Below are 144179 nucleotides of genomic sequence, written 5' to 3' on the forward strand. Positions count from 1 at the left end.
CTCACTAACAGCCCTCGATTGTGAACCACACCATGCTACATTGAGGTTTATTATTCCCATATGCCAAGACAAAGCGTTGCAGCACCCCAAGCCTTACATTTATCACCTGCCATTCCCGGCTAGAAGCTGCAGTCTCCACAGAAGGACCCACAGCTTCTGTGCTCCTGATAACTTCAGGTATGTTGATCAGAATGTCCTGGGTTGGCACTTCACTGGGCCACTACAACATCTCATTGGGCCACTTTGGCCTTCAGGGCCAATTGGGCACCTCGCCATGGCGACAGGCTAATACAGGATCAATAGGCAAAATGGCTGTCTTCCTTACCCATAATCTCCCACCAGCTGGAACCACTGCCAGTACGAGCGAAACGCAGAGCAGATCCCACATTGAGCTGCTGCTGTGATAAGGTGCCTAAAGGCCAAAGCAGCCTGATGAGGTGCCGGAGGCATGGTCCAGTGAGCTCCAGCAGCACTGCACACCTGGCTGGGATGAAATACATGCACACAATGAACTAGGTTCCTGATACATTCGACAACAAGTAAAACCAATATGATACCTGCCACGTCACCCCTTGACTCAGGCACATGGCTCTATGTTATAACAAAGAACTAAGGACACTAATTAAATGGTCTCAGTCCTTTAACAGGACAGTGCACATTTTAGTACCAACAACAACTTATCAACAATTTCTCCAGCGGTGAGTTCCATTCCACGGTTCTAGGCCTGGAGTGAAGTAGAGTGGTCCCAATGGCAAAGAGGATAAATTCAAGCACACATAGTCCCAAAACTTCTAACAATAACAAAAAGGGTGATTTGAAGCCACATGCTACCCTTTATAAGGCTGGCAGGCTTTTGGGTTGGGGGGGGGGAGGGGGAAGGGTCCAGCCCAGCTCGTTTACAGGAGACCAATGACTTGCAGCCAGCAAAGTTAAACCAATTACAACAGCTAATGATCCAATCTCAAGTACAGGTGGGCTGGGGAGCCCAGCCAATTTACAGGCGACTGATGGTTCAGTGCCATCAAGGTTAAGATGATTAAAAAGGCCAATGGCCCAAAGCTAAGTACAAAGGAATTTAAATTGGGTAATACAAGGGTGAGCTCTTAATGGGTGGGATCAAACCTTGATCGGCAGTGCTGGGTCATGCTGTCATGACCCTTCACAATATAGAGTGATGAAATGGTAATTCAATTCTTCAGATTATATACCCTTTTCAGTCACACACCAACACGCTTTTAATTCATGCTTTAAAGATAATACTCATTACTCTGTAAGTGTCACAAAGATGATACTCTGCGTTTCCCTGGTCCTGGCATTGGAAGAGTGGTTCCAGCTGCATGGAGGATTATGGGTAAGGAAGATGGCTATTTTACCCATTGATTCTGCATTGAGCTGCTGTTGCCACGAAGTGCTAAAATGGCCCTGAAGCAGCCCGATGAGATGCTGGCCCGGACTGGCCTGGTGAGAACGCTCAAGTGGGATGGAGAATCTGTGTTGGGCTAGGGACTTTGAGATTGGATGGGTGAGGTGAGAATAGTCGCACCTCCCTGCAAGTGGCACCTAGGGCATATGCCCTCGCTGCTATACCCTAGATATGCCTATATGTACCAATCATGATGTCCATTCAAAACTCAATCTCTGCTGGCATATGATCCACCTCCTTCAATCCCTTTCATATTCATGTGTCTATCTTGAAGCATCTTAAACCCTAATATTGTACCTGCTTCTACCACTACTCCCGGTGGCCCGTTCCAGGCACCTGTCACTCTCTGTGTAAAATATTTCCCCTGTAGATCTCCCTTAAATATCCTCCCCCTCACCTTAAATGCATTTCTTCTGGTATGTGACACTTCTACATAGGTTTTGACTGTCCATCCTATCTCTTTGTCAGGCTGCCCCTCAGCTTCCTACATTCCAGAGAAAACAACCCATATGTCCAACCTCATCTTGTAGCTCACACAAGAGCAGAAATAGACCAAATGGCTCGTCAGGTCTGCTCTGCCATTTAATAATGAGCAGATCCTTATCATTCAGCTCCACTCCCCGGCCTTCTCCCATCACCCTTGACATCCTGAACTAATCAAATATCTGTCAATTTCTGTCTTAAATACACTCAATGACCTTGCTTCCAATGCTGCCTGTGGCAACAAGTTCCACAGACTTGCGTCCCTCTGGCTAAAGAAATTACTCTTCATTTATGTTTTAAATTAATCTCCTTTTATCTTGAAGTTATACCCTCTTGTCCTTGACTCCCAACCATGGGAAACAACTTTGTCACATCTACTCTATCCAGGCCTTTCAGCATTTGAAATGTCTCTTTTGGGGGAGATTTGCACTAAGTTCTTAACTAGTCATCAGCCACTGGTGGGTGATCCACACCCAATTTTTGTTTAGGGGAACTTCTGGTAGTTTTTTTTGGGGGGGGGGATTTAAAAAAAATTTTTTTAAACTTTTTTCTTAGTTTTTAATTTGTGATTTTTTTATTGGAGGGCCTATATACATTGATTTGAGTTTTTATATAAAGATATTATTAGTATTTAGTAATAATAGTAGATATGTCGAAGTTGAGGTTTGCTACTTTTAATGTTCGAGGATTAAATAGTACGATTAAACGTAAGCGAGTCTTGGCATATATTAAGAAAATGAAAATTGATATTGCCTTTTTAAAAGAAACTCATTTGAATGTGAAGGAAAGCTATTGGCTTTGACTCTGATGTATAATAATCAATTTATTTATTTTTCAATACATAATCAAAGTTTATTGCATTGGAGATTTAAAGGTGTGGAAAATTTGGGAGATTGTTTTAAAGAGGGTAAGTTTTTATCTTTTAATCAGATGAGGGAAGATTTTGGTATTGTTAAGAATTCTTTATTTCTTTATTATCAAATTCAATCTTGGGTAAAATGTATGTTTGGTAGAGAGATGATTTTACCTAAAATGACTAAATTTGAAACTCTCCTTATGAAGGTACCAGAGAAGGGTTATATTTCATTTATGTATCAAATATTACAGGATGGTATGGATAAAAAGGGTTGGGATAGATCTAAAATTAAATGGGAAGCGGATATTGGTTTTATTTTTTCTGAAGATGATTGGTTAGATATTTGTTATGATAGTGTAACTAGATTGATAAATGCACGTTATGCAATGATTAATTACAATTTTTTACATCAATTATATTTGACACCTGAAAAATTTAAAAATTATGGTTTTAATGAATAGATTTGTGTTTTAGATGTGGTGATATGGTTGGAACTTTTTTTCATGCTGTTTGGTCATGTATACATATACAATCTTTTGGGAAGAAAATTCAATCGTTTTTAGAATATCTGTATAAGATTAAAATAATTTTAGATCCAACAGTATTTTTATTGGGTAGTTTTCAACCTCTGAAAGGCTTGGGATTAGATAAGTTTCAGCTTGCTTTTGTATATTTAGCTTGTTCCGTAGCAAAAAAATGTATTGCTAGTATGTGGAAAGATACAAATATGATTGATATCAATAGATGGCATAATGAAATGAAATATTGTTTAATAATGGAAAAAATTATGTATGTTTCACATGATAATTATAATTTTTTAATTAATAAGTGGCTGTTATTCTTGGAATATTTACATTTCAATTTGTATTGATTAGATTTTAATATGTATATTTAACTTTTTTTAAATATTCTTTCTTTTTTCTTTTTTTATGGCTCTTCTTAGGAGACTTGGCTGGGGGGATCTTTTCTTTTTTTTTCTATATATAAAAAAATGTTCATGTTCATGTTTAATTGCTGTATATGTCATATATTATTTGTTTTTTGAACAAATAAATAAAGTTTAAAAAAAAGAAATGTTTCTATAAGGTCCCCCTCATCCTTCTGTACTTCAACGAGTGCAGTCCAAGAGCCAACCTGGTATAATTCTAGTAAATCTTTTCTGAACTCTTTCCAATGCTAGCACATCCTTTCTCAAATAAGACACCCAAACTGTCACAGGACTCCGTCAGCACCCTATAGAGTCTCATTTTACATCCCTGCTCTTGCATGCTATTCCTCTAGAAATGTATGCCAACATGACATTCGCTTTCTTCACTGCCAAATCAACTTGGAGGTTAACTCAGATCGATGCTCCACTCTAGTTGCACATGAACTTTCAAGATTGAATATTGACATCAGTGCTCTCAGTGAAGTCCACTTCCCAGAGGAAGGCAGCCTTCAAAAAAATGACATCGGCTACATCCTGTACTAGTCAGGCATGCCAGAGACTGAGAGGTGCCTTTCTGGCATTGGCTTTATGGTCAGGAATTCTATTGCCTCCAAACTTGTAAACTTGCCAATGGGTGACTCCAACCGCATTATCTCCATGCGCCTCCCACTTCAAACCAAGCAGCATGCCACCCTGGGCAGGGCACACCGCTAGGATGGAGGATCATCACCTGCCAAGATTGTGCTGTATGGCAAACTCTCCACTGGCCACTGTGAGAGAGGGCTTTGTAAAAGAGGTACAAGGACCCTCTGAAGAAATCCCTTGGTGCCTGTCATACTGACCATTGCCAGTGGTCTGCACTAGCCTATGATCGCGCGACTTGGTGACACACCATTCACCAGTTTGTCTCCTCTTTCAAGAACGCATGCAGGGCTGGTCTTGAGGACAAAAGTAAATGGAGGAGGAACCGTGACACAGCAGCACTAAATCCAGAATAGAATTTCCCTTGCAGCTGCCGCAGCCAGACATGTCTGTGTCGCATTGGCCTCATCAGCCATCAACGAGCCTGCAGCAGACTTGAACAGCCCCCCTCCTAATTCTTCATTCGTGATCCTGCACGAGGATGTCAAAGTCCCTTTGCACCTCCAAGTTTTGAATTTTCTCCCCATCTAAATCGTAGTCTGTACCAAAGTGTCCAACATTGTATTTCATTTGACATCTTTTTGCCCATTCTCCTAATCTATCCAAAATTTTCTCCAGTCTTTCCATGTCCTCAGCACCACCTATTTTGGTGTCATCCGCAAATTTAGCCACAAAGCTATCTATTCCATTATCCAAATCATTTATATACAATGTAAGAAGAAGGCGCCCCGACATTGATCCCTGCAGAACTCCACTGGTAACAGGTAACCATTCCCACTCTCTGTTTCCTGCCTATTAACCAATGCTCTACCCATGCTAGTATCCTTCCTGTAATTCCATGAGCTCTCTTCTTGTTCAGCAGCCTCAGATGTGGTACTATAGTGACCCACCATGGCGGCAATCAAGCGGCGCTCCGGGCAACGAGCACAAACAAAAGCCAGCAGACTGCACTGCGAGGCTGGCCCCAGCATGCGAACTGGTGGATGAACAGCTAGGGCAGCATAAGGGCCAGCGAGTCCAAAATAGCATTGGTCCCTTTGCACAGCCAACACACAGGTACAGCGCGTGGGGAAGAAGGGATTTTTATGTAGGAATGTACCTGCGCGCAGAAAACCCGCTTCTGTTACTGTTGCGTCAGTAAAGGGGAAAACAGCAGGAACATGAACCGTATAAAAGTCGGATTTGAACCCCCAATAAAGCAGAGCTATACCCGACTACACTCATGTATGTGTCTTTCTTCACATAATGTGCAGCTACAATTGGTGTCCCCAACAGTTTAGATGGCATCTAAACCCAACGATGAGCAAACAGGCAGCAGTCCACACAGTCGCACTCAAGCTGCCGACCTTCTGGACGAGTCAACCATGCGCGTGGTTTGACCAGGCTGAGGCACAGTTTCAGATCCGGCAGATTGCAGCAGAGTCCAACCGGTACTACCACATGGTGAGTGCCCTGGACCAGGACATGGCGAGCCAGGTAGTCAACTTCATCCAAGAGCCCCCATCAGAAGGACTTTGAGGACTTGCTAATTGGGGTGTATGTCACGTGATGATGTGGAGTTAGCAACATAATCCCTACTCTCCCTGAAAAAGTTTTAAAAAGATTTTAAAAATACAGAAAAGTTTAAAAGGACAGTGAAAGAAACCGTTGGAAGATTTGGAGAAAAGAACAGGATTCCACCAAAGAAGTAAAATCTTGTTATCACAGAGCTGAAGTGGAAAAAGAAATAAGGCCTACCTCAAAGAAGGAGCCTGGAGCTGTTCGGAAGATGATCCTCTGTAGTGCACGCTGGGAAGGTCTTTTGCTTAAGGTCTCCCCTGACAAAGTGAGAGGGTTAAATATTTTGGAATGATAGTAAGTAAGCAATGGAATAATTTGTATAAATTGAATTATTTACCACTTTTAAAAAGATTGGAGGAAGATTTAAAAAGATGAAAGGAATTACAAATAACGTTAATAGAACAGGTGAATTGTGTTAAAATGATATTTTTCCTAGAATTCAATACTTATTTCAAACATTACCAATTCAGGTGCCTGAAATGTTTTTTAGACAATTAAATAAGTTGATGAAGGAACATGGAGATTTGACAAGGTCCCACATGGGAGGTTAGTCAAGAAGGTTCAGACCTTTGGTATTCACGGTGAGGTAGTAAACTAAATTCAACATTGACTTGATGGGAGAAGCCAGAGAGTGGTAGAGGATGGTTGCTTCTCAGACTGGAGGCCTGTGACAAGTGGTGTGCCTGAGGGATCAGTGCTGGGACCATCTTTTTTTTGTCATGTATTTCAATGATCTGGATGATAATGTGGTAAATTGGATCATCACGTTTGCAGGTGACACAAAAGGATTGGATGTGTAGTGGACAGCGAGGAAGGCATTCAGGAGGGTCTGGATCAGCAGGAAAAATGCTGAAAAATGGCAGATGGTATTTAGTGCAGACAAGTGTGAGGTGCTGCATTTTGGAAGGACAAATCAAGAAAGGTCAAACACAGTAAATGGTGGGGCACTGAGGAATATGATAGAACAGAGGGATTTGGGAATACAGATTTATAATTCCCTGAAAGTAGCATCATAGGTAGATAGGGTTGAAAAGAGAGCTTTTAGCATATTGGCCTTCATAAATCAAAGTATTGAGTACAGGAGTGGGGAAGTTATGGTATGGAATAAAGTATTGGTGAAGCCAAATTTGGAATATTGTGTGCACTTTTGGTCACCAATCTACAGGAAGATTCATAGAGTGCAGAGAAGATTTACTAGAATGTTGCCAGGACTTCAGGAACTGAATTACAGGGAAAAGTTAAACAGGTTTGGACTTTATTCCCTAGAATATAGAAGAATGAGGGGAGATTTGATAGAGGTATACAAAATTATGAGGGGTATAGAAAGAGTAAATGCAAGTAGGCCTTTTCCACTGAGGTCAGCTGAGATACAAGGCAAAGGTTAAGCATTAAAGGGAAAAAATTTAGGGGAACATAAGAGGGGATTTCTTCACACAGAGAGTCATGGGAGTGTGGAATAAACTGCTAGCTGAAGTGGTGAATGCAGGCTCAATTTGCACATTTAAAAAAAAAGCTTGTGCAGGTATATGGATGGGAGGGATATAGAGGGCTACGGACTGGCAACAGGTCAGTCTGATTCGGCAGAATAATAGTTTGGCACAGACTAGAAGGGGTGAAGGGCCTGTTTTCTGTGCTGTTTTCTATATTGTTTTCTATATTGACATCAGTCTGACCAGCCTATAATTTCTCAGCTTATTCTTGGAGCTTTTAAAACAATGGAACATCATTAGCTATCCTCCAATCTTCCGGCTAAGGACATTTTAAATATATCCGCCAGGTCCCCTGTAATTTCTACACAGGCTCTGGGGATTTCTCCACCATTATTTGCCTCGAAACAGAGAGCACCTCCTCCTCTCATTTGATTCAGTTCCATGTCCTCACTGCTTGTTTGAATCATTTCTATAAACTCTGTGTCAGTCTCCTGAGTAAATTCAGATGCAAATAACCTATTTAACCCCATTCTTTTTTTAGCTCCATACATAGCTGACCACTCTGATCTTCCAGAGGACCAATTTTGTCCCTTACTATCCATTTGCTCTTAATATACTTTAGGATTATACTTCACCTTGTCTACCAAAGCAACCTCATGTCTTCTTCTAGCCTTCCTGATTTCCTTGGTTTTTTTCTTGCATTTTTATATACCTTTTTCTCCTTGTTGCCTATACCTTCTTAACTAGATCTTTGAGGGATACCTCAAAAACCAAAGTTTCCTATGTCTGTAACTTTACCATTAATGCTGACAGGAACCTACAAACTCTGTACTCTCAAAAAATTCAATACCTCCCACATACCAAGCACACTTTTGCCAGAAAATGACAAGTTCCAATCCATGCTTACCAGATCTTTTCTCATTACCTCAGAATTGGCTTTTCTCTATTTTAGAATCACAACCCGAAGACCTTTCTTATCCATATATATATAATTATCTTTAAACTAATGGCATTCTCATCACCAGAACCAAAGAGTTCCTCTACACACATTTCCGTCACCTGTCCTGCCTTGTTTCCTAAAAAAGATCCAGCAATGCACTCTCGAATTTGTACCTCTGATTATTGATTTAGAAAACTTTCCTGAATATATATGACAAACTACAAGCCGTTTTATAGTATGGGAGGCCCAATCAATAAGTGGAAAGTTGGAGTCACCCACTATCACAACTTTATGTTTCCTACATCTGTCTGCTGTCTCTCTGCAGATTTTCTCCTCCAGTTGTCGCTGACAATAATACAAGCCCATTAATGTGGTCATACGTTTCCCATTCCTCAGCTCCGCCAATATAGCCTCAGTAGATGATCCTTGTCTGAGCACAGCTGTGATATTTTCCCTGATAAGTAATGCCACTCCTCCCTGTTTTATCCCTCCCTCTCTATAGCGTCTGAAACGATGGAATCCTAGAACAAGAAGCTGCCAGCCTTGACTCTCCTGCAACCAGGTTTCACCAATTGCCACAATGTAATAATTCCACGGCCAACCAATACTCTAAGCTTGACTGACTTTCCTACAATACTCCTTGCTGTGGTGCACTGTTAGCCAGAATCAGTCACACACAAGGTAAACACTGTACAATAGGCATCAATCCACAAAGACTTCCACAGAGCCAGGCTGGCTCTGGCTGAAGCAACTCTGAATGAGGCCTCGGGAGGCCGGTGCAGGCTTATATCCCGGAGGGTGATTGACACCTGACCGGGTGGGGCTTGATCCATTCAGGCTGACTGATTGACAGCTGGCCAAGTGTTGTCCTGTCCCCTTACACTCCTGCAGGTACAGAGGTTGCCCCCTGCAGTAGGCCAGTGGTGTACCACCACATTCACCCCATTCTTTAAAATTGTCCCGGAAGGGGGGGGGGGGCATGGCAGTAACAAGAAATCATACCCACTATGTACATATGATATTTACAGGTCGAGACGATTCGGTGGCCACCGGGGTCTCTGTGACCGTTATAGGACTGGCTCCTGGTCACTGGTCAGAGGGGAAGTGGGGGGGGGGCTGGCGGTAGGGGTGTGTGTGGCTGGTGTGGTGCCGTGCGGAGGGGTGGCCAGAGGGGCCATGGTCAACATATGCAGGTCGTATTGGATGGGTGGGGGGGCGGGTTCGTCTTCTAAGGCTGAAGCGGGCCCCTGGTGGTCAAAGAGGCCCTGCGTACCCTATAGCTGCCTGGGAACGGGGATATATGCCCGGTCAGCGTCATCCTGGGTTGGAGGGTGGTATGGTGTGGTGGGTACTTCTGCTGGTGCCAGGTCCCTGGTTGAGACGGTGTCCTCCCTGCCACTGCCGAACCTAATGTAAGCATAGTTATGGTTTGCACGAAGGAGAAAAACCTGCTCTACCAGGGCTTCGGTCTTGTGTGTCCGTACATGCTTATGCAGAAGCACCGGTCCCGGGAATGTAAGCCATGCTGGGAGTGACATTCCAGTCGCCGACATCCTGGGGAATGAAAACAGGCGTTCGTGAGGGGTCTCGTTGGTATCCGTACACAGCAGTGACTGAATGGCATGGAGCACCTCAGGCAGTGCGTCCTGCCAGTACTCAATAGCCCACCCTTTTGACCTGAGAACCAGGAGGTATGCCTTCCAGACCACCCCATTCTCGCGTTCCACTTGCCCATTGTCTCTCGGATTATAGCTTGTTATGCGACTAGTCGCGTTGCCCCTCGCCATTAGGTACTGGCGCAGCTCATCGCTTATGAAACTAGACCCCCGGTCGCTGTGGATGATGGCGGGGTAGCCAAACATGGTGAAAATCTGCCCCAAGGCCCTGATGACGGTAGCCGTGGAGTTGCCCGGACAAGGGATGGCAAAAGGAAAGTGTGAGTACTCGTCCACTATCGTGAGGAAGTATACGTTTTGGTTCGTGGAAGGCAGGGGCTCTTTGAAGTCCATGCCGAGACATTCGAAAGGCCGAGTAGCTTTTACAACGTGGGTCTTGGCGAGGGGGGTGGGGGGGAGGGGGGTGGGAAGATGCGGGGTTTACACTCCACACAGACCTGACAGGCCTCGGTCATGTCCCTGACGTCCCTGATGGTGTACGGCAGATTTCTGGACTTAACAAAAAAGAACAACCGGGTGATGCCCTGATGGCAGAGGGACTCATGAAATGCCTGCAACCTGTCATCATGCATAGGCGCGCAGGTGCGAGAGAGGACATCGGGGGAGTCGTTAAACTTCCTGGGGCGGTACTGGATGTCGTAGCTGTAGGTTGCCAGCTCGACTCTCCAGCTCAGGATTTTGTCGTTCTTGATCTTGCTCTTGTGGGTAGTGTTAAACATGAATGCCACGACCCGCTGGTCTGTGAGGAGTGTGAATCTCCTACCGGCCAGGTAGTGGCGCCAGTGGCAGACCGCTTCCACAATTGACTGGGCCTCCTTTTCAATGGTGGAAAGCCCTAGCTAGGAGCCGTGGAGGGTCCTGGAGAAGAAGCCAACGGGATGCCCCCTTTGGTTGAGGGTAGCAGTGAGGGCCACCATGGAGGCATCGCTCTCCACCTGGAAGGGGGAGTCCTCATCCACAGCCTTCATCGTGGTGTCTGCGATATCTTGCCTGATTCGGGTGAAGGCTGCCTGCGCCTCAGGTGGGAGGGGAAAAGTTGTGGCTTGGGCCAGAGGGTCGACCTTGTCCAAGAAACGAGGGACCCACTGCGAGTAATAAGAAAACAGGCCCAGGCACCTGCGGAGGCCCTTTAGTGTGGGGGGGAGGGTTAACTCCATTACTGGGTGAATCCTTTCTGGATCTTGGCCAACGACTCCATGGGCCATGATGTACCCCAGGATGGCGAGGCGGGTGGTGCTGAACACACACTTCTCCTTGTTGTGAGCGAGGTTCAGCTCTGCGGTTGTCCGGAGGAATTTTGCCAGGTTAGAGATAGTGACGTTATCCAGATATGGATACGTTGCCTTCAGCTTGTGCCGGACTCCCATGCGATCCATCTCCTACTGGAAGACGGAAACCCCATTCGTGACCCCAAAAGGAACTCACCGTCATATCGACTGAGCAGCACCCGAAGGTACCAATAGTATTATCCTTGGCGGCGAGGGCGATCGAGCAGGTGGTGGGGTGGACCTTTAACCTTAGGGAGTGGGCCACGCTTGTGTGAATGAAGCTCTCAGTGCTCCCACTGATCCAACAGGCACTTCGTTACCTGCCCGTTGACTCGCACGTCCATAATCAAACACCCGAGATCATGGGGGATGTCCCTGGTCAGCATGGTGGCGACCAAGACTGTCTTGGAGTTGGAGTTGTCGCTATTCGGAGGGATGGGAAGAATTGATAGTGCAGCCTGGTCATCGCCCGTGTTGACCACGTCGACATCGGTTGTGAGGTGCAGCGTGTGGTAGTCAATGGCACCCGGAGGCATGGGTAGCTTCGGTAGGGCGGCTTGGTCATTGCCCGTGTTGACCACATCATTCTCAACGTCGTCGGGGGCCCTCCGTGTCGGGTGCTGCCTGGCCCAAGATGGCGGTGGCACGTGGGGGGCCGCTGTGTGGCTAGTCTCCTTCCCCAGTCGTGTCTGCTCCGCCGGGGGAAGTGACATCATCACAGCCGGCAGCAGTGACATCGTTACATCAGCCAGAATTGACGTCACACTGTGAGCCGGAAGTGACATCACTGTAGTTCTCAGTGAGTGGTGCCAGCGAGGGTGGGGGCTGGTGTTAATGGTCAGGACACACACTGTGACAGTCACTGGCGGGGCCAGACGTTGCACAGTCGAAGTCGGGGAAGGGGGAAGTCATCAAGGGGATAATGGCGCCGCCCAGCACGCACACGTTGGGGGGGGGGGGTCCGCAGGGGAGATGGGGAGGTCATAGAGGGCCGTTGAGCTGTCGGCTGGTTTTGAGAGGCACACTTTAGCAAAGTGGCCTCTCTTGCCGCATCCGGAACTGGTTCCTAGCCAGGCAGTTTCGGCGCAATCGTCGGTCAGACCCACACCAGAACTCACAGTACTTACAGGGGCGCTGGGCACCTGCCACAGCGAAGTTCTCCTCACCAGCTCGGACTGGAGCTGCAGCTGCAGTGTGAGAGGGCCATGAGGGAGCCGGGGGAACCTAGAATCGAAGGCTTTGACGTGTAGGGCTGCTGGTTCCAGAGTTTGGACCACTTCAACAGTCCTGGTTAGGGCATAGATGTTATCTTCCAGCAGCTTCTGCTGAATGGCCCTCGAGCGTAGCCCTCGGACGAAGGCGACCTGGATCAGCCTCTACACCTCCTCTACACCTACCCAGGTTCAGCTAGACACGGTTGGGCCAACTCTCGCAAGTGTCCCAGGTAAGACTCAGCCGTCTCCCCGGGTTGCTGGGCTCGGATGTTGAGCAGGTACCTTGCACAGACCAAATTCATGGGGGGCTTGTACAGGTTCTCGAGAGTGTCCATTGCGCTCTTGTATATGGACCAGCCTTTGGTTACCTGAAAGGCGCAGGGACCCAGCTTTGACTGGAGTAGGACCAACCTCTTGATCGGAGTCCAGGATGTCGCCCTCGTGTGCCTCAATGATTGCCTCGACCGCGTGCTGCCAGATCTTGATGCGTGTCTGGGCTTCCGGGTGGTGTGGGTCGACCTCGAGGCTCCCTGCGCCTAGGAGTTTTTCCATAGCTGCCGTGGGAAAATTTGTGGATTAAATTGTGGTGTGCTTTTAGCATAATCAGACACACATAAGGTAAAGACTGTACAACAGGCTTAATCCACAAAGACTTCCACAGAGCCAGGCTGGCCGTGGCTGGAGCAACTCTGAGTGAGGCCTCGGGAGGCCGGCGCAGGCTTATATCCCGGAGGTCGATTGACACCCGTCCATGTGGGGCTTTATCCATTCAGGCTGACTGATTGACAGCCAACTAGGTGTTGTTCTGTCCCCTTACACTCCTGCAGGTACAGAGGTTGCTCCCTGCAGTAGGCCGGTGGTGTACCACCACATATGCATTGAAATAGATGCAACTCAGAACATTATTTCCACCCTGTACCTTTTGATTCCTGGCTTAACATCATCTTTTTTCCACAACCACTCCTCTATCTGCTCTGGCAATCTGGTTCCTATCCCCCTGCAAATCTAGTTTAAACTCCCTGGACTGACACTATCAAACCTTCCCTCAATGATATTAGCCCTCTCTCCAGATTCAGACTGGCCCACCAGTGCAGATTCCACATTTCCTGGAAGAGAACTCAATGATCCAGAAATCTGAAGTCTTCCCTCCTGCACCATGACCCAGCACCTCATCTGCCCATGCCTGTGCCTTTTGCCAAATCCTTTTTTTCTCACTAAAGGGCTGTTCTGACTGTCAAGTCCTGCACCATTTCCTCAGCCTCTGTTCACCAAAGCCTTTCAAGCCAAAGCCCCTAAGCCTAACTCGCACACTGGCCACACTTGAAGTGGCCCATTCCAAATGAGCTTGCCTTTTTTTTTAATTGGCTACTCACTGAGTCCTGACTACTGTGCTCTGCTCAATTTATAACAAATCAAAAATTCCAACCTTTAAAATCTGCCTTTGCTCTTTTCTAACTGATCTGTCTCAGTAAGTCTACATTCTGAACCATGTTTTTATTGCTATATCACAGATTTATTTATTGTCAGAGTACATGGCATCACATTTAACCCTGAGATTCCTTTCTCCTGTGGGCGCAGCAGTATTACCACTAATTAGTAGTGCAAAAAATAAACTGTACAGTGTAAAACATGTAAACAGACAAGAACTGTAAACAGATAACACATGTAAACAAACTGATTGTGCGATACAGAGAGAACAAAAATGTAATGGAGGATTTAGACTAGCTTATGAAAGAAGGGATGCAGTTACATCAGAAGACATAATCTCAATTTCACTATGAGGCCCAGGATGCATATTTAGTAGACACACCTAAATTCCACTCTGGAGCCCAGGATGCAGTTGAATAGGAAGACATTATCTAGATTTACGCTATGGGGCCCAGGGATGCATATGAATCAGTAGACATGATCGAACTTCCACCATGAGGCTAAGAGATGCAGTTGTCTTTTGTTGGTCGCAGACAGACTGTCAGGAGACCTTGAAGATAATTAAATCATATGTTCAAAGAGATAAGATCTGAAGTAAACAACTTTTGGGTAATATAAGCCATGGTCCCACTGCTGAAGTTTGAGACTCTCCAAGAGGTGGCAACATCTCTCAGCAAGAAGAAGAACTTCAAGATTCCAAACCGACGTCCCGGTCCGGGGAGGTGGAGAAGCTGCTACCGGCACCCAGACTACCTACTACAAGTGTGCAGTTGTCGCCTCGCTTTGGCAGTTGGGACCAGTCCAGGCATTGATAAGTATAATTGGGAAGGGCTTGCATGTTGTAGTGTGAATTCAGCTTTAGATTTAGTAATAAAGACTTGTATAAACTGAACTGCTCTCGGTATCTGTGTCTATTTTCTTTCGGTAGCTTGAACACTGTGACCAATCTAAAATGAACAAAGTGAGAGGTACAAGTTTACCCAAGAAAATTGGCATAGTCGGCAGGATTGGTCTCAAGATGTTTCGCCGAAAGAAGGAGGTGAGCCCTGAGCAGTTCTTTTTTTTAAAAAATTTTTTATTTTTCACACCATAAACCACATTAACCATGATACATACTTTTTCCTTTTCAAATATATACAGTGCCATTTTCTCCCCCCCTCCCTCCTCCCATCCCACCCTCCCTACCTCCCCCCTCCCATCCATTTAAAGTACAAAATCTAGGATACATTAAACCAGTCAAACAATGTTGTCATTCAATAAAAATAAACAAGAAATTTCACTCAGTCAACTCTTTTCATTTCCTTCTCCTTTCGTTAATTTAGGTAGTGAATGTCCCCGGTAGGTTTTCGCTATTGCGTTTCATGTAAGGCTCCCATATTTGTTCAAATATTTCAATATTATTTCTTAAACTATATGTTATTTTTTCTAATGGAATACATTTATTCATTTCTATATACCATTGTTGTATTTTCAAATCATCTTCCGATTTCCAGGTTGACATAATACATTTTTTTGCTACGGCTAGAGCTATCTTAACAAATCTTTTTTGTGCATCCTCCAAATCAATTCCAAATTCTTTGTTTTTTATGTTACTTAGGAGGAAGATCTCTGGATTCTTTGGTATATTGTTTTCTGTAATTTTATTTAATATTTGGTTTAGATCTTCCCAAAATTTTTCTACTTTCTCACATGTCCAGATTGCATGAATTGTTGTTCCCATTTCTTTTTTACATCAAAAACATCTATCAGATACTGTTGGGTCCCATTTATTTAACTTTTGAGGTGTAATGTATAGCCTGTGTATCCAGTTATATTGTATCATACGTAACCTCGTATTTATTGTATTTCTCATCGTTCCAGAACATAACTACTCCCATGTTTCCTTTTTTATCTTTATATTTAAATCGTGTTCCTATTTTTGTTTAGTTTTACCATTTGTTTCCTCATTCTCCTTTTCTTGCAGTTTAATATACATATTTGTTATAAATCTTTTGATTATCATTGTATCTGTAATCACATATTCAAAGTTACTTCCCTCTGGTAAACTCAGACTGCTTCCTAATTTATCCTTCAAGTAGGATCTCAATTGGTAATATGCCAGCGCTGTATCTTGAGTTATATTGTATTTATCTTTCATTTGTTCAAAGGATAATAATCTATTTCCTGAAAAACAATTTTCTATTCTTTTAATTCCTTTTTTCTCCCATTCTCTAAAGGAAAGGTTATCTATTGTAAAAGGGAGTAACTTGTTTTGCGTCAATATTAGTTTTGGTAATTGATAATTTGTTTTATTTCTTTCTACATGAATCTTCTTCCAAATATTGAGTAGATGATGTAAACCTGGAGAACTTCTATGTTGTACCAATTTTTCACCCCATTTATATAATATGTGTTCAGGTATCTTTTCCCCTATTTTATCTAATTCTAATCTGGTCCAATCTGTCTTTTCCCTTGCTTGATAAAAATCTGATAGGTATCTTAATTGTGCGGCTCTATAATAATTTTTAAAGTTTGGCAGTTGTAAGCCTCCTTGTTTATACCATTCTGTTAATTTATCTAGTGCTATTCTCGGTTTCCCCCCTTTCCATAAAAAATTCATTATTATTTTCTTTAACTCCTTGAAGAATTTCTCTGTCAGTTGTATTGGCAATGCCTGAAATAGGTATAATATCCTTGGAAAAATGTTCATTTTAATACAGTTTATCCTTCCTATTAGTGTTAGTGACAAATCTTTCCAATGCTCTAAATCGTCCTGTAATTTTTTCATTAGTGGATAATAATTGAGTTTATATAGTTGGCCGAGATTTTTATTTATTTGTACACCAAGGTATCTTATTGCTTGCATTTGCCATCTAAATGGTGATTCCTTCTTAAATTTTGAGAAATCCGCATTATTCATAGGCATTGCTTCACTTTTATTTACGTTGATCTTGTAACCCGACACTTCTCCATATTCCTTCAATTTCTTATATAATTCTTTTATTGATAGTTCTGGTTCTGTTAAGTATACTATAACATCATCCGCAAATAAACTGATTTTATATTCCTTGTCTTTTATTTTTATCCCTTTTATATTATTTTCTGTTCTTATCAATTCTGCTAGTGGTTCTATAGCTAACGCAAACAATATGGGTGATAGTGGGCATCCCTGCTGTGTTGACCTGCTTAAGTTAAATTGCTTTGATACATGCCCATTTACTGTCACTTTCGCTAATGGTCCCTTATATAATGCTTTAATCCAATTAATATACTTCTCCGGTAAGCTGAATTTTTGCAATACTTTGAACAAATAATTCCATTCTACTCTGTCAAAGGCCTTCTCTGCGTCTAAAGCAACTGCTACTGTTGGCGCTTTATTCCCTTCTACTGCATGAATTAAGTTAATAAATTTACAAATATTGTCTGTTGTGCGTCTTTTTTTGATAAATCCAGTTTGGTCTAGATTTACCATTTTCGGTACATACTCTGCTAATCTGTTTGCTAATAGTTTAACTATTATCTTATAATCTGTGTTAAGTAAAGATATTGGTCTATATGACGCTGGTGTGAGTGGATCTTTCCCTTGCTTTAGTATTACTGTAATTATTGCTGTTTTACATGAATCTGGTAAGCTTTGTGTTTTATCAATCTGGTTGATTACTTCCAGGAGGGGCGGAATTAATAAGTCTTTAAATGTTTTATAGAATTCTATTGGGAATCCATCCTCTCCTGGTGTCTTATTATTTGGTAATTTTTTTATTATCTCTTGTATTTCTACTATTCCAAATGGCTCTGTTAATTTATTTTGTTCCTCTATTTGTAGTTTTGGTAGTTCAATTTTAGTTAGAAATTCATCTATTTTCCCTTCTTTCCCTTCGTTTTCAGTTCGGTATAATTGTTCATAGAATTCTCTAAAGTTTTCCTTAATTTCTTTTGGATTATATGTAATTTGTTTGTCTTTTTTCCTTGATGCCAATACCATTTTCTTAGCTTGTTCTGACTTAAGCTGCTATGCTAGGATTTTGTGCGTTTTTTCACCTAGTTCATAATATTTCTGTTTTGTCTTCATTATATTCTTCTCCACCTTATATGTTTGTAGTGTTTCATATTTTATTTTTTTATCCGCCAATTCTCTTCTTTTAGTTGTATCTTCCTTCATTGCTAATTCTTTTTCTATATTTACTATTTCCCTTTCCAACTGCTCTGTTTCCTGATTATAGTCCTTTTTCATCTTGGTTACATAACTTATTATTTGCCCTCTAATGAATGCTTTCATTGCATCGCATAGTATAAACTTATCTTTCACTGATTTCGTATTTATTTCAAAATACATTTTAATTTGTCTTTCAATAAATTCTCTAAAATCCTGCCTTTTAAGTAACATGGGGTTTAATATCCATCTATACATTCTTGGAGGGATGTCTTCTAACTTTACTGTCAATATTAAGGGTGAATGGTCCGATAGTATTCTAGCTTTATATTCTGTTTTTCTTACTCTATCTTGCATACGAGCTGATAACAAAAATAGGTCTATTCTTGAGTATGTTTTATGTCTAGCCGAGTAATATGAATATTCCTTTTCCTTTGGGTGTTGTTTCCTCCATATATCCAAAAGTTGTATTTCTTCATTCGATTTAATTATAAATTTGGTTACTTTGTTCTTTCTGTTAATTTTTTTCCCAGTTTTGTCCATATTTGAATCCAAATTCAGGTTGAAATCCCCTCCTATTAATATGTTCCCTTGCGTATCTGCTATCTTCAAAAAGATATCTTGCATAAACTTTTGATCTTCTTCGTTAGGTGAATATACATTGAGTAGATTCCAAAACTCCGAATATATCTGACATTTTATCATTACATATCTCCCTGCTGGATCTATTATTTCCTCTTCTATTTTAAATGGCACATTTTTACTAATTAATATAGCTACTCCTCTTGCTTTTGAATTAAACGATGCTGCTGTTACGTGTCCTACCCAATCTCTCTTTAATTTCTTGTGCTCCAATTCAGTTAAATGTGTTTCTTGCACAAATGTTATATCAATTTTTTTCTTTTTTCAGTAAATTTAGCAGTTTCTTCCTTTTAATTTGGTTATGTATTCCATTAATATAAATTAAATTAAAGTCATATAGTTCAACGTAGCCATTTTATACTTTGTTTATCTTCCCTTTCCGTTTCTCCATCATTACCTTTCCTTCTTATCCATTTCTGTTTTCTTGTTTTGAACCCTTTATAAGACAACATTCCTAAAACATCAAACATTTTCCTTATTCTCCTATTTAAAACTTCTTTAGCCCCAATCTCCCCTTCCCCTCCTGAGTTGTCCTTTATCCCTAGTCGGACAACCACATCTCCCCTCTCCATTTGGATTTGCGAATTCACTCGCAAGCGTCAGCTGATTTTGCAGTGTCCGTAACTCCTCCCCACCCAGCCCCCCCCAGAAAAGATTTCACTTTTCATATGTAACAAAGGTCACTCTTTTAATTCCCTCCTTATTACCTCTATTCCATTTCCTTCCCTTATTAATTCTTGTCTATACTCTCTATAATTTCCTCTAAATACGGATACATTCATGTATGCACACTATACATATACACACATATACCTCTTTACCCACATACATATAAATCGTGGTCATTTTTACTCTTATTACTTGTCTTCATCTCTCTGCTTGTTTTGTAGTTCTGTAAATTTCCTTGCTTCCTCTGGATCCGAGAATAGTTTTTTTCCATAAGATCGTTTTCGATGTATTGAACTCCTTCCTCTTATTCAGGAGTTCAAAACTTATGTGTCTTTTTAGTTCACAGTCTTTTGTACTCTCGTTACACGTCTTCATCTCTCAGTCTATTTTGTAATTGTTCTGCAAATTTTCGTGCTTCCTCTGGATCCGAGAATAGTCTGTTTTGCTGTCCTGGAATAAATATTTTCAATACCGCTGGATGCTTTAGTATAAATTTATACCCTTTCTTCCATAAAATCGCCTTTGCTGTATTGAACTCCTTTCTCTTCTTCAGGAGTTCAAAACTTATATCTGGATAAATGAAAATTTTTCGCCCTTTGTATTCCAGTGGCTTGTTGTCCTCTCTTACTTTTTCCATTGTTTTCTCCAGTACCTTTTCTCTTGTAGTATATCTTAGGAATTTTACTAAAATAGATCTTGGCTTTTGTTGTGGTTGTGGTTTAAAGGCCAATGCTCTATGTGCCCTTTCTATTTCCATTTCTTGCTGTAGTTCTGGACATCCTAGGATCCTGGGGATCCAATCTTTTATAAACTCTCTCATATTCTTGCCTTCTTCATCTTCCTTAAGGCCCACTATCTTTATGTTATTTCTTCTGTTATAATTTTCCATTATATCTATTTTCTGAGCTAACAGTTCTTGTGTCTCTTTAACTTTTTTATTAGATTCCTCTAATTTCTTTTTTAAGTCCTCTACCTCCATTTCTACTGCTGCTTCTCGTTCTTCCACCTTGTCCATTCTTTTTCCCATTTCTGATAAGGTCATATCTATTTTATTCATTTTCTCTTCTGTATTGTTTATTCTTCTTCATAAATCATTAAATTCTTGCACTTGCCATTCTTTAAATGACTCCATGTATTCTTTAATAAGAGAAAGTATATCCTTTGTCTTGCCTTTCCCTTCTTCTTCTATTTCACTGTACTCTTCCTCTTCCTCTTCTTCTTCCTCTGGGTTGACCATCTGTTGTTTCTTTGTTGTCCTTTTCTTCTCTTCTTTCTTGTTTTCGTTGTCTTCTTTGTTCTCCTCTTGCTGCTGCTGTTCTGCAGCTGTCATTGCTGGCTGTGGAGATCGACTCCCCAGCTGGTCACCCCTCCCGTCGGTGTGTTTTTTTTCATGCGCATCACCCATGCGCGAGGAGTCGCACATGCGCGGTTGTGCACTTTTACTCGGCTCAGCGAGCCATTTTTGTAGTCCACTTTCTACCGACCTGAGGGAGCAGGTTTCTCTCTCCACCGCGGGCCTCTTCGAACAGGTAAGGCCTTCTCCTTCTTCCGTTGTCTTCTCTTCCTCTCTTCTTACCGTTGGTTTCGATTTTTCTTTTTTCGTCGCCATCTTCTTTCCACGTTTATACTCACTTTACTTTAATTTTTATTTTTGTGCCTTTGTGTTTTCCTTTATTTTTTCCGACTTTTCTGGAGAGGGCTGGAGTTCACCGTCCGGCCACTACTCCATCACGTGACTCCTCCCAGCCCTGAGCAGTTCTCGATTCCGGGATGGACTTCCAAAGACGATGGGTTTGGCATGTTGGCCAATACCCTGTCTATGTTTGGACCACCCCTCAGTTGGGATGAGAAGTTAGATCCATCAAGTGCGCCTCTGGGAGAGCGAGTTGCCGCTCTCCTTCGAGAAAGTAAATTTCCTGTTAAAAAGGGGACATTGACAGACGGTTTTTGGCTGCTGGCCACAGCCTTACGCCACTCTGTTCAGCGTGAAGCAGAATCAGTTCAGCAAGAAGAACTTCAAGATTCCAAACCGACGTCCCGGTCCGGGGAGGTGGAGAAGCTGCTACCAGCGCCCAGACAACCTACTACCAGTGTGCAGTCATCGCCTCGCTTTGGCAGTTGGGACCAGTCCAGGCATTGATAAGTATAATTGGGAAGGGCTTGCATGTTGTAGTGTGAATTCAGCTTTAGATTTAGTAATAAAGACTTGTATAAACTGAACTGCTCTTGGTGTGTGTGTCTATTTTCTTTTGGTAGCTTGAACACTGTGACCAATCTAAAACGAACAAAGTGAGAGGTACAAGTTTACCCAAGACAAAAAAGAAAATCAATAAAGTGCACAAGTAAGAGTCCTTAAATGAGTCCCTGATTGAGTCTGATAGTGGAGGTGTAGCAACTGTTCCTGAACCTGGTGGTGCGAATCTTGTGGTACCTATATCTCTTTCCTGATGGCAGCAGCAAGAACAGAGCATGCTCTGAGTGGTGAGGGTCTTTGATGATTGTTGCTACCCTCTGACATCAGCATTCCCTGTAGATGTACTCAATAGTGGGAGGGTTTTGCTTGTGATGTCCTGGGATGTTTCCACTACCTTTTACAGGGCTTTATGCTCAGGGGTATTGGTGTCTCCATACCAGACTGAGATGCAACTGGTCAGCACACTTTTGCCAGGGTTTCCAATGTCATACCAAACCTCCTCAAATTGCTGAGGAAGTAGAGATGCTGATGTGCTGCCTTCATTATGCCATTAGTGTGTTGGGTCCTGGAAAGATCCTCCGAGATAGTGGCTCCCAAGTACTTAGATTTTCTCACCCTCTCCACCTCAGATCCGCAATGATCACTGGATCGTACACCTCTGGCTTTCCCTCCCTGAAGTCAACAATCAGCTCCTTGGTTTTAGTGACATTGAGTCTGAGGTTATGGTTGGTGCACTATTCAGCCAAGTTTTCAATCTCTTTCCTGTATGCTGACTCATCACCCCTTTTTATACAACCCACTACCTTGGTATTGTCAGTACATTTGTAGATGGTGTTACTGTTGTACCGAGCCATGCAATCATAGGTATAAATTGAGTAGATCAGGGGGCTAAGAACACAGCCCTCTGATACTCTGGTACTGGTAGAAATTGTGGAGGAGATGTTCTTACCAATCCTCACTGATTGTGGCCTGGAGGTGAGGGAATCAAGGATCCAATTAAACAGTGGGGTGTTGTAATGGGAGGATCATGTGACCTCTCCACCAAGCCTGAGATCAGAATTGGCATTACCTACCAATCAAGTGTTAGATCTGCTCACCTGTGAGGCTGGTGTGTGATTGGCCCTTGCAGTTGACATGTGACCAGTCCTCTAGGTGTCAATCAATGTTTAAATCTTCCCATAGATGAGGCTGGCTCATGATTGATCCCCACAGGTCATGTGAAGTTTTTCTCTCTCTCTCTTGCTGCATGGATTCCTGCACTGAACTCCAGGCTTGAGGCCATGGACAGCTCCATTGGGCCGAATGCAATGAGCCCGTGCTGGATCCCAAGCCATGGGTAATGCTGGAGACCAGGTTCATTTGACATACTTGTTAGTGTTAATTAATTTACTGTTTATTAGTGTTTTGTGACCTCTTTAGAGGCTTGGTATGTACTATGTGTTTAACTCTTGTATTCTCAGTTTGGAGTTGAGAATGTTTAGCAGTGATTTATTTGCACCTGATATGTAATAATTTATGTAAATTCCCCTGTGCATAAATAAAGATCACTGTTTGTTAATAACATGTGCCCACCCTTAATTCTCTGAACCAGTTGAACCTGTTCTGAGCACAACATTTGGCGTTGCAAGTAGGGTTCAAAGAGTTTTGACTGGACCCAAGTGGTCACGATGTTGTTGCATAATAGTAACTGGGAAAGAGTGAGTTTCCTTCATTCACAGGATGACTCATTTACAGGTGCTGGAAGCAATGATGGTGACACTGAGCGGTGGTTGGACATGTGACAAAAGAATATGCCGACAACCACCGAAGGACTGCCATGAACATTGACCCCTGCCGACACTGAAATCAGACTCTGGGAGGAATCTATCCAGCTCTGTGGGTTTTAATATACCTGTGTTGGGGAGGTAATGATTGCTAACCAATTTCGCCCTACCCAGTAACAGCCATGTATCTGGCTGGTGGGGTAGTTGGCTCAAGGCTGAGTCTTTCCCTATGAACAATCAGGCTAATACTATGTCCCAACTCTGAATGAGTCCCCAAGTGGTTAGTAGCACTGGGAGGGTTTGTGCAGGTGGTGCAACGAGAACTGCTCCAAGCAATCCATGCATAAGAGGGTCCATAACCAACAGCCCAGAGAAGATGGGTACTTCATTGGGGCTAAATGATACATCTTGGATGTGTGGCTGCCAGGCTGAGCCCCTGGTTATCCATGGGACAGTATAGCACCTGCTATCTGGGATGTGCACTTATACTCTGGGTCATTTGGAGAATACCACTCATTCACCACATATGAGCCAGGGACCAGTTTCTTGAAAATACTGTGGGGAAGTTGGTGTGAGAGGGTATTGGTGGGCCAATCATGAGTATGGGCTGTGTATAATGTAAATGTTTATGAGGTACTACCCTGTAAACCGACTGGCATGGTATGGTGACTTCCAAGGGGTGGAATGTAATGGGAAGTTTATGTAACATCTCCAGCAAGCCTGAGATTGGAAATGCTGATCAAGTGTGTGATTGGCCCTTGCAGCTGATATGTGACCAGTTCTTCAGGTGTCAATCAATGGTTAGGACTGTCCACAGCTGAGGCTAATGCATGATTGGTCCTCACAAGTCACATGTTCAGGGCCCTGCATTGAAAAAAGCCTTGTACATGGAGTTTTTTTTTTCCCACTCTGTTCTAGCTGCTGCATGGAGAGCAACTCTGAACTGCAGGCCATGGGCGGCTCAGAGGGCTGACTACAATGGGCCTGTCCTGGATCCTGAGCCATGGGTGATGCTGGAGACCAGGTTCATTTGATATACTTGTTAGTTCTATTAATTTACTGTTTATTAGTGTGTTGTGACTGCTAGAGTTAGAGAGGATTGGTGGGTACTGTGTTTAACCATCTCATTCCCATAGGGAGTTGAGCATGTTTAGCAGTGATTTATTCACACCCAATGTGGGTTACTTGTGTGACTTCTGTATAGCCTTGATTTTTTTTTTAACCCGTTGAACCTATTCTGAACACAACATGTGTTGAGTCCCAGGTCTTGGAATTTGTTGATCAGTTTTGAGGGGATGGTGTTAAATGCTGAACTGTAGTTGATAAAGTGCATCCAGATGTATGCATCTTTGCTGTCTAGGTATTCCAGGGTTTTGTGCAGAGCCAGTGGGATGTCACTCACCATGGACTTGTTGCTACAATAGGTGAATTGGAATGGATCCATTTCGATGCTCAAACAGGAGCTGAAATGCTTCAACACCAGCCTTTCAAAACACTTTATCACTTGATGTAAGTGCCACTGGTCAAGTCATTTAGGCAGGTTATCCCACTCTTGGGCACCAGAACTATTGATGCCTGTTTACCACACCCTGCTGGAGTGAGATGTTGAAGTTATCTGAATACATTGGTAAGTTGGTCAGCATAGGTTCTTAATACTCTTAATACTCAGCTGGGTACTCTGTCCAGACCTGATGCTTTCTTCGGATTCACTCTATTGAAGCCAGCTCGCACGTCATCCTCGGATACGGACAGGAGGGGATCATTAGAGGACATGGGGGTACGCGGTGGCAGTGTTCTTGTGGTCAAATCAGATGTAGAATTCGGGACACAGGATAATAAATTTAACTGCTAGCACTCAGTGATTTGTGCACAAAAACCTCCAGGTCACCCTGTACATCTATTGAACAAAACTCAGAGATTTCTACTTTGTGCATCAAAGCAGATATCTTAATATTTTCTTGCATTGTTCTCTGAATAGGAAGGCAGCTCTATTGCTGCTTGCACAGTGATCTCCTCCTGTACTTTTCCTTGCCAGCTAATCTCTCCTTATGAGCCCAGATCCTGGTCTAAAAATATCACCAATGAAATGAGTATAGGGCAACAACCATACTGAGGAACTAACGGATTTATGTTATCCTGTGAATATTTAATCTGAATGATGGGTTTATTGTAGTATACATTGTACAATGCATCAACATTCTTGCTTGCTGCAGCCTACTGCATCCAGTTTATCCATTGTGGTCGTCTCTACATCGGTTTCTGTTAAAACCAACCCCCCAACCAACTTCCTTTCCCTTCACAGAGCCAAAATCGATTTTGATATTTCCTTTTATCCTATCCAATTAACTTTTATTGTCTGTGGGTCTGTACTCCCCCCACCTTCCCATTCTCTCCCCTTTCTTTCCCTGGCCTTTTATTCTGACACCTGTGTTTTTTCACTCATACCTTGAGAAAGGGCTCAGGCTTTATTTGCCTACGGATGCTGTGAGACCGGCTAAGTTCCTCCAGCATTTCTGTGTTTTGACTACAACCACAGCATCTGTAGACATTCACATTTTCACTCTTACACCGTCTCTGTATCTATTTCCTCAACCAGGATTATCCACCCCCATCTGCAGACCCCTTCTCCTGGCTTAAGCCTTCTTCCACCTCTTGGATACTCTATTCTGGCCTTTTACTTGCTCTGGAACTCTTTATTTCCAACTGCCACTGAGACACCAACCAACTTGACTTCACCACTCCCCTCATTTATTCCGATCACACCCCTTCGGAATGTTCTGCCCTCCACTCTCACCACACAAATCCCATCCTCATTATCAAACCTGGAGACCAGGATGGTGCTGCTGTGGTCTGGTGCACTGACCTCTACCTTGCTGAGGCCAGCTGACTGTTGTCAGCCACCTCCTCTTACTCCGTCAACAGGACACCACCAATAAACATCAGGCCACCATCTCATGGATTATCTGAGACCTCATTACATAAAGTTATCTCTCTCCCACTGCCTCTTACCTTTGTTTCCCAACCTTGCACTACCTGGTACTATCTAAGATCCATAAACCCAATTGTCCCAGTATACCCACTTCCAAACTGATATCTTACCTCAACTTAATTTTGTCCCTGCCAACCTACATCCATGATACCTCACATGCCCTCCATCACTTCAATAACTTCTCGTTCCCTGAACCTGACAGCCTCAAAGCCCTTTGATTCTTCAGCTACAGATCCAACTAGTCAGCTTCCACCACCACCCTCCCTTGCCTGGCATAATTTTTTCCTCACTCTCAATAACTTCTATAACTCATCCCACTTTCTCCAAGTCAAAGGAGTAGCCATGGATACCTGTATGGATCCTAGCTATGCCTGTCTTTTTGTTGGCTATGTGGGGAAATCCATGCTATAAGCTTATACAGGCAAAGCTCCTCAAACTCTTCCTCCAGTACATCAAAGATGACATTGGTGCTGCCTCATGCACCAAAGATGAGCTCATCGACTTTATCCACTGCAGCCAACTCATTCCAACCTCAAATTTACTTGGTCTGTCTCCAGCAAAAATCTTCCAAGAGATTGACAAGATGAGCCAAAGCCAGCATAGCTTCCTTAAGAGAAACCTATTGGAATTCTTTGAAGTGATAAGCAGGCTAGATAAAAGAGATGCAGTGGATGTTGTGTATTTGGATTTTAAGAAGGGCTTCAACAAGATGCTGCACATGAGGCTACTTAATAAGATGAGAGCCCATGGTATAATAGGAAACATACTAGAGTGGAGAGAGCATTGGCTGATTGGCAGAAAGCAGAGTATTGGAATACAGGGGTCACATTCTGGTTGACTGCCAGTTGCTTGTGTTCTACAGGGGTTGGTGTTGGGGCTGCTCTTTTTTCTGTTGTATGATTTAGATTATGGAATAAATGACTTTTTGGCCAAGTTTGCAGAATGATTCGGAGGTCGGTGGTTGAGCAGGTTGTGTTGAGGAAACAGGTTGCAGAAAGGCTTAGACAGATGAGAATGGGTAGAAAAGTAGCAACTGAAATCCAATGTCTGTTATGGTCTTGCACTTCAGTAGAAAAAAATAAATAGATTATTTTCTAAATGGGAAGAAAAATTAAAATATCCAGATGCAAATATCCTGGGAGACCTCATGAAAGATGCAAGATTCCTTAATTGTTTGTAATAAAAAGGGTGTATTTTTACATGAAATTTACTTTAGTCTGCCACAAACAGACAAAGATTTGCCATCAACAGAAATAGCCCTTACAGTCAGAAAGAGAAGCAAAAGAGAGTTCCCCGAATGTCACTGAGTGTCTATGGATTCATCTCCAGGCTCCTGCAGCCTCCATGCCACATTGACTTCAGTCAACTCGAGCTCCAGATCCAAACTTTCAACCCGATAAAGAAGCCTTCAACACCCTCGGTACCCTCTTGCATCCCGGTTGCAATACGTGGTAGCCCTTCAGCCAGTTCCCAGCAGCCTGGTGCGAGTCCCCTGACTGCAGTTGCCCACAGCCTGTGTGGTTTCCTCACTTGAGACACCAACAGCCCGCCACCTGTGGGTTCTTCAGCTGCAGAACCCCTTACTGGTCCACCGCCATGGTCACCATCCCATCGGATCATCTCCTCTGCTCCTCCTTCTCAAACAGGAGGAGGGCTTTTGTTTGCAACCCCTTGAGGGTGCTACTGCTGATCATAGGTGCTGCCACCTTAGGCCCTGATCCATGGCCACAGGATTTTAAAATAAACCACAGTTGGCTCTTTTAACAGGCCCTTATTGCTTTATTAAATGTCTAGCATGTTTCTGAGAGGCATAGATGTGGCGGACAGCTAGCGCCTTTTTCTCAGGGTAGGAATAGTAAACACCAAATGACATCTCTACAAAGAGAAGGGAGGAAAGTTTAGGGGAAACATCAGGGGTACATTTTTTTTTATACAGAGTTGTGGGTGTCTGGAATGGATAACCAGGGGTGGTGGTGAAGGTTGAAACATTAAACGCATTTAAGAGACTCTTAGACAGGCACTTAAATGAAAGAAAAATAGAGGGTTATGAGGAAGGAAGGGTTTAGTATTTTTTGATCGGCTTGCAGCCTAGCATAAGATGTGGGAAGAGCGCTGGTGGGGTGATAAGTAGTATGGAGAGGCCGCAGGTTGGCTGGGGCTGGGAGGTTGGCATGATTGGAGGTTGGGGCCCCCCGAAGGCAAGGGTGACACTCTGCAGGTGGCACTGGAAACCTAGGCCCAGGAGGACTGGGGCACAGTTTGGGCATGAACCCCGTGTAAGTCTCCCCTCCCATAGTTATATCGGCCGAGCAGTACCTGAGGGTACCAAACAGTCTTATCCTTGGAGGTGAGGGCGATCGAGCAGTGGTGGGGTGGATTTTTAATCTCTAGTGGGCCACACTCGGGTGAATGAAGCTGTCGGTGCTTCCATTGTTGAACAGGCATTTTGTTACCTGCTCGTTGACTTGCACGTCCATCAGAGAGCGCCCGAGGTCGTGAGCGATGTCCCTGGTCAGCGTGGTGGCAGCCAGGGCCGTCTTGGGGTTGGAGTCATCGCTCTCCGGTTGTGTGCGGCGATTTATGGCGTCCGGAGGCGTGGGGAGAATCGGTAGGGCAGCCTGGTCATTGCCCATGTTGACCACGTCGATGTTGGTCATGGGGTGCGGCGTGTTGCAGCCGATGGCGTTCGGAGACGTAGAAAGCGTCGGTAGGTCGGCCTGGTCATCGCCCGTGTTGTCCATCTGGTTCTCTTTGTCATCGGGTTCCCTCCATGTAGGCCGTTGCCTGGCTCAAGATGGCAGCGGCACATGGCGGCCCGCTGTGTGGCTGGCCTCCTTCCTCAGGCGTTTCCGTTGTGTCGGGGAAGTGGCTTCTCTTGTTGCATCCGGCAACTGGTTCCTAGCCAGGCAGTTTTGGCGCAATCATCGGTCTGACTCACAGCACTTACAGGGGCGCCGGGCGCCAGCCGCAGCGACATTCTCCTCCCCAGTTTGGCCTGGGGCTGCAGCTGCAGTGTGAGAGGGCCATGAGGGAGCCTGGGGGAACCTGGAATTGAAGGCTTCGACGTGCAGGGCTGCTGCTTCCTGGGTTTGGACCACTTCAACAGTCCTGGTTAGGGCATAGATGTTGTCTTCCAGCAGTTTCTGCCAGATGGCCCTTGAGTGTTGCCTTTGGATGAAGGCATCCCAGATCAGCCTCTCGACCTCCTCTACACCTACCCCGGGTTCAGCCAGACATGGTCAGGCCAACTCTCGCAAGTATCCCAGGTAAGACTCAGCCTTCTCTCTGGGTTGCTGAGCTCGGGTGTTGAGGAGGTACCTTGCACAGACCGCATTCATGGGGGACTTGTACAAGCTCTCGAGAGTGTCCATTGTGCTCTTTTGTACGTGGAGCAGCCTTTGGTTACCTGGATGGCGTGGGGACCCAGCTTTGACCGGAGTTGGACCAAACTCTTCCGATTGGAGTCCAGGATGTCGCCCTCGTGTGCCTCGACTGCGTGCTGCCAGATCTCGAACCGTGTCTGGGCTTCCAGGTGGCGTGGGTTGACCTCTAGGCTCCCTGCACACAGGAGTTTTTCCATCAGCCGCCGTGGGAAAATTTTGTAGATTAAATTGTGGTGCGGTGTTTGACAGAATCAGACACACACAAGGTAAAGGCTGTACAACAGGCTTTAATCCACAAAGACTTCCACAGAGCCAGGCTGGCTGTGGCTGCAGCAACTCTGAGTGAGGCCTCGGGAGGCCGGCACAGCCTTATATCCCGTAGGGTGATTGACACCTGACCTGGTGGGGCTTGATCTATTCAGGCTGACTGATGGACATCCGGCCAGGTGTTGTCCTGTCCCCTTACACTCCTGCAGGTACAGAGGTTTCCCCCTGCAGTAGGCCGGTGGTGTACCACCACACCACCTCAAATCCCTAACTGCCCACTTACCTCACCCCAAAACACCTCCAACAGCACCCTATACCATCCAACTCTTCAATCCACTCACCTACCTTCATAACCCACACCCACCCCTCACTAAACGGCCTAACACCACCACCCACACCGTTGTTTGTCCATTTATCATTGCAAACTCCCCCAGCATTACAACCTATGCCACCCAACTACCTACTCACCCCAAGCTCCCACTCACACCATCCTCTACACCCCACCTCAACACTACAGTCATTGTAACCAGAGGTAAAAAGGAACCAGCTTGCATAGCAGCCGTGGTGTTGAAGCCCGGGGAGGGAGGTGGAGGAGGATTCGTTTCCAGCCCCCCTCACTTCTCCCCTCTTTCCTACCAGTTCCACTAACGCAGGCAGTCGAGCGGTCACCTCAGCGTCGCGCCGGCGTTCAGGGAGGACCCGTCCGTGAGCACAGACAAGATGGCGGCGCGCTTGCCGCTGCTGGCGGTGGTGGTTCGGAGAAGCCGTGCCCTGGCGACCCTCGGCCCACAAACGGTGAGCAAGTGAGGCCGCTGTGTGTTGCAGGTTCAGGAGGGGAAGGAAGGGTGGCGGAGAAGAGTGGCATGTCACGGGGAATAGGGGAGGAATTGGAGGTCGCGGGAAGTGAGGGTGTCCCGAGGTTACGGGTGGTTCGAGGTCATGGGGGGTGGAAGAGGGTGGCTCGAGGTTATGGGGTGGCTCTAGTTAATGGGGAGAAATGGATGTAATGGGGAGAAAGAGGGCCTGAGGTCACAGGCAAAGAGGGGCGTTGGAGGTCACTGGGAGAGTACGTGTGCTAGGGAGAGGTCATTGCTTGAATGGGTGCTGAAGGCTGAGACTATCACATTTAGGAGTACGAACTGAAAAAGGCTACTGGTGAACTACTAGAAAAGGGATTCCTGTTGATGTGTACTTGATGGACATCATGGGTGGAAGTACAGAATTGTAGAGATGCAGGAGAGACTGCACTTTTGTTCTGTGTCTTACTCGTCAATGGGAGGACGAACCTTCTCAGTCATCGTCCATCTAGCAATCACGTGCTGTGAAGCACGGAAAGGGCATCCATTGCATCGAAGCTTGGTCTGGCCAATCACTGCAACAGAACTTCCCCCAGCCGTCGTGGACCTCACCACGCAGCTGGATCTCGTAGGGGATGTTGAGAGGGTGGGTCTGGGCCTGTAGAACACTTATTCACCCAAATCCATTTACACACACATTGTTCCTTTCTGAAGAATAGGATATCTTCAATTCAAACCCCACACAATGACTGAAAAGAACCATCATCATCCTATGGGATGTATAGCCAGAAGAAGACTTCTACTATGTATGAGATGGCAAACTAGTCTGCTTACAAAGCAATTTCCATCACTGCATCTTGGTATGTGACAATAAACAAATTTATTTAATCACCAACCACACGATACAAAAGTTTAATAGGTGAGGGGGATAAGTGCAGAGAGAACACAAGGTTTTCTTTTGAAATTGTGAAGGTTTCTGGCTTTGACACCTGTTATCAAGACATATTAGTCCAACTCAACTGTCTGCATCAAATCTGTATGCCTCAGCAGTCTGTTATCTTCTTAAACCCTGGGTATCTCATTCTTTTAAAAACCGGTGCACCCAGGGAAAGCCCACGCATATACGGGGTGAATGTACAATTTCCTTATAAACTGTGCTGGATTTGAATCCATTTCCTTGACACTTTTTCATATTGCACTAACTGCTACGCTAACCCTGCAGCTCATGTTTCTCTGGAGATGCTAGGTGCATTAAGGTGGCATGGATGTTGAGGCTGGTGACCATTTTTCCATGTTTGTGAGGCTGGGTAGAGATTGGGAGCACCAGACCAGGAACCATTTATTGCTCTGAGCATGAGTGGGGCAGGGGAATTGGGAGCTGCCTTGGGACCATTATTGTGTGGGGGGCAGGTGAACGGATCTGCGTCTGTGGAAGTGCAAGAAATTGGAGGGTGAAAATGGTAAAAACCTGAGTAGATCAGGAGTCAGTAGATCCCCTTGGAGTGAGGAATTGTATTGTTGAAAGTATTGCCATTTGCTTTGTTGACGGGTGGAGGATCCCAAGGTACAAGGTGTCAAACTTGTAGGCCTTCCAGATTGTTACTGTAGGAGTAAGAACAGCAGTGTGATCCAAGTTTCCCTGCAATACTTGAGAAGAAAATAATAAAGAAGCATGCAAGAGTGACATGACAGAATTAGTCTGCCAAATGTTCGGATTGATGTAAAATAAAAGAGAAATAGTTATCATATTTTACACGTGAAAATGTTTTTAAATTGCATTTTGCTGTCAGTTCTCTCTGTTTGCTCTCTGTTGTCAAAAGTACATTACAGTATTAGGAATTTCTAGCTTTGCTTTTTTGAATGTTTTGCACCTTGCTTAAATATTCCCTTGGCTTTTATTCATTTTTTTGGGTGTTACAAGTGCTGGTTACCTAGCTCCAAACAAACTTCAGGTGGCAGTGGAGCTGATCTTTGGAACTAACAGGAATTTATTCAATGAACCAAAGTCTCCCTAAATCTTAATAGCTGAGCTGCAGTATCAAATGACTCTTGAGTTTGCACGAGTTTGGAAATTAAACTCCAAGACAGCATTGACTTGTTATTTGAAACATATGAGTGGATGGCCTTGCACTCCATATCTGCAAGACCAAGGTTCTCTACCAACCTGATTCCCAGCAACACAGTAACACCCTGGAACATTTCCTATGCATCGAGAGCCATCCCTCAGCAAAGACCGATATTGATGATAGAATTCATTTTCAGTTCAGAGTGCTAACATGGCCTTTAGTTCATTTTGGGAAGGGCCATTTGAAGATCAAGATCACAGCTGCCATGAAACTCATGGTCTGCCTGGGCAGCCATGACCCCCCTCCACCCCCACTGGCCTTCTACATGGTTCTGAGATCTGGACTACTTACAGCAGGTATCTCAAGTGACTGAAACAATACCAGCTACACTGCTTCTGCAAAATCCAACATTTGTAAGAAGGAAATGTGAACCAAAATCAATGTCCTCTTGTATTTTTTCATTGTTCTGTTGTGAACCAAACCAGCTGTTGAATACATGGCATCAGCATTGAGTGGATGGGCCATTCTTCTAAATGACGGTAGCAATTATTTGAAAGCTTTATAGATTGGCTTTTGCATTAATGACTGTAAACAGGATTTAATCAGTGGAAATTCATTCAAGGATTTTGGAATGATCAAAAAATATCCCAAATAGAAACATAGAACACTCCAGAATAGAAATAGCCCTTTGGCCCTTCCAGTCTGTATCAAACTGTTATTCTGCCTCATCCCACTGGCCTGCATTCAGACCATATGCCTCAGTACCCTCCCATCCATCTACCTGTCAAAATTGAGCCTGCTTTTACCAATTTAGCTTGCAGCTCATTCCACACTCCCACCACTTTCTGTGTTAAGTTCCTTTGGATGTTCTCTTTAAACTTTTCCCCTTTCACCCTTCTCTCTCTATCTCAACCTTGGTGGAAAATTTGCATTTTGCTATGCAAACATGAAATCAGACCAATGTGAATATGTAGAGTATTGAGGATATGGACCATGTGCAGGCAGAAGAGATTTAGTTTAATTTGCCAAGTTTTTTTGGTGCATACATGGTGGGTTGAGGGGCCTGATAAAGTTCTGTACTCTGCAACATTCTCTAAATGCTGAAGATGCTCAGCTGCCTCAGCAGAGTTCTGTCTACTCCCTAGAAGCTCCAGCTGACACAGGTTGTCACAGGCCTTGTAACAACAGCATTCTCATCCTCTGTGGTCCTCTCAGCAGTCTTTGGACTTCTGTCTGCATCCACTTTCCAGCAATTCTACCATGGATTTTTTGGAAATGTTAGTGCTTCGGCCTATTATGAATCAGTCTCCAATTTTATTCATTTTCTTTGTCATCAACCAGTTGGACAGCAAAGTTAGCACAACGTTCTTACAGTGCCAACATCCTGGGTTCAGATCCAGTGCTGTCTGTAAGCAATGTGAACATTCTCCCTGTGTCTACATGGGTTTCCTTTGGGTGCTCCAGTTTCCTCCCACCCTTCAAGACAAATGGAGTAGTAGGTTAATTGGGGTGTTTGGATTGCACTGAAGGGCCTGTTACTGTGTTGGATCTCTAAAGTTAATTAAAACAAAGTAAAAAGTTCAGACACAGGCTCATTTAGTGCCTCTGAATTGTGAATTTATGGATTTATGTGGCATCTATTTCTGTCAACATTCTCAGAAATTATCTTGGTATTTTCACATTGCACTGTGGGAACTGGCTGTGGACAAAGTGGATGCTGTGGACATTGCTGAGTTACAGCTGTGACTGCCCTTCAGAAATACTTCTGAAGCATTTCACTGGCAACAGGCAAAAATATTGCCCAACAGAAGTATTTTTCTCCTCCTTTCACTTGCTCTTTTTTTGTGTTCAGTAATTCATGTCCTGTTTGCAAAGCTTATGAAGTTTTCAGCACCTTTCGTTTGAGTTCCATGTCTTTAATTTCCCCCCCCCCCCCAGCCCATGTTGCTAAATTACACCCATGTGACTATAATCAACCTACCAACCCCATACATGTTTGTCCTGGCCTAGTCAGCCTCTGCTATCTCGTCCCACAATGCCCATTGTCCTTGAAGGTGCCTCAATGTTTTGTAGCCTGTAAAATCAATAATGGGGCTTGGGCATATCACAGATAAGTCTGATAGGTCTGTGAGCTGAGTTCCCAGGTGACACTGGAGTGGGAGAACAGACAGTTCATGAAGTAAGAATCAGCTAAGATGTGACCTAATGGAAAAATGTCCTTCATTCATTTGGAAGTGGGAAGGTAAATTTGCAAATAGTTGGTACTAGAAGCTGTTGATAGCTCCTAGAAGTTTCATGCAGTACTGAAAAGTGTTGGAGAAACTCAGAAATCTTGAGGAAGGGTTCAAGCTTGAATGTTGGTTACCTTTTACTTCCTATGGATGCTGCATGACCTGCTAAGTTTCTCCAGCACTTTTGGGTGCTGCACTAGACCCCAACATCTGCAGAGATTTCATACTGTTTTAATTTAATTGCACAAACATTGGGTATTAAAACTTTAAAAAAACACTTAATATAATCTTTCCATTATGAAGGAAGGCTATGTAGTTTCATGGCTATGTGCATTTTGAAAGTCTTAAGTATATGAATCAGGAAATAATTTGTTTTTTTCATAAAAAGTGGTGTTTTTATATCCAAGAAGTTTGAAGTCAACTATATCACTGAACTGAGTTAAATAATTCAGAATCAGAATTTAATATTGTATCATGAACATGTGTGACAAAATTTGTTGTTTTGCGGCAACATTATTGTGGGTTATGGATGCAAAAATTTTTATAAAGTGCATTTTAAAAAGTAAATTAGTGCAATTGAAGAGAAAAAATGAGGTTGTGCCTGTGGTTAATTTTCCATTCAGAAAACTGATGGCAGAGGGGAAGAAGCTGTTGTTGTACCATGGGATATTCGTCTTTAGACCCTGTACCTCCTTCATTATGGTGGTAGTGAGAAGAGGGAGTGGCCTGGGTGGTGAGGGTCCTTCGTGATAGAAGCTGCTTTCCTGTCACATCTTGAGGTTGTCCTTAATGGAGTGGAGACTAATGCCCGGGATGGCACTGGCCTCTGTAGCCTTTTCCTGTCCTGGGTATTGGCACCTCCAGACCAGACAGTGATACAACCAGTCAGAATGCTCTCGACCTATAGAAATTTGCAAATCTTTGGTGACGTACCAAATCTCCTCAAACTCCTAATAAATTATCGGTGCTGATGACCCTTCTTCATGATTGCATTGACATGGAGGCCCCAGGATAGATCCTCAGAGATGTTGACACCCAGGAATTTTAAAAAAGATTTAGACAAACAGCATGGTAACAGGCCATTTTGACCCACAAGTCCGTGCCACCCAAATTACACCCAATTAACCTACACCCCGGTACGTTTTTGAACGGTAGGAGGAAATCAGACCCCCTGGGGAGAAAATCCATGTAGACACGGGGAAAATAAACAAACTCCTTGCAGACAGCACGGGATTCTGATTGCTGGTGTTGTAAAGACGTGGCACTAACTGTTACGCCAACCGTGCTGCTCTATTCTAAGTTCTTTACCCTCTCCACTGCTGACCTCTTGATGAGGACTAGTTTGTGTTCAGTCTTCCTTTCCTGAAGTCCACAATCAGTTCCTTAGTTTTGCTAATGTTGAGTGCCAGGTTGTTGTTGTGACACCACTCAACTATCTGATCTATCTCACTCCTGTACGCTTCCTCACTGCCGTCTGTGAATAGTTTATATACAATTAAATGTGCTTCTCATGGTTTTCTGGAACAGACCCATTCAGCCACTGATCTGCATGAACTATTTGTCATGTGATTTAAGCAGTGGCAATACAGAGTGTGCACAAGTGGGGAAAGATTTATTTAAATAAATATATTTATCCTGTTTTTGAAGGAGATGAGAAATCCATGTAAAATGGGGAAATGACACATGTAACATCCCAGAATGGCCTCCTTCACTTCCCCACGGAGCCTGGCTATAGATGGTTGGGAGTCAAATTTTCAAACACCAAATCCATGTTTCCATGTCAGAAGAAGATTTTATTTTTTTTCTCTGCTCAGCTATGATTTCCTTCTCTCAGGCTCCCTTGTAGTTACCTGTAAGTAAGCAATGGCAAGCGTACTCTGGTTCGCACTAGGGCAGGGTTTGAATGCTGAACTTAAACAGTTTTAGTCAGTTGTAAAAAGAGTGCACAAATGTGAGTGAATGTTATCTTCCAAAATAATTTGTAACCTGTGAAGTTTGGGGTTTTAGAGGAGGGCAGAAGGTTTAGGATACCATGTGCATTTTTGGTGAAGTGTTTATTAAGGGGTGAAAATGGCACTACTTATCCCCTGTTATTTAACTAACAGCCTTTCAGAAAATAGTTAAAAACAACTCATTCTGGGCTGAGTTCTTGGGCTAAGAGAGGACAATCTTGCAACCTGTTCTTTCAGAATCAGAGGAATGAGTTGAGTGGTTTATCTTAATTGGTGTTTAATATGGAGCCCCACTCCCCATCCTTAAAATCAACTATAAAAGCGGGCAGTGCAGTGGGGAATCTATTAGTAAGGGTGTTAAGGATATGCAGAGAAGGCAAGTTTATTGTATGGTCAAGAGGCAAAAGATGTCAGCAATTATTCGAATGGCAGAGCAAAATTAAGGAGCCAAATGGCTGCTCCTGTGTCTTGTGGTCCAGGAGTAAGGGTAGACAATGACCTGCGGTTTACAAGGTGTAGTCTGTGCTAGCCTTGGTGTAATGTCATGACCAGTGTTCGATTATGACCAAGAAGAAGACCACAGTGCTGTCAAGCAGAGCTGCTGGTTAACCATCTTGTACCATCAGTTCATAATTGTCTTTTTTTCTGTAAGATCTTTGTTATCCACTTAATCAGTATTCCACAACTCTCTCTAGATAACTTGTAAAGCAATGCAGCCAAAATCTGCAAGCTGTTTGCTGCTGTATGTTGCTCCATTATTTGGTTTCTGTCCAGAGCACACGTTACTATTATTATAGTACATGGGAGTTAGTGGAGAGGCAGTGTTTTCCAGGTTTTAGGAAAGTTTCTTTTAAACTGTCCTTTTTTAAAAAATATTTGAAAATGGAACACGAGGCAATTATCATTCAACTCAACTTAAGGGATCAATTTAAACTACTAACACTTGTAAACCTGTTAAACTGAAAATTAAGCATCTGACCAAAATGGAACATTTGTGGCGGCTCACCACAAGGTAGGCGAACCGGCCCCGCAGCCGGGGTAGCCGGCCAAAATGGCGCCATTGGGGGCTTCCCTTCCTTCCAGCTCGGGGCTCAGAAACCCACGCTGGCGGACCAAGTGACACCCGGATGACGTCAGCACCCTCCATCGCGGTTCTCAGCCAGGTCCGGGCTGGGAGGAGAAGTGCAGCCCAGCAGCCTGCAATAAACCAGTCTGCTCACTGAGCTCAACCCGTCTGGTTGCGTGTGTTATTGCAGGAGCAGTGTAGCTGCCGCAACACATTATTATTTTATAAGCAAGGCACTTGACTGTTGGACCTTAATCCTTAAACCAGGAAGCAGCTCTTGGAGTAGATGTAATTCACATTCAACTTTTGCTTGGCCTAAGACACAAGAAGTAGAGTTTGATTTCTTTTTTATGTGATCACAGATTGGAGGATTAGTTTATGAACGTGAACACTCCCCCTCCACCTACCACTTCCCCGAACACTGGTACTTTATTTGCATGTTATTCATTCATATATTTCTCACTGAATATTAAAGTGCCCCCACACTGTATCACGTAAAACTAATGGCTTGTGACAAGCGGGATGGGATGTCTGGCTATATGTTCTGGAAACACCATGTCCATAATATATTTAAAATTCTTGAAGATGCTGGCTGTTGGAAAGTTTTGTCTCCTTTCAATTAAATTATTTCAGTATTTTTCTGCACTTGGTTTTCCCATCATGACAGCCCTGAACATTTAAATTTAGTTTACTCAACAAAAGGAGGTAGTAGCTTTCATCTGTCATGGAGTTCTTCAGCACAGAAGCAGGCCTTTTGGCTTAACCTGCTCATCCCGACCAAGCTGGTCCCATTACCTGGTGATTGGCCATATCCCTCTATACCTTTCTATCCATGTACCTTCAAATGTCTTTTGAATCTTACAGTTGTCCCCCTATCTACCATTTCTTCTGGCTGCATGTTTCACATATTTCATGGGTCTATTGTAAACTTTTCTCCTCTCACCTTAAATCTATGACCTCTAGTTTTAGATTTTCCAACTCTCGGTGGGAGAGGGGAGGTGAAGGCTATGAATATTTATCTTTTTAATGTCCCTCCTGATTTTATAAACCTCTGAGGGCTCCCATTACTTTCCCATATGCCAGGGAGAAAAGTCCCAACTGATTCAGAGACTTCTTATAATTCAAGCTGACAAGTCCTGGCAACATTCTCCAGAATCTTTTCTGTGTCTTTTCCAGATTAATGATACCTTTCCTATAGCTTGGTGATTAAACCGCACAATTTTCTAAGTGCACCCTGACTACAGCACTTCCTCAGCTCTTGCTTGGAGGGCCAGCCTAGATTATGTATTTAAGTCTTTGGTGTGAGACTCAAGTGTACAGCTTTCTGACTTGCATATCATTGCCATCTCACGGCGAGTGAAATAGCTGGGCTATGTTTTAGCATAAACCCTGCCTTGTTTCAGGAAAAGAACTGCTGCCTGCTTGGTTACAGAACTATCCATCCTTTAGGATCGGTATGGGAAGGCATAGCACTATTTGGATAACCTTGACACCTGTAACTGGTGGAGCGTCAGGAACATTTATTAATTTGCTAGGCACTGCTGATGGTTTTAATAGCTGGAGAAATGAAACATTTCAAAAGAGCCAATCCTCCTGCGCATCTAAGTTTCTTTTTTTCCTTCCATGCTCCAGGCTCAGATCCATTTAAGTTCCCACAGAAGGATAACGTATGGGTGGTGGGCCTACATTCTGGGAGAAAGAACTATGAGTAAGTTCAAGGAGAACAGCAAAATCATCACTGTTGAAGGAAACCTGTCTTCTGGAAAAGGTGATCTCGCCAAGAAGTTAGCAGACAAATTAGGTAAATTGTTGTTTTTGTTTTGTACTTGCACTGTGAGGTTAATATTGTATACTGCTGCTTGCTTTGTGCTGATGTTTTATGTTTTGCACCATCTGCATAGTTTAAATTATAATTTTAATGAAGCAACACAGTAGAAGACTCTTCCAGCCCATGAAATCTGTGCTGCCCAATTAACCTACTGACCCCATATGATTTTGGAGGGTGGGGCATAACTGGAGTATCCGGACAAAACCCGTGCAGGTCACAGGAAGGACATACAAACTCCTTGTAGACAGCGGTGGATTCGAACCTGTATAGCTGACTCTGTAACAACATTGCACTAACCGCTTCACCAGCTGCGCCACCCTGTTGGCATATTGACGTAGATTCTAGCTATTACTGTGCAGTAGCTGAATACTGATTCATATTCATGGAGTCAGGAGTTGTACAGCAATGAAACAGGCCTTTGTCCTTCATGTTCATGCCAATTTTTGCCAATCTACACTCTTCCCATTTTCTTTGCCAAAGTAGGTACCTGTAGAGCCAATTCTATAACCTCCTCCAGCAGGAAGTTCCAGATATCTATCACTCATTGTATCAGGAAAATTTTCCCCTCTCAATTCCTTTTTAAAACTCCTTCCTCTCCCTTTAAGTGGAACTCGAAGTAGAGCACGTCAGTGCCTCTACTTCCTCAGGCGTTTGCAGAGGTTTGCTATGACATTGAAAACCGTGGTAAACTTCTACAGATGTGTGGTGGAAAGTGTGCTAAATGGCTGCATCATGGCCTAGTATGGGGAGACCAATAACCTTGAGCATAAAGCCCTGTAAAAGGCAGTAGATGCAGTCCAGGACAGCACAGGCAAAACTCTTACCCATCATCGAAAACATCTACAGGGAATGCTGCCGTCAGAGAGCAGCAGCAATCATCAAGGATCCACATCACCCAGCACACGCTCTGTTCCTGCTGCTACCATAAGTAGAGGTATAGATGCCACAAGACTTGCATGACCATGCTCAGGAACAGCTGCTTCTCCTCCATCATCAGTCTCCTCAACAATAACCTCAATCAGAGACTCATTTAAGGACTCTTGCTTTTGCACTTTTATTTCTCTGTATTGCACAGTCAGTTTGATTACATTTGTGTATTCGTTTACATGTGTACATTGAGTGCAGTTTTTTTACACTACCAATAAGTGTTGATTCTGCCTCACCTGCAGGAAAAAGAAACTCGGGGTTGTTTGTGATTTCATGTCTGAAATCTGAATCTAAACTAATGACTTCTTTTTTTGATATCCCTAAAAAGAGAAGTAGATTTTGACTATCTTATTTACGCGTCTTAATTTTGTATCCTTTCATCGTGTCTCTCTTCTCCCTCTACTCCAGAGAAAACAAACTCAGCCTCTCCGATCTCTTCCCAGGACTAAATTCATCAGTCCACACAATATTCTGGCAAATCTCTTCTGCGCTCTCCCCAACCCAATCTCATCCTTTCTATAACATGACAACCAGAACTGTGCACAAAACTACGTGTGGCCTGACTAGAATTTTGTTAAATTGCAACATAACATCCCAACTTTTATGTTGTGTCCTGAGTTAGGTACACCAGCATGCCATGTGCTATTTTCACCGTCCTATCCACATGTTACTGCTTTCAGGGAACCATGGATGACAACCTCTTTGTCCCTCTGTTCATCAACATTCCTTGGTGTCCTGCCCCTTACTGTGCGTGTTGCCCTGTTTTACTTTGCATCATCTCATGCTTGAGGTTAAATTCCATTTACTAATGCTTCTTCCAACTTACCAATGTAAACAGGAGCAGGAGGCCATCTTGCCCATCATGTCTGCTTCCCCATTTAACAAAGTGATGGCTGATCTGACCATGGATTCAGCTCCACCTGCTGGCATTTTCCCCATGACTCTTAACTCCCTCACTATGCAAAAAAATCTATGTTGTAAATATATTTAATGAGGCAGTCTCTACTGCTTCCTTGGACAGAGAAATCCACAGATTCACTGTTCTCTGAGAGAAACTGTTTTCCTCATCTTTGTGTAAATCTACTCCCCTGAATCTTGAGGCTATGTCCCACCCTTCTCATCTCACTTGCCAGTGGAAACAACTTTCCTGCTTGTCTATTCTTTTCGTCTTTTTATGTTTCCATAAGATTCCTCCTCCCCACCCCAACTTTCTAAAGTCCAAAGAGTATAGTCCCAGATGACTCGATCTCTTTTCATCAGCCAACAGTCTCATCTGTGGAATCAACCTGCTGAATCTTTTCTGTACCACCTCTAAATTCAGTCTATATTTCTCCAGTAAGGAGTCCAGAACTGAATGCAGTACTCCAGATGTGACCTTGCCAGTCGCCTGTGTAGTTGCAGCAGGACCTCCCTGCTCTTAAATTCATTCCCTTTAGCAATGAAGGCCATCATCCCATTTGCCATCTTGATTACTTGTTGTTCCTGCAAACCATCCATTTGTGATTCATGCACAAGCACTCCCACATCCCTCTGCACAAAGCTTACTGTAATCTTTCACCATTCAAATAACCAAATCTGCTATTTTCAGAATTAGAATTTATTGTTGTGACTACATCATGAAATTTGTTGTTTTGCACCAACACTATATAAACCACCTTACAAAATAAATAAAAATGCAAGAAAAATACCAAGTAAGGCAGTGCCTTTGGTTCCTTGTTCATTCAGGATTCTGATGACCATGGGGAAGAAGCTGTCCTTGTGTGGCTTAGTGCTCATCTTCAGACTCCTATACCTTTTGCCTGTTGGTAGCAGAGTGAAGAGGGCAAGGCCTGGGTGATGGGGGTCCTTGATGATAGAGGCTGCTTTCTTGATACACCCCTCTTGTAGATGTCCTCGATAGAGTGAAGACTGGTGTCCATGATGTTGCAGGCCAAGTTAACAACCCTCTGGAGGTTTTGTTGTCCTGAGCATTGACACTTGCATGCCAGGCAGTGATGCATGACCTTGCATTTACCACTATTTGCCAGACCCTTGCTCATTCACTTATCTGTATAATACTTCACTCTTTCTGTGTCTTCTGCACACTTTGTTTTTCCATTCAAATTTAGTGTCATTATCAACATCACTGTTCATGTTATCCATAAACTTGCTATTAATCAAACCTCATCACTGTTCATATTAACAATGTTGTACTGGAATACATTGGAATTATCAGCCAGAAGATGATTTCCTTGCACATCTATTGCTTTATCTTTCTGAAATGGTGAGTTGTCACAAATGAATCATTCTATTGTCTTCTGGATTCATGGATCCAATGCCTTTTGCATTCATGATTTACTAACATACTGCATGCTAAATCAAATTATTTTTGCTTAATTATCTTTGCTTTTAGCAAAAGAATCAAATGCTACAGTCATTGTTTGCACTTAACTGCCTAATAATCCTGTATACCCTACGAACTGAGGCTCTGTTAGCCTTTCTTTCCTCTTTCTGGGTTCTTTTCCTACTTGTGTTTGTAAAGATGTACTTTGTTGGAATTTGAGTATGTAATTCATTATGGCACCAAAGTGCTGTGTGGTCAAGAACACGATATTTTTGGATGAGCTATTCTACGAAAGTGAAACCTGAAAGAATATATTTTGAAAACTAAATCTGTCACTATTTGCAGAACTTGCAATAAGCTGAGTGAACACTACGAAATAAAAGTTATCAGCACCAATCATGTGTCATTTCTACTTTTTTAAGCACTTTTTCATTGCAAGGTTTAAAAAAAATGTTAAGGGCAAGCAAAAGCAAGTAGTGCCTTCAGGAGCTTCACAGGACCCTTGGCAAGCACAAGATATTTGTTCGGTAGTACTTTCCTTGAGCATTCATCATCAAATATGATGATCATTGACCACCGTCCAAGCAACTTCAAATGCCATGGATTTTGGATGTATCACTGAAGATCCTTGAAGTTTAAAGTGCATTCAGAAGGTGACTGCTGCAGTTTTCTGGCGCTGCAGATATAAAACGGAAATAGTATTTATTTTGGCAAGAAATGTAAGCATGGCCTGAGTTAAATGAAAGGAGCATGGAAGATAAGAGAGAAAGATCCTGAAGTTAGAAATGCACAAGTTAGAAGAGGAATAGTAAATGATGTGCATAGAACTCAGGGCTCTTTCTCCTACAGATTTCACAGGGAAAATTGATGCCCTGAGCAGCAAGGTGACAAATAATGGAGCCATAATAACTCCATTGTAAAAAAAAAAACTCAAGTAGCAAATGCTCAATAATCAACAAGCATTTTGATTTTGTACATATTTTGAATACAAAATTAAGAAACACATGTTTGTGAAGACTGATTAAGCCACAGTTCGTGGATCATGAGCTGTGTCCATAAGAGTCGTAGAAAGTAATTGAGGGCCCCTCAATATTATGGCAATTTGAAACTAAAAGAGAGGGATTTTGAAACCGGCGAAGTGAAAGTTTTCAGTTACAATAGATGTTAGTTGCTAGTTTCCATAGGTTGGTAAATGGGTGAAGAAGAATCAGAATTTATTGTCGTGAACATGTCACAACATGTTGTTTTATGGCAGCATTATTGTGCATTACAGGTGAAAAATTACTATAAATTTTACATTTTTGTAACAACACTATTTATTACCAAGTCCTTTCAACCGTTTATCACTGATTTACCTTTACATAGGTATGTTATACATCCCAGAGGTTGACATTCATTATTGGGACTTGAAGTTTGGTGATGGCAAGAAATTAAGTGCCCAATTTAATGGTAACTGCAGCATAAAAAAATTCTACACTGACCCCAAATCTCCAGATGGCAATTCCTACCGGCTGCAGGCCTGGATGTACCACATTCGCACGTTACAGTACTCTGATGCTTTGGAACATCTCCTCCAAACAGGTATGAATGCTTTGCAGAAAAAAAACTGTCAGAGTAAATCTAAAAGATAAGGTTCCTTTCAACAGGAGTCTAATTTGCTATGTAAAAATTCTTTACTGAGACTGACAAATAATGGACCATAAGGCAAAAACTTAAAAAAAGAAATTAAGCAAGCATTTATATTTTGGAAGACCTGACCTAAAAATATGGTTAAGGCAGATTTAACTGAACTTTTCAAATTATATTAGATATATATTTTAAGGATAACATAAGAGAGCAGGAGAAATTTGAATCTGCATAGATTTAATGGACCAACTTGTCTCATTTTATGTTATTTTATCTCTATTGATTTACCTTTTGTATTTAACTTAAAATATTCTGAATTATATTTTTAAAGCATATTCACCGTCTGGAATGCATGCTGGCATGGTGGTAGGGGCTGGTACAATAGAGGCATTCAGACAATTTTTAGATAGGCACATGAATATAAGAAAAATAGGTGGTTTGAAGTAGGGAAAAATTAGGTGATTGTGGAGTAGGTTTACATAGGTCAACTCAGCATTGTGGGCTGAAGGACCTGTACTGCACTGTAATGTTCTATGTCTTGGTGTAGTCAATGAATGGGTCTGATGTTTGTCATTTTGTACCAACAGGGCAAGGTGTAGTGTTGGAACGGTCACCATACAGTGATTATGTTTTTATGGAAGCCATGTACAAGCAAGGCTACATCCGGAAGGAATGTAAGTAGGAGTTTGTGCAACAAATTTTTTTCTCATTGCATTCAATTATTACTAAGGAAAATGGCAACAACATTATATTTATTGTCCTCATTTTCTGGCTATTTAATAATTATGGAAGGATCTGTGACATTGCCCTGTTTGACACTGGGTAATAAGCATCAAAAGTTTCCCAACCATTGAATCGAATTGTTGAATCAAAATTTATTGTCACATACATATAATTGTGAAATATGTTGTTTTGCAGCAGCGTTACAGGGGCAAAATTGGTATAAATTACATTTTTTTGAAAAATAAATAAATTAGTGCAAAAAGAAGAGAAAAGTGAGGTTGTGTTCATGGTTCGTTGTCCATTCAGAAATCCGATGGCAGAGGGGAAGAAGTTGTTTTTGTACTATTTGGTGTCTATTTTCAGACTATTGTACCTCCTTCCTGAGAAGAGGGCATGGCCTAGATGTTGAGGGTCCTTGAGTCTGCTTTCTTGAGATACTGCCTCTTAGATGCCCTTAATGGAGTGAATATTGATACCCATGATGGCCAAGTTCACGGCTCTTTGTTGTCTGTTGCAGACTTGTGCATTGGCACCTCTATACTAGACAGTGATGCAACCAGTCAGTATGCTCTCCTTCACAATCGCTCGTCATGATGACCCCAGGATAGCTCTTCAGAGATGTTGACATAAAGGAATTGAAGTTCTTTGCACATTCCACCTCTGACCTCTCAATGAGGTCTGAAGTCCAGTACTCAATTGACTGATCTATCTCACTCATTTATGCATTCTCATTTCTGTCTGTGATTCTGCCGATGACCATTGTGTCATCAACAAATTTGTAAGCTGGCATTGGAATTGTGCCTAGGAACACATTTATGGGTGTAGAGTGAGTAAAGCAGTGGGAAAATCACACATCCTAGAGGTGTTGATTGTCAGTGAGAAGGAGATGTTGTTTACAATTCATACTGACTGTAGTCTTCTGATGAGGAAGTCAAGAATTTACTTGCAGAGGGCCAGGTTTTGAAGCTTACTGACCAGTACTGAGGATATGATGGTTTTGTATTACTCCATATAATGTTGAAACAATCCATCTACTCTGCATGTGTATTAATCTGTCTATATTTTGATGTGGACCTATGTATTAACCTCATCTCAATTTTGCAACAAATCTGAAATTGTTTTTCAGTTCCCAGTTCATGTTCACAGTGCTTCCAGAATATACAGTACTTTCAGTGGTTTTCCTTGTGGAATACCACTTCTCACAATTTACCAATTCAAATAACCCCTGCTCGATCAGCATCTTGCTCAGTGAAATTTTGAACACAGTGAATAACTGTGGTCTCCAAGTTGTTATAAAGCCCGAGAAACATCAGGATGCTGTTAAAAGGATCATTACATCATCTGATGCAGTTGCCATAGAATTAAAGGATAGTTTTAATCCTCCAGAGTCTTGTATTTCATTTCATAATTCAGTAATATTGCCTTGACCCTGACGTAAATCTTTATGCACTCTTCTAATTGACAATCCATGCTCTAAAGCAAGGTCTGAGAAAGGAGACCCTTCTTAGCTCTTTAAGTCATGGTCATTCTGTTCTGTCATTTTCATGCAAGAGGCAAGTTTGATCCTTTGTCCAATTCTAAGAGAAAATGGTAGCCATAAGCTAGAGGGTGATGAATGGATGTGCCTTTTGCATTCATTCCTCATAACCCAACAAATCATCTTTGGGAATACAGGCAGTCCCTGGATTACGCATGTCTGGGTAACAAACAACCTAGTACTTACGAACGGGCTGTTCCCCAATTTGTGCATGCGAATAATTGTACCCCCAATCGGCGCATGCACATAATGTTACCTCATGAATGCTGAATAAGAAACTCAAGTACCTGTTCTGCCTTGCATACAAATTCAGCTTATGGACAGACCCAGGTAACAGAACTTTAGTGCATGTAAATCACATTCTTTCACAACAGTGAAGTAATGATAATAATGCTGATGACTTTATAATTATTATAGATTGCACATTACTGCGCATGTACATATGCACCAAGTTCTTACTTGTTGCAACTTCACAGGTATTTTGTATGAAAAAAATTTCAAAACAACTTAAAAAAAAAAATCAGCTTCATTCAAGTTCATAATCATCTGATTGTGTAATTACAACTGGATGAAGCAGTGTTTTCCATACCTTGATGAAGCCCAAAACATTGGTTATGTACCTTTCTCTTTGTTACATAAAGTACACTGTTTGACCAGCTGAGTTTCTCCAGCGTTGTGTTCTTACCTTTTAGATAAGAAGCACAAATTAATAGATAAATAAATATTCTTTGTATCTGACATGGTTAGATCATATCCTTTGCCAGTTTCACAATGTTTTGTCAGGATGGAACTGATTCTGGGCACTTCCTGATGTTCCCTATTTTAGAGCAGTTTTCTTCTGTAGTTGCCTTTCTTTTCATCCTGATTTTTGATCTATGGTACCAACCAGCAAACTTAAAGCCTACAAGCATAATGTTAAAATTCTTAACAATATCTCTAATACATTTGTAAAATTTTCTTACCACTTTAAGATGCCAGTGAGTTCTATTCGGATAACAGGCAAATCAATCAAACTTCCGTCACTGCTTTGATCTGCATGTGAGATTTGTATTTTCTTTTCTATTTAAATGGATCATCATATTTGGCCCAACATTTTGAATTTGAATTGAAAGTTTGCTGTTCACCAGCTGCCAGTTTCCTTCACCCGCTTTTTCCTGCAGTCACTATGCTCATCCATCACTTCATTTTTTTTTAAAGGTGTCGATCATTACAATGAAATTAAAGGGAACAGCATTTGTGAGTTCCTGCCTCCCCACCTGATTATCTACCTGGATGTACCTGTCGAGGAAATAAAGAAGCGATTGCAACAGCATGGAGAAGTAAGTTTTTTTTAGAAAGTAAGATATAGTCAGTGTGGATGTGTGCTTGGAAATTCACTTTGACTCTTACGCTAGGTGTCACTAATGGCAACTTATAGCAAGCAGAAGACAATTTTGTGTAATATTACATCTTTACTATTACATGACAACAAGAATCTTGAAGTCACAAGAGTTGTTAGAGCCCACCTTGTCAAGGCTTTTGGACAAGAGCCTTGGAGCATATAGCAAGTGATCTTCAAGGTTTCCTTTCAATATAATGAGAATCCTGCCTCCATCAGGAAGTTCCTGCCCTTTACCACTTGGGGATAATTGTTTTCTCTTGGCTCTCCTCTTGTCCTTCAACCTACTGTCTTAAAACCATGTCCCCTTGTGCAGTTCTGAGACAAGAACTGATGAAGTCGTGCAGGGGAATGTTAGAGTTTGTACAGCATCTGATACTGTTGAGAGGCAGCATGTAAATCAGAATTAGGGAGGTAAGGATAGATCTTTGAGTGTTCTGTATGTAACATATGAGTGCAGGAAGGGAAGTCCTTGCACTTTTCAGCTCCTATTGGACAGTGATAAAACCGATCATGTTTTGTTCCATCCATTGGAAGAAGAGGACTCCGTTAGAAGATACCATGAAATGTTGCTGAAGTTCACTGTTAATGTTCACGCAAAACGCAAGTGACCACACAATGCAGGTTTCTTTTTGTTGTAAGTTGTATATCAAAGAGTAAAAAAATATTTTCAGGACAGTTGAAGCTGATTCATTAATGCCATCAGGTTTGAGAGTGCCCAGATGGAAAATCAAGTGTTGTTCTTCCAATTTATGGGGGGCCTTGGTGGAATAGTACACAAGGCCATGAACAGATATGTGAGCATGGGAGTGTGGCATGGAATTGAAGTGGTTGGCCCAGTTGAAGCTGATTCTGGTCATTGAAACACATGCTTCCAAATTCTTTCTTCTTTCTTTCTCTTTGGCTTGGCTTCGCAGATGAAGATTTATGGAGGGGTATGTCCACGTCTACTGTAGGCTCGTTGGTGACTGACAAGTCTGATGCAGGACAGGCAGGCATGGTTGCAGCGGTTGCCAGGGAAAATTGGTGGGTTGGGGTTGGGTGTTGGGTTTTTCCTCCTTTGCCTTTTGTCAGTGAGGTGGGCTCTGCGGTCTTCTTCAAAGGAGGTTGCTGCCCGCCGAACTGTGAGGCGCCAAGATGCACGGTTGGAGGCGAGATCAGCCCACTGACGGTGGTCAATGTGGCAGGCACCAAGAGATTTCTTTAAGCAGTCCTTGTACCTCTTCTTTGGTGCACCTCTGTCTCGGTGGCCAGTGGAGAGCTCGTCATAGAACACGATCTTGGGAAGGCAATGATCCTCCATTCTGGAGACGTGACCCACCCAGCGCAGTTGGGTCTTCAGCAGCGTGGATTTGATGCTTGCGGACTCTGCCAGCTCGAGTACTTCGATGTTGGTGATGAAGTCATTCCAATGAATGTTGAGGATTCCACCCAAGTTAACCTACAACCCCATACAGTTTGGAGGGTGGAAGGAAACTAGAGGAACTGGGCAAAGCCCATGCAGATCACGTGGAGAATGTACAAACTCCTACAGACAGCGCTGGATTCGAATCTGAGTGCCTTGTGCTGTAATAGCGTTGTGCTAACTGTTTCACAAACCGTGCCGTCCAAATGGAACATGGGCGTTAGATGAACAAAATGCATGTTGCTCAATGATGAAATTAAAAAGATCAGTGAGTGTAACATCACTCCACTTATATTGGAACTAATTGGTTGGGTAATGAAGAGGTGATCTGTTGCCAGTAATGAATTATATCATTCCAGTTTTATGCTGCTTTGTGGCAGGTCCCTGAGGTAATCTTACTTTAAATAGTTGAGGTATCTGGATCAGATGGGTGATGTGGGTGTGGTGGGAAACCAGTTTCACCAGTATTATTTGCCGGAAACCTTTAAATTGCAGCACATCTTACACTGCAGCAGGATTTACATTCAACAGGCATAGCACAATATACATGACAAGTCAAATGCTTTCCATTGCTTTAGTCTGTACTGTGATTGCAAGTTACACTTTTTGGTTTTTGTTAGAAATAAATTGGTGTTGCACACTGTGCTTACACAGGGAAAGCTATCCTTTGCTTTGGTATGTCAAAAACGATTGGCTTTACATTGCGCATTTACATTCTGGACACTTTGGAAAAGTTAAAGTATATGAGCAGTGGAGGTGACTGAAGGCAAGATCTGGAGAGAAATAAAGTATATTTATGCATTGCCATCCTTCCTGTACTCCCAAAACCTTTGGTTTTTTTTTGAACCAAAATGTAATCACTGCAAAGATCATTAATTTAGGGAAGTCCTCCTGGTTTCAAGGTGGTGAGCTTTTACCCAAAGATCTGTATGAATGTGAGCTTTTTATTGTGGCCTCATGATCTTGGCTCCTGTGATGTGTGAAAGAAACTGGTTAAGGATCGAGTTGAATTGTATATTGTCACTTGTACCAAGATATAGTGAAAAGCTTTGTTTTGCATGTTATCCAGACAAATCAACCTATATTTGAGCACAGCAGGTAATGCAGTAATAAAACAATAGAGCTGGGGAAAGTGTTACAAATTCAAAGTGCAGAGAAAAGTACAAGGGAATCTGGCGAGAATGAAGAATTTAAAGACTTGGGAGAATTTGATTTAATGGATCTTAGAAAAATGCCCAGCAAGTTACAGGAAACTTAGTGTCCTTTTTGGAAATGTTTCCGCATTTCCCTGTGCTCATTCATGGCCCCAGCATGTTGAAATTGTGGCATATAGGCAAAAATGGACCAAGTTAATAGTCCAAAGAATCTTAATGACCTGCCATATGAAGAAATTTCTGCTTTGCAGCTCCTATCTTATTGCTTTAGAATGAAGTTTGAAGCTTTCTATAAATAGCTGTTTCTAGTCATTTACCTGCAGTGCTGCAATTACTTCTATTTGTCAGGCATGTTACTGATACTTGAGGGATTAACATCTCATCCTCCACCATTTCCATCACCTACTACATCATCCCATCACCAGACACATCTTCCCTGCTCCTCCCCTTTCCCTTCAGAAGGGATCACACCCTCATTCACTTCTCCCTTCCCACCACTCCCTACTTGGCATCTTCCCCTGGGCCCACATGCCCACACATCCTTCCTCACTGTGATTCAGGGCCCAAAACAGTCCTTACAAGTAGCATTTCACTTGTGGAGTCCAGTGTTCCTTGTCTCCTCTACATCGGAGAGATTGAGTGCAGACCAGGAGATCACTTTGTTAAGCACCTCAGCTCTGCCCGCCATAATAGGAATTGAAACGGGTGGATCTTCCCCTGGCCAACCATTTCAGTTCTCTGCCCCATTCCCTTGCCGACATGTCTGCCCATGGACTCGTGCACTGGCAGATTAAGACCACCTGAAAATTGGAGGAACAACACCTCATATTCTGTCTGGGCACCCTCCAACCGGATGACATTAATTTAGACCTCCGATTTCTGTTACCCACTCCCTTCTTACTCCCCTATCTTTCCCCATGTCTCCTTTCCTCTAGCTCTATTCCTCTCTCTTCCCTCTGTCTCCTTTGCCCCAGCTCTGCATTCACACAACCTTGCTCCCTGCCATCCTTCAATCATTTCTCACCTTTCCTCTCTCCTGCTCTCCTCTCCACATCTAATTAACACTTGTTGTTCTGTACTCCTACCACTGCCCTTTCTTTTAATTCACAACTCCTCATTGGTCAGGAAGAAGGTTGAGGTGGTTTCATGGAGTCGTACTTGTACAATTGGATGATAGATAAACATTAACTTTAACAAAGAACAGTGAAGATAGAATCAAAGTGGTTGACAAGACTCAAGAATAATCTGAAGAGTTACAAAATGAAGCTTCACTACCAGACCGTTCCCTCAGGTAGATCCATTCAGCCCTCACCAGATAGCTACCGAGAATGCACAAGGAGGTGCCATCTTCAGTGAAAGAGATTGGTGAGTGGGTGGGAAGGGAGCAGCAAAAAGCCAAGTCATTGGGTGATTAAAGATTCCTTTCTTTTCCTTGTCGTTTGGCTTGTGGCTTATTCAAATAAAAACAAGCTGATTTCAGATTCCTATTTTTTTTTAAAAATCCCAAGATCTCTGAAAAAGTGATACTGACATAAGTCATTAAGTGGTGGATGTGTCAACTGTACTTCCTTGGAACCATCCCCTTCCTGAGGAAACTGAACTCCTTTATTGTCATACCAATATCCTGCCCCTTCCTAAATGGGAACATTAAAATGCTGGTCTCCTGCCCCTGTTCCTTTCTTAGTTGCTACTGATGAAAGATGCAAGGATGAAGTGGAAGTCTCTCTTGATCATGGTGACGGCAAGTTCCACACTTGTAAAGGATTCATAACAAACAAAAGCATTGATCCCTACCATCTGACCATTGGTATTCTTAAAGCTTTAAATACAGAGTCATACAGAACAGAATTAGGCCCTTCATCCCACTATCCATGCTGACCTATCTACAATCATCCATTTAACAGCTCTCGGGTCTGTCGCCTTTCATGCCCTGGCAATTCAAGTGCTAATCCAGATACTTAAATGTTGTTGGAGTCTCTGCCTCTCCCTTCCCTACCCCCTCAGGCAGTACATTCCAGATTCCAACCCCACTCCTGCTTTGAAAGAAAAATTCAAGATTCCTGTCCTGAAATATAACAGGTGTAATATTACACAAATTTGACTTTAGTCTGCTGTAAAGTAGACAAAGATTTGCCATCAGCAGAAATTACCAGACCCCCTCTACAATCAGAAAGAGAAACAAAAGAGAGTCCCCCAGAGTCACTGAGTGTCTCTGAGTGCTTGATTTTGACATTTCAGAAATAAATTTGGAGAGGTAGGTGGATGGGAAGGATATAGACCATAGTCCTATGGTCCAGGTCAACAGGACTAGGCAGAAACAAGTTTGGCACAGACTAGATGGGCTGAAGGGCTTGTTTCTGCTCCATGCCTCTATTCAAAAGCTGCAGAATAATACAATAATAAAGTCAATGGATTGAGGTGATTTTGAATTCAATACTTTGAGAATGGGAAATCACTGAGGGCAAAAAGTGGGTGAGGCCCCGGCCCCCTTTACAGGATCACATTTGAGAGTGTCCTGTCTGGCTGCATCATCATGTAGGACGGTCGGTGCAATGTTTCGGACTGGAGGTCAATGCAGAGCATCATCAAAACGGCCAAGGAGATCACTACTTTTTCTCTCTCGATGACATTTACTGAGACCGATGCATAAATGGGGTTCAAAGAATTGTGGAGGACCCGTTCCATCCAGCAGAGTATCTTTGACCCACTACCATCAGGAAGGAGGCACAGGAGCATCAAAATCAGGCCTGCCACACTGGGAAATGGCTTCCCCCCCCCCCACAGGTTGTGAGATGAATAAACAGTAAATTATCTCCAAATATTTATGTATATTTATTTTAAGTTGTATCTTTATGTATGTGATTACTATGTGTACATGTATGCACTGTGGTTTTGAGAAATGCTGTTTCACCTGGTTGTATTACGTACAGTCAGAATATACTGAACTGGAACTTGTGAATGGAGCTATGCAATTTGGAAATATTGAACTATAACCATATAACCGTTTACAGCATGGAAACAGGCCATGTCGGCCCTTCAAGTCCGTACCGGTTCACTTGAACAACTCCACTAGCTCCTCCGCAAACTCCTGAGGAAGCAGAGGCTCTCTTCATGATGCCATTGGTGTGACTATGGTTGAACGATTTGTTTTCATTTAAAGCATATCAGTGTACAAATTATCACAGAAGGTTTATTGTATATTTGTATTAAATTAGGATCATTAGAGAAGGAAAATGCCATTTAATCCCATGCTGATCTGCAATTTAATATATGCAGATAAGTGATAGAATCTGGGAATGGAAGGAGAGGAGAATGGAATAAAATGGTATTAATGTAAATAGATCCAAAACAGGTCTGTTTCTGCATGGCATTTTTCTACGACTCAATTCTGCCATTATTCTGCGTTCCTTTGACTTCATTTTCATTTGTGGAGGAGTTTAAAATACAGAAGTGTTGCCTAATTTCAATTCCTGATTCTTAGTTTGGGTCCTTAAGAGAAAAACCATTCACGTTTTCCTGATACAAGATGAAAGATAAATCTTTGAGTAAAGTGCCTAAGACCCTGTTTGCTGCTTGGAATGCAGTTACAAAGGCATTAGTTCTGCTCCCCACCATGACTACCAGCCCCCCCACATCTCCATCGGGCACACAAAACTCAAAACGGTCAACCAGTTTACCTATCTCGGATGCACCATTTCATCAGATGCAAGGATCGACAATGAGATAGACAACAGACTCGCCAAGGCAAATAGCGCCTTTGGAAGACTACACAAAAGAGTCTGGAAAAACAACCAACTGAAAAACCTCACAAAGATAAGCGTATACAGAGCCGTTGTCATACCCACACTCCTGTTCGGCTCCGAATCATGGGTCCTCTACCGGCACCACCTACGGCTCCTAGAACGCTTCCACCAGCGTTGTCTCCGCTCCATCCTCAACATCCATTGGAGCGCTCACACCCCTAACGTCGAGGTACTCGAGATGGCAGAGGTCGACAGCATCGAGTCCACGCTGCTGAAGATCCAGCTGCGCTGGATGGGTCACGTCTCCAGAATGGAGGACCATCGCCTTCCCAAGATCGTATTATATGGCGAGCTCTCCACTGGCCACCGTGACAGAGGTGCACCAAAGAAAAGGTACAAGGACTGCCTAAAGAAATCTCTTGGTGCCTGCCACATTGACCACCGCCAGTGGGCTGATAACGCCTCAAACCGTGCATCTTGGCGCCTCACAGTTTGGCGGGCAGCAGCCTCCTTTGAAGAAGACCGCAGAGCCCACCTCACTGACAAAAGGCAAAGGAGGAAAAACCCAACACCCAACCCCAACCAACCAATTTTCCCTTGCAACCGCTGCAATCGTGTCTGCCTGTCCCGCATCGGACTGGTCAGCCACAAACGAGCCTGCAGCTGACGTGGACTTTTTACCCCCTCCATAAATCTTCGTCCGCGAAGCCAAGCCAAAGAAGAAGCCAAAGAAGTTCTGCTGGGAATATCAAGAGGACAAAAAATGGAAGTGGTGCTTTTTTTTGTCAAATTCGTGTTGAGTCTTAATGGTGAAAAATTTTGGCAATGGGATTGACAAAATTGATGGAGACAGTTACGTTTGTTCAGTAAAGAACTGATTTAATAAAAACAGAAAATGTTGGGAAAACCCAGCAGGTCAAGCAGCATCAGAGGAGAGAGAATCGGTCAACGTTTCGAGTCTGGGACCCTTCATCAGAACTATGAAAGTTACAGAAGAAGATGAAACTCTGCTCCAAATATCTGAACATACAAAGGAAAAGTTTAAACTCAAGTCTTAGGACATTGTCAAGTGGGAATGGGAATAATGAGTGAGCAAGACTCATTGTAAGTTGATTCTGAACTCCAGGGCCCTTGTCTAATTTTAGTCAGCATTCTGGTTCAAGATGCTGAGTCTTGACCACGCATAAATTGTTGGGCAGCTGTCAGCTATCTTCGCTGGCCATTCAGGAAGATGTTATGTATTCTATGGAGCTGTTGAAAGAGAGCATTCTGACATCCTGACAAATTTTAACCGCTCACTCAACATCACCAGAAGAGCAGCAATGTTTGTTTCACAGATTATTGAATTTATTTCTGTGTATTATGGGACTAGATGGAAAATTAGTTTGGCCTGTTTCTGTGATTTGGCATTCTAAGGATATGTGGCCATGTTTTGCACATTAGAATTTCAAAGCAATTCACATAATATGCTATATTTTAAACCAGATTTAATATAGATTTTTTTTCCACTATCTACTTGAGTTATTTGCAGGCTCTTGAATGCAACTATACAGATTAAAGAGGAGGAGGTGCTTGCAGTCCTGAGGCATTTAAGGGTAGCTAAATTCCCAGCCCTAACAAAATATTCCCTCGGATCTTGAGGGAGGGTAGTGTAGAAATTGCAGGGGCTCCGGCAGATATTGTATATCTTTGGCCACGGTTAAAGTGATGGACGATAGGCCTTCTGAATAATCTGGGAAATAATAGGCCAGTTATATGATGTCATTAGTGAGTAAATTATTGAAAGGTATTCTAAGCAATTGGATATATATTTGTATATCAGGGACTGATTGTTGATAGTCAACATGCCTTGTGTGTGATACGTTGTGTATAACCAATCTTGATGAGTTTTTTGAGGAGGCTAGCAGAAAGGTTGATGGAGAAAAGGCCATGAAAGATGTCCACATGGACTTTAGTAAGGCCTTTGACAAGGTCCCACAAAGGAAATTAGTCAGTAAGGTTGAGTAACTCTGTATTCATGTTGAGATAGTAATCTTCTGTAACTTTCATAGTTCTGATGAAGGGTCCCAAACTCGAAACGTTGACCGATTCTCTCTCCTCTGATGCTGCTTGACCTGCTGGGTTTTCCCAACATTTTCTGTTTTTATTAAATCAGTTCTTTACTGAACAAACATAACTGTCTCCATAAATTTTGTCAATCCCATTGCCAAAATTTTTCACCATTAAGACTCAACATGAATTTGACACAAAAAAAAGCACCACTTCCATTTTTTGTCCTCTTGATATTCCCAGCAGAATCAGGAATTCAGCATTGGCTTTGCAGAAGCCAATGGTAGTAGATGATCCCCTCTCTGACTGGAGGCCTGTGATTAATAATATGCCTCTGGGATCAGTGCTAGGCCCATTGTTGTTTGTCATCTATATTAACCATCTGGATGAAAACATAAATTGGAGCAGTAAGTCTGCAGATGACACAAAAATCAAAGGTGTGACTTTCAAAGCTTGCAAGTTCTGGATCTGGACCAGCTGGAAAAATGGGTTACAAAGTTGCAGATGGAACTTAATCCAGACAAGTTTGAGGTGTTGTACTTTGAGTGTGCTGAGCAAAGTAGGACGTACATGGTAAACGGTAAGACACTGAGGAGTGCAGTAAAACAGAGGTATCTGGGAATACAGGCACATCATTCCTTGAAAGTAGCATCACAGGTTGATAGATTTTAAAGAGAGTTGTACAAGACATTGGTGAGGTCAAATTTGGAGTATTGTGTGTAGTTTTGGTCACCAAACTATTGGAGAGATATCAAATAGATTGAAAGAGTGCAGAGAAGATTGACAAAGATGTTGCCGGGACTTGAGAAACCGAGCTACAGGGAAAGGTTAAACAGGTTAAGACTTCATTTCCTGAAGCACAAAGGAATGAGGGGACATTTGACAGAGGTATACAAAATTATGAGAGATATAGACAGAGCAAAGTCAGTAGGCTTTTTCCACTGAGGATAGGTGAGACAAGAACTAGAGGAAAGGGGTTAAGGGTGAAAGATGAGATGTTTAAAGGGAACACTAGGGGAAACTTCACACAGAGAGTGGTGAGAGTGTGGAATGAGATGCCAGCTGAAGTGGTGAATGCGGACTCAATTTTGTCATTAAAGTAAAATTTGGATAGATATGTGCTTGAGAGGGGTATGCAAGGTTATGGTTCAGGTCATTGGGTTGAGGCAGAATAATAGTTCAGCACAGCCTAAATGGGTTGAATGGCCTGTTTCTAGCTCTTCTGGTTCTAGTGATCTATGGTTTTAACAGAATTGTGTTGGATTGGAGGATGGATCAAGTCTGTTTCTTTCAGAGATTTTAATTTCATTTTTTTTAATTGAAACACACTCACACACACATCTTCATTTGTATCTCACTGAGCTGCCTTTTTCTTTCCAGACTTATGAAAATAATGTTTCTACAGCTTATCTGGAAAGTATTGAAGACGTATACAAAAAGTCTTTCCTTCCAGAGATGCGGTAAGTGAACTGGAACCCAGAGTTAATTTTTTTGTTCATTGCATGGAGTTGATGAGTTTTCAATGAATGCGGTACGAACTATTTATCAAGTTTATTACCATCTGACTGTATATATGCAACCAGACAAATCAGCATTTCTCCAGACCACGGTGCATGCACATGCTGATAATCACATATCTACATGTAGAAATAATTTAAAATAGAGGTACTCCTCAACTTATGTGCGTGTTCTGTTCTGGCCGACCCGTTGTATCTTGAAATTGACGCATGTCGAAATTGCACTGTATCATTGTGATGGTTTTTCAAATACAACAGGGCAGCCACCAAGACCAACTCTTGCGAGAGGTTGGCCACTGCTGGCAACTTCTCACGAGAAGCATTATTTTCCATAGATTGGCCTGACTTTCACCTGTAAAAGCATAATTTTTATATTTTTTTACGTTTTTGTCGGTGGTGTTTACTGATGGCCGTAAGTCACATAGGTGATGTCAGGGAATACCTGTGTATTATATATATAAATATTTTGGGATGATTTACACGGTTATAGGATACTGTTCATCAACCTCAGCCTGCGGGAAGAAGCCATTTCCAATCCTGACAGCCCTGATTTTAATGCTTCTGTATCTCCTTGATGGTTAGAAAGGGTTCTCCATAAGTTTTTGAGCCCTATTGAAATAAAGGCCCCAGTGAATGTCATCAGTAGAGGAAAAGGGGCCCCCAGTGATCTTCTCTGCTGTTTTAATGATCATCTGTATTGATTTCCTGTCTGCTTTGCATCTACCATACAATGATGCAGGCAGACAGGACACTCTCAAACATGCTCCTGTAAAATGTTGCCAAAATGGAGGCTGGTAGCCTTGCCCTTTTGAACCTCCTTACAAAGTGTAGGGACTGCTGCATCTTCCTGAACAGTGAGGAGGAGTTGTGACTCCAAGATAGGTTATCCGTTATATGTACACCAAGGAACTTTATGCTCTCCACTATGACAAAGCCATTGATGTGTAATGGAGAGAAGTCGTTCTTCGTCCTCCTGAACTCCACAATGATCTCCACGTCTTGTCCCTGCGACGAGCCTGCCAACGTCCTCCCTGGCAACTGACTCGTCGTTGTTGCCAATGAGGCCAAAAACTTGATTATTCTCTTTGAACTGAATCTGGCAGTGCAGTCACGAGTCAGCAGTGTGGATTTACTGAGCTTACCAGCTCGAGCTGATGTTTTTCTTCCAAATTTCTCTCCTCCATCTGCTATACAGCATTGTGGTGGTAGGCTAATTGTAGTGGCTCCAGATCTTTACAAGTTAATTCTGGCCATGATCAATCTCTCAAAGCATTTCATCCCAGTAGATCTGAGTGCTGCTGGGTGATAGTCATTGAGGCAACTTACTCTACAGAGAGTGGTGGGAGTGTGGAAAGAGCTGCCAGCTGAATTGGTAAATGCAGGCTCAATTTTGAAATTTAAGCAAAATTTAGAGTGATTAATGGATGGGAGGAATGTAGTCCAGGTGCAGGTCAGTGGGACGAGGCAGAATAATAGTTCAGCAGAGTGTGGAAGGGACAAAAGGCCTGTGTCTGTGCAGTAGTGTTCTATGGTTCTATCCCACACACTGCACCCTCTACTGCCACTGTTCAACTCTCAGCTACCAATGCAGACACAGCAACAGTCAACTTCCCTGCCTTTTGAACTGAATAACTGCACCCAGAATCTCTCTTGAATTAATTTAGATTTTGATCCTGGTCACATTTGTTCCTCATTTGCCAATGTTGTCTTGTGGTGATTTTAAATTGTAACAAATTTTGTATAATGAATATACAAGCTGGGCTTTCCAGACCCACAGCCTGGTAAGTTAACATTTAATTGTGCTTGCCTTTGTGACATTTAAGCAAAATGTCATGTGGAATATTTTTTTTAAATTTTTCACACCATAAACCACATTAACCATGATACATACTTTTTCCTTTTCAAATATATACAGTGCCATTTTCTCCCCCCCCCCTCCTCCCATCCCACCCTCCCTACCTCCCCCCCACCTCGTCCATTTAAAGTACAAAATCTAGGATACATTAATACTTGACAGAAATCTGCTCCTGCATCAAAACCATAAAGGCCAGACGCCGATGTTATTTGCTCTGGAAAAAATAACGCGTGTTTTAAAAATGGCAATCCTAAACTCTTAATGCATTGCTAAGATTCTGAATTTATTTTTGAATGCCTGCTTTAAATAAAATTGCATAACTGACCTTTACAGAAAAATTCTCTTGTATGCATAATTCTTAACATATTGAATGATTTTGCATATCATTTGCCTTTTAAGGAATGTTTATTTGCTCATTTTGTCAAAGCAGCCTCATTGTGAAATACGTTTTTTGTTTAACCAGTTTTCCAAATGTTCTTTTCATCCTGTATCCACATCTTGCTATGAGTTTGTTGCCATGTGGTATTCTTATAGTACACTCCTACCCTGCAGCAATCAAGTAATTAGTACTTGATTCATTTACTTTTTTAAAAAAAAATAGAACTTGCATTTTTTTTTCCCTTCTGAAGTGTCTCCCTACCTTCCCAGAGTGGCCGTTCACACAGGACCGACTAAAACTCCAAATATCCATATCACACTGCAGGTTTAAACAGAATGCCTGAAGTGCACTATTTATGTCCTGTTTATTAGCCCATTGTTTGTGGATCACCAGTTCAGTTTAGACTGCAGGCGATCCATAAAAATGGCTGAGTCGTGGAGGTAAAATTTTGGACCGGGAATTCCCATTACAATCTTTTTACACAGACTGTGTTCCATAAAATTGGGATTAATTTCCCGGAACGCAGCAGCTGTAATTGTGAATGTTTGCCTTCAAGAACTTTTCACCGGACTTTCCTTTAGTAAGTTGCCATTATAAGACCACTTCAATATGAAGGAATAACACAAAACTAAATAACACAAAGCGACAGGTTATTGATTACCCAAATAATATACTATCCATTTGTTCAGAAATCCCAATAGCTCAGTGTTTGGCACACAGCGGCCCTCACCCCTGTGGCTGCCCTGAGGACACATGTTCCTGGGAGCACAGCAGCCCTGTTCGTGTTGCTACTCTTGGGGGGCCTATTCCTGTTACTATCCTGGGTGCAAGAAGTCCCCATTTCAGCAGCTCTCTCATGAGCATGATGGCCCCTGTTCCTGTAGTTACTCTTGGGGCACAGGGACCCCTGTTCCTACTGGTTCATGGGGATCCCCATTCCAGTGGATGACCAGGGCTCATTTGCTTCACTGGAAAATCCATTAGATTGTAGTGTATCAGCCAAAAAAAGTGAATTAATTAAAACAAGGTTAATATCCAATAGTCCAGAAAATCAGCCAATGTTTGAAAAGGAGAAAAGGGAACAGGAAGGGCCAAGGGGATCATTTTTCTCTGTTATTAATATCACTCATTAGACTGGCCATTTTGTCACTTGTGTAACGCAGTTCATCTGCAGAAACTAGTAATTTCCTATTCTGAAACATCCCTAAAACACTGGATGGCTTGCACAATAACTATTCGAGTTCTAACAGTAATAACTTTGCTTTTTCAGTGAGACATCTAATGTTTTACACTATGAAGCAATCAAAGCACCCAGTGAAGAGATGGTAAGAATTATTAGAATTGCTTTACTCCCCACTAACGCTTTACCCCAAGCTTTTTGTTGTTCCACTTTCTTCAATGAAATGTTTTCCACCCTGCTCCTCTTTATGTGGAATGGGTCAAAATGAGCAAAAGGAAATTTTAAGCCCCAGTCTTTGTAATTCTCTCCTCTTTTCACCACAGTTATGGATGCTTCTTGAAGGTTCCCTTCCATTGTGTCTCCTGGAACTATTCTTTACTACCTGGTTTTCTTTCAAATTGGGCACAATGAATCAATTTAGTAGGCTGGGGGAATATGCCTACCTCACTAAGTTGTTAGGTGTTCCACTACTTTGTCTCTTCCAGGGCATCACTGCTTGATTCTTCTCAGACAGCTATTTTGAAGTTCGAGCCACAAAATTGAATCATCACCATAATTTAGTGTAATTTTCCACTCAGCCTTGAATCTGAATCTAATTTGTTTTTCTTCTATCCATTTGATCACTAGAATGCTTATTGGCAAGAAATCTTGGTTGTTTATAGGATGCAGTAAGCACATTTTTCATTTAAAATTTAAATTTAGAGATCCAGAGCATTAATAGGCCCACAAGACTGTGCCACCCAATTAACCTACGTATGTTTTTGGAGGATGGGAGGAAACTGGCGCACCCAGCGGAAACCAATGTAGATCACAGGAAGAACGTGCAAATGCCTTACAAATAGTGTGGTGCTAACTGCTGATTTAGCCATGCTGATAATCTTGGAATATTACTAAACCTGACTGCCTGATAATTTGTGTCTTAAGAGATGTTAGCTGGTTGCGTCTGAGTGATACAAAATGAAACATCTGTTAAATGTGAGGCCCCTGCATCAGGTTTCTCCAGAGGAACCTCTCACCTTGTGCTTTGTTTCCAACTATGCACTGTCTTCAAATTAATTAAAAAAACATTTTTAAATGTAATTTTTTTTTTGACTAACAGAACTCTATAACAGGCCAAATTGGCCCTACGAGTCCATGCCACCCAATTTACACCCCACTAACCGACACCTCAGTACATTTTTTGAGGGGTGAGAGGAAACCAGAGCCCCAGGAAAAAACCCACAGAGACATGGGGAGAATGTACAAACTCCTTGCAGACAGTGTGGGATTTGAACCCCCAGATCCAATCGCTGGCACTGTAACGGCGCTGCATTAACTGCTACGCCAACCGTGCCCATTAATCGTTGTCAAAAAATTTATGAACAACGGGCACTTATTTTCTGTAAGCAAAATTGTAAAGCAATACACAAAAATGCTGGAGAAACTCACCAGGTCAGGCTGCATCCATAGGAAGGAAAAAGCAGTCAACGTTTCAGGCCTGAGCATATCTGTTTGATCAATATTTGGGCAAATTTGGCGTAACTGTTTACCATGATACCATGAACAACAGGAGAGCAATTGTTTTTGTCCCTTTCACATCTGTGATTGCATCTAACAGAGAAAATAATTCCTTTGTATTTTAAAATATTAATTTTTAGTCATAAACCTGTATTGGGAAAATAGAGGCTGCATTCTAAGCAGGAAAAAATGCTCATTACGTGGGAAAGTGGCAGGTGCCTTTTGTTGATGTGAGTTATTTTGAAAGGTAGAATGGGGATTTGAAAGGTTAATGCACGTGGTTTGACCAGACAATTCTGTCCAGCATCAAAATAGCCCAACATGTCAAAATGTCAATAGAACTGCCATTTCTTTATTTTAAATAACCCAAATGTTAATGTTTTGATTGAGATACCATCATTAAAAATGCAAAAGCAAATAATTTTACTCCCCTCTGATGATGTCAGTAATAGAAGCAATGCAAACAATTGTTTCAAATGATCTAGAGGCATAAATTGTTCTCTCTCTGGTGCAGGGTTTTGATAATGAAACCTGTAACCATTAAATGTGCAGAATAGTCGAAACCCTGTGTCCTTGTGCATTTCCCATCTATAAATACATCAGGCCAATTTATTCTAGTTTGTAAACATTCCATTAGTTCCAAGATTGGCCAGTCTTTACATTCTACCTGACATTCTTCATCTACCTGTAAATTATTACACATCGATGTATAGATCCATTTTTTCAACTCAAATGCTGGTCACAGAAATCGCTAAAGACATCAGAAGATGGAGAGGAAATCTGAAACAGGCTCACTTGATGTGATTTGGCTCACGGTGACCCGGTCATCACCGGCATTCTTCAGAAACAATTTCAAGAGCTTTGGACCTGGGCAACTGAAGCATGGTAGTGGTGGCACTGCAGCACTTAAAAAGGTGTTTCTACTCTGAACAGGATCAAGCCTGTGAAAATGTACGTCTGTAAATTATACATTTGTAAACCTCTATAACTCATTTTCAGTAAAAGTATGGGTCATTATTTTGAGAATTTGTATCCCTTTTCAGCTTCATCTGATACTTTGATATTTTTTTCTCTATTATATCTATTTTAAATTTACTGAACTGATTTATTTTGAAGAGTTAAAATGTGGAAGATTTATACTATGCAAGCCTTGGTTTCAAGTATTGGTTACTGTCCTTCAACTAAATCCAAGTTGACATTTTATTTCCGTATCAAAGCCATTAAGTACTACATCTCATTTTGGGTTTATTTCAATTATAAAAACAAACTTCACCACACAAAGTCTTTCAGCTTGTTTGATCTGCATGTTGCATTTACTCAGGGGCTGGTGTGCATTACACTGCTGGAACCATCTCCTGCCAGAATAAATGAGTGGAAAAAGCCTGCCCTAGCCCGGTTTAATTTTATGTGAAGCTGACGCTGCTAAAGCCCTCAGCAAAAAGGTTAAGAGTATTACATTTATCATTGTAATACTGCTGGAGTAGTGCCCTTTTTCACCCCTCCCAAACAATCATGGAGATATTATTTGGGCAGTCTTAAACTGTGCTGTTATGGATATGTAAGGCACTGTATTTTGAAACTGGAGAGAAGGAAATCTGGTAAAGATTAATGGTATGCTTACCAGCAAGTTATTTAAGATGTATTTAATTTTGTTTTATGTTTTAGATCAGCCATTACTCACCTTTTTATTTGCTATGCTCCCCACCACCCCCCCACCCCCCCCCCAATCCCAGGACTCTGGTCAAAGTCCTATGGGCCCCCTTCCCAGTGAAGCAGTCAAGTTTAGTTGGTTTCTTCCATACTTTTCTCCAACCGACGACATAAAAAAAAACAAAAAATATTTTATGATTTCAGTCTGTGACCCACCCCTCCCCCCTTAAATGTGCTGTGCCCCCGCCCCACCCACCCCCAGGGGCCACCCGTATGATCCCAATTGAGAATGGCTGTTTTAGACCATAAGATGTAGGAGAAGAATTAGGCTAGTCGGCCCACCAAATCTGCTCCACTACTCAAATTATGGCTGATATGGTTTTTTTGTTGCTCATCCCCATTCTCTTTCCTTCTCTCGATAACCCTTAACACATTTATTCATCAAGAACCTATCGATCTCTGCTTTAAATATGTGACTTGGCCTCCAGAGCCATCTGTGGTAATGGATTCCACGGCTTCACCACCCTCTGGCTGAAAAAATTTCTCGTCATCTCTGTTCTAAATGGATGTCCTTTTATTCTGATGCTGTGCCCTCTGGTCATAGACTCTCCCACTACTGGAATAATCTTCTGCATGTCCACTCTATCTCACCCTTTCAGTCGGTTTCAGTGAGACCCTGCTCATCTTTCTAAACTTCAGTGAGTACAGACCCAGAACCATCAAATGTCCCTCATATGTTAACATTTTGTCCCCAGGATCATTTGCATAAATCTCTGGATCCTCTCCAATACCACTGCTTCCTTCCTTAAATATGGTGGCCAAAACGGTTCACAATAATCCAAATGTGGTCTGACTTAAAGCTTCAGTATTAGATCTCTGTTTTTAATCTTCTCTTCCTCCTGAGTAGTGCCCTTTTTGTCTTCCTTACTACCAACTCAACCCACAAGTCAACCTTTCTGGAATCCTGCACTAGGACTCCTTAGTTCCTTTGGACCGCCACTTGTGAATTCCCTCCCTATTTAGAAAATGGGTGCCTTTTCTATGTCTTCTACCAGAGTGCATTAACACATATTTCCCTACGCTGTGTTCCATCTGCCGCTGCTTTTCCCATTCTGTCAACCTCTCCAAGTGCTTCTGCAGACTCCCTCCTTGCTCAACTCTACCAGGCAGTCCACTTCTCTTAATATCGTCTGTAAACTTGCCACAGAGCTATCAATTTAGTTATCCAAGTCCTTTACAAATAAGGTGAAAAGTAGCGGATTCAACACCGACCCCAGCCAGAGAAGGTCTCCTTTATTACCACTCTTTGCCTTTGACCAGACAGCCAATCTTCTATCCATACTGGTACCTTTCCCATAATACCATGGGCTCCAATCTTGTTTAGCAGACTCCTGTGTCAAGAGTCTTCTCAAAATCCAAGTATGATTCCACTGTGTAAATGGCTTTTCTGACACTCATCCATTTGCTGACTCTTTTAAGCACTGACCAGGTATAAAGGACCCTTGATGATAGGACTTCATTCTAGCCTCAGCCTCCATTGTTGTGATGCTGCCATTTGTCTCTCCAGCCAAGACTAAGCCCTGCAAATGAAACTATCAGTTTCCCTTCAGTTTTGTAGTTGACAGCTAATTTTAAGAATTCAGGCAGGACTTTAAGAATTGTGGCAAGATTGCCCAATCTCATTAATGTTCAACATTTACAGTGATTTTATCATTCCAGGAGTTTGAATCCAGGCTCCAGATCTGAAGGTGAAGGACATTGCTCATCACCACAGCCTCTTAAAAAAAAATGATTTATGATGTGCTATTGAGTTCTACTGCTGAAGGGACTGTGAACAATGAACTTCATTGTTTTACAAGAATGTTAAAATTTCAAGTGGCAATCTTTTTTATCCATGGTTTGCTCTGAACTTGTACTCTTTTTCCTATTGGATGTTTTAGTTTAGGTGGAACTTAGAATTAAAACATTTCAAAGATAAGAGCTTCTTTCCACCATGCAGATATGCTCTTAACTCCTTGTTTCACTTCTCCGCTCTGTGGAGGTTTGCATGTTAAACCTCGTGCACCTAAAGAAATCTCTTGGTGCCTGCCACATTGACCACCGCCAGTGGGCTGATATCGCCTCAAACCGTGCATCTTGGCGCCTCACAGTTCGGCGGGCAGCAACCTCCTTTGAAGAAGACCGCAGAGCCCACCTCACTGACAAAAGACAAAGGAAGAAAAACCCAACACCCAACCCCAACCAAGCAATTTTCCCCTGCATCCGTGTCTGCCTGTCCCGCATCAGACTTGTTAGCCACAAATGAGCCTGCAGCTGACGTGGACATACCCCTCCATAAATCTTCGTCCGCGAAACTAAGCCAAAGAGAGAAGACATATCATAGTTTCCATTCTGAATCCCCAGTGTTGACAGATCCACTTTTAAGCAGAGCCAGGCCATGAATTGCATGATCTCAAATACTTTACTTCATTGTTTGTGGTAGTAGCCGGCCCGGATATCATCTGCAAGCTGTTAGTGAGCACTTTTGTTCTACTTCTTTCAACCCCATCCTTGGACCACCATTGAAATTTAAGAATTACACAAGTTCTTTTACTGAATAGTGCTCTCCCACCCAGTTTAAATATTTAGCAAGCCAGTTTTGAGCATTAAAAAACAGTGGCAACATCAAGACTTTAGATCCAGCTTAAACTTTAAGAACATTTTAAAAAGCAAATTAGAGATGAACATCTGTTTGTTTGGTGCAGAGAAGCTTAGCAGTGTATAAAAATGAGGCATGCCAAGTCAGAAATAGGAAAATAGTACAATTAAATGTGTGGTTGAAGAGCTCTATGTGGGACAGAAGTTGGAGGGGTGGGGGTGGTTTTCAGGTCTGTGGATTATTGGGATTTCTCCCAGGGCAAGTGGCACCACTCCAAAACTGGAATGGCATCAATATCCTTGCAGGATGAGGATCAGAGTGGAGGAATTGAGGGGAAGGTGAAGTTTAGGCCTTCACACCAGGGTTTTGATGTTTCAGATGTGGTAGGGAGGGATGAAAAAGAGATGAGAGAAGGACTGTGCAGGGGGAAGGATGCAGCTGCTTAGAGAGGATGAAATCACTACGATGCCCCCCCCCCCCCCCCACCCCGACTCAGTGCAGACACGGCTCTTTGCTACAAGGGACACTAATTAAACGCTCCCAACCCTTTTAACAGTGCTCATCTTACCAACAGTTTCTCCAGCACTCTTCCACATTTCTAGGCCAGGAGTGAAGCAGGGTGGTTCCTAGCTGTCAAAGAGAGAGAACAAAGAGGGCGTGGCACCTTTAAAATACTGGAGGTTCCAGCCCAGGTTGTTAGGAGTGAACAATAGCTCAGTGCCAATGACTTGGTTCCAGGAGAGTTAATCCAATTACAATAACGAATGGCCCAAGACCAAGTACAGTCAGGCTGGAGAGTCCAGTCCAAGTAATTTACATGGTTCCATCAGCATGGTGTGCACTAATGGGTGGCATGGAACCAAACCTTGATTGGTAGCGAGTGTGTCCTCTGACGAGGTAAGGGGAAGTGCTGTCACGTGACATTAGCTATATCTCATGCCACAGAATTTAAGTGGAAATCAGATTAGTGTTTCAGATGTGGCAAAGACTTGGGAACCTTTTTACATTCAACATGGTCTTGTGATAAAGTAAGACCTTTTTGGCTGGAATTATGAAATTTCCCTAATATTGACTGGGAATTCTTATTGTCAGAGGCAGAGATGGGGCAGAATTTAAATACATCCAGCAGATTTTCTTGCGGCAACATGTAGATGATCCACCCAAGGAAGCGACCATACTAGATCTTGTATGGAGAAACAAGTATCAGCAGGCGATCATAACTCCAGTATTTTTAAGATAATTACAAACAAGGATAATTCAGGACCTTGAGTGTGGCGGGGAGATGAGGGGAAAGGAATGCCAAATTAGGAAAGGTTAGTTCAAATCTGATGCGTGGGGCTTGTTTAATGACCAGGTTGAGTCAGTAGTGAATAAGAGAAATGAAATGCTGGCATTCATTTCAAGAGGAATAGAATACAATAACAGTGATGTTGAGGCTTTATAAGGCATTGGTGAGGCCTCACTTGGAGAATTGTGAGCAGTTTTGGTTTGTCATTTAAGAAAGGATGTGCTGACCTTAGAGAGGGTTCAGAGGAAAGTCATGAGAATAATTCCATGAATGAAGGGGTTATCATCTGGGGAATGTTTGCCAGTTCTTGGCCTGTACTTGTTGGAATTTAGGAGAATGAGGGGGATCTCACTGAAACATTTCAAATGTTGAAAAGCATGGACAGAGTAGATGTAGAAAGGTTGTTTCCCATGGTCTAGGACTAGAAGGCACAACTTCAGGATTGAAAGGTATCTGCTTAGAACAGAGGTGTGGAGGAGTTTCTTTGGCCAGAGAGTGGTGAATCTGTGGAATTTGTTGGTACAGATGGTTATGGAGGTCAAGTAATTTAACATATTTAGGGTGAGATTGATAGGCTCTTGAGTAGCCAGGGCATCAAAAGTTATGGGGAGAAGGCCGGGTAGTGGGAAACTAGATTAGCTCATGATTAAATGTTGGCGTAGACTCCATGGGCCAAATAGCCTATTTTAGCTTCTTTTATGTCTATGTCTTCTATTCTTTTAATCAGAATTCAAAACAGGCAGTTTTCAGTAAAGAAGAAAGATGAGCAAGGCAAGGTTCAGGAACTTAAAAATGAAAATGAAGTATGTGTAAAGTTTAGGATGCTGAAATCAGGGTCCATAAGGAAGCATGAAGAAACTTAAATGAAATTTAGGGCCTTCTTTCGGACTGCATGAAATACCCTTGACAAGTTGGATCAAGCAGAAAGCATTTTAAATGTACATTAAAAACAATGATATCTTACAAGAGGACGGCACTACTCGAGGACAAAGGGGGGAATTTATGCATGGAATTAGGAAGTGGGCAGTGTGCTTTGCATTGACGTTCACCAAGGAGAAGGATGTAGAGAATAGTGAGATCAAGGAGTGGGAAGGTTGATGTTCTGCAACATATTGATGTTAACAAGGAAGAGATTTTGGTTCTACTGCAGAACATTAAGATGGATAGGTCATCGGAGCTTGATGGGATCTATTTTAAGTTATTGAGAGAAGGGATTGCTGGGGCATTGATGAAGATTTTTGTCTCTTCTCTAAGGAACGTTCTAGAGGACTAGAAAGTAGCCAGGGCAATAGGGACAAATAAGAAAATGATAGACCAATAAATTTTACATCAGTGGAAGGGAAATAGTTGGAAAAAAGTCTTGGGCATAGGATTTGGAAAACCATGGGGTTGTTGGGGATGTTCAGCTTTTGTGAGGGGTCCTCTCATTTGTCCATAGGGATAAATGATGCGACCTCTGGTGGTTGTAAATAATTTGGACAAATGGTGGGATAAATAGTGAGTTTGAGGATGAGGTGAAAATTAGCATAGTTGTCAAAAGTGAAGAAAGTTTGCAAAGGATACAATAGGGTAACTTGTTGCTTTTCACCAAGTCCCATAAAACTAAAATCTGCTATTATACTGTATCTAACCAAAGTGCTACTGTAATTGCAGGTTACTGAAGACATCGGGCTCTTAAAATGGGATAAAGGACCATGGCTGGAGCAAAGTAATGTTTCCTTCCATTTACTCAGACAGCTGTGAGTACAGTCACACTTAATTGGGGCGGGTACTTCCTTTAATGTTATTTCAAACCAATTGTTTCTGAAGTTTGTTTATTTATCATCGGATTGTACAAGTACAACCCAAGGAAACAGCATTCTCCAGTCCTGGGTGCAACACATTGCAAACACAAGTCCAAACATAAGATGAGTGATGCATATGCACAGTGTGCGTGTGTTTGTTTTTATACACGCACAGGCACCACACACTTCTGTTTCTCTTTCCTGATGGGAGTAGCTGGAAGATGATGTGTGTGGTTTCGTAGGGGTCTTCACTTGCCCCTTTTCCACAGGCATCCCAGTTAATTGGCTGTGCAGTGCCCCGGGATAAGAAATCGTTTGTGCTTTTTCCACTGGGCCACCCTTATCTGGTACACGATCCCCAGGGATCGGAGCATTCTACCTCCAACTTGAAACGGATGATTCATCGATGTTTACATGAATGTTGTAGCTGGCCACCTTCCTGAAATAGCTCCAGTCCATAGGCTCCAAGCAGTTCTCCCCCCCCCCCCCCCCCCCCCCAACCCACTTTCCCCGGTCATGTCCAGATCTCCCTGCAAATTGACCTAGTTTGTTTTTCCAGTGGTCTGTCTGCCAGGGTTATCAGGACGGAAGTGTCACAAGTGTGATCTGAATAAACAAGGTGGGGACGAGGGGCAGCCTTGTATATTTCAGGGACACTGGTGTCCACCAGATCCAGGGAGTTTTCTCCTCTGGTGGCAAAGTGGACATACTGTTGAAACCATGATAGGCAGGTTTCAGGCTGGCATAGTTGAAATCACCAGCCACAATTATGGTACCATCAGGGTTGGATGTCTGGGCTCACAGATACTATCATAAAGCTCCTTCATTGTTTCACCCTCATTTGCTGAAGGCAGAATGTAAACTTCAGCAATCAGTGTGGCCAAGAATTCCCTGGACTGGTTGAAGGAACTGCATTTCACCATCTAAGCATTCACTCTGCTGGGGAATAATTTATTTTGAATATTTTATTTTTGATTTTCCAAAGACTCATGCAAATCTAATAAACAAAATATTATATTCTCTTTCCACATAATATGATTTAGAGTGTCCTTATTTCCCCTCCTTACACACTCCCCTCCCTATCCCTTAAATTATACAAATACCAAAATATAAAAATACAAAACTACTGAAACCACCTAAATACCGACAAAGACAACAATCCTCAAAGCTAGAGGACCTCGGGTGTTAAATAAAACATCTATGGGCAAAAACACACATTGTCTGCACTGTGTTCCTCATTTTATACTCTTAATCCTTTAGCTGTTAGGACGGATTGTTTATTTTCTCTTATTCAGGGAGGGGGAGGGAGGCGTGAATTATATCTGTGCACCTATGTGCCTCATATACGGTTGCCACACTTTAATGAATGTGTCATATCTCTTCCATAAATTGTAGGTGATTTTCTCCAGGGGAATGAAACACTATTTCTGTATTCCATCGAGCAATATTTAGCTGGGAGTCGCACATCCATGTGACTGCTATACACTTCCTGGCTACTGACAAGGCGGTCTTCACCAACTGAATTTGGTGTCTGGACAGAATAAACTGCACTTCCCCAATGTCCCCTGGATGGTACAATTCCAGATCCTGTAGAAAATCCACCTTAGTAATTTTTTTCAGTGTATTCCCCCAGGGCTTCCCAGAAGGATCTCACCCTTATTCACAGCCAGGTGGAATGGACAAAGGTTTCTACCTCCACACTGCACCTAAAGCACATTTCTGAAATTTCTGGCTTTGACGTGTAATTTTATCAGTTGGTGTGAGGTATAACTGATGCAAGAAATTATATTGCACGAGCATATGTCTGGCATTGACAATTCCTGTCATGCTAACCAAACACAAATCTTCCCACCATCATTCATCAATTGTTATGGCCAAGTCTAACTCCCATCTTTCCCTAGACCAATGTAAGCCCATCTTCGGGCCTTCACTTTGGATTATAGAATACATCCTAGAGATAAATTTACACACAATCCCCATTTGAATTAGAGTCTCCATGTCACTTCAGTCAGGCAGAGTCATTGTTGGTCCCAGTTTATCCCTTAAAAAGTTGCCTTAATTGCAGAAAGCAGAAGAGTTTTCTATTCGATAACTCGTATTTGGTCCTCAACTACTTGAATGGCATGAGATGCCCTTGATAGTAACAATCCTCGATGCACCTTATCCCCTTCCGGCACAGGTGTCCAGGATCTTCTTGGGTTTTAAATTGTTCTGGGTCAAGGGTGTTTTAGGAGATAACCCCCACCCTCAATCCAATACATCGATTTATTCTTTGCCACATCTGGCACACATGTTTTATTATGGGGTTATCTGTTTTTTTTTTCAAAACTAATTTGGCATCCCATTTGTATAAATTCTCCTGCTATCTTTTACCCTATTGCATGTAACCCAATTTGTGCCCAAGAAGGGGGACCCCCTCCCTCAAAAAATAAGGCACGAACTTTGCCTGGGATGCCCAATAGTATTTTTTCAAAATCTGGCAATTTTAAGACCCCCAATTTGTATTCCTATGTCAACTTTTCTATGGAGACTCTAGACACCTTACTATTCCAAAAAAAAGTTTCTGCCACATCCATTGAACATTTTAAAGTACTGGGACAATGAAATGGGCAGTGTTTGAAAAAGATATTGTAGTCTTGGCATCACCTTCATTTTTTTTTTTACACAGTTAACTCTGCCCACCAATGTTATGGGCAGAGTTTTCCATCTAGCCAGGTCCTCCTTGATCTTCTGGAGCAAAGGGAGATCATTTAATTTGTATATAAATTGCGTAGGTTTTTATCTACTCTTACACCTAGGTATTTAATGCCTTCCTGCAGCCACGTTAATTGGTTTTCCTGTTAATGGGGTCTATAATCTCCTTTTGACATCTAGATTTTATTGAGATTAATCTTATACCAGAGACTTTCCTGTAATCCTCCAGAATGGGTCCTCAGTCTGGTCAACGACCCCTCAGGTTCCATCAAATACACGAACACATTGTCAGCAAGCAGGTTGATTTTGAGTTCCACCTGGCCCACCTTGAACCTCTTTATGTCTGGATCCCACCGAATGGTTCCTGCCCGTGGTTCAATAGTTAGTATGAACAGAGCTGGGGACAGTGGGCAGCCCTGCCAACTAGATTGACTCAGCGGGAACACTGGAGACCTCTTCCCTTTTGTGACTATTTTACCATGGGGTTTATAATACAATGTCCTTATCCAATTGCGAAATGTTTGACCCAGTTCAAATTTCTCCAGTGTCTTCAACAAAAAAAATCCTATTCCAACCTATCAAAGGCCTTTGCATCCAGGGATACGGCCACTCCCCCAACTATGCCAGGTGCATTCTATTGAGCAATTCAGCTAAGTTATATGCTGATTGCCTCTTTTGAACAAATCCAGCCTGATCCAGGATTGTTATTTTCAGCACATGTTTTGCCAACCTATTGGCCAATGTTTTTGCTATAATTCTATAATCTACATTCAATAATGATAAAGACCTTTAGGAGGAGGGTTTCAATGGATCCCTGTCTTTTTTTTGGGATCACCATAATGATTGCTGTTGAAAAAGACTCTGTTGCCTAATCCACCACCTTCATAAGGAGGGACATTAAAAGGTCTTTGCATTTTCTATAAAATTTGAAGGGGATTTACCCACCTGCAGAATGTTGAGTATGTTCAATCTCTAGAGAAGGGAGTGTCTTATTCCTCTTGATCCAAATTTGGTAATTCCAATGAAAGCAAGAAATCATCTATTTTGGCAGGGACCCCCACCAATTCTGATTTATACAGTTCTTTATAGAATTTACTAAATGTATCATTTATTTATTTTGGCTTATATGAAATCTTGCCTTCCTCGTTTGAATCACATTAATTGTTCTCAATCAGAGACCGCGTGGACTCTCACCTGCCAGGACAAAACTTTATGGGCCCTTTCCCCCAGCTCATAATACTGTTGCCTCGATCTTAATATCAGCTTCTCTGTTTTGTATGTCTGCAACATATTGTATTTGAGCTTTTTATTCACTAAATCCCTATATTTTTCTTTACACCCCAACCTTTGATAATCTTTTTCCAGTTGAGCTATGTCCTGTTCCAAATTATTAATTTCCTTCATGTATTTCCTTTTTATCACTTTATGTATCCAATTATCTTGCCCCTTAAATAACCCTTCAACGTATCCCAAATTTTAAAAATTGCTATAAGTAAAGAGACAGTACATCTCGCAGAACAGTTCTACCTGAGTTCTGACAAAGCTACAAAATTCCGGCTTTCCCAACAGCAATGGGTTTAGGTTCCATCTATTCTCTGTAACCTGCTTATCTGGCATTATGATGGACAAAGTCAGGGGTGAATGGTCTGACAGCAGCTGAACCATGTACTCAGTCTCCACTATCCTACTTTCCAACTGGACTGATGCCAGAAAAAAAATCAACTCGAGTTTAGGAATTGTGTTGTCTTGAGAAAAAGGAGTAATCCTTTTCTCTTGTGTTCAGCTTTCTCCAAGTGTCCATGAGGTTCAAATCTTTAATGAAGGCCAGGGTGGACTTGGCCACCTTGGCCCTTGTCACCTTCTTGGCTGACTTATCCATGGCCAGATCCAGACAAAAATTGAAATCCCCACCAATCAATATATTCTCACCCCTCTCAGATACATTCAAGAATATATCTTGTATGAATTTTTCATCATCGAAATTTGGGGCTTATATATTCATAAGTGTCCATGATTCTGAGTATATTTGACAATGCATCATCACGAACCTCCCGACTGGGCCAGCGACCACTCCCCAGACCATTACTGGAACATTCTTTCCTATTAGGATTGCCAGTCCCCTGGCTCTGGAATTGAAGGACGACGCTGGCATCTAACCTACCCATCCCCTTTTTAATTTGGAATGTTCCTGGTTCGTAAGATGGGTTTCCTGCAGGAACTCTGTCTGTCTGCAACTTCTTACGGTGTGGCAAGACTCTTCTCTTGATCATTCCATTTAGCTCATTTACATTAAAACATAATTTAATTGTTTTGTCCATCACCCCAGTGCCTCTTCATCTTCCTCTCCCCCTCTCTTCTTGTCCTCCAATACTTACTTACCTTCCATCCCTTTTGCCTTGTGTCGACTCCTGGCGGAAACGTCCATATGCAAAATGAAACCTAAAGAAATTGACAAAACCAAAATCAATAATTCAAAATAATACATAAAAGCCCCACATGGTCCCTTCTCCTTCCCCTCTTTCCCCACTCCACTCTTACCCTTCCCAGTGCCCCTATCCCCTACACATGCGCCAACTCCCCCTCCAATCTGGAGCGTGCCTGTGGCACCTATCAAACCTCTCCACCTATTCCACCACCTCAAAGTTCCCCACATAGTTTTCCTATTTAAACTTACAACCTTCGTGATAAACAAGTGTAACCATTTTATTTATAAAATTTAATTATATATAGATTATGTTCAGCCAGATCCCTTCTTATCACCATCTCTTTATCCTCCCTGGGGATCCACCTGGCCTGCGACTAGACTCTTAGCAAGCCTCGCGCCTCTTTAGTTTCTGGAAAAAACTTCTCCCACCCCCACCAATGCAGGAACGCTTTCAAAGTCACTCAATATAGTAATGTGAACCCAATACATGTATTTTTATTTATTTTTTGCCGTATTTAAATACTTCTGTCTTTTTACCAATTCTACACTTGTATCCGGGAAATAAAGAACCTTTTCACCCTTAACTTCTAACGAGCCACCTCTTTGTTTCGCACCCACTGGTGCTGTGCGCAGAATTGGTTCTCTATCTTGGTATCCCTGGAGTCTTATGAGGTCCGAATGGGGTCTTTGTCCCGGTCCTGATTTGGGGAAGAACTTCCATCCGAAGTTCTCCTGCCCTTTCCATTCCCAATATCTCAGGGATTCAACTTTTAAAAATTCCATTGGGGTCTTTCCCCTCCTTCCCCTTTTAAAGTCCTACAATTTTTATATTATTTCTCCTATTAAGGTTTCTAACATAGCTAGTTTATCCCAAATCTTTTGCCTGTCCTTTACCCCCACGCCTCTATCATTTTATAACCTTTCTACACTGTCCTCCATCCTATTGACCCTCTCCATATTCACCCTTCCAGATACCTCCCCCATGGCCCTCCTAAATTCTCTTATTTCTGCTGTTAAGTCTTTTAAAATATTTCTTTGTCTTTTTGTGGAGGCCTCAACTACTGCCTCCATTGCTTTCATGATATTTTCCATAGAGGGCTACCAGCCCCCTCCTTCGCTATGCCCCATTTTCTTCCTCTCTCCTGCCTGTGACGACGGGCCTCCCAGTCAACCACTCTCCCCTTGTCCCTCTGTGTCATTCCTGACGCACTGCCTCTGTCGCCATCATTGCTGATTTTGCTACCTCTGCCATTTCACTGCCTCTGCTGCCTCCAGGATGCAGGTAAGGCTGTTCTCCCAGCGCAGCCCAGTCTTCCACCCCTGCCTCGGGATTCTTGGTCAGGTTCTGGGTCAACTGCCTCCTCCACAGTCTCTCCCGTGCCGCCCTTCTCTGCCCACTCTTGCCGTTGCCCGTGGGGCCCAATACCGTTGCCACTATCGCTACACAAACCTCTGCCGTCTTAACTGTTGCTGCAGCTGCAACCACGATTGCAGCTGCTGCTGCCTTGTTGCTTCCGTGCTTGTAGGGCTGCTCCATGGTTGCCGACAATGCCTCCTCTCTGCCTCTCTTGACCCATTCCTGTTGGTTCCTTCGGGTCTCACCTCAACGTGCAGGCATTGGCTTTCTCACAGCGATGCCTGAACTCTTCCCTGTGCCCGCCGACGAGTGGATCCTGTTGTCCTCCGACTCGACAGCTTGCGCTGGTAGGTCATTCTTCATGTGGGTTCCTTGAACAGGCCCTGCCATTTTCTTTACCACAAGGCTACCTCTCTTGGTCTTTGTGCTGGGGTCGCTGTTTCTTTCTGTATTGTCTTTTTAAAAAATTTCTTCCCCAAATCTAAAAGTTTTAAACTTCTTGCTGTTTTTTTTTTTGTTGTTGCCCCTTTTCTGATGTTTTCCTGGCTGTTTTTTTGCTATTTTCACTTGTTATCTCAGGAGCTCTGAGAATCACGTCTATCCCCTACTCTACATCGTGTGACTCCCTGGGGATAAAATTGTTGATGGAAACCTGAGATTCTGGGTACAAGAAGTCAATCACATAGCGACTGGTGCACAATCCCACAGCTCAAGCTATTTCAGGAAATGATTTATTTTCAGTCCCCATAACGGAGCACACCTTCAGTTTAATCTCTTGTTCCTGCAGAGATTTTGCTCCTGTTCTTTCTCCACCACCCCCCCCCCCCCAACCACCTTTGTTCACTCATCCCACAGATGAGCTGGATTAGTCTACAGCCTGTGTGCAGTTCCCAGCATTCTGAAAGCAAAACAGAAATTTGATGTAATGAAGAGAAATCGCAAGAACATGTTGGAATCTTGAGTGGACAAAGAAATGCTAAAGGAACTCAATGGGTCAGGCAGCATCCATGGAGAGAAAAGGTCATACATATGTTTCCCTTTACTGAGACTGGTAAAGGATCCTGGCCCGAAATGTTGACTGACCTTTTCTGACAATGGATGCTGCCTGACCTGCTGAGTTCCTCCAGGGTTTCCTTGTTCACTATAAATGTTACCTAGTTGCTTGGGAAATAAGTTTTTAAGTAGGCCTTCAGGGGTGTTTAAAACCAACAACTTCCAGCATTAAACGAATGTGGTGAGCAGCTCATGACTGGCACGTGGTTGTTCCTATCATGGCATCTTTTATATGGAAGAGGCGGGCTGGGCTGGAGGGAAAGTTGTTGAACAAGTTGAGCAGAGGGTGTGGGTGGTGACGCATGTCTGACATCTGAGGAAGTGACAGGCAGGCCACCCTGGAGGGAAGGTGATGCCTGATAAGGGATGGCAGTGTGGCAAGAATTTGTTGTAGGTGGCAGATGATGTCAACAAATTAATGGCAGGCAGATAAAGTGTAAGATCATATGAGAGAGAGGAAGTAGAGTGGTGGGTTTTGACTGCTGCCCCAAATCCACGTCTGGATTCCAGCGAGGATCTAAAGTCTGCAGATGCTGAGGTCGAGAGCAATACACAAATGTGCTGGAGAAACTCACCAGGTCATGTAGTGTCCATAGAGTAAAGGGTAACCAACATTTTGGGTGTGGGCCCTTCGTCATGTACCAGGTTTGGTTAATCTTTACTTCCTATGGATTCTGCGTGACCTGCTGAGTTTCTCCAGCACATTGTGTATTCAAGCTGAAAATTGACATTGACCATTCCTCATGACTGAGAGTTCTTCACAATCCTTCTGCATGTTGATGTCCTGAAGCTTTGCCCAACATCCTTGAGTAGATGGCTAGTGAGAATACCAAGCATAATGGTCCTGACTCACACCTCCTTGCAACTTACTGACCTCCAGGTAGATCCACAACCAACCATTCATTTGCATCTTTCAAGGGGAGAGCACAACCTTTCCAATGATTCTTTTCCCATTCTTTGTCTTCTCTGGAATTCAGGGCTCCATCCTTAAACCCTTCTGGTCTCTCTTTTGCTCCTTTCTCTTCCCCCATCCCTCAGACATAAACATTTATAATTTGTTAACTCTTGCTTCAGAGTGTCTGCACCTTTTGAAGATTCTGGTTCCCTGTGCTCTATCGAGACAGGTGTGCAGCAGTAGCTGGCCTCGGGTGCTTGCTCGTTCCAGTAGTTACTGTCCCTCTTCGTTCTGCTCCAAGGAAGTTAATTTTCACTGTGCCTAAGAGGCGAGCTGTTTTTCTTTCACTGTGAAGTTGTCAGTGCAAAGATCCAGCAACAGGATGCTTTACAAACCCTTGAACTTCATGGGACTACAGGCACCAAAAACAATGTGCAGCTTAGAGTAGAGTACATCCAGAATAACATAAATGCATGACTACGATGTAGTGCTGAACTCTGAAGCATTTTATCTCTCCAATAAAAATCATGTTTTTTTTATTGAATTTGTATCCATAGTATTTCCATAGTCAGATACTGAGAAAGTTTTTCAGTCAGGGAATGGGGCCCTCTAAAGGGCAAATCTAGTTTGCAGTACAGTACAAGCAAGACAGCACCTTTGAGTAGCAAATCATCCCATGTGTGGAGTCACTGGAATACATCCCTGACTCATCACAATTGACATACAGAGCTGAAATTCGTGAAATACCTTATTTGATGGCATATAAAATCCATGTTTTTCCCAAAAAATAGCTCTAAAATATCCTCGGGTCTTGTATGGGAAATTGAAATTGGGGTGATAATGTTGGGTAACGCCACCGCTAGTGAGAGAGCGGGACCAGCACGGGTACTGACAGCGGGTCACTGGGAGAGAGCGGGACCAGCACGGGTACTGACAACGGGTCGCTGGGAGAGAGCGGGACCAGCACGGGTACTGACAGCGGGTCGCTGGGAGAGAGCGGGATCAGCACGGGTACTGACAGCGGGTCGCTGGGAGAGAGCAGGATCAGCACGGGTACTGACAGCGGGTCGCTGGGAGAGAGCGGGATCAGCACGGGTACTGACAGCGGGTTGCTGGGAGAGAGCGGGACCAGCACGGGTACTGACAGTGGGTCGCTGGGCGGGACCAGCACGGGTACTGACAGTGGGTCGCTGGGAGAGAGCGGGACCAGCACGGGTACTGACAGCGGGTCGCTGGGAGACAGCGGGATCAGCACGGGTACTGACAGCGGGATCAGCACGGGTACTGACAGCGGGATCAGCACGGGTACTGACAGCGGGACCAGCACGGGTACTGACAGCGGGTCGCTGGGCGGGACCAGCACGGGTACTGACAGCGGGTCGCTGGGAGAGAGCGGGATCAGCACGGGTACTGACAGCGGGTCGCTGGGAGAGAGCGGGACCAGCACGGGTACTGACAGCGGGTCGCTGGGAGAGAGCGGGACCAGCACGGGTACTGACAGCGGGTCGCTGGGCGGGACCAGCACGGGTACTGACAGCGGGTCGCTGGGAGAGAGCGGGACCAGCGCTATACAGTAGCTACCGGCATATATTTCAATAACGTTAAATGCTTACCCATAAATACCATTAAAAATTTCTTAATATTCCCTGCTGAAATTGGGGGGGGGCGGGATCTTGTATGCTGTCAAATATGGTACTTTTTAGCCCGAAATGCCCACACGTCGCAAAGGATTATCAAGTTGTAAAGTGATAAAATGATCCTATTTTGGTAATGAGTTTATTGTCATACACGCAAGTGCAATGCACCAAAATTCTTGCTTTGTGCAGAATTTGTAATTAAAAAAGCAACTCCAATAGTATACATTAAATTACAATCTATAGGAAGAGATAATAAATATTTAGTTACACAGTACAAGAAAAATGTTATGTTTAAAGAGTGTAGACAGGTCTTCTGTGTTGCTGGAGTAGTTTATGATTAGGGTAGTCAGGAGATGTTCGTTGGATTGCTGATAGCTATTGGATTAAAAAACTGTCTTGACCCTGAGGTACTGGACCTCAGGCTTCTGCACCTTCTGCCTGAAGATAGCAGTGAGAAGAGGTTGTGACCAGGGTGATGGGAGTCCTTTATGATGGTGGCTGCCTTCTTGAGGTAGCACCCCACAAAGACATAGGTAATGGATGGTAGGAGCTTGTTGTGCATTTGGTTATATTTGCTACTTTCTGCAACATGGGTTCCTGGGCACTCACATTACCAATGCAGGCCTTGACTTTTACTATCTTTAGTGTGAAGATGAGCACACAGTGGCAGAGCAGTAAACAGATCATAAGGTGGTGACTTATGCACACGGGTTATTTTTTTAAAATTGCCCAATGCTTAGTAAGAGCAGAAAGATTACAGTTGATCAATATAAAACACTAATTTGGCCAAGAATAATGCACTGATAACAGTTCTGGTTGTGCCACTATTGGAAGGATGTAACAGTATCTGGGAGCAAATATAGGAACTTACTGATGAGATTGCTAGGCTAGAGAATCTGAATGGAGGGAATTGAATGGTGAAACTTATGTGAAACAAAGAAAGCTAAGAAAGACCTAATTGAATTGTACAAAGTTATGAGGGGTCTGGAGGTTGAATAAGAAGAACTTTTCCCCTTCATTAGAGCACTGGTTAAGTGGGGCTACTGATCTGATGGGATAAGAGAGAATCGAAATGTTTTTCACCAAAAGATGTGGGCTTCTGGAACTCATTGCCTGTAAGAAAGGCAAGGGCAGGAACCTTCAAGAAATTGAAGAGCTGTCTGGATGAAGACTTAGAAGTGCTGGAACCTAAAGAGGCACGAACCGAGAGCTCACAGTGACATCAGTTCCCATCATTTTCCTGGCACATGGGCGGTTGAGCCCTGAAAACTTCTTCCATTCCAGATTTCTCACTTCTTCCCCACCGACACTTAGTTTAATGCCTTGTCATGAACAATCATCTCTGTTCCTGTGAGTTAAACAGATCACCTTGCACACGCTATTTCTCAGGTTTGAGATTAAAGTAGCAGCGCTGGGTGCTAGATTTGCTGAACTTTGTGGTATAAGTTTATTATTTTCCTGATAAAGGAACAAAGAGAATGCAGTGAACTCTAAAATAAGACCAGTAACCAATCCTGTGTTCATGTGAATCTTGAGAAACCAAGAGACAGGTAAAGGCACCTTGGGATTTAACCAAGTTTGGAACTTTAAACTTGATGCAGGTTGTTACAACCCAACTAGCCTGTGTTTATATGATTCACAGTTTGGCACTGGTCCAGGAGAGATTCTACAATTTACAAAGAAAGTAAGTCAGTGCACATTACCTGTGAGTAAAAAGCTCTTTGTTTGAGGATAATTGTAACACACTAAAGTTGTCTTTGTTTCAAAGCTGCACTCCATTAGAATGGCTGCACTGTTTCCACTATTTTCCCAAAGTAACATTGAAAGCAATAGAGTTAAGCGTTTGTCCTAATTGTATGTACCAAGCTCTGCTGAGACCACACATGAAGTACTGTGAGCAGTTCTAGGAACCACACCTTAAACAGGATACATTGTGCCTGTGGAATGTGCAAGACAACAGTGAGACCAGATTACACAGGCCAAAGGCCTGCAGGTGCTGGATATCTGAAATAAAGTCAGAAAATGCTGGAAATACTCAGCAGATCAGGCAACGTCAGTGTGGGGGAAACATGGAGTTGTCGTTTCAGGGCGATAGCCTTCCGTCAGAACTGGGGAATAAAGTTTAGAAATGGTTTGGTTTGTAGTAAAGTAGAAAGAATGGTGAAAATAAAGGGAGTGTCTGATAGCATGGAGACAAAAAAGTTGAAGGGCTGTGGTTGAGACAGGATGCTAAAGGCTTGTTAATTGTAGATGACCTATTGGATGAATACTCCTCTGTACACGAGTGACGTGAACATTATTCAGAAGGAGGGTGCTGATTTGAAGGATCTGGGGGCTTGTTTTTTTTTTTGCATCCATGAGCTCAAAATTGTGTGCGACAAGTAGTAGTGTGAAATGGGCCTGACAGATGGAGATCTTGGACCTCTGTGAATGCCAGGACTGTAAATCTGAATGGGACTTTGGGGTAGAGAAAAGAAGCCACAAATAAGAAGGAAATTGGGTCCGAATAGCTCAAGAGGTAAAGATGGGGAAATTCTTAATCTATAATCTGAAGTGACACAGGAAGTATGCAAATAAAAATATTGAATATACAACATGATTTCATTTATTTCCTTTCAAACCCTCCAGGTTGACTGTCATTAAAAGTGGACTTAAAGCTTTGAATGTCCCCTTAACTTTCTGCACCTATCTTATTAATGGGTGAAATTAATGGAGTCTTGATATAACCATATAACCACTTACAGCACAGAACAGGCCAGTTCGGCCCTACTATGGAGATCTTGTTTGTGTTTTTTTTAAAATCAATAATAGATCCTTGTGAATTCCATTAGATTATGAAGGATTGATCTCTGGGATTATCAGAAATCACTACCCTGCTCAGAGATATTCTGCCCTCATCCTATAAAGTGGGCACTGTGTACTTGGCACCAGTTGTCCTCTGCCCTGTGCTTCACATTTCCTGGCTAGATGCCCATGAAATGCATTTTCATTAAAATAGAAAATTAGCCCTCATCCAGGGAAGGGTTGGTGGGGAGAGCTGCTTTTCCTAACTTCAAAATAGATATCTTTAACCAAGCCACTCATAAAACTATTAGCAATTGGTTGTCCATTTCTAGGACTGCAGTAACTATGGCTTATTTGACCTCTCATTATCCTGAGATAATTCAACTGGTCCTCACTTGTTGACTCTGGAGAAAGATTTAAAGTATACTCAATTTAACACTATCTGATAATTGATAAAAGGCCTAAATATAAAGGATTAGTCTGCATAAAGGTTACATATTGCTGTTGCCAATACTATTTTACAGATGTTCAACTGTGTATGTTATTGCCTGACAATATATTAATGCAGTGGTTAAACGAGGCAAAAAGAAAGTGAGAAAAGTTCTGATCATACTGCTTTGGATGCAACAGTAACACACCCTTGTATTTCTTTTACTTGAATGTTGGAGAATTATTGAAGTTGTCTTGAAATGGAGAATGCTGTGGATTTGCATTTCATTAAAGGGCAAAAGTCCTTACCCAGCTTGTGGCCACTTCTACTGATCTTGGTTAAGTTGAGTGCTTTCGGTGGTGAACTGTCGCATATATTTCGGCAGCTTCATTTGAAATCTGCCCAGGTGTGTTAGGATGACAGCAAAATGTGATGAAATTGGAGTTTTCGACCAATGGTTTTGATTGAGGAGCTTTCACCTGTGAAAATAAGTTGTTTGCAAAATGATGCCAATGCACAGGGCAGGAAAAAATTACAGAGGGTTGTAAGCTCAGCCAGCGCCATCATGGGCAATAGTCTTCACTCCATTAAAGACATCTGTGAGGCGGTGTCTCAAGAACCCTTACCACCCAGGACACGCTATCGTCTCACTGCTACCATCAGAAAGGAAGTACAGGAGCCTGAAGACAAACACCCAGTGGTGCAAAAACAGCTTCTTTCCCCTCTGCCATCAGATTTCTGAACGCACAATGAACCACAGACACTACCTCACTTTTTTTTGGCAGTAATTTATTTATTTTTTATTAAAGTAATTTATATCAATTTCATACCTGTAATGCTGCTCCAAAACAACAAATTTCATGGCACGTTCACGATGATAAGTTCTGATGAACTGTTAAAACTGGGTATCTGGCATTGGAAGAGGTTGAGTTCTCAGCTGCACCTCAGATCACCATCAGGGGATGCTGTTGCTGCATTGTTGAGGTTCTTGTGTGCAGGCTCTTGGAGCCAGAGTTTTACAGTAAGAAAACAGACCCTTTGACCCAATTTGTCCATGCTGACTATATTGACTATCTAAGTGAGTCCATTTGCCTGTGTTTGGGCTATATTCTTTGACACTTTTCTGTCCATATATCTGTCTGAGTTTCTTTTGAGTGCTATAATTGTACCTGCCTCTACCATTTTCTCTGGTAGCTCACTCTATATACCCACTACCCTTTGTATAAAGAAAGTGCCCTCAGGTCCTTTTTTAAATCTTTTCCCTCTCACCTTAAATCTAAGCCCTCTAGCTTTAGACTCTCCTACCCAGGGTAAAAGATTGTACTCATCACCTTATCCATGATCCTTATGATTTTATGAACCTCAGCCTCCTCGCTCAACGGACGTGTGTCCCAGCCTATCCAGTCTTTCCTTATAACTCAAACCCTCCAGCTTTTTCTGCATCCTTTTCTCGCTGAATGACATCTGTTGTCTAACTGGATGACCCAAAACTGTGTGCATTAATCAAGGTGTGATTTCACCAACTCTCTGCACCACTTGTGCACTAGTGTGTTGGGACCACTGCTGCTCTGGTAATTGGTGGACATTTTGACAAAAAAAAATACTGTGTTTTCTGAACCACCAGCTCCTTCCCAGTATTGGCTCTGTCTGCCATTGAATTTGTTGGCTATCATTGGTTCTGCCTGCTGTTGAGTTAAATGGCTACCATTGGCTCTGAGAAACACTGAGTTTGACGGATGCCATTGGGTCTGACTACTATTCAGTTAGACGACGACAGTTGTTTCTGACTACCATTGAATTAAATGGTTACTGTTGGTTCTTGTTACTGTTGTTTCTGACTACCAGGAAGTTGGGTGGCTGGGATCAAAAGCCGTAAAAAATATAATCAACATTACATTGCAGCACCAGCGACCGGTGCTCTCCATACAGAGTTTGTCTATTCTCCCCATGTCTGAGTGATTTTAGGTTAATTTGGGTGTAATTGGGCAATACGGATTTCAATGCCTGAAATTGGCTTCTACCATATTGTAAAATAAAATTTAAACCTTTCTCCTTGATTAGGGTTCAGAACAAATCAAGAATTATCGATCTGACCACGATTCCCAGGTACCTGCCAGAGATCACAGTGGGAGCCCATGAGTACGATGAGATGTATCACACCTACAGACAGGTGAGAAACTTGGCACAAGCCCATCCTTTTTTTCCTGTTTTATAGGTGTTAACTTGTCAATCAGTTGCAAGCCTAGTCGAGGTGCTGTTTGTGGCTGGGCATAGCTGAACCTTCTCCTCCTGACTCTGCGTCGTGCTCCACCGCAACAGGCTTCCTCCAGCTCGCTGCAGTGTACACTGCTTTGTTAAATGTGTGCCGCCCCGCGCCAGCGGGGTAGGATGTAGAGGCATACCTTCCCCAAGACTCTTGGTTCCCATAAGTAACCTGGGAATGACTCCCCCACCACCGCCCCCTCACTATGGGATGCCCAAGACCTGCTCCTCTATCTGAACCTTGAGAGAAAGGGTCCAAAGAAGAGAGGTAAGTACAGCAAGGGAGATTCTATAAAGATGACAAACAACTGTACTCTTATATGGTCCTGTGCTACTTGCAAAATTGATGGTGCTCCAAGGAGAGTTTGTCTTTGATATATGGATAAGTAGCTCAAGTCCCTGGTTTGACAGATTTTAACAGTTCTTTAGGGGGTTGTTGGGTTCTCCATTGGCACCCTTGCTGCTATTTTCCCAGTATCTGAGAGAGTGCTTGCAGCACCTTTCATTGTGAACACAATTCAGTGCTGAACTATTCCCAGCATTGACCCTAGGCACCAGCATGTGACTGTCCACACCTGGGTTCTGTGGCGGTAAAACAAAACAACTCGTTGCCAGAAATGAGCGGGAAACCGCCAATCGCTTCTGGACTACATGTGTGTAAAGTTAAGCGTGAGAACCCCGACCTTGCCATCCTGCCCTATTTGGGTTCCTGTCCCAGGACCGTTGAGGGAAGTCAGTGAACTGACAAGGATTCATCAGCATATCCGTGGTCATTCAACTTTGAGGAATATGCAGATCATGAAGCTCTTGCAAGAAAGTTGGTTTGAGGCCAAAGTCGTGATTACCCGTGATCTCAATGAACAAATGAGCAGGCGCAAGCAAGGTTCGACTGACAACTGCCACTAATTCTTGCAATTTCTATGTTATTGGTTCCTAAACTATTTTTATATACTTCATGTTTCATATACTGCAGTGGGAATGAGATTTTAATGGTGAACTAAGCCATTGTTGCTTGGCAAGCTTTCTGAAAACAAGGAACATATGCATGTAAGAATTGTAATTGCTCTAAATAATTTACACCAGATTTTTCATTCAATTTTATTTTCAAAGTTTTAATATTTCAGCTTGGAAATCTTACGCATATGCTCTGGTCTTTAATTCCCTCTGCAAAACGTTTAAAATATTTGTTAAAAAATGTACAGTGAATTTTTCAACGGGATTGGCTCTTCACCCAGCTAAATAACATCTCTAATGCTTCATGCCAAAAATATCCTGCAAGCAAGGGCTGGCAGCATACGAGACCAATCTTGAAGACACATTGCAGAGACCATTGCAGAATTCAAGCCTAATGTCTATTCCTTCTGTTCCCCCCTGCTCTGCTCTAGTGATGTCCTGTTACCTCTTCCAACTGGCACAGGATGACATTGGAATCCTGGTTAACGTGCATAGTGCATGGTCTTTCCAGCATGTTTTTATAAGTTTTTGGAAGGTTGGCTCAGCTGTCAAAGCCAGCATTGATTTCCTGACCCTAATTGCACTTGAGAGGTGGCAGTGGGCCACCTTCTTGAACAGATGTCGGTCTTCTGTGGAAGTGTTTGCACCATGGAGTTCCAGGGTTTTCACAGCATTTAGCGTAAAGCTTCTTGTGCAACTTGGACAGGAAACCTGAAGGTAGTGGCTTGAAGACACATAATTATAGTACATTTTATAGATGTTGGAGAAAATGAACAGTTAGGGTGGGGTACTAATCAACTGGATGTTTTATCCTGGACACTATTGAGTTTCTTGATTGTATTCGCCCTGCTGAGAGGAGAGTGGCCGCTCAAGTCAATAGTGGAAAAGCTGTGGGGAGTCAGGAGGTGAGTCACTCACCACAGGAACTCTGTGCCTTGAAAAGTACTTTTTATGGTTCTCATTAGCTGATTGCATCAAGCACATTGGTCAGATGAGCAAAGGACTGCATTAAGCGTTTCTCAACCTGTCATCTAACACAAAAGCCTTGTCGACATAGCTGTGGTTTGCTCTGAAGTTGCACTGCATTTCCCAAAACTAAGGCAATGGCACTTTTAAGCAATCATTTCCAGTGTCTCCTTGTACTACCATTGTCCCCTTCATTTCTTACCTGATCCTAGCCTTTGTCTTCTAATCACCCTCTATGACATCTTCCTCCCCCCGACATCTTTGTTTCTTACCTCTCTCCCTTTGCCTGGCATTTGCTGATCCTTTGCCTTTGTCCATCATGTAACCCCTCTCACCAATCCCCCATGGGACCTCTGTCTCAACCCTCTCACCCTGTCCTCTCTGTGCCAGCTACATTTAGCCAGTCCCAATAAAGGATCTCGGGCTAAAACTTTGATCATACTTTTTCTCTCACTGATGCTGCTCGACCCACTGAGTTCTTCTAGCAGACTGTATTCAATTTAAAAGGCGCTTTTGTACTTCCCTAACCATGGTGAGAAACCCCCTAAACATATGAGGGGGTATAGATAAAATGCAAGCTGGCTTTTTCCACTGAGGTTAGGTGAGACAAGACAATAAGATGTGGATGCTGTGCAGAAGTGATTTGCAAGGCTTCTGCCTGGATTGGAAAGCATACCTCATGGGGATAGGTTGAGGGAACGTGGTCATTTCTCCTTGGAGCGATTGAGGATGAGGGGTGACCTCATGGAGGTGTATGATGATGAGGCTTTGATCATGTGGCTGGCCAAAGGCCAGGGCAGAAACGGCCATCACAAGGGAGTATACTTTTAAGGTGCTTGGGAGTTAGTACAAGGTAAAAAGCAAGTTCTTTACCTAGGGAGTGCACAATGGGGGAGGCAGGGGCAGTTGGATCTTGGATGAGATGATAAGATAGGTATGGAACTAAGAAAAATGGAGGCTATGGAGTAGCGAGATTCTAGGCAGTTGTTAGAGTAGGTTATTGAGTCAGCACAACAGGGTGGGCCGAAAGGCCTGTACTATGCTGAATGTTCCATGTTGTTGTGGGTTAATGGTGAAAGGTAAAATGTTTAAAGGTAACGTTTACGGGAACTTCTTGCAGAGAGTGGTGAGAGTTGCCAGATGAAGTGGTGAATGCAGACTCAGTTTTGACATTTAAGAAAAATTTAATAGATACATGGATATGGGGGGTGGGGGGTATAGAGGGACACGGTTCGGGTGCAAGTCAGGGGACAAGGTAGAATAATAGTTGAGCACAGACTAGAAGGGCCGAAGGGTTGGTTTCTGTACTGTAGGTGTAGACCAATTTTTATAATACTTGTTGCAATCTCTGCACACTATGCTTTCAGATTTGATTATCGGTGTCATTTTTTTGGTTAAGCGAATAGAGGCACCCTGAAAAATCCACCTCTGAATCCCATCTGATGTCAGCTCTGCAGTGACCCTCATTGGCTTATACAGCTCACAATATGGGAGGAGCACATTACTTCTAATGACTTAGCTGCTTCACAGGTTTTACCCAGAATGGTCCTTCAAAATTCCTTTATTGTCACACAATAAAACAGGTGTAATATTACACAAAATTGAATTTAGTCTGCTGTAAGGAAGACAAAAATTCTCCATCAGCAGAAATTGCCCAGTGCCCTTTACAGTCAGAAAGAGAAGCAGAGTTACCCCCCAGAGCCCAGAGTGTACATGGATTCGCCTCCAGGCTCCCGCAGCCTCCAAAGCCACATTGACTTCAGCCAAACCTTAGGCAACCCGAGCTCCAGATCCAAACTTCAAACACCCTCTTTCATTCACCATCAGCCCGCAGCCTGTGTGGGTTCCTCGCCTCGAGTCACCATGCCCAATGCTTGTGTGTCCTTCAGCCATAGAACTCTTCACTGTTCCACCCCCACCTCAACTTGATGTTTCATTTACTGAGGTAGAAGTAAGAGAGGCAATGAACTCTTTACAAAGTAATAAATCTCTAGGTGAAGATGGATGTGATATCTTTTTTCACAGAGAGTGGTGGGTATGTGGAACTAGCTGCCAGAGGAAGTGGTAGAGGCGGGGACAATTACAGAGTTTAAATTACATTTGGACAGGTGCAAGGATAGGAATGGGTTCAAGGAATATGGGCCAAATGCAGGTAGATGGGACTAGCTCAGGAATGCACCATGGTCAACATTGAAGGGGTTTGGCTGAATGGCCTGTTTCCCTGTTGTATGACTCCATTGGGATTAGTTTTGTGTTTTTTATGCTTCTCTCCTGCCTCCACATTACGTTTTATTCTGTCTGTTACTTTCCCACCAGTGATCAGAAACAAACAGCTGGTTTGTGCACTGGGAATCAGCCTTGCTTTCCCTCCCATTCCCCTCAAATTTGGCAGGAGTGTGCAAGGTTTCTGCTTTGTAATTCTACTCAGTGAAGTGGTCAAAAACAAATTTGAGTATAAAAGAGGTTGAATGAAGGGCGTATATGCCGTCCATGTAGGGCTTAGTGGTTAGTGCGAGGCTGTTACAGTGCCAGAGATCAGGACCAGAGTTTGAATCCCGCGCTGTCTGTAAGGAGTTTGTAGATTCTCTCCGTATCTGCATGGGTTTTCCCCAGGGCTCCAATTTCCTCCAACCCTTCAAGATGTTCCGGGGGTTGTAGGTCAATTTGGTGTAATTGGACAACACCAGTTTGTGGGCCAAAAGGGCCTGTTACTCTGTTGTTTGTCTGAATGAAATTAAAATATCTCTCTGTGGCTTGTTGAAAATTTTAATGATGAACAATTCAAAGTTTGAGAATATAATAAAGTTTCTCAGGGTGGATTTGATACATTTCAAAACGAGGTATGTTTGTTTCTTTAAATTGTAATTCCATCTTTGTCATCAAAAGTCTCTCTTTGCTTGGCTTCGCGGACGAAGATTTATGGAGGGGGTAAATGTCCACGTCAGCTGCAGGCTCGTTTGGCTGACAAGTCCGATGCGGGACAGGCAGTCACAGTTGCAGCGGTTGCAGGGGAAAATTTGTTGGTTGGGGTTGGGTGTTGGGTTTTTCCTCCTTTGTCTTTTGTCAGTGAGGTGGGCTCTGCAGTCTTCTTCAAAGGAGGTTGCTGCCCGCCGAACTGTGAGGCGCCAAGACCAGTTAGTATAACCGTATAACAATTACAGTACAGAAACCAGCCATATCGACCCTCTAGTCCGCACTGATTTACGTGAAACTCCATTAGTTCCACCTACCTGCTCCCTGACCATAACCCTCCAACCCCCTCACATCCATGTACTCATCCAATCTCCTCTTAAATGACAGAATTGACCCTGCTGCGACTACCTCTTCCGGAAAGTCATTCCACTTAGCCACCACTCTCTGAGTGAAGAAGCTTCCTCTTATGTTACTTCTAAAGTTTTGCCCCTTAACCCTTAATTTTCATCCAAAGTTAACGTGATGGTTTTTTTTCTAAATCCAGCCCCGTTGGAAGTTTGCCAATTTCCTACTCATCTGTCGACCATTTAAAACTTTGGACCCTTGACTTCAGGCAAACTGGACTGAGGTCCAGAAGGAAGTAACCTGGCTCATTACCTGGAAGCCCTGCCCTTTGCCCCACAGGAGGAAGTAACCTGGCACATTACCTGGAAGCCCTGCCCTTTTCCCCACATGAGAAACCAAAATCTGGGTGAACTGCAGCTTTAAAATAAAATTAATTGAAAACTTTGACTCAGAATCTTCAGCTAAAATGCGTTGAGCCTGTGAACTAAGTGATGACCCAAAGATTTAGTCAGAACTTTGGTTTTCATGATGGATCTATCTTTATTTATTTACTTTGCGACATACAGCACAGTAACAGGCCATTTCAGCCCATGAGCCCGTGCCGCACAATTACATCCAATTAACTTACAACCCCCGGTACATTTCGAACGATGGGAGGAAATTGGAGCCCCCAGGGAAAACCCATGCAGACATGGGAAGAACGTACCAACCCCTTACAGACAGTGAACTCTGGTCCTGATCACTGGTGCCGTAACAGCGTAACATTAATCACTACACTAATCGTGTCACCCTAATGAAACGAAAAAGAATGTTTTTGAGCTAGTCTGCGTCCACACGCAGATTGTGCACATTTCTGTTTTAGCCGCAAGCCACAACTCTTCCACACAGCTTCTCATAATCAAGGCATTTTGGCAAAATAGTTCAAAGTGGGCTATTTTTAGTCTAGCCACAAGCTGAGTTGTTGCAGTGGAGGAAACAGGAAATGTGATCTCAGGGGATATGTCAGGTTAATGAGTCTGTGGAACGCGACACAGGACTGACATTAAACATCAAGATGATGCGAAAAGCAAACCCACAAACTATTGTTAACTGGAATTCTTGCTTTTGCTTACATTTTGAAGAAGGGTTTGACATCCCTGGGAACCAAATTTACCTCTGACCTGATTTTAATATTGCTGTAAGATGTTATGGGTCATGGGTGCTTTATTCTGAAGATGAGAGAGGCTTTATAAAGTGCAGCTGAGTATTCAGACCTGGTTTTATTTCAAATTCAGCTGAGGTTGTCTTTGGGACTGGAGTGTCTCGAATGTTTTGCCCAGCTCCTCAGGCTATTTGGCTAAAGTCTGGGAAATAAATAGAAGGTGAAGGATAAGGACAGAGGGGGTTATTGCAAGCTTGTCCAAATCAGGTCCATTTCTTGTTGTGAAACCAGAAAGTCCACAGATGCTGGAGTAGAGTTCAATACACAAACTTGCTGGAGGAACTCAGCAGGTCACGCAGCGTCCAGAGCAAGTAAAGTGTAACCAACGCTTCAGGCCTTAGTCTTTCGTCAAGATGTGCAGAAGCTTTTCCAGTACCTTTGAGTATTCCATTTATTGTCATGTACACAACTTGCACAAAAATCTTTGCTTTGCTTGACCTGTAAAGGCAGTCAAAGAGGCTTCACTAGTCCAGCACAGCTATCGAGTTGAGAAAGAGAAGCAAAAGAGAGTATCAAGTACAAAAGGGAGAATTGAATGGAGAGCATTTATTAGCAATGGAACATCCCTCTGAGGTGCATATGACTTCTTGTTGGGGGGGAGGGAAATCAGCTAACGGTGGATGATGAAGGGTGCGCTGGTCTCAGCATGAGGCTGATGGGAACTTCTTCCTCCCTTCCCCCCCTCCCCCCTCCCCGGGACTGCTGACATTGGGGCTTCCCACAAAACTTAGGCGCAGAGGATGTCAGGAATACTCAGCAGATCTGGACATGCCTATGGAAGGAGGAATAACAATCAATGTTTTGGAATCTTTCCTTGGGGGGGGGGGGGCAAAATGAGGAACGATGCATTTTTTAAAATTTAATTTTAAAAAATTGGTTTTTTTTTTAAATTTAGTCATACAGCATGGTAACAGGCCATTTTGGCCCATGAGTCCATGCCGCACAATTATATCCAAATAACCTAGACCCCCAGTATGTTTCAAACAGAGGGAGGAAACCAGAGCACCTGGAGGAAACCCATGCAGATATGGGGAGAACATACAAACTCTTATAGACAGCACAGGATTCGAGCTTTGATCCCAATTGCTGGAGCTGTGATGGCATTGCGTTAACCGCTACTCTAATCGTGCCACCAGTTTACATTGGCAGAGAAAGGGGAGATCTATGAGAGGACCAAAGCCAAGAGTGATGAAATGGCACAGAAGGCTGGTTTATATCTGTGGAGCGATGATTGGAAGAGGAGAGAGGGAAGGACACAATGCTGGAAAGCTGAGGGTACAAGGCTGGAGAAGCTGATGATCTGAAGCAAGTCCTTGAGGCTGGGAAGTGAAAGGTTCGAAGGCAAGATAATGTGTCTCAAGCTTATGCTGGACCTCATTGGAATGGTGTTGTGAAGCCAAAGGCAGGATGGGATTGGGATGGGGAATAAAAAGTGACAGGAAACTGGAAGGATGCCCACACAGACTGAATAGAGGGTGCTTTTCAAAATTGTCACCTGATCTGCATTTCATCTCTCATATCCAGAGGAGAGCATACACTGAGATATTGCTCAAAATTAGGAGTGCAAGGGAACTTTTCTGTCTCACCGTGAAGTGTTTGAATAACAGTGACTATGTTGGGTACTTGTGACCAATTGGCTATGATGAAATACTCTTTTTCTGCATCCTATTCCACTCCCATTCGGCCTCTTCATTTAATATCCTGCCCTCTCCTTCAGAAGCATTAATCAAAATTTAGATCTTATTTATAGCACGGTAGAAGCTGATTCTGGCCATTTAAATAAGTGCTTCCCAATTACACCCCAATTAACTTACAATCCCATATGTTTTGGAGAGTGGGAGGAAACTGAAGCACCTGGGGAAAAACCACACAGAGACAGAGAACGTACAAACTCCTTACAGCCAGCACTGGATTTGAACCCTGGTCATTGGTGCTTTAATAGCATCTCGCTAACCATGCTGCCTTTGTCCCCTTGTTCCTGCTTTGTTTCCAAGGCCCAAGCATGTAAAGATGGTGCAATTTTTAGTAATCTGGGAGAAATAGTATAAGATAAATAGGTTGATGCACTTTCAAAGTTATAATTTAATCTCATGAATATATCACAGGTCAATTAAAATAGAAACCAAAATAGCTGTTGAAACCATAACTACATGTCGTGTACGTAGATTAATGAATATCAATTGTTTGTGTGCTCTGCAGCAGGACAAACGTTCTCACTCTTTGTATTTTTTTTTGTTTCAGATCCCAGGTCGAAAGTATGCAAAAGGCTTCAATGCTGATCTGGGAGACAAGTGGATCTGGTTGAAATAATAGCGCAGGTTCCAAAAGAACGATTAAAATTGATTTGAGAGGAAGAGAAAGTGGTAAGGAGAGGAATTCTTTGCTCTGCCAAATGGCTGGTGTCCCACAGAATTAAGGATGACAAACCTGTCTCCAGTTGCTCTTGATTTATGAAGAGCTTTGCGCACCCTATTAATTGACAGGTACCTAATAAAACTTAACATTGAACACACTGGTGTCATGCCAATCTGAATGAAACAAAGTATAGCAGTGTGTCACAGACCTAGGTGTATGTTCCCCATTTGGACTGGGTGTTGTACCAGTGCATTACTGAACATTGAATAGTTTTACCATGTAGTTCTGTAGTCCAGTCAAAGATGCTCCCTCGCCAGAGACAGCCTGTTGTTGAGACGTGCACACTCACATTAGCTGGTAGGTGTTGTCATTCCTGGTGACGACTAGCTCCGCTTTGCCAACTCTGACTCTGCTGTTGGCCTTCGCCACCCAACATTCAGTCCTGCAAGAGCAGACAATTTCTCATGTCTATGACAGGGAGGACTACAGGCACTGTCCACCTTGCCCGCCGCGGATTGTGTTCCAGCCCTTGCCTGTTGGAAGATCTCTTACTATTGAATTAGAAGTGTGTGAGTAAAAACCAATTAAAGCAGAGAAGCAGGAGTGGGTTCAGTGAGTGACCAAGGAGTTCAACATCAATAAATGTGAGGTCATCTTCTTTGGAAAGAAAAATGATAGAATGGATTATTATTTAAATAGTAAACTATGGCAGCATGCTGTTGCGCAGAGAGACCTGGAGTGCAGGAATCTTAAGAAGATAGTTTGCAGGTAATCAAGAAGGCAAATGCAAGATTGGATGATTCATTCCCAGTATAAGTTGCCTCATTTCTCATGAGCTGCATGACCTATTTAGTTGGCTTTTCTGAGATGATACACAAGGGAAAGAAAACAGTCTGCATAAACGGTCTCACTTATTGTTGTTGCAAAGGTCCAGGAATCCTAAACTCATGTTATCCAAAGCCAGATCTTGGGCAGGTTTCTGAAAAATGCTAGACATTTGGAACGGGCTGTTGTCTGCTCGATGTGATCTACATTCCTTCAATTGAAAAAGGAGGTGTTTCCAGCAAGCACTTTACAAAGTTGTTCAATTGCTCCTGGTCCATGATCATCTTCCAATAACTTCTGTACATTTTCCCATTTTCCTCTGCTCAAAGTGGAACCCTATCTCAGCTCTCCAAACCATGAAATCCAATGAAACCTCAATAATCCACTGCCCACCCATCCCAATGATTTGGCATTGGCCTCACCAGGTGATGTTTCCTGGAATTAATGTTGAATAGTCTGGACACTCTGCCAGCCCAGCACCACCAAGAGTGCCGGATTATCTGTATTTGACTGCAGAGTAGATCCTCAAAATCTGAAGTCAAGGTTGGAACAATGAAAATATTCAACAGGGCAGTGGTAACTGTGGAGAGAGACATTTTGGGCAAAGGTCTTTTCGTCAATAGGTAGAAAGTTTGAGGATGGGACGGCAGAGAGAAGAGACAGCAAGGAGAAAGCCATTGACATGTTTTGCCCACACCATCCATCACCTTTAAAGTTTTTTTTATTGAGAGCACACTAACAGTCCCTTCCAGTCCATGTGCACGCGCTGCCCAAAAACACCTATGTGACCAATTAACCGTACATCTTTAGAACGCAGGAAGAAACCTACTCAGGTCAGGGGGAGAAATTTCTACTCGACAGCTTTGTATTTGAATTCGGGTTCCTGGCTTTGTCACAATGTGCTACCCATTAGTTCATGAATTAATCAGTCAGGTCCTTAACTCCATTGGTTTCAGGTTGGAGAGGAGAAAGAAGATATATTTGAGGAATCCATTGAGTGTGGGGAGAAAATTAAACGGGGATGCCTTAACCTCAGGGTAATCCTGTGGAAGAAGGTCTTTTTGGCAAAGGAGGGAATGGACGGTCATTGATGGCTGAACCAGGAGTCCAGGCCACAGGGATAAAGCTCAAAGGTGAGTCTCCAGGAGACGAGGGATCAAAGATCTCCCTGAAAGACAAAGACCTCAACGATGCAGGTGGAATGGGGCAGGATGATGCAGAAGGGCTCAAGCCTGGTGGTTGGGAATATGTCGGAACAGTAGTAATTAGGGACAAGTTTTTCATTTGTCAGAAGTGGATACAAGAGGAAGTGGGCTTGAAAGACCAGTGGGGTAAAAGTAAAAAGCAGTGATTAATCGAGAGATGTTGGGGAGTGAAATAAAGTGGGATAGCTCGCCGGAGGGAGTAGCAGGTAAAAGAGAAGGTGACTGACAATGTGCTTGATAGGATAAGAGCCACTGTGGTGATTAGGAATGTCGATGGTGGATTGTATTGTCAGGCTGAGGGGGGAAAAAAACCTTGAAATAGCAAGGCTTTCTCATGTATGCGCTGAGATTCAAAACAGGACACCACTGTTTTAAAAGACAAGCTTGGTTTGCAGGGTCCTTGGCCAGCAGTGCAGTTGTCTGTAGGTGGTCTATTGTCAGTGTACAAGAAGGAACAGGCAAAGCCTCTCATCTTTTCACTGCTGTTGTTGCCAAGGGAGGTGGATAGAAAAAATAGGACTGTCACTTACAAGGAGCAGTAGCAGATGTCTTGTTGGCTATTTCATTGGGTGCCAAGACTGACATAGTGTGTATCCTACAGTGCATGGATTATAGAGCAATAGATGTAGCTGATTTTACCAACAGCCTGTATTTGAGTAATTGTGTTCCAGCTTCCTTCCTCTCACTTCCTCGTCTTATCAAGAAAACCATGATTCTGTCTAGTGTTTATTCAACTTCACTGTGACTTACTTCTGTACCACTAACATTGGATATTACTTACTGAAGTGAGTTTTGCCTTCAACTTATTCCTTCCTAAATTTGGGCACTCCCAAAACATGAACCAGTGAAGTTTAAAAAATGTTACACTTCTCACCTCTGCATAAAAAAGAGCTAATTTAAGTTTGGACATATGTGTTCTATGTTCCACCTTAAATTGTAATAAGCAATGCCTTGCACAAAATGAAATATCATTAATCAAGTTAAGAGTAGAGTACCAGTCTTCATCTGAAAATGTTATGTTCAAATCATGTTCCCAATCATTTTTAATCCCAGCCATTGAGGCTGATCTTGTATCCAGTAGGTCATTATAAATATATTATGTTAATCCATTATGAATGAAATGTAAGTTTAAAAAAATAAACAAAAATATTTGTAGTTGAGATTTAAGGAAAATATGAAAGCTCGGACTGAACAAAATGCCTAATTTGTAAATATCTTATTTAAAAAAAAAATGTCCTTTTCTAAATTGACACATAATCCTATGATGAGAAATAGGTTGAGAATATGGGCTTAATTTAGGAAATGTGTTTGGTTATAATAGTTTTTCTCTTGCTAGTCCCATTGTAGATAACCATCTTTTTCAGCCGTCTGTGTTAGACGCAGGTTTTAAGGAATGGTACAGATTGGTATCAAAAGTTGTAAAGATCTTTTTGTTCAAGATAACTTTGCCTCCTTTGAGCAATTGTCAGCTAAATTTAATCTTATAGGCATTTTTTTTAGATACCACCCTATTCCTGAGCAAATTTTTTTCACACAAATTCCCTGTTAAATATATCAGTGACCATTTAACTGGATGACTGCTACTGTAAGCTGTGATATGTTCTCCCGGTTGAGCTTTCTCCAGTCTTGAAGATATTCATCAAAGCACACTTCAGATTGTAGAGATAATGGAGTTTGTTCAGTATTTTCTCTGAGTATAATGCTCAGGTTTGATGTAATTTTTTTTCTTTTGAGGATATAGCATGTAACAGGCCATTCTGGCCCACGAGCCTGGACACCTAGAGGAAATGGTGAGGACTCCTTATAGACAGCATTGATTTAAAACCCGGGTCACTATCCTGCAATAGTGTTGCACTAACTGCCACAGTAACCATGCTGCCTTTTTTACCCACTTTCTCAAACACCCCTCTGACCTCCTTGGTGATCTATTGCAGAGAATATATGCAATACTCCCAAGTGTAATCTGGCCTAGGTTGAAAGCAAGTTTATAACCTGCGTGTCTTTCCAGGAGTGAAAGCAAGTCTTTTGCTTATTTTTATGCTACTATTAACCTGCATCACAGCTCGTAACCTATACCCCAAAATCTCTGCACTCCTCCACCATGTGCACTCTTGTATTCCAAGCAGCACCTGGTGGTAGGTTTCTGATTCAAGTGCCTCACTGTTAAACTGTTACTCCTCTCCTTTTACCAAGGAGATTTGGTACATTTGCTGGTAGTCCAAGATAATTTAATAATGTTCTATCAGGAATGGAGGGTTTTGGGGGAAAAGCAATGTTTGAGAAAGGGACCAGAGGGAAAAAAAGTTTCCTCAAGGAAATAACGCAATGCTAGGTACACAGAGTCACAGGGAGAAGACAGAAGAGATGTCATCGTCAGATGTACCAAGATATAGTAAAAAGCATTGTTTCTGGTGGCATGCAGGCGTCAATCCTTGCAGAAGATTGTGCAATAATAAAAAAATAAATAAGGCAACAGTTTCGGGAGCAGTGTTACAATCAGTCAAACAGTGCAGGGTACAAAGAAAAATACAGTTAAAAGCATTACAAGGCTATTATCTTTTGCCAGTGAGAGCTCATTGTAACGACTGAGACAGATGACTAGTTTAGCATGATCTTGTGTAACATCCTCACAGAATGTCCATATGCTATAGGAGCAGAAATAGGCCTTTTGGCCCATCGCGTCTACTTTGCCATTCCATCATGAGCTAATCCATTCTCCCACTTAGGCCCACTCCCCTACCTTCTCCCCATAACCTTTGATACCCTGACTATTCAGATACCTATCAATCTCTGCCTTAAACACACCCAACAACCTGGCCTCCACACCTGCCTATTCCAGAGAGGTTCACCTCTCTGGCTAAAGAAATTCCTCCACATCTTTGTTGTAAACGGGCGCCCTTCCGTCCTGAAGTTGTACCCTCTTGTCCTTGACTTCCTTAGAAATGGGAAACAACTTTGCCGCATCTAATTATTTCAACATTTGAAATGCTTTTTGAGATCCCCGCCCCTGCTCCCCCATTCTTCTGAACTCCAAGGAGTACAGTGCAAGAACCATCAAATGATCCTCATATGCTAATCCCTTCATTCCAGGAATCATTCTGGTAAATCTCTGAACTGTCTCCTGTGTTTACTGGGAAGATTTGTTGGTCACAATCCTTGATTTTCCACAGTAGTCTCCAGACGTGTTGAAAAGTAACAGGTTCTGCATGGAAGCAAATTGCCTACTCAGTGTACCTGTGTCTATTTACCATGTAACTTGTGCAAACCTTATGGGAAGCCCGAGAGCATGCATTTTCTACCAAACTGTACCAATTCTACAATGCCCCCTTCTCAATGCTACCTTCAAGAAGGAGGTACAGAAGCCTGAAGACAAACACACAAAATGGCACAAAAACAGCTTCCCCTCTACCATGAATTGACAATGAACCACCGACACTAGTTTACGTTTTCACTAATTTATTTATTATTAAATAGTATATTTCCAGAAATGTAATTTTTAGCATTCTTTGCACTTGTAATGGACAATAATGGGTTGTTGCTAAACAACAAATTTGGTGACGCATGTCCATGACAATAAATTCTGATTGTGATACCGTGTTATGGGAATCTTCATCAATGGGGAAGCAATTAGGTTATCTGTAACCCTTCATTTTGATGTCCATTGAAATGGTGGGCTAAGCCTGACCCATAGCCTGCTACTGCACTGAAAATTAAGAGCTTTGGTTTCAATGGGGGTACAATGAACATTTATACTTGCATCCTTCAGATAAGCAGCCTTGGCTTCTTGTTCAGGGAAGCTTCCCACACACCTTGTTAATGTCACCACTTTTAATTTCTGCCCTGTCATTAAAACTTCCCCTTTCACCCATGCTGTGTACACCCCAAAGGTGTGATTCAGGACTGGAGACTTTTCCCTCTGGTGAGACCAACATTTCAGCAATCACTGGAGAGGCGATTGATATACTGCTGTGTAAATCAACCCTCATGTTTGAGGGAAGCTTTGAAGTGGACATCCAACAATGTTGCACGTTACTGAAAATATATAATCAGGCATTAAATCTGAAGCATCAACTACTTAGCATTTAAGGAAAGCACGAACATTACATTGCTTTCAGCATATAATGCACTGCACATTTTATTTTAACATATAGCCTACAACCATCTGGAAGTTAAATGCTTTTTAAAATTGTATAACAATCATTAAAGATCGCTGTTTTTAATTTATCTTGAATAATATGCAATTACCAAGCATGTGCGCCTAGATTTAAGAATGCATTTTAAAAAAGAAGTGACTGCGTGATTCTGAAACCTTTTTTCTTAGTTCGGGTCGTCACTTACAAGCCAACATTACCATGTTGCATTACTTCTGAAAACGTTATTAGAACAGCACTGAGCGAATGTTTTATTTTCTCCTTTTCACTGCTTGGAGTAGGGAGAGCAGAAGTGGCCTATTTGGTTGGCATGTGTAAATAGCTACAAATCCCAAAGATATCAGATGTGCATTAAGGGATTTTGTCTTGCTGCAAGCGAAGTAATGTTGAAGTATTCCCCATTGTTTAAGACCAACCCTTGTGAAAATAACAGGATGGGCAGTTTGGCCTTCTGCTTCATTCTCATTTGATCAAGGAATGTGAGCACAAATTGACGCCAATGATTTTGGTTTGGGGCCAAATACTTGAAACGGTAAAGGAATGGGGATTTCCATTACTCCACTCACCTCACTGAGTTTTTCCTTTTTGCTCAATAAAGCTTGGACCTTCAAACAGCAACAAATCATTCTGAAAATGTAACATACAAAATACTCATACTTTTGTTCAATAGTATTTAAAAATTTTACAGTAGCGTTACTGTAATTTACTGGGCCTTCTAGATAAACATGTGAAGAGGCTAGGAACAGAGTTTTAGATCAACTTAGACATCCTGTTCAGTGCAGACATTGACTGAAAGGCCTGTTCCTGAGCTGTACTATTCTGTGTTCAAAATGGTGGGATCTCTCTGCCCATCAGGCAGAATCTGTGCAGCAAGAGCTGTGTTGAGAATGCTTGAAGACAGATTTGGATTTATAAGGTGTCATTCTCAAACTAAACCAGTCAAGCACTGACTCACATGTACAGCAGGACCCCACAAATAGTACTGTGTTACCATCAAGCTCTCTTTTCTGATGGTGCTGTTTAAAGGCATAAGATCAGGCCTGAGCCCTTCTTCAATATATGAACCTCTTGCTCTTTCTCTGAGTGCAACATTAATTTCAGACTTGCTTTGAGATCTCCAGTTTTATTAAGGTACACCATGGAGACATTGCAAGAGGTTCCACTGAAATGTCTAACTTTCCGCAAATTCTGGTTTTAATGTCCACTATATTTTGCCGCTGTCAACTCGATGGCCTTCCTCTCTCTGCTATGATGGATCGAAGAACTTGTTCTTTATTCTGACAGTCTTTCAGTGTCTTATATTTACCCTCCTTGGAGAGCTACAGCAAGGAAACAGGCTCTTCAACCCATCAAGTCTGTGCTATCCATCAACCACCTATTTACACTGATCTATTTTCATTGACTCTTGGACAGCATGGAGGTGTTGAGTTGAAGGGTGACAGAGAACAACAGGGAATGAGGTTGGGGATGTTATGTGAAAGGACCAGAGGAGAGAATGTTTTTGGAGGACAGCAATTAAGGGATGATTTGACAGGAGAGACACTAGGAATTGCAACGTGTCATAGTCTGAGGAATAAGCCATTTAGGATTGAGATGAAAAACTTCAACCTGACAATACAGTGTTCTCCGGTCCTTGGTACAAAAACATTCAAACACACATCCGGATATAGCACACATACAAATAATACATATACAGTACGTACATACATATATGAACATAAATATAATTAGTGTAGTCTTGGAGGGTCTGTGTGAGCAGTTCATTTCAGTTGTTTAGCAGTAAGAAGGTGGTTCTGGCTCTCATACTCCTGTATCTCTTTTTGATGGGAGAAGCTGAAAGATGCTGTGTGCAGGATTATAGGGGTCCTCACTGACTTTGTGAGTCCTCATTACACAAAGTATCTATCCCCCATTGATGGACTGAAGGGAGACTGTAATGATCATCTCTTATAGTCCTGTGGATTGATCTCCAAACCAGTGCTCAACAGCAACTGTACCAGACTGTGATGCAACTGCCAGGTTGCTCTCAGTAGAGTTCCTGTAGAAAATTAATAGGATGGTGGTTGGTAGCCATGCCTGCCTCAGTCTTCTCAGGAAGTGACAAGTGAGGGGATGTTTTGTGTCCAGGATAAGTCGCTTCTTATGTGAGCTCCGAGGAAATTGGTGCTCCCTACTCCCTTCACTACTGAGTTATTAATGTGTAGAGGGGGGTGGTTGTTCCACAGTCATCTCCTTTGATCCACCTTGAGACTCAGGTTTTATTCTTGAACCATATCACGAGATTTTCCACCTCTTCTCTGTAGTGTGACTCAATGCTGATGAAATTGTGTCGTCTACATACTTGGTGACACAGTTGGAGCTGGATCTGGTGACACAGTCATGGATCAGAAGCAGGAAAAGGAGCAGGCTAAGCACACAGACCTGAAGTGCGCCAGTGCTCAATATTTTGATGCTCAACATTCTGCTATAGATCCAGACGGACTGGGGTCTTTCCGTTAGGAAATCTAGAATCCAGTTAAAGAGATGGGTGTTTAGTCCCAATGAGGACAGCTTCTCCATCAGACTCTGAGGAATAATCATATTACATGCTTATTCTTCACTCAGAGAGCTGTGAACCTATGGACATCCCTGCCACAGAAAGTCATTGAAACCATTTCATTAGATATAATCAAATGAGAGTTGGGTGTGGGCCTTTTCGCTTAAGGGATCAAGGGATAGGAAGAGAAAGAAGGAATGGGGAACTGAAGTCACATGATCAGCCAAAGTGTTGAATGATGGTGCAGACTTGAAGGGCTGAATGGCGCAGGTTTTCTATGATCTTGTGATTAAGTCGTCCATGGATGCCTGTGGGATAGGGCAGTGCTGCCGAAACATCACGGAACATTACATAGCCACAGAGACATCCATATTGTCCGTGGAAGTTGGCTCAATGTACTCCCATGTGTGAAACCACAAAGCCGGAGCCCTCAGTAGGATTGCCAAGGGTGGATACAAATTGAGTCACTTGAACAGGTTCCCTGCTTGCCCTTCTGCCTAGAGAACATTCTTTAGAACAGTTCCAGTTCACCAGTTTGACCAATTTTAGCAACTGGTCACTCTATGTGCATGGGCCAAAGTCGTGAATGATGGATGGATATTTAACTGTGGGGGTGGGGACTTCATGGACAGCCAGCTGGTTTCCCAATACTCTTGCATGTTCACATTTCTGGAAGCATCGCAGGAATTTGCTCAGGATCTCGGACCTTGTGTTTAAGATGGACCACATTTGCCCTGTTATTTAATATAAAATCAAAGGCTTGGTTTGATTATGTAAACAGCACAATCTAAATTAACATAGAATATTACAGCCTTCAGCCCAACCTATGTAAACCTCCTGCACAACAATCTAATTTTTCCCTACTCTACACATAATCTTGAATTTGGAACAGAGGGAAAACTCAGTGCAGCTGGCCTGCTACATCAAAATGGCTCCAGCCCCACTTTGTGCTGCCTACTTTTTACTGACACCACAGAGGAATATTACTGGCCGAACTCCAAATAAAGCAACAAAAACAAGGCTGGAATGATTGAACTACAGTTCGATGGACAGGACAAGCTGAGAGGGGCGTGGCCACAGAAGAACCAAATAGGACCAGCTTGGTCAGCAGGGGCAAGTCGGGCCAAAGGGACTATTTCTTGCTAGAGAACTATATGACAATAGATGATATGACAAATGATTTGTGATATAGAAAAGATCATAAGATCAAAACATGCTATCTTTATGCACCAAATTAAGGGGTGGCACAGTTGATGGGGTGTTTAGCGCAACGCTGTTATAGTGCCAGCGATTGGGACTGGGGTTCAAATCTGCTGCTGTTCATTGGGAGTTTGTACGTTTTCCCTGTGTCTTTGTGGGTTTTCCCCAGGGCCTCCGGTTTCCTCCCACTGTTCAAAACATGTAGGTTCATTGGTGTAACTGGGCAGCACAGGCTCGTGGGCCATAAAGGCCTGTTACCATGCTGCATGTCTAAATTTTAAAAAAAATTAATTGTCATAGAATCATAAAGATATAGTTTGGAGACAGGCCCTTCGACTCACTGAATGTCTGAATTCCAGGAGAAGGAAAAGAAAATCATCAAATGACTGAAATCCATCGGTCATTCTGTTTTGAGAGTGAGTGTTGAATTCAATTCTTATTGGTTGTGCTTCATGGAATAATATGACAGGAATAGGCTCTTTGGCCCACAATATCTGCATCAAATATGGTCCAAATGATCATGAAATCCCAACTTTTGTACTCAAGTATCAATTGAATTGGGCAGACACATGATGGGAGGAGAGAGTAGACCTAGAAACTAGAGCTCCAGGAAAAGTAACAGTGAAAGCACATAAAAACTGTCAGGAAAATAATAAAAACAGTTACAGAAAGAGTCAAAGGGCAAGAAAGAAATTGGGAGAAAAAAGAAAAATCCACCTTGATGACCCTGATGTCCCGCGATGACCAGGTGGTGATAGAGATGGTGGGGCCTGGCCGAAGGTAGACAACTCGGCAAGATCGGTGAGGGATGGCCGTGATGGTAGTGTCGGCAGGGCCTGCTCCATCGGGTGGGCCCAGAGAAGGATAGAGGAGTGGCACTGCCTGCAGGAGTGGAGCGCCAGCAGCAGTGTGGACATTGAATGAGGCACAGGCGATCCTGACCCCACGTCAGGGGGCTGGGGGTAAAGTACCAGCAGCCACTGCAACACGGGGAGGCCCACGAGCAGCAGAGATGGCGCAACGGCAGTACGGGTGAGCCTGGTCTCAAGTCAGAGGCTTCAGGGAGTGGCGTGGACAGAGCCATGGGAGCGATACTACCCTGTGGTGAAGGGTGAGCCATGTGGGTGGTGGGAGTCAGACCGTATTGGAGGTGTTGGGGAGCTGTATGGATGGCGAGGGGAAGGTTGACAGACACAGCGACCCCAAGTTTCGGGCATGGAGGAGAAAAGATACATAATTGGCGAGAGGGAAGGCTCAGAAGCCTCCATAAAAAACTTGATGGAGCCAGTGGTCATGGCCTCAGAAAAAGGAATTTTAAAAACTGTCAATGGGGATGGGAGAGATGAGGAAGGCTATTGGGGATTTGTCTGGGAGGATGGCTGAGGTGGCAGGGTTGAGGAGGTGGAAGATAGGGTAGGGAGAATAGAAAATGATAGAGATGCCCAGGTAAAAGAGAGAAAAGATGTGGGAAAAATAGGACATGCTGGAAAATTTTAGCTGCAGAAATAATGGAAAGATGGAGAGGTTAAGAAGGGAGTTGGGGGAGGGGCCCAGTGAGTTTCTAAAGGGAATGGATCTCTAATATGTTGGGGGGGGCTCCAAATAGAAAGGGCCCACTGATCCCTCTTTCCACAGCTGGGTCTGGGTCAGAGACCTTGCTCTGTCCTGATTAGACTAAGGTATGAGGATAGGGAGTGCATTCTTTTTGCATCAGCTATGGACATGAGGGAAAGACAAGGTCCAGTGGAGTTTGAAGGGGGTAAAGTCCTTTTTTATTTGGATATCAGTACCGTGCTACTAAAAAGGCACAAAGAATTTGACCCAGTCAAGAACCTTCTGAAGCAAAAGAGACTTAATTTTACACTGCTCCATCCAGAAAAGTGATGTTTCCTGGGGGGGGGGAGTGGGGGGGGGAGAGGGGAGAGTTTTATTTTTAATGGAGGCAATGCCTTAATCACCACCCAGGACAATTCCTGAAGAAACTCACATGGAGAAAGTTAAAGGATGATCTGGCTGTAAATATATATATCAAAAATGATTATTGTACTTGTTATAAAGTAAAAACAAAACAAGAATTTGTTGGGTGCTCAGAGTGGGGGGGGGGGGAAGGTAGATGGGTGCAATAAGTATGCTCCAGGATATGGAGGGAGAAGGCATTAAGGTTTTGTGGGTTGGTTCTAGAGGGGTTATTTGTGGGCATTTTTTGTCTTTTTATGAATTGTTGGTTTTAGTTTTTTTTAAATTTTGTTTTTGTATGAAACATGATTGTCTGCACTAGAGATCTGTGGCAGATAATCAGAACGAAACATAAGTATCGTGGAAAAGGAAAGGGAGTGAAATGATGGAGGGGCTCTGGGATGATGTAAATTTCAATGTGAATGGGATGAATGGAACGAGAAAGAGAGTTTTGGCACACCTTAAAAAATGCAGGCAGATACAGTATTTTTACAGGAAACCTGCCTTACAAATCAAGAACATATGAAGTTAGAGGGGTGGATGGGACAGGTGGTGTCATCCTTCTTTAATTCCAGAGCCAGGGGAGTGGCTATCCTGAGAGGTGTGGTAGCCAATCTGGCTAGGAGATTTGTGATGATGCATTGTCAGATATACTCTGAATCATGGACATATATGTGCTCCAAATTTCAATGACAAACAATTTATACAAGATATATTCTTGAAGGTAACAGAGGATGCAGCAATATCTTGATTGGAGGGGATTTCAATTTTTTGTCTGGATCCGGTCATGGACAAGTCAGCGAAGAAAGTAACAAGGGCCAACCCGGCTAAGTCTACTCTAGATTTGTTCTGTGAGACCAACTGCCCCTCTAATGATGATAATTTCCTAATTTGGGACACATTGAAAGCTTTTTAAGGGGCCAGATAATTGGATATGCTACAGGAACTTTTAATGAATAAAAAACTCAAATATAATTCACTGTAAATATATAAGCTGAAAAGTTGATCTTAAGATCTAGACAACAGTATTACAAGCTGGGGGAGAGGGCCCATACCATCTTGTCCTGACAGGTGAGGGTGGAAGAAGCCAGTGGGGGAATCTCACAAAAATAGATGATTTCTTGCTTACATTGGAACTACCAAAGTGGGATCAGGAAGATCGAGAGGGGCTGAATGGCCCCTTCTCTAGAAAGGAGTTTGAAAAAAAATCTTGGGCTCATTGCAGGCTAACAAATTACCAGGGGAGGATGGAATTTTATAAAGAGTTCAAAGATCTCTTAACGAAGGTGGTGGATCAGGCGGCAGAGACTCATACCCTCCCGGAGTCTTTCTCAACAGCAATAATCACGGTGATCCTGAAAAAAACCCAGGACCCATTGAACCCCTCCTCTTATAGGCCCACCTCGTTATTGAGTGAAGATTATAAAATCATAGCAAGAGCATTGGCCAATAGGTTGGCGGTATATTTGCCAAAATTATTGAATCCAGATCAAGCTGAATATGAAGAAAAGAGGCAATTAGCAAACAACATCACTAGATTCCTTAATATAGCACATCTGATACAGTCAGGGGTGGATCCAGGAGTGGTCGTAGCACTGGGTGCAGAGAAGGCCTTCAAAAGATTGGAGTTGGACTTTTTGTTCAAGGTATTTGAGAAATTTGGACTGGGACAAACATTTATTAATTAAGACACTCTACTATAAACCCCAACCTAAAGTTATTACAAACGGGTAGATGTCTCCAGTGTTTCCATTGAGAAGGTCCAGTACGCAGGACTTTCCATTGTCCCCAGCACTGTTCATGCCATTGAGCCACTGGCAGAGGCCACTCGGCCGGATCCAGACATAAAGGGGTTTAAGATGGACCAGGTGGTGGCACACAAAATCAACCTATTCACTGATGATGTATATTTGACAGACCGGGCGGGGGTGGAGGGGGGGTGGTGTGGGGTGTCATTGGCCAGGCTGAGGACCACACTGGAGGATTATGGAAAAGTCTCAGGGTATAAGGTAAATTTGGACAAGAGTGAGACCATGCCTTTGACGAAGGGGGATTATAGACAATAGCAACAGGGAAGTCCATTCAATTGGCCACTAGAAGGCATTAAATATCTGGGGGTAAAAGTAAACAAGATTTTACACAATTTATACATACTCAATTATCTCTCTTTGCTCCGGAAGATTGAGGAGGACCTTGGTAGATGAAGAACTCTCCCCATAACTTTGGTGGCCAGAATTAACTGTGTTAGAATGAAGGTGATGCCAAGGCTACAATATCTATTTCAGTCATTACCCATTTCGTTGCCCCAGGGGTTCTTTAAGACGCTCAGCGGATGTGTCAGAAAGTTCCTGTGGAATGGTAAAGTGGCTAAGATCTTCATAGAAAAGTTGACTTAGGATTACAAACTGGGGGGTTTAAAATTGCCAGATTTCAATAAATATTACTGGGCAGGCCTGATGTGGTTTATCACCTCTCTCTTTGAGGAAGGGGCCCTCCCTCCTGGGCACAAATTGGGCTACATGCGGTAGGTGAAAAGATAGCAGGAGAGTTTATATCTAAATGGGACACTACATTAATTTCAAAGAAAACAAATGACTCCCACACTAAAGCATGTACTTCATATATGGCAAAGAACAAATCAATGTATTGGATTGAAGGTGGGGCTATTTCCCAATATGGCCTTGACCCAGAATAACTTAACACCCATGACATTGGACAATAAGATCCTGGACACCTGGTTCCAGTGAAGGATCAGGTGTATCGAGGATTGTTACAAGCGAGGGCAGCTCATGTCATTTGAGCAGTTGAGGAATAAATATTGTTTGTCCAACAGAACATTCTTCTGCTATCTGCAACTAAGATCATTTTTGAGGGACATATTGGGACCATCTAGGACCCTGCCTGTGTGTAGTGACATGGAGATTCTAATTCAAAGGGGGAATGTGCACAAGTTTATCTCTATAATGCATTTCATATTCCAAAGTGAGGGCCTGAACCCAGGCCTACACAGGTCGAGGGAAAGGTGGGAGTCGGACTTGGGCAGATCTGTGTCTGAACAGCAGTTATTAATGCCAGGTACTACTGTACCTCACACCACAAAAACTACATAAATCTAAATCAGAAATCTCGGAAATGTATTCTAGGTGTGGTGTGGAGATTGGAACCTTTATCCATTCAACCTAGCTGTGTACAAAGGTGAGGTCATTCTTGGAGGACCTGGGAGACATTCTGGAAAAAAATTACAAAGGTGTATTTTGCACAAGATCCAGAAGTTAACCTTGTGGGGAATATTATGGACGTCAGTTTTAAACTGTCCAAAAACCAAATTCATTTTATGAAGATCGCCTTATCAGTAGCCAGGGAGTGTATAGCAGTCATATGGAAGTCCGACTCCCAACTAAATATTATACAATGGAATATGGAAATGCAGAGTTGCGTTCCCCTGGAGAAAATCACGTAAAACTTGAGGAGGAAATATGACACATTCGTTAGAGTGTGGCAGCCTTATCTGCCACATATAGGTATACAATTATAATTTCACCCTTTCGGAATAAAGGAAACAAAACAATCAGTCCCAGCAGGGAAACGATGGGGATCAAAGAAGTGGGACGTGGTGGAACAACATGCTCTTGTTTTCACCTTTACCCCCTTTTTATTTAAGTGCATGGGTTTTGTTTCAGTTTTTCTCCCTTTAATTTTTCGCAAGGGTCATAGACCTCACTGGGATTTGTGTTTTTCTACATATAATTTACATTACTTTATTCTTGTTAAAATTGGGGCATGGAGTGGTGGGAGGGGCGGGGGTGGATGGAGAGGAGGGGAAGACAGTCTCTGTATGTTATACAGAACTGTGGAAAGAAAGTGTATTGTTTGAATTCATATGAGTCTTTTAAAATCAAAAATAAAACAATCCAAATAAAAGTATCCATTGAATGAATGATTCCATCACTTCTGTGTGGGTTAAGGACACAGTGAAAACAAGCATTTGGTTTAAAGAATAGACAGCTGTCGGTCACTGTGTAATTGATCAGTGGTAATTGTAGAGCTGCCAATAGCTGCAAAAGTGGAAGTGGTTTATTCAATGGAGAAGGAAACTGGGAGAAATGATCACCATTCCACAACAGAACTATCAGTTGTCAGAGAGAAAAAGAGCTGGTGGACTCACATATGGTCTGTCAGGGGTCATTGACATGATATACAGTGACTTCTCAATGTAAAAAAGTTAGTCTGAGGACTGGCATTCATACAGAGGATTTGTTAAAATCTCACTGAGACATATTAAACCCAAATCCTTGGAACAGAAACTCTCCAAAAACTTACATCCAATTTGGAATTAACCTACTAACCCCATACACCTGGAGGAAACCCGTGCGTTCACAGAGAGAATGTACAAACTCCTTACAGCAGCGAATTCAAACCTAGATCGCTGGCATTCCACTAACTGTGCTGCCTTGTTAAAATGATAAATCAAGACAATTACGACCAATGAAAGCAGGTGATTACAACAAGGTGGCTCAGGATCAAAATAAGATACTTCCCCAAAAGAACAGCTAACATTTTCAAAGGGCAACTCTACTGAGGGATCAGGTTCAAAGAGAGTCAAGCCTGGTTACAGATTAGTAGCAAACAATAGCCTTTATTCAAATCCAGGTGAAATTGCCACGGGGACCACACTCACTCACACGCTCACGTGTAGTAACAATGAAATCATACTCATCGGACACAGGTTAACTGCTTACAGTTGCATCTCCAGATTGTAATTCAAGGATTAACAAACCATACCTACTACCTCTCTACAGTGAGTAGATCTGGTACACTATTTAACAAAGGAATGAACGCTCTATGGTAAATGAGATACGAGTGTTTCTCTTGCGTATGCGCCAACACCGCCCCCACCGGGACACAACTCGCAACTAGCTCTCCAGCATCGCCCATGGTTCACAACTGGAGTGGGGGTCAGGAGCAATCTCAGAAGACAAAGGTGGTGGGCTTTACACCCCAGTGCCCGCATTGCCTCAAGGTGCAGTGGAGCACCAATTGCAAGGTGGCCTCACCTGAGAGCAAACCCAAGTGTTTCCTGCCAGAGAGATCATGTGATGCTCCGTATTACTGCAACTGTATTCTGTCCAGGGTATGGGTGGCTTCTTTTTCATTAACTCAAGCTGACGTTTTTAAGAAGTAACAGCCAGGAGCAGATGAATATTGCTCGCAGAACCAAATGTTTTTTTTTTCACTGACAATTACCTTAACCCACACAGATGTGAAGGAATAATTTATAGTAACTAAAAGGTCCATCTCCAGTAGAAAGAGAATGTCGCTTATGAAAAGAAACATCTTTCAACGCTGCCTTGCAATTGGGTTTACTCCTTCCTTGGAGTTGAATGGGATTACTACATCCTGACCTTTGTACGTCAGTCATTTTTATTTCTTCTCAAATTACTAAGCTTGTATGGTTGACCTGCATAGCTACCCTTTTCAATAAAATAGAAGAGAATGGATAAACATTTAAACCAATGATGCATAATGGATACTGTTTGTAGTCTTTTCCTGTCCTGTGCATTGACACCTCCATACCAGACAGTGATGCAACCAGTCAGAATGGTCTCCATGGTACAGCTGTAGAAATTTGCCAGAGTCTTTGGTGACGTACCAAATCTCCTCAGATTCTTCACCAAGTATAGCTGCTGGCGACCCTTCTTTGTGATTGTATCCACATGGAGGCCCCAGGATAGATCATCAGAGATGTTGACACCCAAGAATTTAAAGTTTCCACTCCTAACCCCTTGATGAGGACGGGTTCGTGTTTTCCTGATTTCATCCTGAAGTCCCGAAGACACTGCAGATGCTGAAATCTAGAGCAAAATAAAACAATCTGCTAGAAGAATTTAACAGGTCAGGCAGCAGTTACGTGGAGATAGAGGGATGGTCCACGTTTTGGGTAGTGACCCTGCATCATGACCAGCAGAGGACGATCAGTGCATTTGCAATAACACCATTAAAAAGAGGGACGCCTAATTAGCTTGGTGCACTAGGGGAAGGCAGATGGAGAGATATACTCCATCCCAGTAAACCACAAATCCATCAACTCAACAAACAGAAGATGCAAGTCCTGCTGCAGGCCCTCAATCCACGTTGCCGACTATCCCTCTGCCTCCATGAGGCTGCCTGATCTGCTGAGTTTTTCCAGCAGTTTCTGCTTTGCACTTGAATAAACAATCCACTCAAAGAATGAAGAAGTCAGGTCTGAGCAATCTAATAAGAATTTTCACCAAGTTTCATGACTAAAGGATGAAGAAAAGCACAATGGCTTAGCACGGATAGAAAATAATGCTGATAAACTGCAAAGAAATAGATATGGATTAACTGAGAATGCATTAATGAAGAAGGCTCACCCGCGGCTATTAAGTTTGAGGAGATTTGGTACGTCATCAAAGACTTGCACAATTCTACAGGTGTGACTGGTTGCATCACTGTCTGGTATGGAGGTGCCAATGCACAGGACAGGAAAAGACAACAGAGAGTTGTGAACTCAGCCCGCGCCATCATGGGCATCAGTCTTCACTCCATCGAAATCATCTACGAGAGGCAGTGTTTCAAGAAACCAGCATCTATCATCAAGGACCCACACCACCCTATTCTCACTGCTGTAGTAAATACAAAGTCATTCACATTGGGCTGAAGAAGGTTAAATTGGAATATATTTCCCAATTGTTTGCCTTACAAAGCCTCAGCATCACATCCCTGTTCTTAAATCTTATTCCTCTAGATATGAATGCCAACATTGCATTCACCTTCTCACCACCCACTCATTCTGGAGGCTAATTTTTGGGCAGCAGAACATATGCCCAGTTGGCTTAATCTCTCACATATGACAATCCCACCACCTCTTCCTGATGAGTGATCAGACCTGCACACAATATTCCAGCTGTTGGTTTTCCAGGGTCTTATGTAATTGGAGCAAGACATCTGTATTCTTCCAGTCAAAACACACTATCTGCCTCATTGCTTCTTGAACAACTTTCAAAGATTTATGTACAAGGTTATCCAGGTTTGTTTGAACATATCTCAATCACAAAACTAGTTTACATTTCTGTTTTTCTACTGAAGTGGACCTCCTCATATTTTACCAGATTGTATCCCATTTCCCACATTCCACCTCCCATTTATAAATCCCTGAGGATTTACCACCTTTCTGTTCCATTAACCTTTCCAACCCTGGAAAGGTTTCTCACTCCTTTTTTCACTCTGAATGTATCTCCTTTGCTTTTGGGACAGTTTTTCATGTCTTTCCCTGTGAAGACAAGCACAAAATATTTGGTTAATTTCTCCGCCCTCTCTTCGCAAGAGTTGTAAGAGCGATCAGGAATGTAAAAGGCGGAGGCTTTTCAAGACTCAAATTTAGATTAGTTACAAAAAGTGGCTCATGGCTGCAGAGCAGGGGAAAAGAATGCAGTTGAGATACATCATTAAAATGTTAAATGGATTTTCTCGTTGTTACGATGATATAAAAGATCAAATTTTCATTTCATAAAGGAGTTAATGTTAGATGATTAAAGTTATTAATGATAATAAAAGGTAATAACAATAATAGTGGTTCTGAGAACCTTCAGCCCATCAAGTCTGCCCCACCATTTATTTATGAGTTGATCCACTTTCCCACTCAGTCCCACTGCCTGGCATGCTCCCCATAACCTTTGATGCCATGGTTAATCAAGAGCTTAGTCTCTGCCTTAAATACACCCAATGACTCCACAACTGCCTGTGACAATAAATTCCACAGATTTACCACACTCTGGCTAAAAAATTCCTCCGCATCTCTCTTCTAAGCGAACACCCTTCAGTCCTGTAAGTTGGCACAAGCATCTGATTATACTGGTGTAAGAAATGAGTTGACGACATTGAAGGGACTTTTTTTCATACCACACTGAGTATGTTCTTGTTTAACTGATCATGAAGATCTGCTGGCAGAATCCCAGCAGGTGGTGCTGAAGGAGCAAGGGCTGCAGTCAGAGTGCAGGAAGACACAGGTTCTTCTGATCATTGAAACCCAGTGTAAACCATCTCTCAGCGCTGAAGAATCTGCACGATGATGAATGCATGGAGCTCAGAAACAGTTTGTGAGAAGGCACCTTTCTCATTCAATAATGACATGGTCCCACCTCCAAGTTGGTGCCCAGAGGTGCAGTTAGATGACGAATGTGTTCAATTGGGAAAAAAAAAATTCTCAGGAGTGAGATGCAGTGGAACCCATGATGGCTTCCACTGGAAATTGCACTGGTCAAGTCAGTGTGGATGATTCAGGAGCTGCTCCATCCAAGACTGCAAGAAACTGACGAGTTGTGAACATAACCCATACCATCACATACACACCCCTTTCCATCTACATTTCCTGGTGCCTCAGAAAAGCAGCCAACACAGCCCACCCTGACCAAACTCTCTTCTCCCTCCACTCTTTCCCACTCTTATCAGATTCCTGAATGAGTCTCATATTAGTAAAATAGTTCATTTAATATCATCCATCGCGTTTAAGTATAGCCCAACGAAACAGCATTCTCCAGTCCTCAGTGGAAAAATATGCAAGCACCCATAAAAATAGATAAATATTGTTTATTAAATGGAAGTGTTTCATAAATAGTAGAGTCTTGGAAGGTTAGTATGAGAAGTTCATTAAGTCGATCAGCAGTCTCTACTTGTGGGAAGAAGCTGTTTTTCAGCCTGGTGGTTCTGGGTTTGATAATCCTATATCTCCCAGTGGGAGTAGCTGGAATGGGTGGGAGGGGTCCTCAGTGATTTTGCACACCTTCTTCATTGATCCCAGTAGATCATGTTGATGGTGGGAATGGAGACCCCAGTGATCCTCTCTGCTGCACTATGGTCCTGTGGATTGATCTCTAATCTCTAATCCAATGCTCTATTGCATCCGAACTACATTGTGATGCAGCCGGCCAGGATGCTCTTGATGGAGCTCCTATAGAAAGTTGACAGGAGAGTAGCCGATAGCCTTGGTCCACCTCACTCTTCTCAGGAAGTGCAGTCACTGGGTTAGTGAGCTGAACTGGTGGCAAAATGAACTTCTTCACTCTGCCTCAGGACATGTGATGAAAAACCTGAACTTGAACTTGAGTTTGAGGGGTGGATGGGAAGGAATGTACTATTGGGGCACCTTGCAGGGCAGCACAGACTATGCTGGCCCTGGAGCATTCTCTGTTGGAAGTCCTGACATGATGATGACCCTCTCAGCACAGTGCTAGAAGGAGGAGCCTTGTCAATAACCTATCTACACTTTTGGGCTTTCTTCTTTCCCCTCCCCATCCCTACCCCAACACCCTACTCTGTCCTGCCGTAAACCTGTGACCATAATCTGGCTCCAAAGTCCTAGAGGTCCTCAGATGCCTGGATATTTACTGCACATACCATGACGAAGGGCTCAGACACAAAATGTTGGTTACCCTTTACTTCCTATGGACGCTGTGTGAGCTGCTGAGTTTCTCTAGCACGTTTGTGCATTGTTACTTGATGTCCCTGCTCCTGTGCTCAATGCCCTGACCAATGAAGGCAAGCTTAGCACAGCCTTCTTCACCATCACCTAAATAAATTTTAATAATAAGCTAGCCATCATAAAAGCTCATCTAATCCTTGAGGAAAAGTTTTCTTCCACATGGACTGGCCTTTATGTGACCTATCTGCTCAGCGTTGGTGATGGACACGTAACCAGCATCTGAGGCAGCAGGTAATCCACTTAGTGGTACAAAATTAGGAGAGAAACCTCCGGTAAACCTGTGTTGTGTGTGGAGAAAACGTGGCCACCATGCCTGACTGTAAAGTGTATATTGTGGGTGGTCACATGACCTCCCTGTCTGAAACTTATTTAGAAGTTACATCACCTGTCAATCAAGGTTGGACTCTGGCCACCCATCAGTGCACATCTTGCTGTTTACTATTAAATCACTGAGGCTAGAAGCACAGATTAGACCTATATATAGTACTAGTACACAACAGGTTCTCTCTCTCTCTGCCTTATGGTCCAAGGCCTGGACATCGCTCCATGCCAGGTCGCTACTGTGGATGTCACAGGAAGTGTCGCAGGTTAGGTGCGCACTACACTGAAGCTAAGCCATTAGTACTGCAATAGGTCGGTACTTGCAGAGAAACAGGAAACTGGGTGTATGTGTACTATTTGTAGTGTATGAGCGTGTCGAGTATAAGTTCACTATTGTCAGAGTCCAACCTAGGTCTGAGGTGAAGGTCTATATTGTTGCTTAAGTGAAATAGTAATTGAATACTATTTAATGTATTCCCCTGTTTATCTCCCATGTGTTAATTAACGTTATGTGTGATTGTAACACCTGTGTCCAAACTCGTCTCTCTGTGAACTTACCAAACCTGATACTCTTCTAACACGACAACATGTAAGTGGAGAACTCGGTGTTGATGGTGGCTCACCTGGTCACTTGATCTCATCAATGTTCTCATTAACATCTGGCAACACGTGTAAATCAGGAAAGCCATCCCACCAGCAACAACTTCATGCAGTAAGCCAGTGTCCAGGGCTCCTCCCACTGTACTAGTCAATAGTGTGATGACATGTAATTACACCAATAGGTCACCAGGGGTCATCCCGGTGACCTTGTATATAAAGCAGTCTAGAGTCTAGCCTTCCAGGTTCGTCTTGCAGAGAGACAAGACCTCTTAGTGTACATATTAGTTTATTAAAGCTGTCTTATACTCGCACTGCTGGTGTGGTTATTGTCAGTACAAATAGAAAATCAAAAGGTTGTCAGCCTGAATGTGCTGGCTCTCACCCCACAGACGCTGCCTGGCCCTCAATATCCCAAGCAATCTCCGGTTTTAATACCTGGATTTGCTGTGTCTCTAACTTTGAAAAATTGATTAAAATGGTTACAAAAGTGCATTAAAGGCCAATTGCAGCAAATGGTATTCCTTGCTATTAGAGCGTAACACACAACAGCACAATGCAGGCCCTTCAGTCTATGATGTTATGCTGACCAAATGTTTACTATTTAACTAAGATGATGGGATCAGGTGGCCAAGTGGCACAGTTAGTGTAGCGGTTAGTACCACACTATTACAGCACAAGCTACCCAGGTTCAAATCTGGATCTATCTGTAATGAGTTTGACGTATTCCCCATGTCTGTGTGGGCTTCCACTAGATACTCCAGTTTCCTCTCCCGCTTCACAGACATATGGGGTTAGTAGGTTAATGGACATGGGTGAATTGGGCAGGAAAGGCTCATGGCTGGAAAGGCCTGTTACTGTGCTGTATCTCTAAATTAAGATTCAGCTGTCAGTCAGTGACAAATGATGAAAAGCGTTCCTTGTAAAATCCCCCATCTGGGAGATTACCTTGAGCAGAAATGAGATTGGACCAGGCATACAAGGCACAAATCAGGAACAGAATGGAGTGTGTTGCGGCTGCGCACCTACCTGGGCCTGGTGCCGCGAGTTGCTCGCACAGAGTGACATGCACGTGCGCTTGCGCAAGCTGTCCGCCATTGATAAGGTGCACATGTGGTCAGAGCGAGGAGTTGCGATGAATGTGCACGTGGATGAACCAATGGACAGGTGGGGGGGGGGGGGGCGGTGGCGTGAGAGGTATGCTAAGAAGATGAAGGAGTTTATGGCTGTTAAAACTTGTGAGTGTTGGCTTTATTTTTGGATATAATATTTAAATTACACTCCTACAGGTGGTGACCCCACTAGTTCACAACATCTGGTGAAATGGATAGCTATAAGGATAAACTGGTTGCAGAAGCAGTTGGGGAGGTCAAATTGAAAGTTCCCAACCTTTTTATGAACAATTCTCACACTTGGTTCTCCATCCTTGAGACATGTTTCTCCTCACTTAATATTACAAGCCAGAAAACTAAATTTGGTTTTCTCGTCATATGCCTCCAAGAGAACATAGCTTACAACGTGGACGTTGTTCTGATTAATCCAGATGAAGATGACTCATAATGATTCCCTGAAGGCTGCTATTTTAGAGCGAACCCAGCTGTCTCAAGAGTCTCGCTTTGCAGAACTTCTAGCCGACAACAATCTAGGCTGAAATTCAAGGACAACTGGTAGGAGTCTTTCGGATGTCCACCCTGGATCACTTGGTGATTTGTGCTGACCTCGTATTGGCCACGACCTCTGTAATGCAGGTTTTGGCAGCTGTCCCCACCCCCCCCCCCCCCAGTCAGCAAGCAGCATTAGAGCAACATGCTATAATACTGACTCAAAAAGGGAAACTGAGCTCGAGCAGCAAGTGGCTGCACTCACTGAGCAGCTCCGAGCTTCTTCAACCCAGCAGTGTTCTCCTTGTTTCCGACCTATTTGGAATCGTGCTAAGCGAGGAGCCCAGCAGGAGAGGTGACTATTGCTCATGGGGACGTCAATCTCAGTCTCTTCCTCAAAGATAATCTCTCAGGTGAGAATTAACATATGACCAAGGGCTTTTGTACCTGTGACAATGTGGCGGGAGGTTTTCATGGCCCTTCATAACATGTCCCATCCAGGCATAAAAGCTTTACTTGGCCTTATGTCAAGCAGGATGTTGGATTATGGGCAACGACATGTTTGCTATGTCAGCGTTCGAAAGTCTCACACGAAGTCCAGGCTTGAGGATTTTTTGGTTCCAGATGCTCATTTTGCTCACGTGCACTTGGATTTGGTCAGTCTGCTCCCTCCATCATGTGCAAGGATCGAGCTATCAGATGGCAGGAGGCCATTCCTATCACCAACGTCTCTGCGGAAACTGTTGCTCAAGCTTTCATTGATTGTTGGGTTCCTTCTTTCAGTGTCCCAGACGCTATTACCACAGATTGAGGGTCTCAGTTTGAATCGGCATTGTTTCGAGTTTTCATGGATCTGTTGGGCACCACCTGCATTTGTACTGAAGCCTTTCATCCAATCCAAGCACCTCGTGTAGCATTTAGATTGAGAGTTGAAGGCTTCATTAACAGCAGGGGCTCCTATGAGGTCATGGAATGACATTATAAGTATTTTATGATCCAGCAGAATGGTAAGGCGGACTCTGTTTCGATCTTTTAAAGCCTGCATATATCGATGCCCCATTTACTTTGGCATTGCCAACAGCGGAAAGTCGTTGGAACCCCTACCTTTCGGGTTCTCTGATGCCTGCCTGGCAATACTGGACTAGATTGGAACAGACTGTCTGCCCACCAGACCATTTTGTAGCGGGGTAGATCCAGTCAGTCACCTCCTTGCATGACTCTGGGGTGGGGGGGGGGGAATTGTCAAGGTCGCGTACCTACCTGGGCCTGGCGTGGTGTGTTGTTCGCTCGGAGTGGCACGTATGGAAGGAGGTGCACATACGCAAGCTGGCCGCCATTGGTAACATGCACGTGCAGTCAATGTGAGGAGTGATGATGCCCATGTGGACGAGCCAATGGGTAGGCAAGGGGGATGGCGCGAGAAGTGTGCAGGGAAGAAGAAGGGAGCATATTGAGGACGGGTTGGAGAGCAGAATAAAGGAAGGCAGTTGACTATTTTATGTCTGTTAAAACTTGTGAGTGTTTGCTTTGTTTTTGGATATAATATTTAAATTACATTCATACAAGTGAAACGGAAAGTCTGCAAATGCTGTGATTGTGGCAAATCTGTAACGTCCAGTAGGAGGCAAAGATATTTAACCAACATTTCGGGCCTGAGCACTTGGTCAAGGAATAGGATGGAACACCCTCCCATTGCCTAGGTTACAGCAGCTCCAACTCTCGAGTGATAAGAAAGCACACAGGACAACAAAGGTAGCCCCATTCACTTCCACAACTGGCGTCCCATAGCTGCATTGTGTACCATCCACATCATGCACTTCGCTTACTTCCCAAGGCTCCTTCTATTTCACCCCCTCAGCCCACTGGCTCTTCAGCTGGAGGACAAGGACATAAAATGAGAATGCCACCACTTTTACACTCCCTCCAAAACACACACAATGATCACAGGATTCTTCATCATTCCTTTATTGTCCTGCAGTGCACCACCTCATAGTATTAGAACGTAGAACAGTACAGGCTCTTCAGCCTATGTTATTGGGCTGGAAACCTATTCCACAACAATCTAACCCTTACCACCCTCCCACCCATAACCCTCTATTTTCCCTCACGTGTCTAAGAGTCTTTTAAATGTCCCTATTGTACCAGACTCCACAACCACCCCCCTGAAAGCATTCCAAGGATCCACCACCCTGATTAAAATAAATGTACCTCTACATCCACCTTCACATTGTGGGCTCCTTCACTAGAAGGACTGCTGCAGTAAAAGAGGAGGTTCACCAATACCTTTCTAAAGCCAGTTTGAACATAGAACACCAATCACTAACCTCCAGGGAGAATACTTCCACTACTACTCCCTGTGTTCCACCTGCAAGCAATTTTTAATTCACACAGCCAAGGTTCCATGATTCCCATACCTCATGACTTTCTGAATATGTCTCTCATGGGGGACCTTGTCAAGTGCCTTTCCATATGGACCACATCTACTGCCCTACCCTCATCAATTTTATTTTGTTACCTCCTCAAAAAAAACTCAATTAGACCCATGAGGCATAACCTTCCCTTCATAAAGCCATGTTGACTATCCTTGAGTAGACTGTAGCTCTCTACATTCTCATAGATCCAATCCTTAAGAATCCTCTCCATTAGTTTACACACCACTGATGTAAGACTCCATATAACCATATAACCATATAACCACTTACATCACAGAACAGGCCAGTTCGGCCCTACTAGTCCATGCCGTAGCAAATCCCCACCCTCCTAGTCCCACTGACCAGCACCCGGTCCGTACCCCTCTAGTCCCCTCCTATCCATATAACGATCCAGTCTTTCCTTAAATGTAACCAATGATCCCGCCTCGACCACGTCTGCCGGCTCATTCCACATCCCCACCACCCTCTGCGTAAAGGAATTTCCCCTCATGTTCCCCTTATAATTTTCCCCCTTCAATCTTAAACCATGTCCTCTAGTTTGAATCTCCCCCTTTCTTAATTGAAAAAGCCTATCCACATTTACTCTGTCTGTCCCTTTTAAAATCGTAAACACCTCTATCAAGTCCCCTCTCAATCTTCTACGCTCCAGAGAAAAAAGCCCCAGTCTGCACAACCTTTCCCTGTAACTCAGACCCTGAAATCCTGTCAACATTCTCGTGAACCTTCTCTGCACTCTCTCTATTTTGTTTATATCTTTCCTATAATTTCGTGACCAAAACTGTACATAGTACTCCATATTTGGCCTCACCAATGCCTTGTACAATTTCATCATAACCTCCCTACTCTTGAATTGAATACTCCGATTTATGAAGGCCAACATTCCAAATGCCTTCTTCACCACACCATCTACCTGAGTATCAGCCTTGAGGGTACTATTTACCATAACTCCTAAATCCCTTTGTTGCTCTGCACTCCTCAATTGTCTACCATTCAATGTATATGACCTATTTAAATTTGCCTTTCCAAAATGCAGCACCTCACATTTATCTGTATTAAATTCCATCAGCCATTTCTCAGCCCACATCTCCAGCCTTCCTAAATCACCTTTTAATCTACGGTAATCTACCTCACTGTCCACAACACCACCAATCTTTGTGTCATCCGCAAACTTGCTTATCCAATTCTCTACCCCTACATCCAGATCGTTAATATATATAACAAATAATAGTGGACCCAGGACCGAACCCTGAGGAACTCCACTAGTCACCGGCCTCCAATTGGACAAACAATTGTCTACTACTACTCTCTGACACCTTCCATCCAACCACTGCTGAATCCATTTCACTACCTCCTTATTAATACCTAATGCCTCCACCTTTTTTCCTAACCTCCTGTGGGGAACTTTGTCAAAAGCTTTACTAAAGTCCAAATAAACAACATCCACAGCTTTCCCTTCATCAACCTTTTTTGTAACCCCCTCAAAGAACTCAATCAGGTTTGTCAAGCATGATCTACCCCTGACAAAACCATGCTGATTATTCCCTATCAATCCTTGTACCTCCAAAAATTTGTAAATAGCATCCCTCAGAACACTTTCCATCAACTTGCCCACCACAGATGTCAGACTTACAGGCCTATAATTCCCAGGTTTGCATTTGGACCCTTTCTTAAACAGAGGAACCACATGCGCCACCCTCCAATCCTTTGGTACCACCCCCGTGGCCAGTGACATCCTAAATATCTCTGTTAATGGCCCCACTAACTGTCCACTAGCCTCCCTGAGTGTCCTAGGGAATATTTTGTCCGGTCCGGGAGATTTATCCACCTTTATCTTTTTTAACACAGCCATCACTAGCTCCTCGGTTATCCTTATATGCTTCATGACCTCCCCACTATTTTTCTTACTTCAACTGGTTCAACATTTTTTTCCCTAGTGAATACCGAGGCAAAGAAATCATTCAAAATTTCCCCCATTTCCTCAGACTTCTCACTCAGCCTACCCTCGCTATCTACAAGGGGTCCAATTTTATCTCTCACTAATCTTTTACTTTTAATGTACTTATAGATGGATTTATTTCTACTCTGTCAGCCAAAGCCTCTTCATGCCTTTTTTTTTTGGCCTTTCTAATTTCTAATTTATAGACTCACCAGTCTATAATTCCCAGGATTCTCTCTATTACCTTTTTTAAACAAAGGGACTAGATTTGCCATTCTCCAATCCTTCAGCACCTCCCCTGTGGTCAAAGAGGACTCAAAGATCATAGCCACAGCCCCAGCTAACTCTTCCCTCGCTTCCCACAGCAACCTGGGGTATACCGTGTCCAGTCTGGGGACATCAGTCATAATGTTTTTAAGAAGATCCAACATCTTAACCTCAGCATTGTCCAGCATGCAAACCTGATTAATTCTGACCTCAACGTGATCCAGATCCTCTTCTCTTGTGACTACTGATGAAAAGTATTCATTTAGGACCTCCCCATCCTCCTCTGCTTCCAGGCACATGTTGCCTCCTTTAATCTTTAGCAGCCCCACCTTCATTTTCGTCATCCTTCTTCACATGCCTTGGGGTTGTCCTTAATCCTACATGTCAAGGGCCTCTTATGCTCCCTTCGAGCTCTCCTAAGTCCTTTTTTAAGCTCCTTCCTGGCTAACATCTCATGAGCCCTTCCTGTTTCCTGCTTCTAATATATAATGTATGCTTCCTTCTTCTTCCTCTTGATGAGCTGCCTCACCTGTTTTGTCAACCTCATTTTCCTTTTCCTACCATCTTTTCCCTGTCCCAGTGCAACAAACCTATCCTGTACCCAGCACAAGTACTCCATATTCATTCTGACTGTACTTTCACCTTTGAACATCTGTTTTCAATTTACTCTCTCTGGTTCCTGCTTCATCCCACTGTAATTAGTTTGGTTGGGCTATGAGTCAGTCAGACACAGACAAGTCATTCACCCACTGTCCCTGCTGACCATCAAACTCCCAGTTTACACTGATGCTTCATTAAATTCTCCCCACATTCCCACATTCCACTGCTCATCCACACACGAGGGGGAACTCAAAGCAGCCAACTCAACCACCAGCACATCTTTGGGATGAAGGAGGGAACCAGAGGACCCAGGGCAGTGGAGGGGGTGGGGGTGGGAAGGAAGAGTGTGTGGCATCCATGCAGTCACAGCATACTCCACTCAGGGTTGGGATTGGATCTGGGTCATTGGCTGAACCCTGTGCTGCCCATAACTAAATCAATTGTTGTTGGTGCACATGAGAAGATGTAAAATCCTCTGTAAGGATTGCTCCACACACATTGTGTTATTTCTTACTAACTTGAATAATCTAAAAAAAAATTGTGTTGTAGCTGGCATCATTTGGGGAAATAATGATCTACCTGCAGGTGGCTATTTTGGCATTACTCTTTCGTGATGGCAGGAAATCCCCTGAACGATTATTACTTTCTCAGTGAGAGGGCCCAGCTGGATGTTACAGCTTTCAAAGTCAAAGCAGAGAACAAAGGAAGCTGTAAACTGAACAAGTGAGCTATTTTATATCTAGGGGAGCATTATGGGATCTTGCAGGTTTATTAAAAAAGAGTCAGTGGCAAATGAGAATAAAGTATTATTTTAATCGTTTGTTCTGCCATCTGCTTGATTTTTGTGAAATACTCTAAGCTTTATTTTCGATATGAAACAAGTCTCTGTATCTGCACAGCAAGGGATAACTCACCAGAGAGGCGGGCGTGGTGGTGCTGGAGAGAGTGCAGAGGAGATTCGCCAGGAAGTTGCCTGGATTTGGTTATGGAGAGAGACTGAATTGTTTGGGCTTGTTTCCCATGGAATGGAGGAAGCTGAGGAGTTACTTGGTCTGAGGGGGATGGTAAGGATCACAAAGATAATTTCAGATTTGCTTTATCACGTAGGAAGTTTGAGAAACATTAAATTAACTTTTATTGAATTTAGCATGTTTAATTGCTGGCACATTGTGTTAGTTCAATTGACCTAAAAATGTTTTGCAGCTGATTTCCATTTGCACTCAGCATCTGATGCCTCTAATGTTAGTGTCCAACAATAGTCACCAGCATCGATGGATTCCAGTTGTCCTGACACCATTTTTCCATGGTCGTAATGTCCTAGTGAAATCTTTCACCATGTTCGTCACTGACTGCAGCAGGGAAGAAGCCCAAGCACGAATACAGAAAATGAATTTTCAATGATATGTCGCACTTCACAATTTTGTATCCTTGAAGAGGACTTTAAATATGACAGGAAATCACAGAAATAGGTTATATCTAAAAAATGGTATGTGACAGGAAAAGTTTTAAGGTGACTTTTGTGATCAGCAGCCTACAATCCATAATATACACCCAAAAATGTTCAGGAAGCAAAACTTTCCTTGTTCAGTGTAAACAAACAACAGTGGACCCAGCACCGATCTGTGCAGCACACCACTTGTCAGAAACATCTGATTTGAGTAACAACCCTCTACTATCATCCTCTTGCCTCCTATCATTAAGCCAATCCTGTATCCAATTTGCCAGCTCATGCTAGATCCTAGGCAATCTGATTTTAGCAATTAGACAACTGTGAATCAACAAGACAGGGAAGACTATGGACCAAGTTCTGGTAAATGGGATTTGTGTGGATAGGTACAATGGTTAGTGTGATCATAGTGGGCTGTATGAATCTACATCTCTGGTGCAACTTGTGTGGATATGAACATATTTGTTTGCTGTTTCAGACAGCTGAATGTAAATGGGTGAAAAGGAGGGAAAGAAGACCTTGGAGGCACAAGAACATCATTTGCTGGCAATTATCCAAGCTGTTGATTCAGTAGTGTACTGAAGGAGTGCTACTTTGTGGGATATATTTTCACTAAACCTGCCCTTAAATTGAGGCCCACTTCTACCTGTTTCAATAACATCAAAAAACTTTGTTACTCAACAAAGTAAGGAGAGTTTTTCATCATCCGAGCAGAACCTTCCACATTAAGTAAAGGAAAGATCACTGAGCTCTGTGAGTGTGTGTATTTTATGGATTAAGCATTAGAATATATATATAAAAGGCTGACTACAGAGAGTTGTGAACTTGGCCAGCACCATCATGAACATCAGTCTTTACTCCATCAAGGCCATCTACAAGAGGCAGTGTCTCTGGAAAGCAGCCACTATCCTCAAGGACGCTCACCACCCAGACCGTGCCTTCTTCTCACTGCTACCATCAGGAAGTCAGTACAGGAGCCTGAAAAAGAACACCCTATGGTAGAGAAACAGTTATTTCCCCTCTGCCATTAGATTTCTGAATGAACAATGTACCACAGATATTATCTCACTTTTTTCTCTTCTTTTGCACGTTTATTTTTTTTTAAATAATGTATTTATGGAAATGTAATTTTGCATCTGTAATGCACAATAACACAGCTGCAAAACAACGAATTTCATAACACATGTTCATGACAATAAATTCTAATTCTGATTCAAGGAATAATATGCTTGATCAGATTAGAGTATCCGCTCCGTTGCTTGTTGCTTTATATTCGTCTTCCTTTCTTTGACTCGCAGCTTAGTGCACACGCCTCAGTGTTCTCCTCTGTAGTTGGTTTAGGGTGGGCAGCTGGGTCTAGAACATGAGGAGTTTTATTGAATATCTCACTCGCAAGATCAGTCAGTTAAACAAGAAAGTCTACAGACGCTGGAGTTGAATGTGATATACAAACGTGCTGGAGACACTCATGCAGCGCCAGGAGGGGCCTGTCTGTTTTTGTTGAATCCTAACAAAGGGCTCAGGCCCAAAACATTACTTCCTATCGACGCTGCATGACCAGCTGAGTTTCTCCAGCACGCTTGCATGTTGCAAAAGATTAGCCATTCATTTTATCATCGCAGGAGGCAGCAGGAGAAAACTCTACTGACTTGCTTAATTTAATTTTAATTCAGAGATACAGCGCGGTAACAAGTCCTTCTGAGCCACCAAAATATAACTGTGTGACCAATTAACCGACGGGAGGAAATCCACGCGGACACGGGGAGAACCTATAAACAGCTTACAGACAGCACATTCAAACCTGGGTTGCTGGCGCGGGAATGATTATGAATTAGCTGCTGCACTAACCGTGTCCATCATAATAATGCCAGATGAGGTGAAGGGTAGTGCAGGGAAATATTACTCTGCCTGTGGTCCACGGACGAATGAACTGCTTGATTTCAGGAAAATTGGACTAATTTGATCTCAGTTTATCCAGAAAACCAATCCTAGCAGTTGATCACAGTTTCCAGCCTGAGCTGTCCTTGTCCATTTTGCTAAGTAATTCATTCAGACAATCTCGAGCTGTAAACGTACATCATTCCACAAGTCACTTGATGAGCTTAAAGATAGCTTGATATTTACATTGATCCGTGGACTTTCATCTTGCATCTCTGCATTCTGAGAGCCTTTCTGATGACATTTTTTGTGGACCCAACACACAGACGCCATCGTGAGGAAGACACATCAGTGCCTCGACTTCCTCAGGAGTTTGGAGGTTTGGTATGACATCAAAAACCATGGCAAATTTTGTACAGACATGTCATGGCAAGTATGCTGACTGGGGGCACCAATACCTCTGAGCAGAAATCCCTGAAAAAGGCAGAGGACCCAGCTCAGTATAGCAGAGGCAGAACCCTCCCCACCATCAAGAAAATCTACTTGGAGCACTGCCGTCAGAGAGCGACAGCAATCATTAAGAATCCACACCACCCACGACATACTATGTTCTTGCTGCTGCCGTCAGGCAAGTGCCACAAGACTCACACCACCAGGTTCTGGAACACCATCAGACTCCTCAACAACAAAACTCAACCAGGGACTCATTTAAGGACTCTTGTACACCTTATTTATTATCGAATATTTATTTTCTGTATTGCACAGTCAGTTTGTTTGCACTTTATTTACATTTCTCTCTTTTGTATACATATCTTTTCTTGAGTACAGTTTTTTACACTACCGATATGTAGAAATTCTGCCTGACCCTCAGGAAAAAGAATCTCAGGGCTGTATGTGATGTCATGTATGCACTCAATGAACTTGAGTGCCCCTGTAAAGTCCCCGGATCAATGTAAATATCAAGATATCTTTAACTTCAAAGGGAAACCTGAAAGTGATGGGAATGTTGCTGTGCAAATCCCCTAGTTTTTAAAGACATGCCATTGTTACCCCACTCAGATTCTCCCTCTCTAAGCATGTGAATTGCTACTTTGCTTTTAGACTCTTGCACTGAGATGACTTTTTTTTGTCTGAGTCCACTCTCAGAGAATAGAGAGGTCAGTGGAAAAGATCATTGGGGGGTGGGGGGGGGTCCCTCTTCCTACCGTGAAGGACATCTGGAACACTCGATGCAGGCGAAAGGCAATAAACATTGTGAAGGACACCACACACCCCTCACGTAAACGGTTCTCCCTTCTGCCATCTGGTGGGAGGTACCGTAGTACTCAGGTCATTGCGTGCAGATTAGGCAAGTTTTTTTCCCCCAAGACATCACACTCCTGAATTCCCACAATAGTGTACCATGGACTTTTATTGTATATGCCTTAATATTTTAATATGTTTAACTTCTAACTTATATTTATGTAAACGTGCTACGTGTCCTGGAGAAACGTTATCTCGTCCTTAACATACGAGCGTGGTATGAACAATAAATAAAGGTGACTTGACTTGACTCGGGCTCTCATGGTGATATCATCTGCAATAGAAACAACCAGAGCTGCACATAAATCTGAACAGCTCAACATCTGGACTGACCTGGGTAATATTGTGTCAACATCCAGAATTGAATTAGCTTCCAAACCAATTCCCCATTTACTTTCACAATCATTACTGCCGTCTACTTGTATGAAATAAGAAAAAGCCACGGCCACCGTGTTAAAAGCTCGCGGGAGCTAAGTTAAGTGGGTGAGTGTAGAAATGTTCGTTGGTTGCCCCTCAGGGGGGAAATATGGTATTATGGTCTTTGGCAGTTAGTGGGAGTAATATAATTGCACATCTGGAGCTTAATGACAGGGGAAGTTTGAATAAAGTATCAATAATCAAATGTTCTGTAAATTCCACAAGTTTTATTTCACCTCAGAAAGAATTTCTGCATGGGATACTTATCCTGTAGAACCCCTCCTTGGTTCATTTCCTCCCACATTGCTCCGGCATCAATGGCAAGGGAGAATTAAAGGAGCCAAGGGGGAGTGGAGTGGCTGCTGACTGTCAAGGGAGGGGTTCTTCCAGGAGCCTTGGAAAATAAAAGAATTTGGGGGTTTCCATGATAAGCACTCAATGTGAGGTTTGATTACCATTGCATTGACAATGCAGTTTTGGTTTACCTCGTTGAAAAAGTAACTGCTGATTCCAAATATGCCGTTAACGTTCAGGATTGATTGAGTGTCTGAATGAGGTGCACTATTGTAGTTTCATTTCAGTTTTCCTGCCCAGCTTTCACTGTCCTGAAATCAATTTGAGGCATGATCTCTGATACAAATTAAATTACATTTTTAAAAATTGTTACGCAGAGATAGAGTAAAAAAAAGTTTTCTTTTGTGTGTTATCCAGGCAAGTCAGCCCATATTTAAACACAGCAGGGAACCGACGAGATTGGGGAGTGCACTACACAAATACGAAGTAAAGGGTAACCAACGTTAGACCAATTGTAACCAAAGGGTAATGCCTGATGAAGGGCCCAGGCCCGAAATGTTGGTTATCCTTTACTTCCTGAGAATGCTGCATGACCTGCAGTGTTTCTCCAACACCTTTGTGTATTGCACTTGATCCCACCATCTGCAAACTTTCTTGTTTAACTTGAAGAGGCTGTGGAGACTTTAGTAGTGATCTTTAAAGAATCACTGAATAGTTCCAGAAAGTAATTGCAAATGTCACTCCACTCTTTAAGAAGGGAGGGGGGCAAAGGATAAGAAACGATAGGCTAGTTAGCCTAACTTAGATGGTTGGCAAGATGTTAAATTCTTATTATTATGGATGAGCTTTTGGGGCACATGGAGACACAGAATAAAATAGGCAAATGGTTTCAAGGGGACAACCTTGGAATTCTTGAGGTGGAAGGACTGACAAAGGACCATCAGCGAATGTCATTTACAGAAGGCCTTTGACAAGGTGCCGCACATGAGATTGCTAAGCCAGATAAGACCCCATCATATTACAGTAAAAATATTAGCTTGGATAGAAGATTGACTGACTGGCAGGAGGCAGAGAGTAGGGATAAAAGGGGGCTTTTCTATTTGGCTGCAGGTGACCAATGGTGTCCCAGGACTTGGTGACAGGGCTGCTTCTTTTCGGAGGGCGATCAATGATTTGGATGACGGAATTGATTGCTTTGTGACAAAGTTTGCAGATGATACTTAAATAGAAGGAGGGGCAGATAGTGTTAAGGAAGCTCTAAGTCTGTAGAAGGACCTAGAGACAGGATAGGAGACTGGACAAGGAAATGGCAGATGCAGTAGTGAAAAAAAGTGCATGATCCTGCAATTTGCTGGAAGGAATAAAGGTGCAGACTATTTCCTAAAGGGCCAATGAGTTTAGAAATTGGAGATGCAGAGGAACTTGGGAGTCCTCTTGCAAGATTCCATAAAGATTGATTTAAAGGTGGAGTCAGTGCAATTCTCGCATTTATTTTGAGAGGGATAGCATAGAAAAGCAGGGATGAGGTTGCATAAGGCAATGTACTGTGAACAGTTTTAGGCTCCTTGTCTAAGGAAGGATGTGCTGGCATTGGAGAGGGTCCAGAGGAGGTTCATGAGAATGATCCCTGGAATAAAATGGTTATCATATGAGGAGCGTTTGGGACTGTACTCAATGTAGTTTAGACCATAAGCTATAAGACCCTATGATATAGGAGCAGAAGTCGGCCATTCTGCCCATCGAGCACCCTCCTTAGAAGGATGAGGAGGGATCTCATTGAAAGTAAAGGCCTAGATGGAGTAGATGTGGAGAGGATGATTCTTATCGATGGTCCGTAATGAGGAGGTTCGATGTACCACAGGGGCACCTTCAGGGTGGTGGGAGCATGGAACAAGATGTCAATGAAAGTGGTAGAAGAGGGGGCAATTTTATTGTTTGGAAATGTTTGGACAAGTACATGGATAGGAAAGGATTGGAGGGCCAAATGCAGTTAAATGGGCAAGTTGGGCCGAAGGGGTCTATGAGCAGAGTACATAGATCAAAGTCAATGGTTAAAGTTAGAACTGATGTCTAACTTTCTTCCACCAGCTGTGCAGAATTGACGTCTCTGGGCTGTTTTCTAGGCTGAGTTTCAAAGTTGTGCCTTTGGACAATCAGAGGACAGCTCTGGTTCTCAGTTCAATCAGGGTAGTACAGGAGTCCAACAGACTGCAGCATCTGGTCCCTCACTCCAGGGAAGTTGAGCCTCCAAAAACTCCATCCAAAGTCTAATAGTGAGGTTGGGTATGACTGGGCATTGCCTGCGACCTGCCAAGGATCTAGTGTATTACAGTAAAATCTCCAGTATCCAAGCCTCAAGCAACTGGAAAAAAATTATCATAGGAAATAAATTGGTAAAAAAAGTTTTAAATTGGCATCCCCTAGCTGTCAGTTCACTAATCATGCAATCTCAAGCAACCAGCACATTCACTTATCCGATATTTATCTATCCCCAAAGATGCCAGATACCGGGAGTTTTGCAGTATATCACTTTTTTCTTCAGTGTTTGACTTGCATTGTGGATCCTAGGCAAACTGGCAGCTAAGTTGGAAAAATGCCTCAGGAAGGGCCATCACATAGAGGTCGTATTGCGGTTGAGGTAATTGTCAGCATAAGCAATGCTTGTTCATTCACTTCATAATGCAGTCTAGACTTAGCTGCAGTAATTAATCATAATTCAGTGCCATGAGAGCCATCATTAGACCTTTTTTACAAATGCTCCTCTGCCCCTCAGTTTCTATTATACATGATATCTTCTTTTGTTTGCATGCAGGATATGTTGCAATATAAAGAATCTTTACCACAGCTTTCTCTTAATTTTCCATATCACTTGCCCTTGTCACATATCATGAGCCCATCTACTTGCTTACAAATGCAGTAAGAATGACAGTCTTGTCACAGTTATTATTATCTATGTAAGCAACTTCGGACTAAAATTGATTGGTATTGTGTTACCCCAACATTGTGCTGAGTTTGTGCTACAATGGCCGAGGTGTTATTTTTTGGATGAGATGTTAACTCACGTTACTTACTGCCCTCACCTTCTCCCTCACCACCATTCGCGGCTCCATACAGTTCTTCCAAGTCAAACAGTGTACTTTACGTAGCAAAGATAGAGATACAGAACTAACATTTCGGGCTTGAGGACTTCATCCAAGTATGAAAAAATATTGGCAGGCGTCTGAACAAAATGGTGGGGGGGGGGGGAGCAGGGGGAGCAACACTTCACTTGTGTATCCGCAGAAGTTATCTACTGCCTCCGGTGCTCCCTTTGGGGCCTTCTCTGCATTAGGGAGACTGGCTGCAGACTGGGAGATCACTTTGCTGAGTACCTTCGCCCTGTCCGCTCCAGTAACAGGGATCTTCAAGTGGCCAACCACTTCAATTCCGTGCCCCACTCCCATGCTCACGTCTGTCCATGGCCTCGTGTACAGTCCCATCAAGACCACCCATAAATTGGAGGTAAAACACTTTATTTTCCATCTGACCACCCTGCAACCTGATAGCATTAATACTGACTTCTCTGGTTTCCACTAGCCTACTCTCCATTCTCCATCCCTTCCCCTTTGTCTTCTTTCCTCAGCTCTCCATCTCCTTCCCTCTCCATTCACAGAGCCATCCCTCTTCTCCCCGCTTGCTGGTGTGTCATCCCTCTCTTATCCACCTATTGCCTCCTGCCTTTTGGACTGTGCTACAACCCCCCCCTCCCCTTCACCCCCTCCGCCATTTTGTTTGGGCGCCTGCTGACATTTTCTCGTACCTTGATGAAGGGCTCAAGCCCAAAACATTGGTTATGTGCCTTATCTTTGCTACATACAAGACACTGTTTGACCTGCTGAGTTTCTCCAGCATTGTGTTTTTACTAAGGTGATGTGAACTTCTGTAAAATGTTTTATTTTCTTATATTCAGTATTGTAAGTGGTCGGGACATTTAATTGGATATGATTCTGCTGGTAATAAGTCTATTGATGTTGAGTTGTTCCTAATAATTAAGGAGAACATCCTTGGGGAGGATTAAGGGTCAATGATTGAAGGAGAAATGGATAATTACTTTGGAGAGAAGTTGGTGGATTCAGTATATCTAAGGAGTCCAGACTTGCTGGATCAAGGCCTTGTTCCTATCTAACACCATTTAGAAATACAACAGAGTAACAGGCCCTTCAGGATCACACTGCCCAGTTACACCCATGTGACCAGTTAACTTACTAACCCCAGACTCTCATCTCCAACATGGATGGAGAGACATGATCGCCCACGCTGAACAGCAAGAAACCTGAACTGAACGGACCAGTTAACTTACTAATCCCAGACGTTTTGGAGGATGGGAGGAAGCCGGAGCACCAGGAAGAAAGCCTGTATTGCTCTGGATTCAGGGAGAATATGCAAACCCCTTACAGACAGAAGGAGGATCACACCCTGGTCACGGCCACTGTAATAGCAATTTGCAAGCTGCTATGGGAACCCTGATGCCCTTGTGCTCATTAAGCAGGTGGTTCCTTCAGAACCTGTTAAAATTAAAGGAAGCACAGCTTTCAAAAAAAAAATCAAAGATGGAGACACAAGATACTGCACATGCTGGAATCTGGAGTAAAACCCAATTGCCTGAGGGATTCAGCGGTCAGGCAGCATCCATGGAGACAGAGGGATGAGGGTTGAGACTCTGCATTAGGATCCTGCAACAAATAATCAATGCCACCCTGCTAGGTAACTAATCCTGGTTTTCCTTTTCTCGATATTGATGCATTTCCACTCTCTACTATTGTAATCTCAAATTCGTAGCACACTGTGATGTGAGGAACAAGTTCAGAAGGTCCAAGAAGCAATGAGTCTGAACACAAGTTGATTGCAACAAAATCCCTTTATTTGCCCTTTATTGCTACTAAATGAATACACATACTCAGGGTGAATCAGCAAAGACTGTTTATTCAAACTTGGTTCCTCCTTTTATATCCCTCCTGGTCTGGGACCCACGAAAACAGAAGTGGCGTCACTATGTACCTGCCACTAATCTGCGGGGCTCGTGTGTCTAAAGTAAGCACGATGGGTTCCCCGCGCCCTCTAGAAAGAGGCACAATAGTCCAGTTTGCCATGACTCGGCACGCAGCGCTGCATGCCTGTGATTCCTCGCCCAGGTGAGTGAGCAGTGACCTGGCCCACAGCTCTATGTGTCTGCTCGGCAGGCCGCCCTGGTGACGGTTCACAACACCGTGCTACGCGGCCGCTCAGCCCGCTACAGGAGCTTAGTTTTTAAAAACTCTGCTGAGAAACCTGAGTTCTTTGACTTCACAAATCGGAAAGGTTAGCGCCCCTACACTATTCAACATTAGTGCATTTACTCTGTTTTCTTCTGCTGCTTCTGACCAGCAAGGTCAGTGGTCATGTTGATATTCTGCATAAAAATTTTTTTCCAGTTGTTTAATTGAACACACAGCATAAGGAATTTGAGCAAGAGTCGGCTTTCTGGCATGTTGAGCCTGCTCCACTACTTAGTAATGTCATGGTCAAGCTCAGCTCAGCTCAACATACCTGCCTGTTCCCATAACCCTTTATTCCGTTATCCTTCAAAAATCAATCTCTCTGTGTTTTAAATACATTTAATAAGGCAGCCTCTACTGCTTCCTCGGACAGAGAATTCCACAGATTCACTACTTTCTGGGAGAAGCAGGTTCCTCCTCATCTCTGCTCTAAATGAGGAGAGTTTGCAGTCTTAAAAAAGTTCATCTATCCCTCAGGTTTGCTGCACAAGTTGATAGGGTGGTTGAGAAAGTGTTTGGTGTGCTAGCCTTCTAAATGTTTTAATTTTTAAACAAATTTAGACATGCAGCAAGATTCCCAATTAACTTACACCTCTGGTACGTTTCGAGCCCCTGGGGAAACCCCACACAGGGAGAATATACAAACTCCTTATAGACAGCGTGGGATTCAAATCCAGCTCCCAATTGCAGGTGCTGTCATGGCATTGTGCTTACCATCCTGTCTCATTGGCCAAGGGATTGACTTCAAGAACTTTGAGGTAATTTTGCTGCACTGTAAAACTCTGGTTAGACCACACTTGGAGTATTGCGTTCACTTCTGGTTGCCTCATTACGGGAAGGATGCAGATGTTTTGGAGGAAATTCAACAGGATGTTGCCTGGATTGGATAGCGTGTCTTATGAAACAAGATTGACAGAGCTAGGGTTTTTCTCTGGGGCAATGAAAGATGAGAGGTGATTTAATAGAGGGATGCAAGATTGTGAAGGGCTTGGAAAGGGTGAAAAGCCAACATCTTTTTCTTGGGTCAACAATAGCGAATACTGGAGGACATCTGTTTAAGTGAGTGGAGGCAAGTTTAGGGGAAATGTCAAATGTATGTTTACTTTTTGCAGAGAGTGGGGGGGGGTGTCTGAAATTCATTGTAGAGTGGGAGGTGATGGTGAAAGCTGGTAAATGGGGACGTAAAAACCTCTTAGATGGATGGAAGAAAAACAGAGGGTTATGAGTGTGAGGTAGGGATAAATTAGATTGTTGTGGAATAGGTTTACATAGGTCAGCATCATGTGCTGAAGAGCCTGTACTGTGCTGTAATGTTCTCTGATCTAAATCCATTCCCCCTAATTCTAGTCTCACCTTCCAGTCAAAACAACTTTCCTGCCTCTATCTTATCTATCACTTACAGAATTTTACGTCTTTATAAAATGCCGCTCATCCTTCTCAACTCCAATGAGTACAATCTCAGGCTACTCAGTCATAAACTAAGGGTGGGTAAATCCCAATTCTCACCTTTCCTCTCCTATCCTCCTATCCATGTCCAATTATCACCTGTATTGACCTGTACTCCTCCCCCTGCCATTTCTTCCCTTCTCCCCCAGTCTTTTAATTCAGACACATCTTTTACTCACACCTTGAAGGAGGGCTCAGGCCCGGAACATCGGTTTTATTATTTTACCTCCTGTAGACGCTGTGAGACCTGAAGAATTCCTCCAGCAATTTTGTGTGTGCTTGCTAGGTGCCTCCTTTACAGGAGCTGAAACTGATAAGAACAATTAATTGGTACCCCTATCATATCAACAAATATGTGAGGCTGAAGATCTGTGGGACAATAGCAAAGATGCTATGTTTCAAATGCTGGAATTCTGCGCTTCATTGTGATGGGTCATTTTAATCTTTTTCCAATGCATTGGAATAAAATAATTACATTGAGAGATAAGTTATCCATAAAGGGAACATTTTCTTCGATTTTCTGTGTCGTAGTGATGTGCAAACATCCAATAAGCAATGTAGTGAGAACATGCTCTACCACTTTTCCTCTCCTTGGATGTTTTAATCCAATATCTGATTGTACACATAATAATGGCTTCAAAGGCTGGGTTTCACACTGATAATCAGTGCTGGGTTAGTTAGACTGGGATTGCATAGAAATCCTGATGAACGATTTATTTATTTCCTCCTTGACTGGATGTGCTAAGGGCTGGCATTTCCTGCCCATTTCAAGTTGACCTTGAGAATGTGCATCACCTTCTTGAGTCGCTGCAGTTCTTCCAAATCTCTCGTCGTCATTGAGTTAGGAGTTCTGGGATTTCGATCCGGTAACAAATAAGGAACAGTGGGATAATTCACAAGATGGTGTGAGACTTGGAGGGGTTCCCGTACGCCAGGCATCATCAGTAGTGGAGGTTGTGGGGTTTGGCAGGTATTGTCAGTGTAGTCTGGCTGAGTCATGGCAGTGGATTTTGTGGACATTATGGTGTGCTGATTGGCAGAGGCTGGTGGGTGAGCAAGTTCAAGACCAGGAGGAGGTTATGTGTATAAAGAGTCTGGTAATTCCATTCAGCACTGACTGCAGCTGGGAAAGCACTTTCCCAACCAGTCCTTTGTGTATGCAGCTGGTTTGGTCTTTGAAATATCCATCTGCAAGTTCAGCCTGTCAGAATTAATTTGCCCCCTTTCTCTCCTAAACTCATAGTGAAGTTATCCCAGGAGCTCGATTAGCAAAGCACATTCAAGGAGAGGCAGCGAGCTCAAACAGGGCTGAGAAGAGACCAGATGGAACATAGTCCCACAGAATGCGGCTTGTGACATTTCACTCCATCCACCAACAATGCAGAAAAGAGGCAGACAGCGGATGTCCATAAATGCTCATCACGTGAAGACTGCGCTTTGTACAAGAGGCAGTGTGGACCATCTGCCCAAAGACCTCCTGCCTCCTGTCTGCACTGCCCTACACTGCTAGACCCTGCTCCACCCCCACTCTACCTCATCTCACCCTGTGGGCATGCACCATCTCTCAAACATCAGCCACATGGTGGAAAGGCCCAGTACCTTTCAGGCTTTCTCAACAGGTAAGCAGGAGAGCTAATTGACTTGCCAGAAGGGGCACGGGGTATTCACCTGACCATATCCAGCCAGGTACAACTGAGGCTGCAGTCTTCATCGAGTGAGCTGCCCTTGAAACTTCCTGTTGCACCCTGGGATCACATTGTAGTACCTCACCAGAGATGGCATCACCCACGTGCCATGTTCTGCTGAAGACCTCTGAGAAAGTGGCTGCCAAATCCGGAAAAGTGGTTTACTTTTAATCATTTGGTCCATTGGTTAAAAATGTGATCAATAAAATTACCCCTTGCCTCAAGCAAATCCTTATTTTTAATCCTTCACACTATCCCAGTTATTCCAAATCAAATGTTCCATATTCCCATTTGACATTGTGTTGAAACAGTGTCCCACTTCTCCACTAATTTTTCCCTCTAACCCAGCCATTCTAAATGAGGGCCTCCCTGAGGATGACGATACATTTAAATAAAAGCTTTGTTTTCTATTCACCTCATATCACATAAATATTCTTAATTTTTTTTTAAATGTGGGAGAGAAGTACAGAAGAAACCAAAACTTGGCTGCTTCATAGGGAAAGGGGCCCATAAACTTTGAGCTGGATGTCCTGGAGTTGTTAAATATGTTCTGGAAAGTTTTCTAAACCAATATATAGAGGTACCAATGAAAGAGGATGCAGTACTTGATCTCCTATTGAAGAACCAGGCAGGTCAGATGACAGAAGTATATGTAGACGAACATTTTGGATCCAGTGACCATAATGTCATTAGTTTCAAGTTAATTATGGATAAGGAAAGGTCTGGTCGTCGCCTTGAGGTTATAAATTGGAGAAAGGCTAACTTTGTGGAAATGAGAAAAGATGTAGAAGGAGTGGATTGGAATAAGTTGTTTTCTGGCAAGGATGTGTCCAGAAACTGGAAGGCCTTCAAGGGCGAAATTTTGAGAGTGCAGAATTTGCATGTTCCTAATAGGATTAAAGGCAAAATTAACAGGCATAGGAAACCTTGGTTCTCAAGGGATATTGGTGATCTAGTTAAGAAGAAGAGAGACGTGTATAGCAGGTATAGGCAACAAGGAACAACTAGGGTACTTGTAGAGAATAGAAAATGTAAGAAAGTACTAAAGAAAGAAATCAGAAAGGCAAAATTGAGATTTGAGGTTACTTTGGCAGATAATGAGAAGGCAAATCTGAAGGGTTTCTACAAGTATATTAAGAATAAAAGGATAGTAAGGGATAAAATTGGTTTCCTAGAGGATCAGAGTGGTCAACAATGTATGGAGCTTCACAAAATGGGGGGTGATCTTTAATAGTTTTTTTTGCATCAGTATTTACTCAGGAAAGTAGCATAGTGTATAAGGGAGAAAGGGAAACAAACAAGAGCCATGGAACAGATGGAGATTAATGAGGAGGAGGTGCTTCCTGCCTTACAGCGAATAAACATAGACAAATCACCCAGGCCAAATATTATATTCCCTCCTTCAGACCTTGAGGGAGACTAGTGTAGGAATTGCAGGGGTGAGATGCTGGAGGATTTGAGGGTAGCTCATGTTGTCCCGTTGTTTAAAAAATGCTCCAAAATTAATCCAGGTAATTATAGGCCGGTAAGCCTGAAGTCAGTAGTAGGAAAATTATTGGAAGGTGTTTTGACAGATAGGATATATAGGAATTTGGACAATCATGGGCTGATTAAGGATCATCACTATGGCTTTCTACATGGTAGGTCATTTTAAGAAATCTTATCGAGTTTTTTTGAGGAGGTTACCAAGATTATAGATGAAGGGAAGGCTGTGGATATTGTCTACATGGACTTTAGTAAGGTCTTTGACAAGGTCCCACATGGGAGGTTAGTTCAGAAGGTTATGACACTGGGTATTCAAGGAGAGTTGTAAACTGGATTTGAAAATGGCTGTGTGGGAGAAAACAGAGAGTGGTAGTGGATGGTTGCTTCTCAGGCTGAAGGCCTGTGACTAGTCGTGTGCCTCAGGGATCTATGCTGGGATCATTGTTGTTTATATCAATGATCTGAATGTGGTAAATTGGATCTGCAAGTTTGCTGATGACACAAAGATAGGAGGTGTAGAGGACAGTGAGGAAGATTTTCAAAGCTTGCAGAGGGATCTGGACCAACTGGGAGAGTGGGCCAATAAATGGCAGACGGAGTTTAATGCAGACAAGTGTGAGGAGTTGTATTTTGAAGAGCAAACCATGGTAGGACATTCAAAGTAAATGGTAGGGTACTGAGGAGTGCCAAAGTGCAAAGAGATCTGGAAATACAGATACGATGTTCCCTGAAGGAAGCGTTGCAGGTGGACAGGGTTCTAAAGAAAGGTTTTGGCATGTTAGCCTTTATAAATCGAAGTATTGAGTAGAAGAGTTGAAATGTTATATTGAAGTTGTTTAAGACATAAGTGAGCCCAAATTTGGAATGTTGTGTTCAGTTCTGGTCATCTAACTACAGAAAGGATAGCAATTAGATTGAAAGAAAGCAGATAAGATTTACTAGGATGTGGCCAGGTCTTCAGGAGTTGAGTTACAGGGAAAAAAAATCAAACAAGTTAGGACTTTATTCCTTGGAATGAAGAAGAATGAGGGGAATTTTGATAGAGGTTTACAAGGTTATGAGAGGTATAGACAAAGTGTATGCAAGTAGGCTTTTTCCACTTCAACTGGGGGAGATAAGTAAGAGAGGACATGGCTTTGGGGTGAAAGGGAAAGGTTTAGGGGAAACTTCTTTACTCAGAGAATGGTGGGAGTGTGCCATCTGACTTGATGAATTTGGTCTTGATCTTAAATTTTAAGAATAAATTGGATATACATGGATGGACGAGGTCTGGAGGGTTATGGAATGGAAGCAGGTCATTGAGACTAGCGGAATAATGGTCTGCACAGACTAGAAGGCTTGAATGGCCTATTTTCTGTGCTGTAGCATTCTATGGTTCTGAGTCCTCAACCAGCCAAACAATTTTGATAAAGGCAGACTTAAAATTTGCATGAAACCATTAGTTGAAACTTTATGCAAGAAGAAATGTTGATGAAATTTCCCAGGTGTTGAGGAATTATTCCTCAGCTGGCTAATGACAAAAAAAATATAATAAAACAAAGCTTTCGAGAATCCAAGCAATATTTCTCTCTTTAAAACTGCTGTTTTCTTGCACATGAATGCTTCCAAATCTGTGATTAACTGGGTTTTCCTGATACTTACTGACATTTTAATAGCCCTTCAACAAACAGCTCATAAGTTGTGACAGATCTAATGTGCTCTTTATAATAGAATTTGGCAGCATCCACAAGCAAAGCTAAATGCTAAGATTTTGCCTTTGAGAAATGAACCCGGATACAGTCGAAACTCATTAATATTTTATTTTTTTTCCAAAAAATGTCACCCACTGCACTGAGATATTTATTCTATTCTGACTCAACTTAAGGAATAGTCTTAGGGGAAGGCCATTCAGTCCCTCATGCCTGCACTTTGAATTCAGTCTCCTAACTTTCCATAAAGTCAATATGATGACATATCCCTTGTAGAGGATAATGCCTTGCACTGCCGAACAGTACTTTTCCCTTTTACATGTTATCCTTCACTTCTGTTTCTATTCTTGCACCAGCTTCTGTACAATGCATTGGTTGACCTGCCTGGATAGCACACAAAACTGTTTTTCACTATATCTTGGTACACAAAATATTTATTTCAAATAATATAATTATTTATATATGTATTTTTTATATGCAATGAATATGTATGTATGTGTGTATATATGTGAACTGTAGCCCAGAGAAATGCCATTTCCTCTGGTTGTATGTGTAGATTCAGATAATAATAAACCTGAACTTGAACTTAAACTTGCATTGCTACCCATTGAATTGGGAATGCCAAACAATTGGAGTTTGCTGGCACATCCACCATTGACCTTGGGGAGGTGACATCTTTATAAACTGGCATAGCCCTTATAAAGACGCACTTCCTTCAGTCAAGGCTGGGAAGGGAGACCCAGCTTTGTGGCCTGGTGACCATGAAGGGAGAGAAGGGTCCCAGCGGGAACCAGTCCTCATAAGAGGAGGAGAAATAAAAAGACAGGGACAGTGACCTGACTGACAGTTCTGATGCAGTTTCCATGTGGAGCGGAAATGCACAGCTGTCAAGGCTGAAGTTATCTGGATAAGTGCTCCTGGCCCTAAAGATTTATCCAGGTGAACGATGAACATCAGCTTCAAGTCCAAAGGTGGAGAATTTAGGCAAGGCAATTGTTGATCTAAAGATTCAAAGGGGAGGGGTACAATGGAGAGGTCGAAGGTGAATTATTCATTGTTGGAAGGTGGATATCACAAGCAAAGCCATCATCTTCCACCTCTCTTTAATCATCTCTTAAGTAGGTGGCCTAGTGACATATGCTACAACAGGAAACAGACAGATGCACTGTTGGATGGAGAAGTGGCAATTGGAGTTAAATCTGGATATGTGTGAAGTGATGCATTTCAGGAGGTTGAACTTGAAGCTGAGTATGTGGTTAATGGCAGGATTCATAGCAGGGAGATTTTGGGGATCCAAGTTCATTAATCCCTCAAGGTGGCCACACAAGTTGATAGGGTGGATAAGAAGGCATATAGTGTGTTGGCCTTCATTAGTCGGGGGATTGAGCTGAAGAGCCGTGAGGTAATGATACAGTTCCATAAACACTGATTGGACCACATGTGGAGTATTGCATTCAATTCTTGTTGTCTCATTATAGGAAGGATGCAGATGCTTTGGAGTGGGTGCAGTGGAGATTTAACAGGATGTTGCCTGGATTGGGTAACATGACTCATGAAGCAAGGTGAATGGAGCTAGGGATTTTATTTTTGGAGCGACAAAGGTTGAGAAGTGATTTCATAGAAGTACATAAGTTTACGAGGAGCTTAGAGAGGGAAGATATCTCTTTAAGGTGCATGGTGGAAAGTTTAGAAGGGACATCAGAGGTGAGTTTGTTATATAAAGAGTAGTGGGTGCCTGGAATGCATTGCCAGTGGTGGTGGTAGAGTCTGGTACAATAGGGACATTTAAAACCTCTTTGACCCATTGATGTAAGAAAAATAGAGGATTATGTGTGTCAGATGAGGAAGGATTAGATTGTTGTAGAGTAGGTTTATATAGGTGAGAACAATGCTGTGGGCTGAAGGGCCTGCACTGTGCTGATGCTCTATGACCAAAATAGACCAGTGTTGCAAGGTGGAAAGATTTACTTTCTAAAGGATATGAGCAAAGGATATTAGTTTTAAGAATAACCTGTTAAATGTTATGGTTACCATTACAGATGCTAGCTTTATAATTCCAGATTTATTTAATTGCTTGAATTGAAATTCTCCAGATGCCCCTGTGGATTGAAACTGATGACTGTGGATCATTGGTTGACCACTTGGCGAAGTACAAGGGGCCAGGATTAGGGAGACGGAGGATTCCCAAGACTGTGGCCACGATGCAAGTTACAGAGGAAACCCAGGGCAGCACTGGAGCTGCATGACCTGCAGAAGACCACAGATGCATTTGGTGAACACTTCGGCACAGGAGACGCTTCAGGCAAATTCTGTTAATGCCGTAGGGATGGAAGTGTGTTGTCTTTGTGATGAAGTGAAGTTGAGGTTGGAACCAATTTATGTGTTGAAACATCAGACGTTACACATGCTCAGTGGATGAGTGAGAGGGAGATAAATTAAATCCGCTCAAGATGACTGGAGGAAGTGACTCATTTTGGAGCCTGAAGCCCATTGACTCTTTTGAACAAAGTGTCTGGGGAGAAACAATTTTCAGCTAAGCAAGAAAGTCTGCAGATGCTGGGATCGTGTGCAATACACAAACATGCTGGAGAAACTCAGCAGGTCATGCAGCATCCAGAGGAAGTAAAGGGTAACCAATGTTTTCGGCCTGACCCCTTCATCAAGGAATAAGCAAAAACTGACCAGTGCCTGAATAAAAATATGCAGGGATGGTGAAGGAGAAGAGGAGAGGAGGGAGGAAGGAGCAGAGAGAGGTTCACAGACCAACAGGTAAGAGGTTACAAGTGGGAGGGTGAAAGAGGAAAAAGGTGAGAGGTGAGAGGGGGAGAGATTCACTCTGATCGGAGAGGCTAGAGAGAAGAAGGAAAGGAGACTGAGGGATAGGTGAAGAGAGAGACTTGGGGAGGGGTATTAACAGAAATTGGAGAAGTTGATATTAATGCTATCTGGTTGGAGAGTGCCCAGACAGAATATAAGGAGTTGGTCCTCCAATTTGCAGGTGGCCTCGGTTTGGCAGAGCATGAGGCCATGGTCACCAAGAGGTCCCCACTATTGCTGCGGACAGGCCGAAGATGCTCAACAAAACCATCTTCCAGTCTATGTCTAGTCTTTCCCATGAAAGGGAGGCCACATCATGAGCACCAGATAGAGTAAATGACCCAGCGTATTCACAAGTGAATTTTTATTTTGAGCTGGAACTCAAGTTAATCCCATGCCTTCGAGACCAGGGTATTTTGTGACTCCATTTACTCAGCGGTTAGTGGACCCGATACTAAGTCCGCCAATCCACGTGCTCATGTTTAAGATATGAACGGTAAAACAGAAACAAGCAGGGATTGAGGAGGTTTAGGGGAAGGGTGAGGAGGACAT

General features: G+C 42.9%; 1 protein-coding gene and 1 long non-coding RNA gene across 3 annotated transcripts in view; both read left to right on the forward strand.

The window, feature by feature from the left end:
- The first annotated feature begins 30570 nt into the window (after nt 1–30570).
- ndufa10 (NADH:ubiquinone oxidoreductase subunit A10) lies at nt 30571–94901 on the forward strand. 2 transcript variants are annotated; one of them, XM_069934286.1, is made up of 10 exons: nt 30571–30679; nt 39629–39797; nt 44440–44655; nt 45288–45374; nt 48158–48279; nt 58070–58149; nt 61711–61765; nt 70347–70432; nt 85814–85922; nt 94635–94901. In XM_069934286.1, the coding sequence occupies exons 1-10, from the start codon at nt 30605–30607 to the stop codon at nt 94701–94703; spliced, it is 1068 nt and encodes a 355-aa protein (XP_069790387.1). In that variant the 5' UTR covers nt 30571–30604; the 3' UTR covers nt 94704–94901. The 2 variants fall into 2 exon arrangements, with proteins under 2 accessions (XP_069790387.1, XP_069790388.1); XM_069934287.1 differs by lacking the exon at nt 30571–30679 and adding an exon at nt 34876–34989.
- Nucleotides 94902–118886: 23985 nt separating this feature from the next.
- LOC138761706 (uncharacterized) overlaps nt 118887–144179 on the forward strand; it is a 29698-nt gene continuing 4405 nt past the window's right edge. The window contains exons 1-2 of the long non-coding RNA XR_011356440.1: nt 118887–119052; nt 137196–137571. This is a non-coding gene — a long non-coding RNA (uncharacterized lncRNA). The remainder of the gene's footprint in view (nt 119053–137195; nt 137572–144179) is intronic.

This window comes from Narcine bancroftii, chromosome 4 (assembly GCF_036971445.1).
Source record: "Narcine bancroftii isolate sNarBan1 chromosome 4, sNarBan1.hap1, whole genome shotgun sequence".
NCBI classification, from domain to species: domain Eukaryota; kingdom Metazoa; phylum Chordata; class Chondrichthyes; order Torpediniformes; family Narcinidae; genus Narcine; species Narcine bancroftii.

What these genes read in the sequence shown, in the direction of transcription:
- ndufa10 (XM_069934286.1), top strand. Translation starts at nt 30,605, where the DNA reads ATGGCGGCGCGCTTGCCGCTGCTGGCGGTGGTGGTTCGGAGAAGCCGT. An exon ending in CGACCCTCGGCCCACAAACG is followed by an intron (nt 30,680 to 39,628) that starts GTGAGCAAGTGA and finishes TCCATGCTCCAG; the next exon opens with GCTCAGATCCATTTAAGTTC. An exon ending in AAGCACCCAGTGAAGAGATG is followed by an intron (nt 61,766 to 70,346) that starts GTAAGAATTATT and finishes CTGTAATTGCAG; the next exon opens with GTTACTGAAGACATCGGGCT.